Source organism: Gossypium hirsutum, chromosome A01 (assembly GCF_007990345.1).
Source record: "Gossypium hirsutum isolate 1008001.06 chromosome A01, Gossypium_hirsutum_v2.1, whole genome shotgun sequence".
Lineage (NCBI taxonomy): Eukaryota > Viridiplantae > Streptophyta > Magnoliopsida > Malvales > Malvaceae > Gossypium > Gossypium hirsutum.
The window spans coordinates 2,925,893-3,034,309 of NC_053424.1; the positions used below are offsets into that span (position 1 = coordinate 2,925,893).

A 108,417-nucleotide genomic window follows, 5' to 3' on the forward strand; every position below is an offset into this window, starting at 1 on the left:
TTCTCCTTACATTCTGCTGATTTTCTTTTTACCCAACCGTCCAGCCCATATAATTTGGGCCTAATTGCCTTTTAAATCCCTCCACTTTAGTCACTTAAGCTATTTAATCACAATTTAACAAATTTTACACTATTCTCAATTTAGTCCTTTTTAGTTAATTAACTATCCAAACGTTAAAATTTTCTAACGAAACTTTAATACCAACTCAATGACACTCTATAAATATTTATAAAAATATTTATGGCTCGGTTGAAAATCTTCGAGGTCTCGATACCTCGTTTTTTTATTTTAATTATTTTAATATTTATTCCTAGTACACTATTCACTATTTCAAAAATTTTCCTAACTTCACATTTAACTTATACTTACTAAATTTATAATATTTTCTACTCGTTTGTCAGATTTAGTGATCTCGAATCACCATTCCGACACCACTAAAAATTCAGGCTATTACAAATATGAGTACAAATTAACAAGCAAATGTCTCTAAAGTAGTAGAAAAATTAACAATAAAACAACGGTTATATAATATCCAAACAATAACAACATAATAGTGAAATGATAGCAAAACAATGAGAAAACAACAGCTAAACAGTGAGAAAATAATAATTTCCTTTTACAAATTCGAGCCAAGCCCAGGCCAAAAAATAATAATTTCTTTTTACAAATTCGAGCGAAGCCCAGGCCAAAAAAACTTACCTGAGACCCGACCCATTTTCTAAACAGACTTTATTTTTTATCCAAGTCTATTTTTTAAACTTATATTTTCATTCAAACTCTCTCACCTTTCGGAAGATTCCGGTCCAACCAGAGATTTAATAACTCCTCATCTCTTGTATTTCTTTTTAATGCTTTCAAACCTCAATCATAGGCACCCTAAAAACAAACTTCATCATTGGCTTTCGTCATAGAATTAAAAGAAAAATCATTATATAATTTTATATATTATGGTATAGCAATATATATATATTTTCCAGCATTAAGAAAAGGAGTTGAATATTAGATGAATCTATCGTTGAAATTTATACATAATTTCACTTTTAATCCTTTTCAAATACAAACAGTTCAATTTATTTATTTATTTTTAATTTAAGTCAAATGGAAAAATTACATTTTACTCCTTAAAAACTTTAATTATTCAATTTAAATCCTTTTAACTTCAAATCTTTTAGCTTTCGCCCTCTATTATCTCCGCCCAAACAAAATTTTGGTCTAATTGAATTAATTTTAAATTTACTTTGAAAGTGTAAGACATGCATGTTGGGATACTGTGATGCTAAAGTGAAAGAGAGAAATAACATAGTGATTAAGGCATGTGAGCCAATTGAAGAATAATAAGTGTGCCCATCACCATCCCCAACATGTAAGAAATCACGATCTTTTAGTACAGATCGTACATGGACGATAATTAGAGTCGGTGATTCTCTTAAGTTTTCCCATTTGAGATCCTTGGAGAACAGGATCAAGTTGACCATTGCTAACAACTTGATACACTATCTTCATTCAACTCTTTGAGCGGAATGTGACAAAAAAAAAAGAAAATTCATAGACCAATCCCATCGTCTCCACCCCGTAGGAGCTATGAGATCACCCTAAAGACGCGTTCGATATCCAAGAGTCGTGGACCGACCATAGATTTTGTAGCTATTTTATAGCTAGAAAATACTTTTCTAGGGTCACACTCTAGTTTTAAAAATTTTTAGAGCATAGTCTCGTCAAAATCCATCTAAATAGTTTATTTTCATATTAGAAATTACTTTTATTTAAATTTTATTATAAAATATATAAATATTTATATTTTAATTTTATTCGAATTCTGTAAGCTCATTAAAAGGTAGATATTGAAATTTTTTATTATTTTTAAATAGTAAAATAAGTCGAGTTCAGAATTTTAAAAAGTTTAAACTCAAATTACTCCAAATTGAATCGAGCTTGCCGGACCAAATTGACTACTTGGCCATGAAAGCCTCTCCAACATTAGAATACCAAAAATTACATTTAACTTAAACTCCAAATTAAAATACCAAAAATTACATGACATTTTTGTGATGTATTTTTCATTTTTTTCACGACATGTAAAAATATATATATTATTTTAAATATCTTTTCGTGATGATAAAATACGTCCACTATGTAATTATTTTCCATTCCTTTTGTATTAACATAATTAAAACTCCAAAAAGCTCAAATTTATAATATTAATATAATTATGTGAAATTACGAAAATATTCATAAATAATAAATGTTTATATTAAAAATTATTAATAGAAAAATAAATAATATAATAATTAGTTTTATAATTATCACAAATGATTAAACATGATTTATTATATAATACTAATAAAACTAAAATTAAATCATATTTTAATAAAATTAATATTCAATCTATATAAATTAGAATTTTAATATCTATATAATATCTTCTTGAATTAAAACCGTATTATTTCCTCTATAGTTATACAATTATTATGAATAAAATTGTACTCTATCAGTATTACTATGCTTTAATTTCAATTTCTCATCATCATACAATTAAGTCCTTTCCGAAACCAACGCCGCCGATTCACACGGCCAACGTGCCCCCTTTCCCTCGCCGCCCCACCCACTACCTCTGGCGGCTTGTACTGTCTAATCAAGGGCCAATTTATCCCATCAAAAAATGGGTGCCGTTTAATGTCCTGCGCACCATTGGTGCACCCTAGCCTCCTCCTTGGATCTTTTACCAATAATTTCTCAATCATATCCTTTGCCTCCGAAATTCCCGCTTCTTCCACGCCCGCCGCGTGGGCGAATCTCATTTGCCTGCTACTCGAAGCTATGTTCCGAAGCGTAATTTCGTTACTAGCCCCTTTAAACGGCGTCGTTCCGTATAACAACTCGTAAACAAACACCCCAAATGCCCACCAGTCAACGCCGTTACCATGCCCGTCACCGGAGACGACCTCTGGCGCTAAATACTCGTGAGTCCCCACGCATGACCGTGAAAAAGCCGTTACCGGCTCAGCCACGGGAACAACTTCTCCTTTCTCGTTCAAACCGGCGGCGGGACCAAAACAACCACCGGAGAAACGATTCCGATTCGACTTACTACTTTTCCGGCGAACGAATTTAAAAGCGGGAACCACGTCAGCCACGAAGCACAAATCGAAATCCGTCAACATGATATGCCCATCTTCACGTAACAATACGTTTTCAGGTTTAAGATCCCTGTAAACGATCCCCAAAGCATGCAAATACTCAAAAGCAACCAACACCTCTGCGGCGAAAAACCGGACTGCTGGCAAAGAAAACCGGTTTCCGGGCTGTTTACGTAGAAGGGAAAAGAGGTCACCGTTGGGACAAAAATCAATGAGGAAGCAAGTATAGTGAGAAGCTTGAATATGGGCATAAAGCGTCGGAAGAAACGGGTGGTTCACCATGGATAAGATTTGACCCTCCGTTTGAACGTGAGAGAGTTTCTCGGCGGTTAATGCGTCTGTGTCGATCACCTTTAAAGCGAAGACGGCGCCATCGTGGTCTTTGAGTTGACAGAGGAAGACTCTGGCGAGGTTTCCGGTACCCAAATGACGGATAAGCTTGAGGTGATGAAGTTGGAGGTTGCCGTCGTCGGTTGTGACTAGTTTAATGGGTGAAAAACGGGGATCCCATTTGCGGTGGTGAAGGGTGGGAGGAGAAAGGTGGGGATCGTTGAAGGATAGGGAAAGGGTAGAAGAGGCTGAACTGGAACGAGAGCTGGAGCTTAAGGTAGAGTCAGTAATGGCGGAAGTGAAGCTTAAGTCTGTATCAGTGTCAGGGAAATAAGGTTCTTCGTCCACCATGGCTTTGTAGTTTAAAGCTTCTTAAGACTAAGGATTTAGCAGCAAATTTCTATATATATAGACAAGAGAGAGGAAGGGTGTTCGGTTGACCCATTAGTGGTTTTTCCATGGAATAAAAAAGGAAAAAAAATATATGCATGGAAGATAGAAAAGTTGTTAGCCAATCTCGAATTTCGAGAATAATTAAAGATTTAGGAAGAACATTACACATGGTAATTATATATTAATAGTTAAAAAAAATAAAAATAAAAAAAATTGGAGGAAAAATCTTATTTTTAATTTTTCATTTTTTTATTAGAAAGAATTAGAGATATGTGGAATTATAGTTTCATATAATCTTTTTTCTCATTTTAAAAAGTTATCATTTATCTCATTTTTAATACACTTAATTTTTTTACTACATCCCACAACTACGTAGCAGCTCTTATAACTATGATTGTGGAGTCCTAGTAGTAATGGATCAAATAATTTAATAGGTGGCACATAGTCATTTATGATGCAGTTTAAAAAAAATAAAATTTATATTAAAAAATTTAAACATTATTATACTTAACCATATCACGAAAGGATTTTATCATCGTCAAAGTCAACCACTACAACTTTTATTAAAAATGGTTCGTCATGCTTCTCATGTGAGTAACCACTACATCACATCAAGATTTATTGAAGATTTTCTTCAATCACATCCCATAAAGTCTCTCAAGACTCTACCGCTAACTTTATAGAAATAGGGCCAAGTCTTATTATATTTTAATAATGCGTTCCATAACTCCACTGCTACACTTATTTAAAAAGGGTTCACACCAATCTTCTTTACATAAACCCCTATAATCTCTAAGAAGACTTCAAGCACTACCTAATCATATTGTTAAAGGATCTCACCATTGTTAAGGTAAATCACTACAACTTTTATTAGGAAGGGTTTGTCAAATTTAACCACTAAATCACATGATGATTCACTTAAAAAATTCTCCAATCACATTCCATAAAATCTTTTAAGACTCTACCACTGACTATACAAGAGTAGAACCAAGTCTCATCTAATCACATCTTAGTAAAACATTCAAAACTTTATTAGTAGCATTCCATGTTCTACACAATAGGATACTTATCTAAAAAGAGTTCATGTCAAGCTCCTCTAAGTAAACCCCTTTTATCTCTAAAAAAAAAAACTTTAAGCATTCCCTAATTATTAAAGCCCTATCGAATCTTTTTCATCCTTTTTCAACACTCTCAAACTTCCACTAATGACTTTCGGCATCACGATACTTGTAAAATTCAAAAAATTATTGATAATATACAAAATATTAAATTTTATATATATATATATATTGGAGCAATAATGAAGCAAGGTGATGTTCAGCAACATTATGCTAAATGCCCCTTCTATGACCAACATGTTCTATCAACCTATTCTATCTCGTTTTTATACCCACTAAACCACAAATACAAATTATTTGTTTTCCCAGCATTAAGAATAAATGATTAAGCAAAAAGAGTCTGAACAATACATGTCTCGAATCGAATCTATCATTGAAATTAAAATAATTATAATTTCTGGCTAAGTAAGGTGCACGTAAGAGTTTTGGTCTTTATCGTTCTAAAAGTATGGTATAATTTCACTTTCAATCCTTTTGAAATAGAAATAATTCAATTTTACTTTTTTTGGCTTAAATCAAATAGAAAAAATTACATTTTCGCCTCCTTCAAAAAATTCAAATAATCAATTTAAATCTTAAATACAAAATTTTGGGATATTCTGGATGGTAAAGTGAAAGAGAGAGAAATACTAATAATGTGATGTATGGTGGTGATTAAATTTAAGGCATGTGAGGCAATTGGAGAATAATTATTGTCTCGATCACCATCACCAACATGTAAGAAATCACAACCTTCTACGGAATTACGAATAATGTATATATATCTTTGCTAAATAGACATTTACACCTGAAGATTTTGCACCGTAGTTTCTAGAAAACACTTTTTTAGGCAAAATGTTGACAATTTGATTTTTTTTAATTTATGTAATTATGTTTTCTTTTATACTTATACAACTACCTTAAATTTATTATAATTTTTTTTTCCTAACCCGTTTGCTTCTTTTTTTTTTTTTGTTTTGTTCAACGGCGGTATCAGCCTTCAGGCTGGCTATTACTCGCTTTTTCTTCTCCCATCAATCTTTTCATTCACTACACATGTTTTCTCTCTTTTCAATTTGCATATCTATTTTGTGGGTACCTTTATTGCCTTTACAAGTTGTGATAGACAGATGATGATGCCTGTCATTCGCTAAAACTCCACTGGCCACTAGTAATTTCTTTTGGAAAGTGAGTGGCTCTTCGTCAACTTTTTAATCTGTTTCTATTTGAAAGTATTTTAGAATAATAAATGATTTCAAGTGTCGATTTGGACCTGTGTTGTCTCAATTTTTTTCCCATTGTTTAATATAACTCTTCAGTTTTAGAAGTTTTTGTCTGCTCTTGTAGCACGTTTTTTAGTTTTGCTTATGCATGTAATCTTAGTTTTACAAGTGATTTTAGAGATGATTTTATTGTCGTCCTCCCTGGTTTGGTGAATGCTCGATTCTTTTGTCGATTTTTGCTCGTTGCTTTGGACCATCCAGGACTGATTTTCTTATTGTATTAAGTGCTTGTAATCACTTCAAATATGTCATGCTTGAGTTGCGACAAACCTAATTTGTCAACGTTTAATAATGTTCTATTGATGTTGAGGCTAAAGCCTTTGTTGTGTTGACGGAGCTTGTCTTTCACCATCTGCGGCAAGTATTTACTATTTTTTCTCTGAATTGTATAAATTAATTAATTTACCTTTTAAAAAAAATTATTATAATTTTTACCATATTTTATTATATAATTAAAAAAAACTAACTTAATTGTTTTCATTATTTTTAACAAGTTAATCGTCGAACATATATTTAATTTTCGAATCAAGAAAATATGTAAAAATTAATAAAATAAAAATTCATACTTATAATATCAACAACGATTTAAAAAAAACATTTTTAAATTATATTAAACCATTTTTAAATATCTCTACTCAGAATATTTGTTCAATTCATATTAAATCATATTTAAACAAAAACTTTTAATTGCACATATTTATTTCTTTTTTTAATATTTTTTATTCCACAAACATTCTTAAAGTATTGATACGTGGTTTTTTATAAATAATTTTTAATATTATTATACCATACTTGTCAACTTCTACTTGTAAAGTCTAAAAACTCTAAATTTAAAAGCAAAATATATCAAATATTAGTGTAAAATAATTTTCTAATGATAGAAACTCTAAATCGATTCATATTAAATTTAAATATATTATGTAATTTTTTTCCTTCAAAATACACTATATAAAAATTTCTATCACTTAATTTAATACATTTTATATTCTGCCAAAATGGGTCCATTTTCATATAAATTTCTTTTAACATAGTGTTTTTTGAATAAATATATATTAAATCTAAACCAAATTAGAGTTTGTGTCATTAATTAAAAATTATTTTATACTGATATTTATATACTTATAATTAAGCTTACATAAAAATATTTTTAATATACAATTAATATGATTTAAAATTAAAAGAAAAAACATGTTCAAATTTGATTTATTATGGACCGACGAATAGCTTAAAGTTTTAAGAGTATTTATTTTCATTCATTGAGTAAATATCACATTTTTTTAAATATTTGAAAATTTATATATTTTTCATATCTTTTAAAATTTTAAGGAGTTTTAAAATTTTCTTTTACAAATTTTATAATTTTATTAAAAATATAAAAACTTTTAATTTTTAAAATGTTTTTTAATTGCTTATCTACTTTTAAAAAGTAAAGACCAATTTGACATAAAAAAAATGTTTAGGGTCATAAAAGTTATTTTGCACATGCAAAATTGACGGAGAGAGCAAGATTTTTGTTTTGAACATTAATCCCATTATAAGTTCCTATCGTATCTACTCTTTTTTGATACGATACTTACAACTACCCATAATCCCCTCCCCAACCCTTAAATAGGAGCATAATGTGTTTCAATGCACTTGAATTCACATTCTCCAGCTCTAACAACAACGCCAATATATATTAAACTAAGACTCAATCAATTTTTAAATTAAAAAAAAAAGAGTATAAAAATCGAATATCTCAAAATTACAGAGACTAAATTTTAAATTTAAAAAGAATACTACAGCATATTTAAGTGTAATTTTAAAGTTATAAAAATAATATATGCAATAATAAAATATTTTATTATCAATTACTCATATTTTATATATATATATATATTATTATAACTAATTGTTTGTTAAAAGCGAAGGACAAAAATAAGAATAAAGCACAGATAACTATATACCAACCTTAATGTATAGCTTGCTATACAATGTATCTATCCATCACTAATCCTAACATTATATTATGGTGTCACATGCAATTTATTCAACTTCCAAACTTCTTATTATTAACACACTTTTTTTTTTATAAAATATTTTATGGGAAGTAGTATTGTGCAAATACATAGCATCACCGACATTTTTCTATATAATATTTAATATTTTTAAAATTCAATTAAAAAAAATTTATTATTGAATTGATTACGTTGGGTTAAAATTGAAGTTTTGAAAATTTTGAGATTATAAATTTCAATTAATTAATTATTGATTCGAGTTTGTATAAATGTGTGGATTCTTTTTGATTGATTTTTTGGTTAGTTATTTATTTTGATTGATTGAAATTATTTTATAAGAATTATTAGGTTAGCTATTAAGTCTAATAAATTGAAATTATTCTCTAATCAGCTGTGGGTATGTGGTATTGGTTGTTACAAGCTACTTGAGTTCGACTTGAAAAAAATTAAAATTTGATTTGATAATTATCGAGCCGGACTCGAACAATAGGTCGAGCTAAATTCAAGCTTAGTATTATTACTCAAATGTCTCATGAGCTTTATCAAGCTTTTCATTTTAATATATGTTTTAAATAGTTTAAATTATTAAATTATATTATTAACCCTAAGCTTAATTATCAAGTTAAGTATGAGCTTTAATACGTACAAGCTTAATCGAGTTCGAGCTCAAGTATGAAAATTAGTAAACAAACTTAATCGAGCTCGAGTTTGAGCTTAAAAATAAATAAATAAAATTGTTTGGTTGAGATGGAATTGAGTATCAAGCTCTAAATATATGTAATATTTTTAGTTCGTGAGAACTTTTAAAAAGAAGTCATAATAAGATAAGAAGAAATTTTGTTACATGGTATATTTATTTATTTATTAAATTTAAATACAATTTAAGAACACATAGTAAAATTTCAATTTCGTTTGTGGAGTTGAAATTTTTTACCGTTAGTGAACCAAATAATTATCAAAGGTAAAAATTGATTGAATTGATAAAATATTATATATATATATAAGTCAAATATTTTTAAAGTATATAAAAAAATTATGATTTTTTATGTGAAAAAAATTAAATAATAAAATTTTAGATGTACCAAAATCATTGAAAGAAAAACTTTGTTAAAATAGTCCCAAAATAATTAAAATCTAAATTTAACGAAAAAAAACCTATTATTAGAATTGGATGAAAAGTCAAAAAGAAAAAAGCAAAGATTTTATATACAGAAGTGGATGCCTCAACTTGATTAATTATGGTTATTTTCAGTAGAGGCAGAAAGCATTTTCAGAATATAGGGAAAAAAAATGCTCAAATTAAGATAATGAAAATGAAGGGAAAATAAATGCAAAACCCCCTGAAATTGGAATAAAATTAAAGTTAAAGTACATGTAATATTCTTTTCTTTTTTTTTCTTTTTTTTTTGGTGATAGATTGAATCAATTGAATTAAGGACACCAATTACATGTGGGAAGCAGAGGTTGGATTCGTTTTGGAAGAAATTTTTTTGTAGTGTTGACTGTCAAAATCGATGGACCCCTCAATGGTGATTGATATTGTGCATGGGGTATTTATGCTCGATTTTATCTCATGACTCCACGAAGAGTCTCGAAAGGTTCATAAAGTGGAATGCTTAACCCACTAAGGTAACGTGAAAATTTACTTTTGGTGGGGTTTAAACTCATGTCCTTATATGGCATTAGTGGTAAGACGGATATCACTTGAGCTAGTTACAAACTACATTTCAAAAACTTCTTCTATAATGAGTCAAACCTCCCTCAATGATACCTGTATTAAAATCAATTTAATCAATTAAAAATCAATAATAAAAAAGATAGATTAAAGGGTAAATTACACCACTGGTCGCTAAATTATAATAAGTTTTCGTTTTAGTCATTTAACTAAAATAAGTTACAATTTGGTCATTAAATTATTTAAAAGTTTTCATTTAAGTCACTGAACTATTTAAAAAATTTTATTTAAGTCATTGAGTTGTTAAGTTTTTTTTTTAAATTCCACCAACAAGCTTCAAGTGACACTTTGATGACCGATACAATGGATCAATACTCATTTACAAGTAGAAGAACATACTTTAGATTCAAGTTGATCTAACAATCCGTGTCGGAGATAGGAGAAAAAAACTATTTGAGTTTTGGTTCGCAAATTCATAATGTACAAAGTCATTTCATGAAAAAAAATTGAACTATAGAAGAGCAGTGAAAAGAGAGCTTTCGATTGGTGCAAGTAGTGAGTGGAAACAGAGAAAGTCATATAGCATCAATTTAACCAACCTGATGACTTAAATGAAAACTTTTGAATAGTTCAATGACCAAAACAAAAACTTACCTATAGTTTAATGACTAATGGTACAATTTACCCAAAATAAAAAACAAATTATTTTCAACTTTCCAATTATATTCTTTTCATTTTGAGCTTTGGCTGCTCTGGGAATATCCCAGAAAAAAAGAACGCAATTTTTTTCTAATATGCTGATGGAATATAATAACAAGACATCATCTTTCGTCATTTAATTCCAATCAATTTCAATCCATTAAAACATACATTTTTTTATTTCTTAATAATTAAATTAAGTATTCTTCGTCTTTCTAACTTCCGACACAAGAAAAAAAATTTTACACTCTTTTCTTGTGTCGAAATAATGACAATTCTTTGCCTTCTGTAAGTCTATTGAAAGAGTAAATACTTATCACAACTTTTAAAGCTACTTCATACCCAAAAAAATAATCAAACCTTCAACCACAAGTTATTCAAGTTAGAATAAGAAAGACCTTACCATCTCACTTTATTCCAGTAAATCGTACGACTTTTGAATCAGCCATGTTAGCATGAATACAAATATTGGATATGGATATATAATTATACATATTCGACAAACATGTATGAATTTTTAAACGATCATACCACCATAACTGCATATAAATATATATGTTGAACATAAATATCGAATACGAATAATTAAGTAGAAGAATGTTTCATAAATTGGGATGAATATACAAGCAGATCAATTTTGATCTTGGTTTTAGCAAGAAAAAGCTTGGATCTATGGCTAGAAAAGACCAACCCCAGTTTTTCTCCTTTGATTTCATCTCCAAATTTGATGAAAACTTAGGCATTTTGCTGAGCAGCCCCCATGTTTTTTCTTTTGCTTTCCACCTTCAAAACACCATTATCCTTCATTGTTGGAGGCATGGTATACTGTTTTTTTTTTACTCTTTTGGTAGGAAAAGCAGAGAAAATTTCTTCATTAAAAATGCCCTTTTTCAGATTTTCAGGTTGAAGATCTTCTCCATTGCTTTTTACTTTTCTTCTGAGGCAATTTAAACGGACTCCAGCTCTTTCTACGTTTAGAGGTTTCACAAAAGAGACCGGATGCCAAGGCTTGTTGTAGCCATAACTCGAATTCTTCTTCATCTTCGTCGATCATTTCAGCATCCAAATCCCAAGGATATCGGCTCGACTTTGATCTTTGGGTCTTTTCTAAACCAACCATGTTTACATGGAAGCTAGGTCGATGCGTGTTTGGTCTACAAGCCATTCCCTGCAACAAACCATCGGTGATAAGTTATACGTCATGAAAACAAAGGTCAACTTAGATGCATGTTCGGTTTACATAAAATCTTAAAGAGGAAGATTCTTAGGGGATAAAGACCAGACCCTTTGTTTTTCGGTTGTAAGTTATACGTCAAAACCGTATCTGATTTTCGGAATTATCTTTAAAATTGGATTTCAATCATTTAACTAACGAGAAATGGACCTGAACATTCTCTTTTAAAATGATTGGATTTGAATCATTTAACTAACAAGCCAGCTCACACTTACACATTATGACACATACATGCACATGCATGCTGGAACATAACATGAATCACTGACCTGACAGATAGCCCATTCTGAAACATCAAAGATCTTGCTTTCAGCGCAAACAAAAGCCCGTGGTATTTCCACCTAAAAGACAGCAAACATATCAAACTGCTAAGTAGCCAATTCGAGACGTTTTAGTATAGGATAAGCTCATTATCTACTTACTTTTTGAGGCCTATCAAACACCAAGGAACCTTTGTACTCAACCCATCCATCTCCGTCTTTGGCTTGATGATATTGACAGCAATCCTGAAGCCAAAACTAATCTCAGAAATTTACTAAACGCATTTAGGGATAATGAAATGAGTTTATAGACGTGTTTGTTAATGTGCTCGTCTTTTTGCGCTTCCATGCAAGCCTATTTTAGTGCGCAAGAGAACAAAGTTTGACTGTTGCCTTAAACAGCATTATGGAACCATGCCTTGAGAGAGGCTCTAGGACAAGGTGTCGTAACATTTAAAATTTTCTTAAATTATTTGCAGCCATTATTCCAATCTCAAAAGGCTTATGCCTTAAAGGTTTAATGGTTAAGACTTATTCCGTTCCAAGAATCAAAAAGTTACGCTTTTAAAAAGATAGGCTTTGACAAACAGATAGTAGAGAAAGTCTGACCTGACACCATCTAGCCTTGGCCTTGTTCCTATTTGTGCAAACCCATATATGTGAATTACCACACTTGGTGCACTGTATACGCCTCGATTCTTCAGAGCGGTGATCTGAAGTAGCCTGCTGAAAGGAGAAAACGTTGAAAGATAGTTAGTTTTACACAACAACTCAGTATCATTAAACTGATTAGGAATGACATCAATATGGATAAAATAAATACATTTTTTCCAGTTTGCTTAAAAATCCATATCTTTCTACAAATATAATATAACAAACAGCAAGAGAGCAAAACTGAGTCATAAGAACACTGAAGCTAGATTCAAAATATATCATCCAGTCGTTGCTTTTTAGTATAAACTCCAATGTAAAAAATTGAAATGCAAGAAAATATATAATAATGCAATAAAAACAAAATGGAGTAACTTCAATTCAAACTACCTGGCGTGTAGAGCTATGGGACTTTTGACAGACACTCCTAGTTTTGGATTCTTCCTTTCTCAATTGCTCATCGTAGTCCTTCTTTTTCGTGGAATCTGAAAGGACCTACAAATCCACACCAACGTAAGCTGTGAAAGGAAGTCCTGATTGCCCGAACCGTTAACATTGTTCAACTTTAGTTTGAGATAATAGGAACTCAAAATGAAAAAAAGATGCAAATATAGTAACAATAATGGTATGAGCGTGGCTGCTCACCTCATAAGCACATTGAAGTTTCTTAAATGATTCACTTGCTAAAGGACTTCCCATGTTTTTGTCAGGATGTACAAGCATGGCCTATCAAAATAGAATTCCAAGATAATAAATAGAGAAAATTAGGGTATACTCAAAAAATGGGATGTACAAATACGTTAAGGTTTCTTTCGGGATAGTATCTACCTTTTTCCGGTATTCCTTTTTCAGGATTCCGGAGTCAATTTTTATATGCCGAGGGAACCCCAATGCTTCATAATGGTCCGTGCTAGTCAATATTCTTTTCATTTCATCAGTCGAACTCGTATCTTCCTTGACCACCCTTTTCGCGGAAAACTCCTTTTGGTTTATAACTGATGTAGTAGCAGATGTGCTCGATGACTTGCATGAATGCACCTTCTGCGGTTCATCAGAGGGAATAGAGTATTCACATTGTCCGGGCAAATCATCTTCCATAACTGGTTTGGGTTCCTTTTGCTCTTCAAAGTGCATGTTTTCATTCACGTTATCAAAACATTTCAGCAAATAATCTGCTACATCGTTCGATAGAAATGCAAGGTTTATTGATAGAAAAACACCAATCCACCCAACTCGAACTTTGACATAATACACAGAGTATGCAGTCGCTATTAAGACTATCAATCTCGCATGGCTTAAGGAGAACAAATAACCTGTGCAGATACATATAACTCCATCAAAACAAGTGTAAGCATAAAGAATCTTCCAAAATGAGATACAATTCATACCCTATTTAGCATTGAGAACATAAAATAAATATGTATATATCTAAAGTAAATTCACATGCTAGCCAGACCTTAGATGACAGTATATGGATTACATAAAGTAGTACTCTTTTGCATACATTAAAGGCCAGCTACGAGCTTTGGTTGGTCACTGAGAATTATCAAATGGGCAATAGATAATGGTTAGTCACAGACAATCCTCAGAATCATCATTCATGAACAAACTATTTCTCAAACAGAAAACATATGATTAGCTATAGTTGCAGATGTCACCGAAACCATAGATAGAGCTATCCATGTGTCATGTGGATATGAAAATAAAAAAAGAAAAAAGTACAAACGCCATATTACCAACAGGAAAATTTCACTCAATAGAGCAAAAAACAAGCCATACCTCCAACTACAAATAGTGTTCCTGTTATCCAAAAGTTAGCATACATCCATAATACCAAAATGCCGAACAGTCCTACAATAAAGAGGCCAGGTGTGTAACCCAAGTACTGAACAGCAGCTCCAGCAGCTCCCTGAAACAAACGAGACCGGACTGTCAGCATCATTCTAAAATTTCTCATTGTGCACTGACAGGATCGATGCCATAAAGTAGAATAAAGTTGGAACGGGATAGCGTAAATCCACCTAAGTCTTAGAAAAACCTAAACATTACATGTTTACCCGAACATATGGAAAAAAATCCACAATTAACAACCTCTTGGTAACTTTTTGCTCCTTGAATTTCATGTCCGGTCATCAAAGAAAATGCTATCAAACAGAATAACATAACTTGTAGGGTCGAAAAGAAGATTTTTAACTTCCCTGAGGTCATTTTGTAGTGCAAGCAATGGCTCATTCAAGACTAAGTATTTAAGCATAAATAGTTTATGACAAAAGAAACAAGGCTGGATTTTCAAGAAAAACAGCCTGAGGATAATATTCAAGGATCTCTAATAAATATATATACATACATACATGTATATATCATACATTTTGATATATCTTACTTCAGGATATGATTTCTAATCAACACAACCATAAGATTCTAGAAATGAAACTTTTAAGCTAAAATTCAAGCATCTTAGCTAAGAATCTAACCTAATAAACACACCAAATCAACATCGAAAAATCAAGCTTAATTCTACGACCTTATCAAACAAATTTAAAAGATAGATCAAGGTTGACAAGCATAAAATCCAAATAAATCAATCATCTCAACTTCATTTTGAGTAAATTGCAATCATTTTCAACCCCCCCTCCCCCCAAACATATAAAATCAACAAGCAACTATCCCAAAATAAAAGCAAAACACAAGATTTTAAGGAAACAATACATTACCATGCTTAAAAGCACATAAAGCAAGCAGGACATGGAAGTCAAGCTAAGGAAACAACTCCACATCATTAGAAGCAAAGAAGCCGAACCCAATCTGCTACATGATTGAAACCCTCTCACTAAACAATCTATCCAATAAACCAAAACCAGCTTCAAAAACTTGCAGAAACCAACACATCCACTACAAACCATTGGCCAATGCCTCTCCATTAACAACCCCATTTTATCTCTACAATAAGTAACCGCCGTTTTGGCCTTGGAATAAACATGTTTCTGAGATTCTAACCATTTAAGACCTTGCTTAAAAAGCCCTATATCCTCCATTCTCCCCCACTTTTAAAAAAACTCTTTGGATCCACCTCAAAAAAAGATTAAATTTTTAACAAGAAAATGGAGAGAGGAAAAAAAACCCATTTGTTTCATTTCCTTCTTACTAATTTAAGGAAAAAACAAGAAATACCCATCAAAGGAATTGCAGTTGAGAGAGTAAATTCGATCACGATGGGTTCATTCATTCAACCCCAAAATTTTTTTTTTTTGCTTCACATGTAAGCTTCGGAAAAAAAAGGGATTTAGAAAAAGAAAAAGGACAAAAGATTGAAGCAAATTATGCCCCTTTTTTTTAACTCTGAAAAAACTGGAACTAAATACTAAGACTAAAAAAGCATTAGTAAAGCAAAAAAAAAATGACAAGGTCAGTTGAGTTGGGTGGGAGTGAGTAAAAGCTAAAAATTAAATTAAAGAAAAAAGGATAAAATTTTGGGGGGTTTTTAATGGGAAAACAAACAAAACCTATAGATTTATAACATAAACATTAAACAGGTTTTATTTATTTATTTTCTTTTTTGGTGATTATTAGTTTGGGAGGTTTTTTATGTGAGTGCTCGTGAAAAAGGGGGTCTGCTCTGTTTTCTGAGTTGAAAAAAAGGTGGAAAAAAGGTAGTTGAAAAAAGACGGAGGGATGAATGAGTGAGTGAGGTAAAACTTTTTCTCACACAGCTAAACTTCAACTCGGAAACTCACTCATTAGAGATTAGTCATTAGAAAACATATTAGACAAAGACAAAGAAGGGTTGAGGACCCACTTGTTTTTAACATGATGAAACTATGAACATGATATATGAAATGAGATGCTGCTGCTGACATGTTGTGTTGTGTTTTTTTTTCATAATTATTTGTTTTCTTATTTTTTCTAATTAATGAAATTGAGATGTGTTGATTCGGAATTAGAGTTTAGGGTTTTTTTATTTTGATTTAATTTATTTTACACATGATTGTTTAAATTAAATCAGAACGATCAGTTCTTAAATTAAATCAGAACGATCAGTTCAAGAATCGACTGGTTTAAAGAAAGGCATCGAATCAGTTAAAAAATCGAGAACAAAATCAATTGAACTAGAATTTTTTTAAGAATCTTATTTTTTATAAAATTTTAACAATTTTTTTATTAATAGCCTAATCAGTTCAACTATAAGTCTAATTTTAAAAATCTTGATTTTAACTATTTTATAATTAAATTTAAATAATTTTTTTAAAATGAAACAGATTATTTGTAAATTCAGTTTAAACCAGGAATTTTTTTTATTTAATCTCGTCTCAACCCATAAACACTTTTTATAATGAAATTAAATTGTTATTTTATTATTTTAATAACTTATAATTTTATATCTGCTTTTTTTGTACCATGCTTAGAATTAACTATAGCACATAAGATAATATGCTTTAGCATACTCGAACCTACATTCTCCTGCACTGGTAACAATATCAATACCAATCGAATTAAGACTCGTCATAATTTTTGAAATTGAAACCAGCTATATGCAATTTTACTATTTTAGTGGTTAAAAGCCATGGTAGTTGGTTGAATTATTTTATTTGTGTATATATATATTTTTTAAAATATTCATTGTTTTATTTAAATCAATTTTATTCATGTATATAATGAACTTAATATTCTTTTTGTTTTCTTTGATCAGCAGGTTTACCTTTGTCATTATTATTTAATTTTATATTTCATCTTTAAAGTAAGGTTTCATTCACGTTTTAGTCCCCCAAACTTTTCCCATTTTCCCAAATAGGTACCTAAACTCTCTTTCTTTTCTTTTTTTTGCCTAAACAGATAACTGAACTTTGACTCACCGATACCAAAGCACCAAATTCTGAAACATGGAAATCGTTTTTTGAAACCTAAACCCTAATTCTATGGAGAAGATGAAGCTCGGTTCAAGGATAAGGGCTGCAAACCCTATATTTTGGGGGAGAGAATATGATCTTTTCACCCTATGTTACTTTATAAAAAGTAAAATATGTATGTATTTTAAATATTTTATTTTTCATTTGTATTTTTGTAAATAATTTATTTATTTCTTTTAAATATCATGGGAAAAAAAACAAAACACGTGTCGAAGCCGAATTGGTCAGGTAATTTTTTCCAAACTGACGGAGTTAAAATTCAGGTACCTATTTGGGATAAAAGAATTTAGGGTACCTAGCTGGGAAAATGAGAAAAAGTTTGAGGATTAAAATGTGATTAAACCTTTAGAATAATTAATTCAATATGCAACAAATAATTGCTATTTAAATGGGTCAAAATTCCAATGACAATATCCAGATAATGAACGATAATTAAACAAATTAAAATATCAAATAAATCAAACCATTTGAGCATTTTTTAAAAAAAATTAAAAAAATTCTAAGTGATATTTAACAAAAAAATCACTTTAAAATGTCATTTTCATACTAAACTCAACTAATGAAGAAAATGTTTTTTAAATTATGAGATTTTGGAAGTCAAAACTAGACCCCAGAAAAATCTTTTCCCTCAAATTCACTAAATTATTAATAAATTTTTATTTTAATTATTTAATTTTAAAAAATTATGAAATGATCAATGGATTACTTGAAGTTTTAATTTAAGTTGTTAGTCTGTTAAAATCGTTTCCATATCATATATGACCTCTGTTCGCACCATTTACACCAATTAAAAGTTCTCATTCCCCTTCTCTTTTATAGTTCATTTTTCTCGTAAAACAGCATTGGACATCATGAATTTGCGAGCCAAAATCCTAACAACTTTTTCCTCTAATCTTCGAAACTAATTGTCAAATCAACTTAGATCTAATGTATATTTTTCTAGCAATTGATGGGTATTTATCTATTATACCAATCGTCGAATCGGTGCTTAGATCTCGTAAACCAGACTTTAAAAAACAAAAACTCGACAGCCTAGTTAACTTTTTGAAGTCAATGATTAAAATGTAAAGTTAGTAATAGATTAGTGACATTATGTGTCGTTTACCCAAAACTCTTTTCTATAACTTTTTTTTTCTTTTGTTTATAAACGGTTTTAAATTATTTGATTTTGTTAATTATCTTTTAATTTGTTTAAATTTATTTTAAATTATTAATACATTTAATATATTAAATAAATTAATATAATTATTTATTTATTTACTTTTTAAAAAAATTAAAAGTATTTATTTTATCAAGATACTCTTATACTAATATTTGGGTAACAATTTACTAATCAAACACAATATTAAATGAAAAATTCAGAAATTTTTTTGGGATCAAAATTAAATAATAAAATTTTAAAACATCGAAAACATAATTTTTTTTTAAGGTTAAAGTAATTTTTTAATTTAAGTCATTTTAGCATATAACTTTCAGCTTTGACTTTTTTTAATCTCTACCACCACATGCTTTAACTTTTTTTTTTCTATTTAAGTAATTTATAATTTATAAACTTTAAATTTAATAATGGTAAAATTATATTTTGGTCTCCTTAAAATGATAAAATTTTGATTTAATATTTTAAAATTTATAAAGATATAAACTATTAAAATAATAAAAATATACAATTTAATTCCGACCTCTCAAAATATATTCCATTGCAATTTATTGTTGAAGGATATCCCTTCATTAATTTTTTTTTCCTTTTCCTTTATGTACTTTGCTAGCTTTAAGAATCAATGTTTAATCTATTTAGGAGATCCTACATATTAAATAAATAATTATATATAGACTACAGTTTTTGTGCTTTCTATTTTTGTCGGTGAAAAAGAAAATAAAAAATATTAATTAAAATACCACAATGCAGCATGTATTATGTATCCAACCAAAAGCATCCTGTGGTGGAATATGACATTAAAATTTCAGGGGTTTAATTAAAAAAAAACTTAAAAGTTGAGGGTTTATTGAATTTTTTATATTTTTTGAGGATTTAATTAAAATTTTCAAAACTTTTGAAGGGCTTAAAGAGAATTCCAAAAATTTTAAAAGGACCTAATTAAAATCTTCAAAATTTTTAAAAATTTGATGGGAATTTTTCAAATTTTAGGGGACAAGATATGACTCACACTACGTTACGCTTCAAGCATTTTTAAACTATAGTTTAAATTTAAAATTAATCGCTAAATTTCATATTGCTCTAGTTGACTTTTCAAAAGATTGGTATCATATTTTTATAAAAAAAAATTGTACTATATCAGTTAGGTCTATTTATCTGTGAAAATTAAATATCAACTCAAATTTAATATGAAATATATTTAAAATATGTTGATCAAATTTTAATCACGTGTATAGTTGTTACATGAACTAGGGACGAAGGTAAAAGAAATTAGGAGACGTAAAATTGAATTATAAATTTTTGAGGATAAAAGTAATTTTATCATTATACTAATTTATATATATTTAAAATTTTTCAAGGGACTAAAAAGAAATTTTACTATTTATGGGCCAAAGCCATTACCAGCCCCCTTGCATGGACATATTAGGTTTGTCGTATTAAAAAACATAGTGTCATTAAAATTTAATATAACTATTTTTTAATAAGTTCTATACTATATCCAAACTAACACGTAAAATATAAGTTGACAATTGGATTAAGAAAAAGAATATTTTGAACTTTGAGAGTAAATTGAAATTTGAATCATAATTTGAAGATATTCGATGCAATTAATTTATCATTATTGGTGAAAAATATAAAAGGAAAAATCTCTAAATATCACAATGCATAGATCTCCACCCCTTAGAACGAGAAAAGTCGATGCCTTGACTTCATCAATGCATAGGTTAAAATATGTTGAAGTCCCTGTATTTTTTGTACATTTATAAATTAGTTCATTTCTTTTTATTTCTAGAAATTTTGATTTTTCTATTTTTCGAATTTCATAGCTCAAATTATTGTTAGTATTATCAAAAAGTGGTATTGTAATGAACCTAAATTTAACAGAAGAATTTTCACGGTATTAACTATTAGACTTGTATTTTTTTAATTAAAAAAATAGAAGAGCTAAATTCTTTAAAAATAAAAATAAGAGAACTAAATTTTAAATGTATAAAGATTATAAGTACTTTCTTAAACTTTATTATCATTTCATGTGCTTAGCCATGAGACATAACCTACTGAAGGGTTATTTCATTGGATTCCAATATTAAAGTTCGAGTTTGATTTAGCTTGAACCTATTTTTTTAATTTTATAATACGTAATTTTTATTTTATTTTATGCATAAAATTTTAATAAAAATATTTACACAATTAATAAATATTAAATTAAAAATAAGTTTTAATAAAAAATTTAAAAATAATACGGTGGAATCTAAAGAAGCTTGAGTTACCAATTATGTTACATATAATGTTAATGTATATATAGACCTAACTCGAACTTAGCCCGATACAAAAATTATATATTATGCTACGATCATAAGTCCAACCCGAACTCGACACGAATTGGGCCAAAAATACCATTAATTAACTCTGCAAAAATTTCTTTTCATTCACCAAACGGGGAACATTTACAAGACCTTAGTTTCAGCTAATTCCACCAAGTAAAAGAAATGACAAACACTGTTGAAAATGTACAAACTGGAAAGCTTCAAAAAAGAAAAAAGAAAAAAAAACAAAATAGAATAAAAATGAATAAATTTCGACGTTCGTTATTGTCGATGTTTAAACGCTCTGGTCGTTATTCATAGTATTGAAGGTCGTATTTGCGGAAGTCGAGGTTCCTGACGACATGGTTGAATTGTCTTTGTCTGAGCCAGAGAAAGCATTGTAAGATGTGTTCTTTCGTTCCGGCTTGGTTTTATCGGAACTTCTAACTTTAAGGTCCATAAAATCGGAAATTAATCCCGGTTTTGTTATCTTCCTCTCGTCGACGTCTTTTTGGCCGGTTAGCATCTTGACCACCGATGACATAGAGGGTCGTAGTTTAGGAGCATCTTGGGTACAAAGAAGACCAATCTTGAGGTACCTACAAGCCTCCTCCGCATCGAAATCAACGTTCAGCAATTCGTCTACCAACCCGACCAGCTCCCTTTTCTCGTAAAGGTCCCATGTCTGCAAGAAGAGATCAGTGTTTCATTAACCCCAAACCCTTTCAAATAATAATATTTTAAGGAGTTGCAACATGTTTCTAGCTTTGCAAATTTCATAAGTGCTTGATTATTTATCTCTGAGCAAAACCGAAAGGGAAGTCTCGTAACTCACAGGTCAAGCTCCGTCATTGATATAATTGCAATAAACTGAACTTTTAACGATAACGGAAAGGACTCGAACCCATACCCGCTCTAGGAGATATTGTTCTCCTACAGGTAACCGCGTATTTGTGTTACATCTGCCAGTGACTATTTCTATGAGGAGAACGCCAAAACCGTAGATATCTGCTTTCCGAGTCAACTGCCCCCTTATTGCATACTCCGGTGCAAGATAACCTCTGAAATGATGAATGTATACGTAAGTGGCAGTTAATACTTATCAAAAGCATAAAATACTGAGAAAGAAGTAAAAGAGAGGCAAAACTTAAAACTCGGTAGAGAAAAGGAGTTAAATTTCACTTTGTTGCTCCGATTCTTCATTTATATTCGAATATGGATGTCAGTATATGACCCTAAGAGGACCCTCCAAATACATAAAAAAAACTTGGAAACAATTGAATATAACCACGTGAGACATATACCTATACTTGACACTCATATTTGAGTCCGAATAACACAGAAATTTTGTATTACTATTGCTTTTAACACCAAGTCACTTTGAAACTAAAAATACATTTTAAGTATATTTAAACTTGAAGGAGTAACGAGAAGATAGAAGCCTTACATTGTTCCAGCTACACGAGTGCTGACATGAGTCAAGTTTGCCGGGATAAGTTTTGCCAAGCCAAAATCTGATATTTTGGGTGTTAGGTCTTTATCGAGAAGAATATTGCTTGCTTTGATATCTCTATGAACAATGTAAGGCCGTACTTCCTCGTGAAGGAAAGCAAGCCCACGTGCGATCCCGATACATATTTTGGACCGTGTTCTCCAATTAAACTGGATATTACTGTGACCACTACCTGTAAAAGAAAAAGGGTTCGTTTGCTCTTAGTTCCTATTTGAAGGCAGTGTAATATATATACACATGTATACATATATATATACACGCATGTATAGTTTTACTACTATGCATTATGATATGAAGAATAGCCTCAATAATCTAAACTTAAAATTGTAGAACAAAATTGAAAAAATTACCAAGAAGAGTCTGGGAAAGGCTATTATTCTCGAGGTAGTTATAGACCAAGATTCTATGATTATCTTCCACACAACAGCCATAAAGCTTGACCAAATTTTCATGCTCTATCTCGGAGATCACTTTAATCTCTGTCACGAATTCTTTCACTCCCTGTCGTGATTCAGCTGAAAGTACTTTTATTGCGGCAATATTTCCATTTTTAAGCCGCCCCTGAAAATCAATAACGATAATTAAGGTGGTTTGTTTCGCAGAACAATGAAGGGTCGAGCAGTCAATGCTCCATATATTGAAAGATCATATATATATGTATATACCTTATAGACAGAACCAAAGCCTCCTTCACCAATCTTATTGACAGGGCTGAAAACTTCAGTAGCTGTTCTTAATTCTTTGTATGTATAAAATTTTACGTTGTGAACATCAAACTCTGTTCGGAAGAAGGAACAAAGAAAGCAGATTAGGAGTTTTCCTTCATTAAATTGCACAAGACAAAATGAAAAGATGTCCTAATTATCACAAGGCTTCTGACTTACCTTCATCAACCTCGAAAGTCTGGTTGTTCACTGAATCGTTGCGTCTACGAAATAAGAAAGAAAAACAAGTCATAACTTTATGATGCGCCAGTGCCAAGTTTTCCTATATATTTGATCAATGCTTTGAATCAGAGCAGTTTTGAACCTGCCGAAAGGAAACCAATGAGGAAAAAAAAAAAAACTTAGTTTCATACTAATAATTCAGTGGACTTGAATAACAAAATCATGGAGGCAGACATGTAGCAGTCATCCATTGATGGCCTGCACTCATTGTAATACACCAAATTTCACGGTGCATCAAGCAAAATCCAGCAGCTAACAATTTCAGGAATATCTTCCAAACCCGGAATAGGATCCAGATTTGTTAATGTCTCTAGTAATGTGTTCATTATAGAGATCCATAACCGACAATGACGGTCTCTAAAGTAATGAAGTTGTCTATATATACACACATAATATCAATATCAATTGAATAAATCTAGTAAATTCACAAAATGCTTAAGAAACTATAGAAGTTTTGAGCAAGTAGCAAACAAAGGTCACTTTGCTGCACTTAACAAGCCATTGGTATCAATTATAGGTTTCAAAACATCCATTAAATAAAGTTCCTAGTTGAAGAAATTCATATATTAGACACCATATCATCAAGTTCATTAACAAGAACTTGTTGAATTCTGAAAATTCAGTTAATAATATTATGAAGTAATCAGCTCATAGAATCAAATGCCTAACAAATTAGACACCAAATACAGGCTTACTCTTGAAACTAGATATCCGAACCGGATTAGATTATTCGATCTCATTAATTGAAACTCAAGTGTATATTTCTAGCAATTGAGAAGTGAAGAAGAGAGCATAGAAGTAAACAAAGGGGCAATTCGACTAAATTGCAAAAACTAAAAAGCTTAATACATAATTCAACAACAACAATAATACCACTTATCAATTCCTAGTTCATTTCACTTCAATTTGATGAAATAAATAAATAAATAAATAGATGCTACCTGAAGTCAACCCCAATTTGACTATGTTCATTTCACCATTAAACATCAAAGAGAAGGAATTATAAAAAAAAATTAAAAAATTAAAAAAGAACCATCAAAACCCATTAAAACTATGAACTAACTAAATCAAATTCAAGTAAAATAACAACATGCTTCAACAAGAAAAAGGAAACCCAGATCAGCAAATTAGCTAAACATGAAGAAAAGCAAGATTAAAGAAAAACTGATCCCAAAAAAAAACCCCAGAAAGATAACTGATAGGTAATCAGAAAATTAACCTGAAAAAACAAGAAGCTGAGAGTAGCAAAAGGAATTAGTTAAAGGGAAATGGTTTTAAGAGAATAATGAAGATAGAGAGAAACCAGAGTCCATGAGAGACGGTTAAGTAAAGGGGTTTTTTAATTTATGTTAGGTGTCAGTAGTTGCCCAAACTGACTCGTCAAAATTTATTTTATTTTTTAAAAAAAAAACCTATTTCCTTAAATTACATGTTCAAAGATAAACAATTCTTAAACTTTTCAAACATGAAACAAGAAAGAAATTAGGGTTTTCTGCGCCTTCCTTCCTGGCGCGTACGTAAATGAATCTACTCGGCTAAATTTTCCAAACTCATTTGGTTTGGTCAATTATTTGCTGCGTCTTCTTGTGTTCTTTTAAATTCTAAATTTGCAAATTTTGGCTTGTTTTTCATATCATTTGCATGGTCAATTATTTTTCATGGAAATGATAATTATTGTTGACCAAAACCAAAATCTACTTCATCATGTATATTTTTTTATAATCTCAGCTTCAGCATATTCAAATTTACATTTTCTTATATTGATCAGAAAATTTATATCAATCCAACCAACATCGAATCAACTTTTCTATTAAAGTAAGTATGTAAAAAAAATAAAGGGAAAGATTAAAGCATCTTTGCTTTTATTTTATGTATAAACTCTACTTAGGGTGTTTGATTATTTAATTTTTTGTGGTTGGTAATGATTTTTATACTATTTTTAGGTTATTGGACTTTATTTTTATTTTTATTAAATATGTTTTTGAATTTTTAAATAAAAAGCAATCAATAACTCCTCTTTTGAGAAAAAAAAAGAATATTTAGAATATAAAATAACTTTTTTAATATAAAAATTAAAAAATAATTTTAAATTAAATAAATAAATTTATTCAATTCAAATAATCGCGATTATATTGTTATTGTTGTTTTTATCGATAATTAAAAGGATAGTGGAATAAAAATTTTCGTAAATGAATTTAGAATATTATCATATTGAAATATTTATTGTCTGGGTTTAAATTTTTAAAAATTAATATTGAAATATATATATTTTTTATCACATGATATATTTATGACCACAAAATCAAATTTTGACTGATAAAAGGTTTGTTTTTACTAAATAAAGTAAATTGTATTAAGTGAAATAATATAAATATATATATAATTAAAGCAATTGGTCGTACCGTTGACAATTGACATTAAAAATTGAATTTCATTCACATTTGTATTCTATTCACGAGCATCATGACATGGAACATGGAAATTTAATGAGTAATTTACTTGGAAAATAATTTCAAAAAAATTAAAAATCAATTCAAATTTTAGGATTTGATCTTGGATTGATTTTATTAAATTCAAATTGGTTATTATTTAAATGTATTTAGTTCAGTTTTCATTTTACAGAATATTAAGAATAATATTTAATAGATCGTCAGTCGAATTTTTTAAAAAAATATTTAAAAAAGAGATAAACATGACAATATTTTAAGATTTTTTGTGGGATAAAATTAGTAAGCGGCTAGTGTATCAAGTATTAACCCAAACAACCATTCTATTTTTCTTATGCTGAAATTCTATGAATGTTATACACAATCTAAAGAACTGACTCAAAGTGTAAGTTGTGAACTCAAACTTTGAGAGAAGTTGCAATTGACTGCTATTTTAGCCTAGATGATCCTTGAACGCACAAGGCGCTTCAAATTGTATAAGTCAATCATTCTTGAAGCTTTCCCTCTATCCCAATACTCGGTGGTTGAACTAAGCAAGAGAGAGACACATTTTCAATATTGCGATGAATAAAAATACAATTAGAAAGCGCTTTTCTCTTAGGAAATGAGTGCTACTCATATACTTCAGTGATATAATATTCATTTGCATCAAATTGTCAAACCACTACTCAAATCCTAAACGACGAGAAAAAATTAAAAAAGGGGATAGTATTTAGTACATTAATAGAGTATTATTTTTATTCTAATTTATAAAAAAATTGACATGTATTTTTTTTAATATATTATTATTTATCGGATTTTTGCTTGGTTAGATTATTTCTAAATAATTTTAAAAACTTATTTCATTTTATCTTGATGATGTATCTAAATATGAACACAAAATCAACTTTTGATTCAAAATTCCAAATAAAGTCAAATAATTTTTTATTAGTATTAATTAAATTAAATTTTCTCTATTTTTTAATATTTTTATTTTTAATGAAGCTAAACTAAATCAACTGAACTGAAAATTAATAGTCTGCTCAAATTGATTACTGATCTGATTTTAGAAAGAAGAAAAATAAAAAAAATCTAAAATTAATTTGAATTGTATTTTTTTTTTGTTTTTATTTTGATGTATTTGGATAGTTTAGTTTTTAGTTTATAAGTTAAAACAATTGTATTTATTTGACTAGGAGATTTTCATTTATATATAAAAATAAATATTTTATATTTAGATTGGTGAAAATAACTTAATAATGGTAAAAAGTTATATTGGGGTAATTTGGATTAATTTGGTCATGTTTGTGGCTCCATTTGACTTCGGTTCATTTTGTTTTAAAAAAATCATAATATTACATAGTAATATAAATATTTTCAAATCTTTCTGAATTGAATTGTTATCACCCTTAATGAGTAAACTTGTTCGAGGGTCAAATTATTTGTCCAAACAATAAACTAGTTAGAAAATATTTGAGGTAAAGTGAAAAATTGAAAAATAAGGTAAGAGAACGTGTTGAGGCATTTTTCCACCGGTGCCTGGGTTTTTCATGTGTTTGGTTGATGAGAAATGAGCATGATTGATGAGAAGTAAATATAAATTTAAAAACTTTAAAAAAATAAATATAGAGATTTGAAAGATTTTTAAATTCTATTATATAATTTTTAGAATTAAAAGTAAAATGACAACTTCTGTAAACAATGAAGGGGTAAAATTATTGAATTTTTTATATTTAAGATTAAATTAATAGAATGTGTAAATATTGGAGGGCTAAATTTGTTATTATGCCGATAAAAAAAGCCCACGTTAGACTATCTGTCACTAAATTTACAACAAAAGTGACTAAAATATTTAATTTCAAAAAGTTGAGTGACTAAATCAAAAAATTAATAGTTAGGCGACCAAAATAGAACGAACTAAATAATTGGGTGACTACAAATTTCATCAATTGACATTCTCTTACATACACGGATCTGATTAGTATTAATCTTATCAAGAAAGACAAGCCAAATAAAGAGGCGTAACTTTATCCTAACTAACTAAATGCTTATGAGAGCGCTCTGCAGTGTCATCCAAAGAAAATTCCTATTTATTCGGTCTAATTGATTATTAACCAAAACAAGTAATAGAATTGTCTTTGTCGTGTCAAATGAAATTATAGATGTTATTAATTTAATCAGAGTACATCTCCCAGCTGGTGAAAGTAATTTACCTTTCCAATAGCTCAGTTTCTTAATAATTTTACCAACACTACGTGCATAAGTCTCTTTCGTTATCCAACTATGAATAATTGATACGCTATGATACATTCCTAAATCATTAGAAAGAGGGATACCACAAACAGCACTTAAGGTGACTTGGCATGTACCTATGCCTAGGTGACTAGGAAAGTTTCATATGATGTGTGTTGAGTACTCAAATGGCATGTACTAAAAGTATAAGCATTGGTAATTATTTGTACATATATATGCTTACATAATGAGCATATTAGGAGTTGAATGTATTAAATATTGGTAAGTGCTTGAAATTGGTTATTCTTGTACTAAGTGTATGTTCATTAAGTTTGGAGGTGATTGGTATGCGTTTTTAGTGTTTCTAATTTGGTTTTTGGGTCGAGTTTAATATGAGGTGATGATCAATTAGGTACCAACACAGGGTAGTTAGAGGGAAAATTTTAACTTGAAGAATCCATGTTCGATATCCTTATTTTAGGTATCAGTACCCAGTTGAGCAAAATACCAAATTATATAGTACATGGACTTATACATAGGCCCTTGAACAGGACTATTGCCCTGTTTCGAGCCTGTTTGACCTTATGAGTAGACTTAATTATGAGTCGGGTCATTCGTCCAAATTTGAAGGCCTGCTCAAAAATGGGAGGGTTTGAGCAAAAATATAAGCATGAAAAATGGGTTTGGACAAAAAAAAGGTCCATTTAGAAAATGAGCCGAGCCTCGGGGAAAACCTTTTTTGCCCGGCCTGGCTCAAATTTGACAAAAAAATTTATGTTGTTGTTTGTTGTTGTTTACTGCTGTTATGTTGCTTTTTTGTTACTGTTATGTTATTGTTTTGCTACCATTTCGTTTTTATATTGCTTCTATTTTGTTGTTATTATTTGAATATTGTATAATTTTTATTTTATTGTTAATTTTACCACTATTTTAGAGGTATTTGCTTGTTAAGTTACAATTATGTTAGTGTTATTTGAGTATAAATATATATTTTTATATTTTTCTAATTTGTTGGGAAATATTTATTTTAATGTTTTTAGTCTATCTGATGTATTATATTTTTTAAAATTTATTTTTATAGAAAAATAATCTAAAAAAATTAATGTGGGTAGGCCGGTCCAGGCTCTAGTTTAGTATTTTTATTCGGGTCAGACTTGAGCAAAAGTTTAGGCTCATTTTTTTAGCCAGACCTGGACTTAATTTTTTGCATTGACCCAGTCCAAATCCGACCCAACTCATGATCAACTCTACTTACGAGATCTATAATTGGTCTTAACACCTCCAAACACCTAAAAATTAATTTTAAAATATTTCAAAATAATTTTAAAATCCTATAATTGATTTTTATTTATTTTTCATAATTTTATAGAAATGTTATAAATCTTAATTCCTTAATTCAAATATTATATGAACAATATTCAAATAATTCGACAATATAAGGCGACATCTCACATTCAAATCTATTATCTAAATTTAGCTATCACACTATTGAGTTAATTAAGAATAATAAAAAATGAAAAGTTGAATAAGATTGATTATAACTAAAGCTGCATAAATTGATTGGTGGGGTATTAGGATAAACCTTCAGGATTCTTCCGTTGTTTTGGAGAACAATAGAAGATTCAAAAGTGATCATTAGTCTGACCAAAGGATGCATTATTACATAAATTAATGCCAAAAAGTATTTCCACGTGTCAGCATGACAATCACTTTCTAGTATCTTCATATTATAAATATAATAATAATTATCAAATAGTATAAAATAATAATCCCATTTAGGCCAAAGCATTTCCAGCTACTAAAATAAGTAAGAAAAAAAAATGGCTGCCTCAGTTATGGCTTCGTCTTCTTCAATAAGGCTTAAACCTAATGTCAATGTCGATAAATCAGGTGGTAGCAGAGGCGTCCCTTCCCTTGCTAGGGTTCCGTCTTCTTTCAAGGTTGAATCTGGTAGTGGCAAGAAGAAGATCAAGACCGATAGCCCTTACGGTAATTGCTTACATTTTGTTTTTTGAAAGTAGGTTTTCGATTGGTAAATTTTGATTATAGAATTTGAATTTTTTTATGAACAAATTTGCACTGTTATTGATGATTCGTTAGCATTGTGAAATCGCATGATCCGATTTTTGTTTTGTTCTTTTGTATATTTGAAAAAGTATTTGTCATCATTCCTTAAATTTTGTTTGTTTTGAAAACTCTACTGATAGTTCGAGTGCGATTCCAAATTCGAAGATTGGCATATTATTCGGCTCAATCAAAATTAATTTTTAAGCTCCGGCTCTACTAACGAGTTAATCAAGCTTGTTTATCATTGTACTCAAAGATCGAATTTGAACTCCATTAGCTTGGTTTGAAGATAAAAATTTTGAATAAGTTCACAAGATATCATGCTTGAATTCATGCTTGAATTCGGTTTGATCAATAATTTAAACTATTTAAATTTCAGCTTCATTATTACTGAATTAAATTCAAATTACTTTTTATGTTAAATATGAATCACTTTGTGAATATTAGTGTCGTATTTACTCTTTTATTTTATAGAAAAATTATATATTTTGGTATAAAAGAATTGTCGATAATTTTAAAAAAAAGTGTAAAAATATTATATTCTTATTTTTTTAAATGATTTAATTATAAATTTTAATAATGAATTTTGCAGGAATTAATGGTGGCTTGAACTTAAAGGATGGTGTTGATGCTTCTGGAAGAAGGGCTAAGGTTGGTACTGTCATGAGGAATTAATTCGATATCAATTTAATTAGAGAATTTTTTAAAAATTAATTTTAAAAATAAATATCATTGTGGTATTTATCTTTTATTTTTATATAAAATATTTAAATAAAACAAATATATATGATTAATAAAATATTAATAATTGAATTTAAAATTAATAAAAATTTATTAATAAATTCTTTATTAGTTATTAAATAAATAAATTATATAAATGTACTTTTAATATAAATTTTTGTGATATAATTTATTTTATTTTATTTATTGTTTTAAAATTTATCTATCCACATGCTCAAGGTGAAATCAAAAATTTCTTTTAAGAAGTTGAAATTAAATTTTAATTTTTATAGAAATAAAAATATAATTTTATTATTTTAATAACTCATATTTATATTATATGTAAAGAGTTGAATTTAATTTTTATATTTTTAAAGAGTCAGAGTATAATTTTATTTTTATTAATTTAAAATTTTAAAAAATTTAAATAAAAAATTTTTATTTGAGGGGGTCGGGCAAGTGTCAAACTCCTAGTTTTGCTCTTTTTGCCCAATTCATATAGGTTAAACGTTGGACAGAAACTTGAATTCAGCTTGATTTTATTATCTACAAATTCAAATTAAATAATAAAAATATTTTATTATTTATATTAAATAGATCGATATTTAAAATAAAAAATTTCTATTCACGATTTCATCTAACAAACTAATTTCTCATGCACAAAACATTATTCGTAATATTTTATTTATTCCTTTTAATATAATTTATTGAATATCAATTAAAGACGTGTGAATTATAATTACTATTTTTATCATTCTTTTGGGTTTAAAAAACAACATTATTAAATAGTTTCATGAATAAAGTGTAATTAGTAGATTAATCATTTTGTACAGATAATGAATTTCAGTGTAATTTATTTAATACTTAGAGCTAGTTTGGCAATACTTTTGAAAAGTGCTTTTAAAAAGTGTTGTGAAAAAGTACTTTTGAAAAGTGCTTTTGAAAAATTTAATTTAAAATTTAAGTGTTTAGCATTATTATTAAAAAGTGTTGTTGAGAAATAAAATGTCAATTTTAAATATATTATTATCAAGTAATAAATATATATTTAAATAATATTTAAATTAGTTAATATTATTATATTTTAGTAAGAATATAAAAAAATATTATAATTTTTTGTTAATATTTTAATATATAAAATATAAATTTTAAATATTTTTAAGTAATAAATATTAATTATTTATAAAATTTAATTAGAATATGTAATCTATATTTTAAATATTTAAATATAATTATTAAATATTTGTAATTATTATTTTAAAAATATATATATTTTTATTTTTAATTAATGATTTTAACACATTTGTAATTAAGTATCAATAAAAAAAGGAGAAGGACTCTGTTATTGGAGGGGTGAAAAAGTATTGCTTTTGGGAAAGAAAAAGTTAAAAATTTAAGTCAAAAGCAGCTTGTTCTGCACAGCTTTTCTTCCAGAAATGCTTTTAGAGCCAGAAGTACTTTTGAAAAACAATACAGAGCTGACCTTTAACCTATTTATAAAAATCATAAAAGTGATTCCTTGCATTACACTTAATTCAATGATTATGAATTACATATAAAATTCAATAATTTGTTGACTTTTCTATAATTAATTTGCATTTATGTATAGCTATATATTTGTAAAAGAGATTGGCAAATTTAAACTTTGAGAATTTATGTAGGGAAAGGGTGTCTATCAATTTGTCGACAAATATGGTGCTAATGTCGATGGGTACAGGTATGACAGCTATATTTCCCTTTTATTTCAATCATTATATAATTCTGTATTACATATATTATTCTTTTCACCTCACATCCCTCTTAAATTTCAATTGAATAATAAAATTGTTTTAATATTTCTCTATTATTTAATATATGAAAGATAAAAATTGAGATGCTAATTTAAATATAGATCAAATTCAAGTTTGACTATGATTTGTTTAAATATATAAATCAAATTGAGACTCAATTTTAACTTATAAGAATTTGGCTCGATTTTATTTAATTGTAATTTATTTATTTTTAAATAATTTTATTATAAATTTTAATTATATTTATTTTATTTGACACAATGTTTAGAATTATTTTTTTCAACTTATAAATAGGAGGATAATTTACTTCAATACATTTAAATTTATGTCTTCTTGTATAGACAATAATACTCATATCAATCGAGTTGAGACTCTATCGACATTTAATTATAATTTATAAATAGCAATCACACATCACAAACTCAATTTTTATTGTGTAAATTATACACGCACATACATGCATACGTGTATATAGATAATACATTAGATAGGATGTATATGTGCTTGCAAAGTCTTCGATCATGACTCATAAGTGTTAGGTAGAGGGTTGGCCCCCAAAATGATAAATTTTGAGTTTAGTCCTTGTAATGATGATATTTCATTTTTAACCCTTAAAAGATTCTCTTGGTTTTGCCCTTGTGAGTTGGTGGCACAAGTTATACCAACCAGGGGTATGGCCTGCTCCTTGATCCCTCCTAAAAATAAAAATTTGTTGGTTTAGTCCTTTTCAAATTACACAATTTTAAGTTAATTCAATGATAAAATTAAAGTTTGAGCCCTCTAATATGGAAAGTTATAGTTTAATCCCTCAAAATTTGTGAAGTTTCATGTAAAAAATGATAAAATTACATTTTAGCTCTCCAAAAAATTTATAATTCAAATTCACCCCTCCAAAACATTATGGTTTTGCCCCTGATACCAACTCGAGGAAAAAAAGATTGTTATAAAATAAAATTTTAAATTAAATAAATAATATGCATATGCATGATTATCGTTTTTCCCTGATGATTGAAGTGCAGCCCCATATACGACCCCAACGACTGGTCTCCCAGCGGTGATGTTTATACCGGTGGTACGATTCTTATTAAACTTTGACCTAATCTGACAATGAACTTCAACAATCAGGACTGAAGTTATATAAACGATGTTGCAGGGACTACAGGATTGGCAATATGGGCAGTTACCCTAGCCGGAATTCTCGCCGCAGGAGCTCTTTTGGTTTACAACACAAGTGCTTTGGCACAGTAGATAAATATATTTCTATTAGTGATACTTGTATTATAGTCTCCAAGATGTAATTATGTTCTAATCAAAATAACTTAAGCAACAAGTTAGTTTTGCGTGTCTATATGTTGAATGTTTTGGCTTTGCAAAAATTAATTTGGTAATGTTAATAAGATTAAACAACAAATTAAAACCAAATCAAAAAGTTACTGTCTCGCCAATTCATAATCAGAACACACATACCTTCCTTCTGAAAGGCATGAAAACTCTCTGTTTTGGGCCTAATGCACGATGGCGAAACTAAATTCCGAGTACCTTTGCAGTTGATTGCCAAGGCCTTGTGGTAAAGACCAGTTAGTTCAATCCCATCATACCTCCTCATAAATATCTTCATCTTGGGAAGGAAATGACAAGCTCTTCACATGAGTTGAGCTCAAATGTTCGGTTCCATCCGCGATCATAGACCGAGCTATCTGCATTATACCAATAAAATATATGGTTACTTTGTTAAGAACAGATAAAAGAACTGTTCTTAGCATTCAATCATAAATGCTGATAAAATATATGGTTACTTTGTTAAGAACAGATAAAAGAACTGTTCTTAGCATTCAATCATAAATGCTGATCAAAAGAGAAACACTACAAGATCAATTGGGTCTCGAATCAGAGTACACGTGTTGAACTTGAAAACCAACCTGATTAACTTGAACCCAAATGCAACCCAATTGGATTTGACCATTAAAACCCAAAGTGAACATGAAATGATCCAAACCTGAAGGGACTAGAATACAAAATGATCCGAACCTGTATTGGCCCGACATGAAAATCGAGCTTCAAAACCAAATAACCCTAACTCAAAATTAACCCAAACCTAAAATGACAAACTGAAAAATTGACCCAAATATTTTAAAACCCAAATTAGTCCGATCTAGACCAACACAATCCACCCATTTGACAGGTCTAATCATACATAATGTATTGACATGCATATGGCATTTGGAGGGTCACATTCTCAAACCTAAATCTAGGTGTGGGTCAGACTCAGACACAGATACTTCAGACAAATAGAAAAACGGTGGCGTAGAAAAAGAAACCAGAACAGAAAATTAAGATAAGGGGTTATTATATACTATACTATCTTCTAAATTTTTGGGGGCTAGCTTAGCATGTTCCTCCTCAACTGATCATACAACAAAAGCAAGAACAGTTTGGAGCTTCATGCATCATCAGTTGATTAAAGTGGACTAGGTTTCAATTTAATAGCACAATATGAAATATATATGTAGGGTTGAAGTACTGAACCTTCTCGATTTCGTCACGTAGAACAGGGTTGTCTCTCAAGTATTGTAATGCTCTATCTCTGCCTTGCCCCAGCCTTTACAAAAATATAGAAAAACAAAACCATAGTAAGTCTAACTTCTATATCTCCTGACACATCGAATAACATTTACGCTGCTAGTTCAAGCAAAACGAGTCTATGCAAAACTGTGAAATAAATGAACAGAAGCCATCATCAAGAGATTATTACTGTACAGAACACAACGGTTAGTAATCTATGAGCAAAAATGTAGTAATTAGTAACTACACTACTGCCTAAATTAAAAAAGTTAATATCTGTATAAGTTACCAAGTCTAATTCTTAATAATCAGTTTTTGAAATTATAAACAAGAAAACAAATAAAAAGATCTAAATTTGTCTTAGAAGTTTAGGTAGTAAAGACAAGCTTGAAAGCAAACCTATGGTCACCATAGCTGTACCAAGAGCCCTTCTTTGTGACAACATCCATCATTTCAGCACAATCTAAAATGCATCCCTGTAGGCTTTTTCAATGTCAAAATGAAGAGAAAAAGTCTGCAAACTTGGATGAATGTAAATATTTGATTGCATTACTTACCAATTTGCTTACTCCCTCTCCGAATATGATTTCAAATTCTGCTTGCTTGTATGGCCTTGAGACCTGCAACAACAACCAATTTGGTGACACATTTTCACCAGATATATTCGGTGCTATCACGTCACCCTGGATGAGTTGACCTCTATTCTAACGGTACATTTATGTCAAATCTATAAGATTGAAAAGCATCAGATTTTATTGTTTAAGTTCCTTTCTTTTTCCTTTTTTTTGGGGGACATTTCCATCATATCTTCCCATTTATTTGGGATGAAAGAACTTCAGAATCTCACTCGAATATTGCAATGAGAGTTGGTACCATGAGGCAACATGGGTCAAGCCTAAGATGCCTGAAAGCATTTCTAATGGTCTTTTGGCATGCATTATCGTTTTTAGCTTTAAGACTAACAAGAAGAATGAAGTGAAAGTCATGTCTCCCATTGTCATCAAATTTGCTGATATAATTCTTATTTACCTTACTCTTCTGCACTCTTACACGAACACGAAGCCCAATGTCCTCATCACCTTTAACCTACAATAATATGAATTATGTACTAGTAATGATAATATATTAAGTGAAAAAATGGAAAAAAATGTAGTGGAAAATCAAGTAGCTACTGTGCTAATGTGCTTACAGACTTTATCTTCCCAGTAGGACGTATTTCAAGACGAACTGAGGCAAAGAACTTTAATGCAATTCCTCCACTAGTCACTTCTGGGTTCCCGTAATATACTCCAATCTTTCAAAATCAGAAGCAATACTGTCAATTGGTAGAAGGGAAGGGAAAAAAAGGAAACAGAAAAAGAACATTGAAATCATGTTGATCTAATAGAGAAACATAGAGATATGTAAAGGATGTGCCTAAAATAGTTTGAATTGGACACATTGATGCCCTGTATATTACAACTGCAATTGCTTTTACTTCATCTATAAACAAGAAGACAACTTCAAAGTACCTTATATCTTATTTGATTAAGAAAAATTAGAGTACAACCAGCTTTAGAAGCATTTCCTGACATCTTACGTAAAGCCTGACTCATCAGACGTGCTTGCAATCCCATTTGCTGCATCCCGATTTCACCCTATGTCATAAAATGCAACAAGAAAGAGCTTAGACATGGCAAAAGCATACAACAAGAAAAAGAAAAGAAAAAGAGGTATACAAAAGGGGAAGAGAAGAAAAGAACAGATACGTCAAATACTAATTCTTAAAGTTTATAACAAAAATCACAGTTTAGGATAAAACACCAAAGTGACAATTGTTCTTGAGTTCTTTTTAAGATGCTCCATTGTTAGCTAGGCGTTAGCCTCACATTCGAGTCTGTATTTTCCATTTGTTACATTACTTAATTGGTACATATCCTTATGTTCAATCAAGTCATGGATTCATAGAAGAGGCAAAAAATTTTAAAATAAAGAAAGACATGTCCTGGTTTAGATACCCTTTCAATTGAAACTGATGGACTAAAAGGATTTTGTGGGGACAACTATTGTAGCTTTCTGACTAGAAAGACTCAATAAACCATAGGAATGAAATGTAATTTACTTTCAAGAGTAAAGAAGCATACTTCGATCTCTGCCCGTGGAGTGAGAGCTGATACTGAATCAACACAAATTAAATCTACGGCACCAGATCTGCACATACGATCCGCAACTGAAACATAACAACTTTATCAGTCTTATTTGTTGAGCTTACAGAAACAGCAAAATTTTCAAAAGCATCACATGTGCTGCATCAGTTACGGCCTTCCTCAACCGTGACCACTTTCACAACTGCATAAAAAGGGACTTGATGAATTACTTTCTAATGCCATTTCCCCATTATCCGGCTGGCACACAATCAAATTCTCGACATCTACTCCCAATGCTTTTGAATATGCTGGATCAAAAGCATGCTCTGCATCAACAAGCATTGCGTTGCCACCAAGCTTCTGCATAATTAACATAAAAACAATGCATATAGTATTTCACTTCATTGACCTTTTCGTAGCATAATAAATCAGAAACCAAACCGCCTAAGAAAAGGGAAGGAAGCTATCAACCTGCACTTCAGCAATGGCATGGAGTGCTAGGGTAGTTTTTCCACTACTTTCTGGTCCATATACCTGCCAAGTGAAACAGCAGATATTATGATGCCACTCAAAGCAGGTTTGGGTATAATATTGAAATTAAAACATGGAGTCTAATGTCATTAAATACCAAACCTGGAAAAATTGAGAAGCATAGTGGTATTAAAGGAAACAAATTTAGAACCATGATTTACTAAAGCATATGTTCATTGGTTTCCTATGAGAATAGAATGATGTTTATGTCGTAGAAATTTTGTTTCCAAAATGTTTTATCATCACGATAATATGATTTAATTTTTCAGACATCATAGTCACAACTGAGTCACCAGTTTCTTCCATATCCTATATTAAAGTCCAATCACCAATTGTACCAGGCAGATGAGTCCAAAACTCTCAAATCTACCACATGATCCATTGTTAATTAAGTTGTAGGTCTGTGATGTGAGTAGAAACACAAAGAAATCTAATCATACAAGCTTTGAAAGAAAATACGACCAACTTTAAGGCTACCAATGTGTGAGGCATACCCATGAAATCATGTGGAATCAAGGGTTACTTGTCAACAAGGGTTGCATCACAGTGGTTCTCGGCTAGATAGTTAAACTTTTGGTTTCAATGTAATACACTAGCAGAAAACAACTCCTAAAATATTGCAAAAATTTCCTTAGAAATATATTCTTTATTTTTCAAGTCTCAACTCTTAAAAGTTTTCCACTTATTCTTTTTAAGCTTTTACTCTCTGAACTAATTCCCTAATTTGCACCAGAATTGGCCGTTTTGTTGCTTCGACCACAATCCTTAATTTCGGTTGTCCTAAGCACTGGGCCTTTATGAGAGTAATTAGCAAATCACCAAACAAAATTCATAAGGCGAGTGAATATGAAGGACATGTTTGAATATCAATTTCCACTTCAATACACGTGCAATATGGATTCACTAGGAAAAATGAAAAGTTGCAGCAACATGCTTACGGCTTAAGGGCCATTGCTTCCATGAAATAAGGTGAAGATAAGAAACTTGCAGGAGTAATGTCTAAACATAGTTTGCCAGTTATCATTCTATCTATTACTTTCTTAATGAGGATGTGTTAACAATTCTTTCACTGCATCTTGTTTATTAATTTTTTTCAAATCAAGTAATAACACCGTGAATGACACTTTAGGATCAGTTTTTTGGATACAGGAAGTAGGAGCAGCAAACATTCAAAGTATGAGGACAGATTGCTTCCTTTTTCAGTTACACTGTTTCCAAGCCCTAATTCATAATCTCTACATATAGACCAATTACAAAGTTACCATTTTTCCTCTCCACCATCATCAAAAGGAAACTAGCATATCCAAATAGCATAGCCAGATAATGTTCATTCAAATAATTATTTTGATTCAAATTCATGGAGAAAAGGAATGATGTAGAAAGAGAAAATCAATACCTCCACAATTCTTCCTTTGGGAAGGCCACCACCTAAGGCTAAATCTAGCGTCAAACAACCACTCGGAAAAGTTTCACTGAAATGGATTAAGTTTTACCAAATGAAGTCAGGCTAAACACAATTCCAGTTAAAATTCTATAACTAAATGCCTCTTAGAATCTCAACATAATACTTACACCCATAGCAGGGACAACTTTTTTCCGTCTAAACAAGAAAGGAACAAAATCCAAATTCCACATATCAAAGTAAATCAATAAGAATATCCTTAAATAAAACAACAATGTTATGGTAAGTTTGAAAACATACACCAATGCTCCACCAGCACTCCCCAATCTTGTAACACTTCCTTTTCCAAATGAACTATTTATATCATTCATTGCAGCCTCCAATGCTTTTTGCTGGAATGAAAAGGAAAGAAAAGGAATCAAGCATATAAAATTATGCATTCAAATAAAACCAATCTCGATTAACATATTCTGACAAAACTAAACAAACGGGAAGGCAGTATACCCAAAACCAAATTCATCAAGAACAGGGTAGGCGATTACTTTTATTCTTGCATTTTGCATTGTAAAATTCATTATAAAGCCAAAGCAGATGGTAGAGAACCAAAATCATAATCGACATAGCAATGAACAAATGACTAAAACAAAAATACAAGTGGTAGTAAGTGTCGAATGCAGCTATGTTCCAACAAAGATATCCTCTCTTTTTTATTCCTAATTTTCATATATTCAGAGGATCATATCTCAGAAATGGCTAGTATAGGAAAAATGAAAATCCATTAACATAGTACAAAGTGCTCTATATGAAAGTAAACTATAGCTTACCATCCAAAGTTTTTACTGAAGTTTCAATTTTTAAAAGCAGAAAACAAACCAAGTTAGCAAATGAAACAAACCCAAACCGCAGAATTGCAAGTAAGTTTCAAATGGGGCATTTTTTTTCTTGCTAAGCCAAGCAAAAAGAAAAAAAAGAAAAACCCACAAAAATGAATAGCTCTAAATTACCAAACTCTTCGAAGTGAGCTTTCAAAGCAATCCCAGAACCATAGCAATGAAAAAATGGAGGAAAACGAGTTACCCGGTCGAGGAAACGGGAATCAGGGTCCGGTGAGAGAGCACCATTAACTTTAGGTTCGAATTCACAGAGAACTTTCCTGGGTGGTTTCTTGGCCGCCGCTAAGCGGAAGTGGGATGAAGTGAGAAGCGGGCGTCTTTGGAAATGGGTTTGGAGAGGCAAAGAGTGATGGTGGAGTTTCAGTTTCGAGGAGAAAACTAAAGAAGAATCCATGCAATTAAAATTTGCTCACAAAGTACAGTTCGAAAGCTTGAAGAATCAGCAGCTACGGCTTCTTCTGCTGCTGCTGCTGCTCTTGCTTTCAAGAACTATTAACTATTTACAGTAAAAAAAAATTAGTTTTATTTTTCTGCCTCTTCCACAGTCGAGATTTTCAATTTTTTTCGACGTTTAAGCTAAGGTTTTTGATATGCAACGGCACCAACAGAGCTAGACTGTCTATTAGGTCTCGGTTTCGAGACGAGCGCTGGGGAAAAAACATTTTGGATAAATTCTTCTAGTAGTCCCTATACTTTGCAAAAGTTAGGGATTTAGTTCATGCACTTTTAGTTCCTGTCTTTTTGGATTTTGAAATTTTAATCCTTACGTAAACAGTAGAAATTTCAATTACTAGCCTTGTAATATGTGTACAATTGTAGATTTAGTTCATCCATATTCTCTAATTGGATCATCCCAAGTCCTTGCACTTTTCGAATTTTAAAATTTTAATCTTAACTCAAATGACATTCGTTAATCCATTAACTGGACTTTTAGTAAGCAAAATGTGAAAGCTGACATGGCATTACACATATAAATAATATGTTTACTGCATCAGATTTTGAAAACAGTATAACCTAATGAATTTAACAATTATCATTTAGTGATGACTAAAATTTTAAAATTCGAAAAGTAAAAGGATTAAAAAGACCAAATAAAAGTAAAATTATTAAATCCACAACTTTTATAAAGCGCAAGGACTAGTAACAGAATTTAACCAAAATTTTTCCAAAATCTAACCCGATGTTGATTTTAAAAGGTTTAATTTTAGTTTTTAGTCCCTCTACTATGCTGAAATTTGAATTTATATTTCACACTTTTATAATATTATTAGAAGATTTTATTAACAACTCTGTTAGTTGCTACGGTTAAAGTGGTGGCCTTAGATTTTAAAAATAGTCTCAACCATCCCTAAGATATTTAAATTTGTAGCTAATTGCATCTACGCATAGTTATCGTGTGACTAAATATAAGTATGATAATAAATCGAAGATCTGGAATTTCTATAAAATTCGAATATGAATATGCAAAACTTGAATTAACTAAATTATTCAGCCGATATTTGAATATGCTAAATGTTTTTATAAAAAGATTTTTAAAATAAAAAAAAAAAATTAAAGAAGTGGGTAATGAATTTCGATATTCAAATCTAAATTATTCAAAAAAAGGAAAATGATGTCAGATAATAGATATTTGTAGATTTATATTTGTATCTGCCCCGAATCATCTACGCATAATAATAGATATTCTTATATTAAAATTTATCACACTCACTTTCATATTTTCTTTTTATGATCTTTCATGTCAGACCCCCTTAAAAATGACGAGTTGTTGTTTTAGCCCCTTGAAAATTTTAAAATTATTTAATGACAAAAATACACTCTGATCCCCTAAAGATGGATTTTTTTTAGTATAAAATAACAAGCATATAAAAGATAAAATTGTATTTTGACCCCTTCAAAATTTTATAATTTAATTTTGACCTCTCCTAAAGTAAACTCTTGGCTTCATCATTATGTGACTATCTCTCCCAATAATCTTATCTTCGAGATTAGAACTCATATTTTCTTATTAGGAGTGCAAAACAATTATACCCGACATTTATCGACAAAATATAAAAATATTTATAAAACTAATCCAATTTTGCACTAATTTAAATTCACCCCTCTTCCACAACCCTATATTTGATTCAAATAAACTTTGATTGTTACAATTTTCCACTTTAGGATCATCACATATCTTAACTAAAAGGTTGAAAGGAAGTGGGGCAAATAATTTATGATACCCCAAATTAGTATAATGTGTTTTTTTTTTACAAACAATTTTTTTTTTGTTCTAAAACCCTAATGACAATATAATTAATAATTAATTCCAAATGTAGGACAATCCCAAATTCCAGACAAGTAGCTTTGGTCTGAACTAATTCCTTCATCAAAGCTTGTCGATTCCTTGACATTAAGATAAGTATCCAGCTGTGTCAGATTGTTCAATACAGCTTTGATCACCATTTTGTCTCGTGGGAATGAATCTAAACATGAAGTTATGTCGTTAGTGGCTGGCTTCATTTGTTGTTGTTGTTGATGATCGACCGATGATGATGATGTTAGGGTTTCAGTTGGCATGTTCGGTTGCATGTCGACTTTGAAACTGTTCGGATCGGTTTGAGATAGAACGGAGAAGCAGGGCACTTGCTCGTCGGAGTTCAGTCCGGTTTGATCGGAGATTAGGTAAGGATCCGTCAACGGTGGGAGAGACGAAGAGCTTGTGTCGTCCAAACAGGTTTTTCCCATGCTAGAAGGTTTGGTAATGGTGTCTCTTGTTTTATGAAAAACTCGACATAAGACCCAATCTTCCTACATATGTTTTGAAATATAAGAGAATGTGAGTTTAATAAGTTAAAGGGTGTTGGAAATTTTAAAACTATATATATATATAAATAAAGGAAAGACAAAATCAAATTAAAAAAAATTAGACTGGCATATTAAAATTAAAAAAATAATAATAATCGGCTATGGATAAAAGAAAATCACATAGAGATCTGACTTTTGTCATCAGTCATATTATTATTATTATTATTATTATTATTATTATTATTATTATTATTATTATAGTGCAACATGTCCAAAGATTCATGCAAAAATCCAAGGGATTTTTTAAAATTGTAAAATAAAATAAAAAACTCGAAAGCAACCCTAATTAGTATATTTGATATGATCTGATAGTAAATTATTTTTTAATATTTAATATTTCATTTTAATTTTTTATTACGGGATATATATCACCTTTCAAACTTGCTTGTAGTGTTTAAAATATTGGCAAATAATTTTATATTTTTCAGGTAAAATATGTTATTAAGTTTTTTTTTAAAATTTAGAAATTAGTCCATATATTTTTATTTTCAAGATTTTAGTCTTTTTATTTTTTAGATTTCAAAAATCAAGTCTAATTGTTAACCCCTTTAAGTTTTTTTTTTGTTAAATTTGTTGCTATGGTATTTTGAAATTTAAAAAAAATTATTCACTCGGTAGCAATTTAACTAAAAAAATGGTATTATAATAAATCTGAATTTAACAAAAGAATTTACTTTTTCTTAAATCTAAAAAGTAGAAGGACTAAATTTTAAATTTACAAAAAAGTATAAATACTTATAGCATATTTTAACTAATTTTTAATAAGGAAAGAGGTAGAGATGTTTAGAGATCAAACCCAAAATTTAATACCAATCAAGATTATTTTAAGAAAAATGCTTTATCATTACACCACAAACTCGATTAACTTTTTTCAAGAAATCATCAATTCAATTTAATAAAATTTTAAAACTTATCAAACCCGAAACCCTAAACCGAAAATGTGTAAGTAAAGAATGTACCTTGAGAGTGGAAAGGTTTGGAGGAGAAAGGGTGCCATCAAGCCTGAATTCATGCATGACCCAATCGGACTTTGTACCTTTAGGTGCCCTGCCATTGTAGAACACCAAGGTTTTCCTCATTCCTACCACCATGCCTTTGCTATGGATTGCCCTATCTTTCCCCGTTGCCTTCCAATACCCACTGCATGTTGCCCTATTTGTCCTCAGCCCCGTTGCATATTTCCTGTCTCTTTTGCTGTAAAAATACCATTCTTTGCCTCCCACTCCAGCCGTTTCTGCCATACATTTCCCAATTCTCATAAATATATTCATTTATTTTAATTAAAAAAAACCCTCGTACACTTTTTGTACATTGAATTGATGTCACGGGTCAACAGTATACTAAATTTAATTTCGAAAAATAATTAAAAACTCATATTCCTTTTATAAATTAAGAAATATTACTGTAAGGATTATTTTTATTTTTTATATATTTTTAAGTAAAATTTATAAAAATCAATTTAAACCCCAAATAAATATAAAATGATACTCTTATATGATAGGACCACATACAATAATCTTCAAAACCTAATCAACTTTACAATTTTAAACACATCATCATTTGATTTTGTACATATATTTTTTATATAAAAAGGAAATGAGTTGTCAAACCCTAATGTAAAGATATATATATTGTATGAATCAACTATGGTAAACCCTAATATAAATATATAGTTAGGTTGATCCAAATAGCTATTAACAAATACTTGTAAAACAAGGCCAATATTACATTTTTATTTGTATATAATTTTGATGGTCAGCTTTATATTTTCTAATGTGTATAAAAAAATATTTGTAGCTAGACTTGCATGCATCACATGGATATATATATATATACATATGCCTTATATAAACTAATATATTTGACTTTCTATTTTGATCTTTGTAATTATATGCAATAATGCTTGGTCATATATCTTTGAAGTCACTTATGGGTTTTGATTAATAATAATTTTGAAAGTTGAATAAATCATATATATATTTCATAAACTAATTTTATTTTTTTATTTGTTGAACTTAAAAATTTTATTTAGTTATATAGAGAAATTATTTTATGAACTTTTCCCACCATATCATTTATGGTCATTTTTTAATTATTTAACGATATTTTAATAATTTATTCCATGTCATCAATACATAATTGTGATAATTTTTTTACTCTTGAATCCTCAAAGTTTGAAATCTAATTTTGAACTCTAAATCCTGAACTTTAAACCTCGTAACTTGAATCATAAACCACAAACTCAAACCCTGAATCTTAAACGTAATACTCCAAACCCAAATAAAAATTAAGTTTAAGGTTTCAAGTTTTGAATCAAGTTTGGGGTTTAGAGTATTGGGTTTAGATTTCAAGTTTCAGGGTAAAGAAAAACAAAAATTATGTATCAATAACATGAAAAATTTTGTTGAAATGTCTAAATAATTAAAAAGGAACTATGAATGATATGGTGGTAAGGATTCATAAAATAATTTATCGGTCATAATCCCATTGGTCAAGTTGAAAAAATAATATTTTTGGGGGGTTAGTTGAAAAATAAATATGTTTTTAGGATAAGTATGATGATCATATAAAATCTCAAAAAAAAAATTATAATGATGTTGAAATTAGGGTTGATAACCACGTGGCAGTCCAAATTTAGAAGCATCAAAAAGTTTGTTCACTAACCAGCTAGCTGTGACCTAAAATAGGTGACCCAATCAAATAATTTTGCAGTTGAAAGGTCAATTTCTGTCTCTTAATATAGAATTATTGAAGATAACAATTGTAATTTTCCAAAAAGACAAAAGGATAAGTTGCTTTGCTTACACGTGTGGTATGTGCGAAATGTGAAAGTTTGAATATTTAGAATTAAAAAAGAAAAATAATAATAATTTCCACCATATTTATATTTATAAAATAAAATAATTATTAATATTTAATTCTATATATGCACATCATAAAAAATAATTTAAATAAATTAAATAAAAATTACAATTATTTTGATAGTTTATTGGATTTGGTGTGTGAATATAAGAAGTGATCCAATTCCTTGAAAAACCTTTAGATGACTTTTTTTTTATTTTTTTTCAAAATTTTAATTAATTAATTATCTCAATCACTTTCACAGCTTTTAGTTGGGACAATGCCAAGACTGTCAATTTCATTAAAAAGAAGTAGAATATGAAATTGTTGGATTATATTATTAAAATTAAAATAAAATTAATGACTTGAATTATTATAATTTATATATAATAAATTTTTTATTTAATATATAAAAATTAATTATTGAAGTTATAAAATACTAAAAGAATTTCATTAACAAAACACTTTGAAATAACAATCTAATATTTCAGTACCTATCAATATGGATTTATAGATAATATTCAATTTTCAGGTCACATACATACCAACCACACCACTTTTCAAATTCAATTATATATATATTTCAATGTATTTATTAGAACGAGTTTAGTAACTAATTATTTGTATTTTGTAGATCTATTAAAGGAGTAGATGTTGGTTATGAGTTTTAAAATTGTTCTATACCTAAGGTAAGGGTTGATCCTCAATCACTGATTAAGGTAGGAGAGACCATTATAATCTCGCCTAATACTCGTGGATTTTTCTTTAAATCATATTCTAAAATGAAAAACTAATATTTTAAAATTAAAATATGAAAATTAGAGTTGAGAGAAGAGTTTAATTATCATAGAATATCAAATTATTACTCAAAATTCGTACTTAAATTCACATTTTTTTTATTGTTATAATAATGATATGAGCAGAGCTAAACTTCAATCCGAATTAGAAAAAAAATTCATGAATTAAATGTGGAAAATGCTGAAAAAGGACATTATTAATAGGAAATATCTTTCAATATTATCCAAAATATTTATTTATTTATTTTCTCTAGAGAATATTAAACACTTCCCCACCACAAAAGCAGAAAAGATTCACATAAAATGTATCTTTATATGTGTGTGTATATATATATATATCCATTTATAGCCGATCCAGTTGCTATCATCTTTCCATATATCAAATTATGCAAACAAAAACACAATTCCTCAAGAACAAAAAGCAAAGATCAGAAACCCAGAAAAACATACGAATTGGTTCATCGTTTCATGCAGTTACGTGTTATCTCGGATATAGTTTTTTTTTTTTTATCGAATTTAAAACCCAGAATTTGTAGGTTAAATAAAAAGAAGAAGAAGCTTACCAGGAATATCCCATGGCTCACACTTGTTGAGGTCAACTTCGATCATGAGTTGCAAAGTATCAGCAGAAGCCACCTTCTTCATCAAATAATCACAAACCAGTTCTTCATCTTTAGGGTGGAACCTGAAACCAGGTGGTAACTTGGCTTCCACCAAGCTTATGTTACTCATTTTTTTTATGAAAAAAAAAGGATTTTTGATTTAATTTAAGACAAGAAAGTGATGAGAAACAAGTGTTTGCATCCCAAAATTGGAACACTGTGTTTTTTTTTTTGGAGATGAAAATATATCTCTTATAGTTATGGAGAAGGCAAAGAAGAAAAGAAGAGGGGGAATAAATAAAGAGGGCAGGGGGACGGGGGGTTGTTTTATTGAAGTCAACTTGGTAAAAATAAAATGGACCCTAATGCGTATAGCACATATATAGGTTTTATTTATTTTTAAATATTTATATATTTTAAAGAAGGTTAAAATATGTCATAAGTTTTTATATTCTTTGTAAATTTAAAATTTAGTCCTTATATTTTTATTTCTAGGAATTTATCCTTTTACTTTTTCATATTTCAAAATTCAAGTTCAACTGTAACACTGTTAAAATTATTTTGTAAATTCAAGTTCATTACAACGTTATTTTTCTAGTTATATACCTACCTAGTGAGTTTTTTTTTTCAAAGTGTCACACCAAAAAAATTAACAAAAAATCAATAATGTCAACAGTTGGACTTGAAATTTAAAATCTAATAAATAAAGAGACTAAATTCTTGAAAATAAAAATAAGGGACTATATTCCAAATTACACGTATAGTCATTTTTGTTTACATTAGGTTACATTTTGATCACTTATATTTGAAATATTACGTTTTAGTCACTTAAATTATCGTGTTATAACATTTTAGTTACTGAGCTGTTAATTTCTGTTAATGGTGAAACAATAAGCTAATGTGACACGTTAAAACATCATTTCAAACAAAAAATTTAGGTTAAATTATATAATCGATCCCCATATTTTTTCGTTTTGACCAATTTTTTTTCTTTTATGTTCTTTAAACTTTTTTTTTTCATTCTCTTTTGTTTTCTCCTCTGTTTTCTTACCTTCTCCATTTCTTTTAACATATTAGGAAATCAAATTGGCAGTGAAGAAAGAAGTAGGAAGTCCAGAGCCATCATTGCCTATAACCAAAACTCATAAATTCATACTATGCTTCTTTCTTCATTGCCAATTCGACTTCTTGATATGTTAAAAGAAATGGAGAATGTAAGAAAATAGAGGGAGAAACAAAAGAGAATGGAAAACAATGAAAAAAAAAAGTTAAAAGAACATAAAAGAAAAAAATTAAATTGCTCAATTTGAAAAAATATAGGGATCAATTATATAATTTAACCTAAATTTTTTGTTTGAAATGATTATTTAATGTGCCACGTCAGCTTACTGTTATACCATTAATGACAATTAACGGCTCAGTGACTAAAATGTTACAACACGATAACGTAAGAAACTAAAATGTAACCTAAGGTAAACAAAAGTGACCATAGATGTAGTTTACCGTATAATAAATAGGCTAAAATTTGATTGAATATTATTGACATTTTCCTTAATCAATAAGTTAATTCGGCTTAAGCTTTGCTACAAGTACAGCCGAGCCAAGCCTTGATAAAGATTTTTATATTACTAATTAATATTTTAAAAGTGATAATGAAATATATTTAAGTATTTAAAAATGAAAACAAAATAAATTTTTAATATTTTAATAATGAAAAAGGGTGGATTGAGCTTAGGGTGGGTGCATACGCTTTTCTAAAGAAGTAAACGATTAGTCATAAAATGTGATTCATTCTCATGGATGAGAATTGAACATCCAAATTATAATTAAAGAATGAGGCAAGTAAATAGAGGTGTTCGTGGGCCGGGTCCAACCAAAATATTAGACCCGTTTGCTAGGCCCGGGCTCGACCCAACTTGCCCATATTAAAATTTTTATATAATTGTTAAATATATATAATACATCAAAAATACTAAAAATATTAAAATAAATATTTCCCCACAAATTTAAAAAAAATGTATACTTAAATAACACTAAAATAAATGCAACTTAACATGCAAATGCCTCTAAAATAATAACAAAATTAATAATAAAATAAGTATTCTATAATATCTAAATAACAACAACAAAATAGTGAAATAGTAGTAAAATAGGGAGAAAATAACAAAAAAATAGCATTTTTTTCATTAATTTTGTGAATTCGAGCTGGGCTCGAGCTAAAATACTTTACCCGAGACTTGACCCGTTTTTTAAATGGATTTTTTTTATCCAAGCCTACTTTTCAAGCTTATATTTTTACTCAAATTCTTTTACTTTCTAAGTAGACCTTCAAGCGAGGCCATATCCCATGAATAGTTCTATAAGTAATCATCATATCATATTTCATGATTATTTTTATTGCGTTAACTTTTTAATTTGAATGTATTTTTGGGTTATGAACTTGAAAATCATTCATAGTGTTGATAGACTTACTTGAATTTATGGACTTTCCCATTTTAGGGTGGACCCAAAGCTTAATTGGATGCTAAGATTTTGTTTTTATAGGCTCTAAAAGATATTTTTTTCCTTAACTGTGATATTAATAATGAAACAAGTAAATGTTTGCTTGACTATTTTAAAATTATTAATTATGCTTTAATGTTTTTTTAATATAAATGTCTCAAGGAATCCCATGTGATAGCTTGACGGTCAAGAGAGTTCATTGTCTTAGATATGACTTAGGTTCAAGTTATGCTAATTGTGTTTGTTGTTTAGAGTTTATCTTATTATTGTATTTCGCCAAATATATATTTATAGTATCTGTTTTTTTATACAATGTTTAAAACTATCTATAAGTTCCCTTTCTAATATTTAAATAGGAGAATAATACGTTTTAACATATACGACCCCACATCTTCCTGTACTTATAACACTACCAAATGATTAATATGATGTAAAGTAAATTGGTGACGTGGTGATACATAATCCAAGCAACCATATGATTAATATGATAAGAATGATGTACCTAATAGTTTCTCCACAGTTTTGGTACACTTACAATTTTTTCGGGGAAGGGGATGAGTTACGAATCCAAATTATAGGTGTCGAAATAGAGCATCTTTACCATTCATTCAATTGGGTTGTTGGCATATTCTCCACGGTTGTTGCAATATTTACAGAATTTGATAGGTATGAATATTGTTGTCAATGCAGAAGTACGTAAGTTTGAATATGCTAAAACACATTATCCTCTTATTTATGAATTAGGGAGAGATTATAAGTAATTTTACACATCATATCAAAAAAACAAATATAATCATAATCTATAATAATATTACAAAATACCTCACCCTTAAAATTCAACCTTAAAACCCATCCATCCATATTGTTTTAATGTATTTTAGCATATCATAATTAATTTCCTCCACATGAAATAACTGACCCAAACCTATACACCCTAAACCCAAAATTTGGCCCCTAAGTGGACGTACATGAATGGTCGACACAAGTAAATGACGTTTTAAAATGAACCACATTCAAATCCAAAGCATGGTACTTACAAAGACTGAAAGCAACAGTCATTCATTGATCCATGGATAAGTTAAAAGCAAATGCAAGACTTATCAACAATCTCAGTCAAAATTCAAGTCCTTAACGAACTCTTCCACCAATAATTTTATGATTTGTGACTATCATTTCACTTTTAAAGCCAAAAACCCCCAATCAAATTGGGTATCAAAAAACTTGAAAGTGAATGCATGCTTTGTACTTTCCTGAACAAATTAAGTAAATTTCATAATAGGTAGTTTTAGATGTTAATGGCCATATTCCAAGTTTGACTCAACTTCTTTTAGTTTACTTTCATTACATTGTACTTTGCATCTGGATAAAGATGTTTTGTCTGCGGAAGTTGTGGATTTAATCTCTATATTTTAATTTAATCTTCATGTTATAACTATTAAGTTCTGTTATTTCCAATTATGATGCCGTAAATATATTATCATATGTATACTATTATGCTAACTTGTTATTTTCACATATTATTCACTAAAAATCTAGTTTAATTAAGATGGTCATTTATATCATTATTGAAATTGCAAAAATTGAAAAATATATATGAACTAAAAATTTTAAAATTCAAAAAGTATAAAGACTAAATCCATAAATTTTGCAAAGTAAAAGGACTAATAGCATAACTTAACCTAATACTTTTAGAGACTGCCTATTGAGTCAGTGATAAGAAATTTAATGTTTTTTAAACAAAGTTTTAAGTTCGAATCATATTAATAAATAAAACGATACTAAAAAAGCTCCACCTTATAATTTAAAGGTCTGATTGACTTAAATTCAAATTTTATCGAGATCGTATATCGAAAAAAATATTTGTCTGAAAATGGAAACAATTGGAATATTGTGGAAAATTCTAATGGCGGAAGGAACAAGACAGCAACTCAAATAAGACAGGTGTTTAAAAGGACAAAAGATTGGGCAAACTATAGCAGGTGTCGTGAGGCCAAAGGGGTCACTTATTTATAAAGCAAAATGCAAATGACTGTTTATGCCTACTTGCTTATTTCATAACCCCCCCCCCCAAAAAAAAAATTGTAAATTTGTCAACTACTCCACCAATCAAATTAGGCAAAGTTTCTTAAATTATATTATGTCAACATTAGCCATGATAGATACAATTATAGGAGAAAAAAATAACTAAAATATAATTAAAATGTTTTTCAAATAAATTATATAGTATTATGTACTACATGATGTAAATATATAAATATATCAAATTTTATATATAAAGGGATAAACTAACATTTAGTCTGTAAATTTAGAAAAAAAAATTAATTTGGTTCATGAACTTTTTTTTTGTTCACTTTAGTTTAAAATTTTGGTTTTTATTTTCAATTTGATCCTTAAATTCATATAGTGTGTTGTGTCATCACTTAAACTTCTTTTATATATATATATATATATATATATAATTTTAGATTTTTTTTTTATTTTATATAAAAATTTTAGGTGGTGATGTTGGGTTGAGATTGGATTATGTAACAAATACAAACGAAAAATCGAGAAAATTAGAAACAAATATTTATGTGAAAAATTCATCCGAAAAGGATAAAAAATCACGAGTAAAAAAAATTCACTAAAATAAAAAAAAACCGAGAAAATGGGAGTACAAGATAAAAGAAACAAATAAATTCTAAACCCAAAATACAAAGATTCCTGGAAATTTTCACAAACTCTCTCTTAATTTTTTTATTGTTATTCTCAACTATCTAGGGTTGCTAAGAGGTCTACTTATAGGTTAAATTTCGTGTACAAGTATGACTAAAACATCTTTAAAATAATCAAATTTTAATTGGGAAAAGATTATAGAGTTTAACTAAGAGAAAAAACTCAGTTAAGTGGGAAACATGTCGCCACGTTGGGACGACAGTTCTTCCCCGTCACAACATCAACTTTATTTCGTCTGAAATTCAAGGTAAACTCCACAAATGATGTGGTACAATTTCAAAGTGCTACATCACCTCAACTTAATGGAACCCAAGGTAAGAAACCAAATTGAAAATATTTATCAAATCCATAGACTAAATGTTGATTTATGCCAATTATATAACGTTTTATGATATGTTTTTGAGTTATATAAATATAGCATGATTTATAATTAAAAAGAAAGAAATTGTAGACACAAATGTGTCAGCATGATTGATTGAGATTAACATTAACTTGTTAAATAAAGATTTTATCTAAATTTTTTTCCTCCAATATTGAATAAAAACTACCCAAAAGTCCAAATTTTCTTTTTGTTGAAGTCAAAATGTTGACATTCAAAAAAAAAGTATTATCTATATAACCATCATATTTTGATTGGGACATTCTAACATAAACTTATCCACAAGCTTTCATACTTATTAAGAGTTGGTTTGGATAGACAGTGCGTTTAATGATGGTTAGTGTAAAAATAATAATTATGATGAGATTAACTATTGTAATGTGAGACAAAAAAAAAAGTTAAACGCACCCAATCGTCCATCCAAACCCACTCTAATATTAATTCTTTTATTTTTTTTAAATAAAAAATATTTTTTCCCTTTTTTTTTTCTACCGTTCCTAAAATTGTGTTGTATATAGAGTTAGAATAAATTTTGAATATTTTAAATTTATATAGTCTCGAGTTATTTTAAATTGTTTCAAATTCACGTCTTATTGTAAGTTAAAGCAAAAGCAAATGTTGATAATCGTTTTAACGCTTTAATTTTTCCATATTATTAGATAAAGAGAAAAAAAAATTCACGAACTTTAAAATTATTAATTTTTATGAATGGTAAAACGAACATAAAATATATTTTAATCATATAAAAAATTAACATACTCATGTAATATTAAAAGGCAATAATCTAACAATGAATTTACATGAAACAGACATCAAAGTGTAAGATGTAGGTATAACAACCAATACAACTATTTACTACATTTTACAAATATAAAGTCAAAATTAACCAATATAGATAGAGGTATAGCAACCCCACCCTCTTTGACCACACACTTCATCTTCTTAAATTTATTAATTATAAAACTTTGACGTTATGTATGAGTAAATAATTATAAAAAGAAAAAAAGTTAATTAAAATAAAGAAAAGAGGTCGATAGAGTTTTAGCTTGATTAACATCAGTATTGTTGTTAGCGTAGGAGGACATGAGTTCAAATGTGCCGAAGTGCATTATCCTCCTATTTAATGGTTGGGAGGGGCTATGTGTAATTTATACACGTTATATCAAAAAGAGCAGATATGATAAGAACATTAGGAGTATCAATTTGAAATAAGGGGTTAGATTGATTGACCATCACATCGATTGAACCAAGCAAAATATCAGTTGAATTGAATGGATCGATCAAACTAAAAATTGATTCTCTACCAACAACTTCGCTTAGACTATCATGTAATAAATACAAAATGATAGGTTTTTAATAAAATTCAAGTTGGAGCTCGAATTTGTATAAATAATTTTTATTATTTTAAACGATAAAATAAGCCGATGTGGGTTACCTCATAGTTCTAATATTTATATCAAAACCCAGTCCCAAACGAAGCGGGCTGATCACCCATAAAACCCACCTCTAAAACTGACCTTGAATAAATTGAAAACGTGAGCATTGATTAAGAAAGACCAAGGTTTAACCAAACCTTGGGTGAAGGCCCATTTCACCCCATAATGGCAACGTTTGGGCTAAACCCCATTTCTAGTCCTTTTGCTTTTTCTTTTTGGTGAATTAAAGAGACCGACAAAACTTAATAACAACGCGACTTGAACTCATACCATATCTAGAGCGATAAACATCTTAACTATTAAATCAATACACGAAGTTTTTTGCCTTTTATCCCTTAACTATATGTACATATAGATATAATATAAAAGAATATACGAGAGCATATAAGAAAATTTTGAGTTCTGAGTTAGTTCTTCTATTCCAAAATACTTTCATTTTAATTATATTTAAAGCGGGTCTCGTTTATTAAATTAAGTTTTAAATATAATTTTCTTTCCATTAACAATAATGTTTTAAATAATAAATAGCTTTAAACATGATGCATTAAATCATGATTAAATTTTCAAACTAAAATCTCTAACATAAATAAAAATAAAAACATATTTCCAAGCAACAATAATATATAATAACATTTTTTAAGAAAAATTAATGTTATTTAAAATTTAATATTTTCTCACAAAATTTATTCATGTAATATATTTTAAATATATTATATTCAAAATAACTTATATAAATAGTAAGTGTGCGCTTTGCAGTAAAATGAGTATTATATAAAAAAATGTATCAGAGCTTATATGGAAACATTGAGTTCTGAAATAATTTTTGAAATTTCAAAATATTTTTTTAATTATGATACTCATTATTAACTTAATTTAATTACATTTTATAATAATTAATATAATATAATTATCATATTATATACCTCACTATTAATTAAATCATATAATAATTTAATCTAAATAAATTTAGAAATCAAATATAAATATAACATTTATTTTTTATTGAAATCATTAGGTAAGAAATAGGAAAAAAAATAAGTATTTTTATTTTAATTTTCTATTTATTATATATATGATAGCATACATACACATGTTATATCACACACACATGTATATGTAATAAAATAGAATTTTGGAATAGTTTTAGTAACAACTAAATTTAAACCAGATTTAAAACATTTGTTGTCTATTACATGTTGACACATTAACATGATTTAATTTTATAATCAAATTATTAATGAAATAATATAATAAAAAATCAAATCAGAAAATTGATTGTGATTGTAATTCTACAAATATACCGATTGTAATTTTATTTATGTATTGGAATGATTATTTTTTATTGTAGCTTTAAAAAATTAATTTTAAATATAAAGAGCATTAAAAAACTTAAGTCTTAAAAAGCATTTTATAAAATTATATAGTTTGGTATTTGAATATTCCATCTCAAGGTCGAGACCTATCTCGACCTTGAGATGAAGCTTTGAGATGAAGTTAGGAATTTGGTAGTGGTGGTCGAAATAAAATTATAAAACTTACACATCCAAAGTTAAAATTTATTTTAAAAGGATAAAATTAAATTATTGCTAAATGTGAAACACCAAAATTGATATTGTCTAATATACGAAAATATTTTTTTTAATAATTTCATTATAGGTTCAAATTATATGTGTTTTTTTTTATATAATGCTTAAAACTACTCATGGCTCTTCTTCAACTCATAGATAGAAGAACAATGCGTTTCAGCGCACTCGAACCCACATCTTCCTGCATTGACAATAATACTCATGCGAATCGAGTTAAGACTCAATCCGTAGGTATGAACACATCTTTACACACGAATATATATTAAATTTTTTGGTTTTGGAGCATGTATCAAAAAAGTTAAATTACAAATCTCTAAGATTAAGCATTGAATCATAAAACTAACATTTTTCTAAGTGGTTATTTGGACTATAGTGTAAAAATTATTCATTCATGAGCTACCTTTCACAGACAAAGGAACTTTTGAAAGCTAGCTTTGAGAATAATTTAGTTTTTTGAAAATTCCTTGTTTGATAATATGATAATATTGTAATTTATCTTGTAAAACTAAAAGAATATATATATATATATATATATATAAAATTCCCATCAGACAATAATATCAGTCTTTGTTTATTGTTTGGGAAACAACAAATTAGTTAAAAAAAGGCTCATTCTTTACATTGTGAATGATAATATTTTTAAATGATATTATAATTTTATATTTATAAAAAAAAATCCAACTTAAAGCAATCAATTATCTATATGTTGTTGGTATGTATATTTTGTGGAAATTTTTATTTTAATCCTTTACTTAAAAATAAATAAATTCTCTTATTTTATCGATTAAAAATTATAGTATAATCATTAAACTTATTAATAGTATCATCAAAATTAGCTTGCTATAGGGTATGTTTAATGAGTTCATGATGATTTGCTTTTAAAGTTAATATGCTTGCATGAATATCCCATGGATAGACTTGATCACGGAATAGGTCAGGTTAGTGTAGAATTTTAGGCCCAAGCCCAACCTGAAAAATGTGTTTAAAATCTTGTCCAAGCCTGACTTATATTAAAAATGTTAAACATGAGTTTGATCCGGTCCAATTGTAATAATTTTTCTAGATTATCATTTTTATGTAAAAATAAATTTTAAAAAATATAATACACCAAATATACTAAGAATATTAAAATAAATGTTTCTCAATAAATTGAAAATACAAAAAAAAAAAAGCATAGGCATGTGATTCAATGCAGGACACAAGCCAAAAAGATTTTGCCCGGGGCTCGATCCATTCAGAAAACAGGTCTTATTTTTTATTCAAGTCCATTTCTTAGACCTATATTTTTGCCCAAACTCTCCCAAATTTCTGGCGAGCTTTCGGGCCTAGATAGGTGTCCCGACCCATTATCAGAGCCAAAATCAACAATTTTGTGTGAGGATTTATATTGAATTATTAATTTACATAGGGAACCAAAATATAATTTCGCCATATCAACCATAAGGGGACAAGGCCTCTTTTTGTCTTGTTGGATCAGCCTTAGACGTATTGATGTCAAATTTTTACGAAAAATATTATTTATGTCAATGATCAAACTGAGATTTTAAAATTAAAAAAAACACGAGATTTTATAGGATTAAATCTCAAACAGTTTTAAGTACATGAACTAAATCTCAAACTTCATTTTAAATATAAGACTAATGGTCTATTTTAACCCAAATCGACACCTATTTTTCTCACACGTCTTCTTATTTCCACTATGAAAAACCTTAAATCCCGTTAAAAAATGTAACAAATCTTCTTCTTCTTTTTGTCTTAAACTCTTGTATCCAGTAATCAAATTGGATCCCATTTAAATTTGGAATTGAATTCGACCAAACTCTTAAATAATAATAAATTCAATCGATAATATCCGTTTTAAATCCACAAGAGTCTGATCTAAAAATTTTATTTAAAGAATATCGAACTTCTTACTACTCGATTAAAGAAACTTCTACTCTGATATATATATACAAATAAGCAATGAAGAATATTAAAACAAATGAAAAGATGAATGAAACATAACGTCACGAGAAAAAGAAAGTATAGAAATAGCAATATATTTAGCAAAAAAGAAACTTTGTTTAAGATAACAAGAAAACGTTCAAAAGGGCAAATTTTAAGAGTAGATAACAACTTTCACGTGGAAACAAACTTTTTCGTATTTTGTGTTATTTTTATATATTTTATAGTTTTATTTAAGATATTAATAATTTATATTATATAATTTTTAATATCTTTGTATATTATTTTATTATGTTATATGTTAAAATTCTTTAATTGTTGATTTTTTTTTCAATTTAATTGTTTACATTCAAGATTATGAATCGCTATGAATTCGGAAATTTATAGATATTTAAATTGTTGCCGACTGAGTATTAACTCGATTAGTATGAGTATTGTTGTTAATGTAGGAGGATGTAGGTTCAAATCCGCTAAAACGCATTATCCTCTTATTTACGAGTTAGGGTGAGGCTATGGATAGTTCTAAGTATTGTGTAAAAAAGAACATATACGATCAATAAACAATAAGTAATTTAAAATTTCAAGCAGATTTACATATCTATATTTAAAATTTACATCACATGTCTTATTTGATGCTACTCAAATCAAGATTATATTGTAATTTTAGACATTTTATGTATACTAGATCTAATTTTTATAGATTTGGGTATTAACCCTTGAATATTCGTCACTCAAATTTACATTACTTTTTCTCAGAGCTTAAACTTTAACTTTTGATGCCAATGTTGAGGGAAAACCGACTTCTTTCGAAGAAATTTTCAAAGTGACGTCCATTGGAAGTTAACGGAACCCTCAATAGGTCAATATTGTCCCTGGTCAAAGTTTTATCTCTCTACTTTACGGAGAGCTCAAGTGTGGTAAGTTAGAACAAGTGGTCAAGCGCGAATAATCATGATCCTTTGGCAGGTGATCGTGCAACATGTATGATTCGATCTAACAAGGTGCTCTCATTCTATTGAATTTGTTGCCTCTTCAGGCGACCTTATGTAAAGTAGAGAGATAGAACCCTGTTTAAGGACAATACCTACCCGTTAAGAAATTTATTAACACCCAATGATTGATACTTTAAAAATTTCTCTGAAAATAGTAATTCAACTATAACCAAGTTAATCGAATTTTCATTATTATGTATCCGAGTCTATTTTAATTTGGTAAAATATAACAAATTAGCATATTCAACCACTAAATTTTAGAAAAATGGTAATATACATACTTGAAAAAACATGAGCCACGTGCCCTACCCCTCAAAAAACCATAAAAATTTACCCTATTTCCTCCGTAGTTTATATGCATACTATAAATAAATGTCCCCTCCCCTCCACAGTATTTCACAGTTTTCATTTCAGTCACATCACATGTCTCATCCCCAAACCCTAAACAAAAGCCAAAATACCCGAAAAGCAATGCTAAGCCCACTTCCCCTTTTAGATCCCTTTTGTAAATGTAAATTCCCTTATTAACAATCCATAATCATAACCCAGGTTTTTTTTTTCTTTTTTGTTCTTTGGGATTTTCATGGCTTCAGCTTGTGTTAACAATATCGGCGTTTCGCCGGAGAGTTTCCAGCCCAAGACGAGTTACCCATCGTTCGGCTGGTTGAGTCCACGGATTTCGTTCAGTCGAGAGGAAGAATCGTCGTCGAAGTCGAAGTCTAAAACGGATCCTGACACGACGGAGATCCAGGATGTTCCCCCGGGTGAGTTTGAGTTCAGGCTTGAAGATCCCGTCGCCATGTTACCGGCAGATGAGCTTTTCTCCGATGGTAAACTAGTGCCTCTACATTTATCGACTGTTAAACAACTGCAGCAGCAACAACAACAACGACAAGAACAAGAACAACATCGTGCTTTGAATGGTTTAGCTGCGATCAGGTCAAGGGAAACAGGTTCATCAATGGAGGTTTCCGGGTCGGATCATTACTTGTTTTCACCTAAAGCTCCGAGGTGTTCAAGCAGGTGGAGGGAACTACTGGGTCTCAAAAAATGTTCACTAAGCACCAATAATCAACCATCAAAACCCGAATCTCAAAGCAGCAAAGTCTCGTTATTATCCAATAATAACCCAAAATCTCTCAAGCATTTCCTTCATAGAAGCTCCAAATCTTCCTCAGATTCTTCATTGAATCTCCCATTGTTGAAAAGCTCAGATTCCGAATCAGTTTCCATATCTTCATCACGTTTATCCCTTTCTTCATCATCTTCAGGCCATGACCACGACGATCTCCCACGGCTATCACTAGATTCCGATAAGCCAAGCCCCAACCCTTTTGCACCATGTAGAAACATAAACCCTAACCCAAACCCACCAAGAATGAGGATGGTTAAGCCAAGACCAGGGTCTGGGTCCGATCAAACATCCACCGGTGGAGCTAGAATGGGTCGGAGTCCGATCCGGAGAGAACCAACGACAAGCCGGGGAGTTTCAGTGGATAGTCCAAGAATGAACTCTTCAGGGAAAATCGTATTTCAAAGCTTGGAAAGAAGTTCAAGCAGTCCAAGCAGCTTCAATGGCGGTCCAAGGTTTAAACAAAGGGGAATGGAAAGATCATATTCAGCAAACGTTAGGATCACTCCGGTCCTTAACGTACCCGTTTGTTCATTGAGAGGATCTTCGAAATCGGGTTCGGTTTTCGGGTTCGGGCAGTTGTTTTCATCTTCCCCACAAAAGAATCCAAATGGATCATTATCATCATCATCATCATCGGCAAGCATTAAAGGCCATCAGATTAGCTGCAACAGAAACAGAACAACCGATCGAAATCATTGAAGAAAAAGAAAGAAAGAAGAAGAGATTTGGTAACAAAATTTAAGTACTAAGTTATTAATCAGCAGTAGTTGTAGTATTTAATTCATGTGGCATTTTCTGAGATTCTTATGTAATGGGTTCTTCCAATTTTCATCATTGAAAAAAAAAAACTTTCACAATTCCTCCCCCACCTACATTTTCTTTGTAACTTTCCCTATCTGTCTTAGTTTTTAGTAAACCAAAAAAAAAAAAAAAAGTAGTATTGAGATGTAAATATCCCTTTTCTTTTTCTCCTTGTTTATGATTTGGTCTTTAGTTCTTCACTATTTTCTGACTTCTGAGTGTGAAAAGGGAAGAAAAAACTGAGTACTTGTAAAGGTCAAAGTATGATATTGGTCCCTCTATTATGCTTAAATTAAAATTTAATCCTTTACATTGTTGGCAAAGGTTGTGGAGGACATGGGTCTTTTAAGTAATCAAGTCTCGAAATGTGCATTTGTTATATGTGAATTTTGTTCTCTCATATGCTTTGTATTGAATTACATGTATATATAATCTAATAACTGGGACTAAAACTGGATTTGACCATTTGGAAGAAGTTGATTTTATGGTTTTTTTTTTTAGGTTGAATTTGATCTGAAAGATATGGAATCTCTGTATTTAGCTGTTGTTTTAGTATTTTTGGGAATCCACGCGCTGTAAAAGGCGCGTATGTCAGGTTTTCAATTCAGTCCCTTGGTAATAGTCATGTTGAGCTTATCTAATATGTCTCTTTCAATAAATATTTTAATAATTTCGAAAAAAAATAATATTTTTTGAGATTTGTTGTTTAATGTTTTTATTTATGGAGTTTGGGAAATGATGCCACATTTTGCTGGACTGTATCAGACTCCCCACTGCCTATTCTGCTACAAAAATTTTAGCCTTTTTACCGCTAATCTATTATTTTATATATTATTTTTCCTTCCATGTTTTGCACTTTTAGGACCTCCATGCCCTAAGTTGTATAAATTTAGGGTGACAATTGGGACACACTAATCAACTACAAAAAGTTACTTCTAAAATATATTAAGTTAATTACATCAAATTTTTTTGATTAAATTTTAGCTCAATATAAAATGATGTAAGTTTGAGTGTATTGATATGACATTATTTTTTTATTTATAAATTGAAAAGGGCTTAAAGATGATTTTAAGTATTGTATAAAAAGAACAAATATAATCACTAAATTTTAGTGGTTGTAATTTTAGTCCATTCTTATTTAATTAAAAATTGTGGTGGTTTTTGTTATTTTAGTCTTCTAGAAATTGATATTAGTTTTAATTTTTAATTTCTTAGTTGTGTTATGACATATACATCGAATTTGTTGAGGTAAAGGCGTGTCATCAGATGGTCCAAATCTATTGAGAATTGTTATGGGAGGATTTTTTTCATGCCGGAGCATTGTGGTGATGTTCACGACACTGGGCTCTAGGATGAAAAGGAGTGGTTATTTGAGAATTTACATTTTATGCATCATTGATGTGATAAGTCTTTTAGGTTTTTGGTAGTTATTTATTGGTTGATCAGAGTTTATCATTAAGTTGATCTGATGATGAAGAAATTAGGATGCAATTGTTGGCGGTTGATCAAGGTGATTCACTCTTTGATTTGTTTCTGAACATTCTAGTGATGCGGTTGCTGTCAGTTTGTCTCTCCTCTATTTAGAGGCGTCGAGAGAGGGCAGGTAGGGCCCTTACCCCCTAAAATTGAAAAATTGTATTTTTATTCTTTAAAATATATAAAAATAAAAATTAATAATAGTAAAATTGCACTTTAACCCCTCAAATGATAAGATTTTAATGTAATCTTTTAAAAAATTATAAAGATATTAACTAATACAATGGTGAAATTGCATTGTTATCTTTAACTTTTATTAAAATTTGTAACTTATTTCCGCCCCCAAAATATATTTTTCCTAGTTTCGCCCTTGCCTCTATTAACTTTTTTTTTTAATAAAAGTATTTGTGCAACAGTTTGTAGTGTTTTATTCGTCTTTTGCACTATGTATCATGTTTATGGGTTACTATTATTGATGGTTCCTATTAATTACAATATTTTTTCTTCAAAAAATAAATTTGATCTAATTAAATCTTCAAAATAATATTATCTTATCAATCAGGTTCTTTCATTTATTAATATCAATTTATATATTAAATGTCAATTTGAATATGATGTAGAACATATTTAAAATACGCAAATGAAATTTTAAATATGTTTATACTTCCTATATAAACAACTTTGGATCTTGACGTGCTAAAAAAGAAAAAAAAAGATGTGTCATTACAAATTAATAGATTATTTATATTTTTTTCATAGGTTAGATCCACATTACCCACGCAAGAGATGGAGACACGTTTAAAATTTGATCAACATGTTTAAATATGCTAAACTTCATATCCGAACTGACATTTAATGTCTAGAAAAATCATTAAAATAATTAGTATATAAATAATTTGAAGACTTAATTAAAATATTTTAAAATTTAATACCGATTTAAAGTTTTAACCACAACAAATTAACCAAGAATAAAAGGTGACATCTTTTATCATTGGAATTCTTTTTACTATTACTTATATATATAAAAATCTATTTATATGATATATGCATGGGGTCAAATATATATATTTGGGGGGGGGGGTGGGGGAGGTGGGGTTATTTCAAATTCTATAGAAGAAGAAATATCTGAATAAGATCTTGATATATTTTACTTTCATAGTTTGAAAAATATCAAACCTTTTTTTAGGGAAATATTTTGATAAAAATATAAAGGGCACACTAGATGAATACGTGCAAGTCTTACAGTATGAAGTTAACAGGTGGTGCTCGCGGACTCAACTCGCAGGCAACCTAGAACAGTATACGTGTTCAGGATTGAGAATCCATATTTTATACGACACAACATGATTTGTTCTTTTTGAGATAATGCCTAGAACTATCTATAACCCCTTTCAACCAATAAATAAGACGATAATGCGCTTCAGCGTACTCGAACCCACGTTCTCCTACATTGATAATAATATACATACCAATTAAGCTAAGATTAAATCCATGATATATAAATTTGTTTATTATTCTAAAAACTTGTGATTGGAATATAAGAAATCATACATATACAAAACTTCTCCGATTAACCTAAATTATCTTTTTTTTAATAAACTAACATATAATAAATGAGAAAAATTGGCCATTGGATTTGAGAAATAGGCAGGTTTATATAGGGCATATAGCATGGAATCATTTTCTTTAGGAGGGTTGTGGCATCCATGGCTATTTTCTATTTAATCCACCCTACTTGCTTGAGCCCTTTGGAGCCATTGCTATATTTTATGTTTTTATATAAAGCAAATGGTGTTTGTTTGGGTTGTAAATTATATTAAATTGATATTATTAAAGTTAATTATTTTATTAAAATATTCGATTATATACAATACATTTTTTTAAAAAGAAACTACTATAGATTAGTCTTTGAATAAATTAGGAACTACCACGTAATACTATCTAATTGGTGAAATATCATGTTTTAATTTATATTTAAGGGTATTAATAATTTAATTCTAGTCTTAAATGAAACATTTTTATTTTAACCCCTAAAATTTTATAATTTTATCTCGATTCTTTGTACAAAGATCTTGACTTCATCCCCAAAGGTACCATATTGATAAATTTAATAAACCATTATCTCAAAATTTTAGTTCTACTCTAAATTAAATGCATAGGTACTTAGAACTTGAAAATCATCTCATCATCTAAGATATTTTTAGGATTCCAAAGCAAAAAGTAGGAAATTAGGGCTTAGATTTCTTAGGCTTTTCAATTTGCAAATAGATATAGAAAAAAAAGCAAAAGTTGGGGTAAAAAAAGAAGTATGATTAAAATATGAAAACAAATTATGGGGAGAAAAAAAATGATTAAAAGATAAAAATAATTTATTGATAAGTATCGAGTGTGGTGATAAAGTATGTAGCAGTTTAAGGGATAAAATTTAAGTTTAACTTCTAAAAATAATATTATTGAGAGGGACAACTATAAACATCGAAACGAAACATCGAAACGATTAACTTTTACGAACTATAAAATGAATATAGAATATATTTTGATAGTAAAAAAGAAAAAGAAAAAACTAAAAAGATGAGTGTTTTAATGGCCTTTAATATTGTTTGGCCTAAACCACAAAAGAGAACTCATCACAAAGGCATAGCAATGGTGTGCATTGTCAAATGTTGGCAAAGGTGTGGAGGTAGTAGTGGTGGGCAAAGCTATAGTTTTAGGTCTAATTTGGTGGGCTATATTCAACTTGAGAATTAATATGTATTTATTTCATATTTATATATATATTTATTATAATCCTTTAAATTTTTTATTATTATAATCCTATTTTCTTAATCCTACCTTGATTAGTAAATTAATAATATTATGAATTTGAGTGTACGTAAACGCGTTATATCTTCTACTTTAAAATACTTCTTAACAGAAATATTTGTAATTGAATCATATTTAAAATGCCAATTTTACATATATGAGTTAATTGAAATATTTTTTTATTATATTTAGTGCACTCTATACATTTGGGTTGGACTTGGATAATAATTTTTATATCTTGGGTTGGCCAGACCTGAATTTAAATTAAATAATAAAAAACATTCTTTAAATATAAATATAAAATATCAATTCAAAATATATTTTTAATATTTTATTAATTATTAAACAGTAAGATGAGTTTTTTGGGTAAGTTAGGCCGGCCTTAAAATGGGCTTGGACATGAATTTTTTTTTGAAATCGTGTCTTGGCTCTACCTGACCTACTCATGGATAGCTCTATCTGAAAGTCCAAAACCTCACATGCCAAAGACCTCGCAACCTCATACCATCAAAATCACACACTTGACTACATGGATAAGGTATTTATCACTCGTATGCCATGTATATCCATTCCTTTGATATGATAGCACATATCTACATCAACAGTGTATCAACAGATAAGCTAAATACCAGAGTTCAAAATCAATACCATATGGATGATACGTGACGTGTCGAGAAATGATTAGAGACAAGTCCTTAATTGCCTATCGACATTAGGATAGAAGGCCAAACATAGTCTCTCCTCTCTTCCATACTCTTTTTCTGTAAGTACCCATATTCCGATCATTCTAATTTTCCTACGACTCTCCACTCTTTCAATGAACCGTCACAAAACACCGCAACCTCATCTTCACATCAACAATAACAAATATAAATACGTTAGACCGTAGCAAAGTGTAAATATAAAAATAAAAAAGAGGAGCAGTGGGTGGCCTGGCCTGCATGCGAAGGCTGGAAGAGGGGCATCAATGAATGAAACAACGTGCTTTTTTGTGTCTGTAGATTCCATAATCCTCCAATCTCTCTCTCTCTACCTGCAACATTTGTCTCTCTCTCTCTTAACATTTTATTTATTTATTTATTTATTTGTTTGTTTGTTTTTCAATTCTACTTTTTAACAGCTTCAAGATGCCTTTTGCTTAAAGTTAATCATATTTTTTTATTCAGTTTCATCCCTGAGTGCCGACTTTCTTTTTTCACTTTATTACAAGATTGGGTTAAATGGTGGTTTTGGTCCTTGTATTATGCTCACACTTGAAATGTGGTCTTTGTACTTCAACTGATTAATCCACATAGTTAACTATTTTGGGTTAAATTATTAATATAAAATTTTTAAAATAAAAAACACTTATTCTAACTCGCCATGTTGATCTAAATTTTTTCTTTAAATTTATATTAATATTTTAACTTGAAAAGTTAATAATATTAATTATATATAATTCATATTATAAGAATAGAGGGACTAAATTTTGCCAAGTAGGGTCTGCAGCAAGCCCCCCTAATAATAAAAAATTTTACTTTACTCTCCAAAACAATAAAATTTTAATTTAGTATTTTAAAAATTATAAATATATAAGCTATTAAAATTTTGAAATTACATTTTAGCTCTCATAAAAATATTCAACTGAATTCTACCTATAAATTTTTTTTGGCTTCACCTCGATGCCAAGTACATGAGTTAAATTTCAAATAAATTTGAGTTAAATTATTTTAAAAAAAATATAACATAACGAAATTAATTATTGTAATAATGAGTTTAAAAATTAAATTAATTTTATTACTTTTAAATTAAAATAAATCTTATTTGAGATAAAAATATTGAAAGTAATAACTATTTTCATATGTTAATCTCTAAATTCAAATCCATCCTTTTACGTATATGCTAGAAGGGAGTAATTTTGAAAACAATTATTTTTAATTTTAAAACAGTAAAATAAATGAATAAATACTAAAATTATACATGAACTTTGATCCGATGTCCGAAGTTATATATAAACTTTGATTCATGTAACTTTTGATTTGATTTAATTTTCATAAACCACTAAGAACATTATTGAATTAACACAAGTAAAAAAAATTATTGAATTAATATTAATGATATATTGCATACACAAATAATTATATTAATCCAATATGAAAATAAATGTATGTATTTATTTATTTGAATATGTATAATTAAATCAAAATCAAAGTTTCATGTATACATATCAATCGCAATTCAAGTTTCACATGTATAATTGTATAAAATTCATGTAAAAATTTGATATTTATCCGTAAAATACAATAATATACTTTTTATTTTATAATTTTTTTTAAAATTTCGTTGATTAAATTGAAATTCAATATTTTTTTTGAATTGTTGTATATATAAATGAATATACTATTTCTTTCCACATGGAAAGTGACAAAGAGGATATTTAGTCATTTCAAACTTGTGTGCAAATCATATATGTACGGAAAAATTTTTGATAGAAAAAATTGTCTGGGGATATATTATTGTTATTTTTCCCACACATATAAAACCGTGTATGAGTAGCTAATTGAGTTTTAACTCGATTGTTATTAATATTGTTGTCAATGCAAAAAGAAGTGAGTTCAAGTATGTTAAAACGTGTTATTCTCTTATTTATGGATTTAATAGGAGTTAGGAGTAGTTCTAAGCATTATGTCAAAAATAACAAATATGACTAAAACTTATAACGAAATTGTTCAAAAAAATAACAAGCTATATAATAAAATTTGACAGTTATTAATTTTAGTTAAAATTTAAAGTTGACCAAAAGAGTGATAAAAATTTTTAATTAACATTAATCTCGAGTTTCATAAAATAATATGTACCTTAATATTCAATAAAAGAAAAAAAATGTGGTCCTTGAACATTTATTTATTTTAAATATATAGTTGAATAAATAACTATATCTTTAATAAAGTTTATATAAAAATCAGATGAAATTCAATTGAAATGGTATAAAGATTTAAAATTTATTTTATTTTAAGTTCAAATTTTATCATATGCGACTTTTACTGATTTTATATAAAAATATAAAAAGATAAAATATTCTCATAATAATATAATTTACTTTGCATACAGAAGCGTAATTTACCGGTTTCCTAACTAAGTTGATGTATAATTAACTCGTGACACGAGTTCAATCGAGAATTTAAATATATTTATAGTTATAAATATTATACATTAAATTTTGTTATGTTAGTAATATTTTTCTATATATTACACTTTTTTTTTCATGCTTATTAAACATACCATATTCATTCATATTTTGATATATAATATGTAAAAATTATTAGGTCCACAACATGAAATCACATTGAAAGTAATCTTCTATCTCTAAACAAAGTAATATTATCCAAGAGAGCTACTGTCCCTTGCGAATTATTGTTATACAGTCGCCGAGGAGTCCGCCCACTAGATACACCTTGTCAAGCATCGACACCTCGTCGATCGACAAAACTTTTATTCTGCATGTTTAGAATTATTTCTCTTATTTTGACAATTATAATTATTCATCTCTTGAATATCATGCACATGACTTCTCATATGATCATGTCGTTGACCTAACCAGAAGATTATATGAAGATAACCGGAGGCATTGGGATTCACTTGAAGATTTTATATAAACCTCCACCATTCCTGAATGTAAAAGGAAGGACCTTATTGTTACTTTCTCAATTCGCCTCTCAACTCTTCTTTTTTACCATTATTTATGGCTCTCCACACGGACATTGTATAAATTGTCACTAACCACCGCTCCGATATCTCTGTATCAACAATCACAAGCTTAGAAAGATGTTTACATGAGGGGGGGATGACATTTTAGGTAGCCATGGCCATGGAGAATTTACTTACTTTTAAGGCTGGCCAAACCCTAGTGAGTAGCCTATTAATGAAATGAAAATAAGGTTTGGTAATTTAGAGGGATAGTATCATTACTAATCTAAAAATATAGATTTGACAATTTGAATGGTTGTATTATTTTCGACTATTTTTAGTATTATCGTTTAAGTTATTATATGTATAAATAATTTCTAAGTATAAACTCACACATTTATGAATGTATTTTCATAATTGTATTATCTTTTATATCATATTTTAATTATTTTATCGTATAATAATATTGTATTTAGGGTTGAACTAAAAATTTAGTGATGAGATTGAAATAAAATTTAAGACCAAAATTAAAAACATTGTATTAAAATAATTTAAATTGAATTTTTAGATAAAATTTTCCTTTTAACAAAGAAGCTAAAAAGGACTAAAGTTATAATATTACCAGAGGCCCCTATTGAAATTATCAAAACAACTAGAGACATTTATGGACCAAGTTTAAACTTGATTCCAAAAACTTTCCCAATCTCGAGTTTGACTTGTTTTACTGTTTAAAAATTAATAAAAATAATTTTATTTAAATTTAATTATAGAAATTATAAATCTAAATATTTAAAAAATAATTTTATTTATTTTTTAAACAATAATTTAGGTTAAGCTGGCTCACCTTTAAGTTGAAAATACTAAATCCAAACCTAACTCAAAATAGAATGAGCTGACTGGACCCAGCAGAGTGCTTGGCCCATGAACCTTTTTAAACCATCGAAAAAAATTATAAACTACAACCTATTAATAAAAAAATAATGCTTCATAACGCATTCAAATTTAAATTCTCTTACATTGACAACAATATTCATGCCAATTGAACTAATACCTAATCAATTTTTTTTGAAAAGTAAAAAGTGCAGAGGAAATACAATTACACGACACATACAAATATACGTAAAACCAACTACAGCATGCCCAGCGGCAAAAAAAGAAGAAGCATACTTTTCAGCAAAAACAAAGGTAAGTCAGTTCAACTCTGTTATTCAAGAATGGCAAAACCTTACACAAACCTACCTTTGATTGCCAAAATCATGTTTAAGGCTTAGAAGAATCAACTTATATTTGCACCATATTTGAGCTATATAACCAAGAATGGGAACATATGGAAATTAGCTTAAAATTGTTCCATTATGCTACTAATTAACCAAGTTTGAAGGACCAACTTTAATGTCTAACTCTATCCATCATGAAATCTCCTATAGGAAAAAAAATGTTTCACTTCGGGACCCTATCAAAACACTATCGGTGAACCAAAACGGATTTTCGTACTCTGGGTTTCATCCGGTTCCTTCGAGAAGTACTTCACCATCTGAAACATAACTGGCATCCTTCATCAGTTCAGTCAGTCCATCCAATGCCTTGTAAATCTCCGGTGCGTAAGGATTCGATGTGTCCCCCACAACAAATGGAGAAAAAACAGATCCCACATCCACCCATGCACAACCGGGAGACTTGGTTACACCCGAATCCCTCATCAGAGTCCTGACTTTTGCTAGTTTGTTCCAACAACCAGCGGCAGCGTACATGTTAGCAATCAACACATAGTAACCTGAATGTTCGGGTCTAAGTTCCAAAAGTTTCTCAGCTGCCCATTCTCCTATATCCGTATTTCCATGGATCCTGCAAGCACCCAAGAGAGTGCCCCACATGGCAGCGGTTGGTTTATAAGGCATCCTTGTGATGATTTCCTTTGCTTTATTCAACAATCCTGCCCTCCCGTAAAGGTCGACCATGCAAGAGAAGTGCTCCAAACGGGGAACTAAACCATAGAAACTTTGCATCTTTTCAAACCAAAATTGGCCTTCAATTACTAGCCCGCTATGGCTGCAAGCCGATAGAACAGCCACCATCGTTAAATGATCCGGCTTGATCTGGAGGCTAATCATCTCTTCAAATAGCTTTATAGCAATATGGCCCTCTCCCTGCATCCCATATCCAGCAATCAAAGAAGTATACGTAACTTCATCCCTCTTTTGCATTAAATCAAATACACGCTTAGCGGCAACAAGTTTTCCTGACCTTGCATACATAGAGACAAGAGCATTCCACAGTAACAAACAATCCTCAAAAACTTTGCGCCGTGTAATGTAGCAGTGGAATTCTTTGCCATGTTGCAGATTTGCCACTCTAGCACAAAGAGGCAGGATGCTGGCAATTGTAACATAATTAGGTTCAACCCCAGAAAGCAACATCTCCTGAAATAGGAAAGATGCTTCTTCGGACTTATCCATGTAGGTGTAACCAGAAAGCATCGAGTTCCAAGTAATTATGCTCCTTTCTTTGATTGACTGAAACAAAATATAGGCATGCTCTAGATCTTTGCACCTAGAATACATAGTAATCATTGCGTTTCTGACATTCTCAAACTCACCACAACAGCTCCGAATTGCAGAACCATGAATCTCTTTCCCCAATTTCAAGGCTCCAATATGAGAACATGCCCCCAACCCAATGATCATTGACACTGGATCCAAGTGGAACCCATTACTTTTCATCTGAGAAAGCAACTCCAGTGAACGCTTGAAATTCCGTGTTCGCAAGCACCCTCCAGCTATAGTGTTCCAAGTTATAAAATTTGGCTCGATGCCTTCAGCATGCATGCAATCAAAGAGTTCAAACGCTTCTTGCCACATGCCCTTGGAGGCATAACAACCGATCATTGTATTCCAAGAGACATCATCCCTCTCCAGCATCTTGTTAAATAAATCACGAGCAACATCCACTTTACCAAATTTCCCATACATGGAAATCAAAGCATTATGCACGTACAGGTTCCAGTCATGACAACTAGCAGTAATTGAGCTATGAACCATCCTCCCAAAATTGACATCCAATTCCTCACCACAAGCCTTCAAAACAGATGGATAGGTGAAATTATCCGGTATAATCCCCCTATTCAACATTTTTGTATAGGCAGAGAGTGCCTCCTTAAAATGCTCATTCTTAACAAAGGAAGATATAAGCAAAGTCCAGGGTAATGGGTGCAAAATTTTACAATTCTCTGTAACAACTCGAGCATCATCCAAAAGATTAAATTTAGTGTAGAACGTGACGACCTTAGGAACCAGAAGAGGGTGTTGTTCCAAACCCAGTGAGATGATTTGGGCATGAAGCTGTTTACCCGGCAGAAGCAATTTAAGGTTTGTGCAGGATACGAGAAGAGAAGAGACGGGGTGTAAGATAACATCATAAGCAGTGGAAGAGACATGGAGCTGAATTAAAGAATATGATTTAAATGCTTTCAGTATATGTCCTCGGGTTACAAATTCCTTGAGAGATATAACAAGGTTTTCTAACATAGATGCATCATCAGTAATGATTGTTTTCAACTCATTCCCTCGGTAATCAGATGATTCCGACAGTGGATTGGATTGGATATCTACAGGTTTGACACTTTGTTTCCACTTTTTAGGAATGAACTTCTGGATTCGGGATATAGACAGGCCATGTAACACTACACGAGATGATGCAGATGGCATACACTACATAAGTATGTACTATGCGTCTTACAAGGAAAAACGAGAACTGGCTGCATGACTTTACCAACATCCGCCAAACGTAGCTCGGAAAGACTAGTCAAGAAAGGACAACCTTGGGGACCGAAGAATTTAAATCGAGAGCATGTGCAATCTAATAAAGTCGCTTCATTTCACCTGAAAATGAGAGAAAAATGAATGTAGATGATAAAAGGCCTTATATAGCAAACTCATGTTCCATGACCATATTAGACTATTTCTATAAAAACAGGTAATTGGTAGAACAAGTTCGATTTCTAAAACTTAAAATCCATAGCATGATTCCATAAACACTGTAGCAATCCATAATGATTATCCACTGCTAACATTAATCAAAACCCATAAATTCATTACGTAATAAAATGTGTGAAAGATATTAAAAGGATAACTTTCATAAAAAAAAAAAGCACCATCAATACGACTACAAACTAACAGTAAGATCAAAGGTAACCCATTTTGCTCAAGTACACTTTTTCACAATATAAACCACGTTCAACAAAAAAGAAAAAGAGAAAAAAAAAACAAATTTCAGCATTTCAAGAATTCATCCTTTCGAAAGAAAAAAAAGGGGGAAAAAACATTAAGAACTCCCAAGAAGTATACAAACCCAAAGTTTGAAAACTCATTTCCGAAACATGTATACGTTTTATTCAACTCCTAAACCTACGCCGGCGAAGAATAAAAGAAAGAAAAAGGTGGACTAACCTGAAGCGGCGGACGCCGGTTAAGACACAGCGTGAGAGGGAAAGAAGATACTAGTAGGGAAATGGATGCCTGAAAATGTTCAAACGTGGTGGCTTTGCTGAAAGAAATGAAGATACTAGTAGGGACGTGCAGGGAGAAATGGACTGAACTATGGGCTTCAGCCCCAAAAATTTGCGTAAGCCCATCTTAAAGACATGGTATTTAAGCAAAAAGAAATGGAGATGATTGATTTACAATGAGATTTAGCCACGACGCGCAGCATACCGGTGGTTTACTTTGGTTTTTTAATAAAAAATTTACAATGAGATTTAATCCCTAACTGGAACTATAGTAGTTAAATTCATTAACTAATATAACATTATTTTTGTGAATATTATGTGCAAACAACAAGCTAATATGTCATTATAAATTTGATAATATATTTTTCGTATAAGATTTTGTTAATACATAATCTACATAATCTAACGGCCATCATTCGAGTTAATATTGTAATTTCAATAATTATCAAATTAAAATACATAAATTAAATCTACAACTTACAAAACTTTACCTATAAGAAAATAGCATAATTAATAATTTACTAGTTTATAAACAAAAATATGATGTCAATATTGTTAAATTTTTTATTAAAATATTACGTGGTTCTATATAATTTGAATATATTAAAAGTCTTAGAGACAGACAAGTGACTTCCCGTTTCTTTTCAGTTTGTTTTTATTTTATTTTATTTACATTATAAAATAATGGGCCAAATTTCAATTTTGGCTTTCATACTATGCTGAAACTTGAGATGTAATATATATACTTTAATTTCTTTTTTATAAATTGGTTCCTTTACTTTATAGTGTTTTTAGTTTGTTTAAATAGTTAATATTGCTAATTATTTCAATCAAATACTGACGCCAATTTTTCTTAAGAACACAACAACAAAAAAATATATTTTATTATGACAAGTTCGAATGAGTATTTTTAAGAAAAAAATCCTAACTAGTATTTTCAATATTATTTTTATTGCTACATGACTACCAAGTGAATATATATTTTATTTGCAACAGCCTGTTTTCAGTAAAATAGGAATAGTGGTTTCAGGACCACAAATTCGAGATTGAAATATTTATTTTTTTATTATTTTCATGTCTACAGCATGTTAGTAGTGTCGTATAAAAATTTTGTTAAGAAATTTTATCAATTTCTTACTTAATTTGATAAAAAGGACTAAATCGCAAAAAGTATAAAACTTGAGTTCTATAAGATAAAGGGATCTAATAGCTATGGAATTAAATAGTTAAGGGATTTATGTGATAAATAGACCATTGTTTATTTGAGTGGACAAATATGGACATTAAATAGGTGAATGTTAAGTTAATGAATAAGGTTAATTTGGTAAATGAATAAACATCATAAAATAAAATAAGTAAAAGAAAGATATCATCTTTCTTTCTTTCCTCTTCAACCAAATTTAGCACCTAAGGAAGCCATTAAAGACCTTCCAAGGTTCGGCCATAGTCCTTCTAAGCATATAAGTGTATTTTTGATTTGTTTTTTTTTAGAGTCGTTGTAGCTTAATCTAGCTAGCCCAAGGACTAATTTGTGAAACTGTTAAAAGTTTAGGGTTTTACCATTGATGAATGTGTATGTGTTTTGAAGTTTAATGGTAGAAAATGGATGGTTGTTGTTAAATAAACAACAATTGTTAAGTGATTTTTGATAAAATCATCAATTATGGATTAAATTGAGAAATGTAAAAATTATGTGGTAAATGTGTGGGCTGCTATGAGCATAGATGAAATTCGGCTAGCATGAGTGTGGACTCAATTGCATGAATTTGCATTTTTTTGAGCTAGGGACTAAATTGTAAATATGTTAAAATATTAGGGGTAAAAGTGTAAAATTGAAATATATGTATTTTGGGCTGAATTGAATAGAATGAATACAAAGTGGATTGAATTTGATTATTTAGATCAAGTTGAGCCTCGTATGGATTTAGATCGAGGGAGAGATAAAGTATTGGACTAGTCAATCTTATTCCGTCATTTTTGTGATCGAGGTAAGTTCGTATGTTAATAAGCATTAATGTAATTGTGTTTTAAGTGCTTTATTATTACATTATTGATGAATATGACTTCACGAAAACATTCGACTAAGATTGGTGACGTATGAAATCCCAGTTGAACCTTAGGAATAGATAGGATACAAATGACATGTTATTAGAGGTTACCATGTTTGGGTACTGGTCTGTACGTTCTACCGGTGGTTGAGTTTTTCGGCATGCGTTGCGGGTTCTCGTCAGCTTGTGTGAGCAGCACCGTGTAGTTACGTCTTGACTGTCAGCTTGTGTGAGCAGACCCAGTGATAGCTCGATAGTGAGCATTTATATGAGATATGAGATTGAGATGGTTTCGACCATTTATTGGCACTTAGTGTGCGAGATTCCCAAGTATCCGATATTATTCCGAATGGTTCAATGGGTATATTGATGATATGAAAAGGTAAGAGATTGATACGTATTAGTGTAGGTATGTACGTAAATCATATAAGTATTGAATTCATGAAATTTGTAAGTTTCATGATTTACTATGTGGATGAATATGTGTTAGCCTTGTGATTAAGTTGAGTTGTAGTACATTATGTTTAGATTACTTAAATTGTGAACGGATGGTAAATTATACTTATTAGCCATACGAGCTTACTAAGCTTAATAGCTTATTTTGTTTACTTTTTTGTGTTTTATAGTGATTTCAAAGCTTGGCTTGTAAATGAAGTATGTTTTGGTTATGTGTATAGCCATGTGATTTGGCTTATTTTGGTATACTTGGTTATGTATATATGTGTAAGTGGCCTTTGATATTTGGTTTATAATTGCTATGTGAATGCCTTGTTGTGAATTGGTATTTTGAGTACAAAATGATGGAATTTGAGAATGTGGTATGCTTGTTGATTTAGGCACAAAGTCTAATTGGTGAGTTTGATCATTTAGGTGATTTTGGATATGAAATTGGTTTGAATTTGAATGGCTATTTGGGATGTTTATGAGTATTTGATTATAAGTGCCTATTTATGCATTGGTTGTTTGTGCATTGTTGAGCTTAGGTTGACAACATTTTGGGTGAGAAATGTGGTGAAATGTAGCTTATTTTTGTCCACATGGGTAGAGACACGGGCGTGTGTCCCCTGGTACTTATTTAGAAACCAAGTTAGTAGCTTCATACGGCCTAGTACACGGGCGTGTGACTTGGCCGTGTGACATAAGTCAGTATACCCTCTAGTTTTCACACGGCATAGCACATGGGCGTGTGAGGCCATTTCGAAGGGTACACGGGCTAGTCACACGGGCGTGTGGTTGGCCGTATGACCCAAGTCAGTGAGTTACAGGGGTAAGACACGGGCTTCCCATTTTGAATGTCCACACGGTCGGGCCACATGGGCGTGTGTCCCCTGTATTTTGAAAATTTTCTATGTTTTCCAAAATTTCCTTGAGTTCCCGGTTTAGTCCCGAACCGCTTCTAATGCTTGTTTTAGCCTCGAGGGCTCGTATTAGGGACTATATGATTGTATTTGAATGATATTTGTTTGGATATGAAAATTGTGTGATTGTTTAATTGATAAGTCTGGTAATGTTCTGAAGCCCTATTCTGGTGACAAATACAGGTTAGAGGTGTTACATTATCAGTGAAAGTCTTTTTTTTAAAAAAAAGTCAAATTCTATAGAAGGTCATTACACTATATATATTTTGTGAATTTTGTCTTTCTATATAATTTGATATTTCTAATCTCTCCACTTTTCGGAATATGCAAAGAAATATTGAAATTACATGGCAATTGCAAATTAAGTTGATAGAGACAATCATAGAAAATGGTTATACAATTGGAAAAACTTTACTATATCTATGAGATATTACTTAGAGACTAATTCATTATCAATATGCAGTGCAGAATGTGATTTGAGTTCAACTTTTTCACTAAGTTCTAACCTCACTTCCGTACATCAATATATGATGAGTGCAGAATGTGAATTTGTATTAAGAATAGGTTCGTAATGAACAGACAAGTGCTATCTCATAATTGTCTATAATGAAACAAACAAGTCTTCTTTAAATAAGTATTAACAGCTTGCAATTCTTCAATCCATGTGAACGTGTATTCCCTTGAATTGTGCTTGATAAATTTTTAATAAGGAAACAAAATGTTCAAACATCTTTGAGAAATAGACTTCTATAAAAATCAGATCTCTTTATTTAAGATAGTACAATAGCAGAAAATCTTTAAATAGAGTGATTATTTGACTGACATTCAACATGTTGTTGCTTAAAATCCTCAAAGTGATGTAAGAATTAAACCTATATTCAGGGGCGGAGGCAGGGGGCTGGCATGGGCCCCGACCCCCCTAAAATGTAAAATTATTATTTTGACCCTTAAACTTTTTTAAAAATTTCAAATTAGTAAAGATAAAATTACACTTTGACTCCCCATAAAATTATAAAAATTCAATTTAATCCTCTACAAATTATAAAAAATATAAACTATAAAAAATTAAAATTTCATTCGACCCCCTAAAAAATTTTTCTAACTTCGCCCGTGCCTATATTTTTCAATAACAAATATGCCAACATATATATATATATATATGACAGGTTGCACAATCTTCCAATTGCAATTGTAGCCGGAGTTTCATCTAGGCAACTAACAATATGTATTTTCAATATTGACAATCAATTTTTTCCCACTTGTACTTAATTGTACGACGTACGTAACGCATACATATTAATATATTTTGTGTAGTTAATATAAATTTTTTATGTATGTGAAAAAGACAAAAAAAAATATAATAATTATTTAATTATACAAAAAATCAACATTTATATTTCACGTCATCACATTTAAAGAAGACAAATTAAAGGCAAAGATACACCACTAATTTGTGAACTCAATCCTTTGATATTTTTAGTCTTGGCAATCATCTTTCTTTACTAATTCTCAAGTAATCTGATTAGACTATGTGTTGACCTGATAGATATACATATTGACATATTTTGTATAATTAAATGATTTTTTTAAACATTTAAAAAGGAAAAAAGACATAATGTTTATCTAACTATAACAAAAAGTCAAAGTTTACATGACACATCATCACATGTTCAAAGCTAATGAACTTTGATTTAAAAATACGTATTTAGAAAAGCAAAGAAACTATGAAAGGGACCATAACACCATAGGATCATTTGACAAGTGGCCTTATCTGTTATTTGACTTTTATTAATATCATTCATACAATCGTAGGATCAGTTCCATGTTCTGCACTTTAACGGTCATGGGGAAAACTATTAGCTGCTCTGTTTTACTAACTTTAATATCTTGCTTTTCCTTGCAGTTTTGTACTGCTTTAGACACCATAACACCATCAAAACCCATCAAAGACCCTGAATCTATAATCTCCCATAGTGGAGTTTTCCGATTGGGATTCTTCAGCTTTGCTAATTCCAGCAATCGTTATGTAGGGATATTGTACCATCAAATCCCCCTACAAACAGTCGTATGGGTAGCGAACAGAAACAAGCCTCTCAAGGACTCTTCTGGGATTCTCAACATATCAGATGATGGCAAACTTGTTGTTTTGAATGGAAAAGCTGAGATTCTTTGGTCATCAAATGTTACGAATTTGGTTCCTAATGCAACAACTGCCAAGCTTTTAGACTCTGGAAACCTTGTCCTCAATAATGGTGAGGATGGAGGAAGCAGCTTATGGGAGAGTTTTCAAGATCCTTCTAATGCCTTCATTGAAACTATGGAGATCGGCACTTATGTTGAAAAGGGTCGTAAAGTGGAGCTGAAATCATGGAAAAGCATTGATGATCCATCTGATGGTAACTTTTCTTTTGCCATTGAGCCTTTCAACATCCCAGAGGGCATCATTCGGAAGAATAACCAGCTCTATTTTCGTACCGGTCCATGGAATGGGAATATCTTTATTGGCGTAATACTCACCGGTTATCTTGATGGGTTTTATATGGCTGTAGATAATCAACAACAAACGTACTATCTCACTTATAAATTTTCTAATAACTCTATGTTGATGTACTATGAACTGAATTCTCAGGGGAAATTCGTCGAACGACGCTGGGATGCGGGGAAAGGGGACTGGGTAAACAGCTACCCTATTCTTCAAACCGATTGTAATGATTATGGGAAGTGTGGGCCATTTGGGATATGCGATTCAACGAAACGACCCATTTGCAGTTGCTTGAAGGGGTTTAAGCCTAGGAATATAGAGGGATGGAGTAAAGGTAATTGGAGTAGTGGGTGTTTGAGGACTACCCCTTTGCAGTGCCAAAGAGATAGCAACAATGGCAGTGAAACAGGCCAAGGAGATGATGGGTTTTTAAGGCTAAAGATGATGAAAGTGCCGGCATTTCCGGACCGGTCATCATTAATTAACAGGGACTGCAAAGATCAATGCTTGAAGAATTGTTCCTGCGTGGCTTATGCGTATGATGATGGCATTGGTTGCATGTTTTGGGGTGGAGATTTGATTGACGTGCAGAAATTCTCCAGTCACGGAGTCGATCTTTACATTCGTCTGCCATCTTCGGAACTTGGTAAACTTGTCTTCCATGTCGACCATGTGTTTTATGAATTGTGTCAATTAATCTGCTTTTTTAGTGTTGAAGTTTTATAAACCAAGTTTCTGGATTTGCAGATAAAGGGAAAAGCAATAAGGTCATTGTCGTTACTACAGCCATTGCGGGCATAGTCATAATAACAATTTCTGCACTCTTCTTATGGTGTAGGATGGCTAAACAAAGAGGTAATAAATTTTGTAGACACCTTTAGATGAGATTCAAATTATAGATAGAATAAAACTGGAATTGGACTGATTTGAAATTGCTGCTTGGAATTCAAGTGAAATTGAATTATAGAAAAATTCAACTCTGTGCTTCTCTGATTTCTATCTCAGGAAGGAATAAAATATGGAAACAGATCAAACTCCAAATTTATAGTGAAAATGTAGAAGAAAAATTAGTTGGAGTTGAACTCCAGCAACTACCACTATTCAATTTCGAAGTACTCGCCACCGCGACGGACAACTTCCATGACACAAAAAAGCTAGGGCAGGGTGGTTTCGGTCCAGTTTACAGGGTAATAATAGATGGTGATTTCCAACAAAGCTAGAGTCACTGAAATGACTTTTTTTTTTTCCATAAATTCTTATGAGCTGAATTTTGTGCGTAGGGAACATTAGACGATGGAAAGGAAATAGCAGTGAAGAGACTGTCGAAAGCTTCGGGGCAAGGATTGGAAGAATTTATGAATGAAGTGGTGGTGATTTCTAAGCTCCAACATCGAAATCTGGTTAGATTATTTGGGTGTTGTGTCGAAGGAGAAGAGAAGATGCTGGTGTATGAGTATATGCCCAACAAAAGTTTGGACGCTTTTCTCTTTGGTTAGTAACTTATACCAATCCTTTTTTACCATTTTCTTTTATCATTCTTCTAATAGTTATATTGGATCTTGATTAAATTTAGAATCTAACTAAATTAGGCAAAACAAAGGGCAAAGCTTTTTCGAATTTGTTTTTTTTATTCACAAAATTCAAACTTAAAATGTCACTTAAGATGTATCGAATTTCTTATCGAATTTCTTATCACTCGATCTAATAAAGATTAGTACAAATTTTTTTTTGGTTGAACTTAAACTTGTCCATGACTTACCCTCTACCTAATCTGATAAGTCTAACTTGCTTGACTTGGTAGGTCCAATCCATACTAGTTAGATCTTGGATATAGTTTGGACTTCTATATAGCCAAATCCAACTTAACTTTAATTATATAAATGTTAGTATATTTTTTTAGGGTTAAATATGTCAAAGTCTTTGTATTTTTTCATAAATTTAAAATTTAGTTTCTACGCTTTTATTTTTAGTAATTTTAGTTATTTCTGTTTTTTAGATTTCAAAATTACAGTTTAACTATTAATACTATTCTAATCATTATGTTAAATTTCTGTTCCTAACAATTTTATTTTTTAGTCACATGATTATCAAGTGATTTTTTTTTAAATTTCAAAATGTCACCTCAACAAATTTAACAAAAAAAAAACACTGTTAACAATTGAACTTGAATGTTGAAATTTAAAAAATAGAGAGACTAAATCTTTAAAAATAAAAATATAGAAACTTACAACATATTTTAACCTAATCATGAATTTTTTGAGAACCAAGCTGAGATCCAACCTAATCAATGAATATGCCTAAACAATCAAATAGCTAGACTTGTAAAATGATCGGATTATTCATCTAGTTCGTACAAATTGGGCGGAGAACTAGAGTTTTATAAGTTCATACTGAAATTATGGTACTTTAAATTTAATTATAAAATATAAAAATATTATTTAAAGTTTTTATTGCTAATAAAGTTGGTCCCCGATTTTATCTGGTGCAAGCCTATGTAAGAAGATATGAAAAATAAGTTATGGCTTGGTCCAAGAACATTCCTAATGTAGTTATATTCCGACATTTAAATAGGAACCTTTATTCATTGTTGAATATTTATTTCAATTGATTGACATAACATCAATTTCGTTCATAATCACAATGAATACAATATGGTAGAAAATACAACGATGATTGTAGTTTAGATCCACTATTATAGGAATTAGCAATTAATCTTGTAGTTCTTATTGTTTAATTTTTGTTATAGATCTATCTATACAAAATGTATTGGATTGGAGAAAACACTTCAATATTATTGAAGGGATTAGTCGAGGATTGCTTTATCTTCATAGAGATTCAAGATTGAAGATTATACATAGAGATCTAAAAGCAAGTAACATTTTACTTGACGAAGAGTTAAATCCAAAAATTTCAGATTTTGGGATGGCCAGGATTTTCGGAGCCAATGAAAATCAAGGCAACACTAAAAGGATTGTTGGAACTTAGTAAGTTCAAACTTTCTCCTTATCATTTAATTTTATTCATTTTTTGGACAAAATATGATATAAATATGTCTATGGTCGGGTAGACCTCAATCGAGTGTGGCCTATTTGGGTTTTGGACTCATTTTACTAATTTAAAAAATAAAATATTAAAAAATATTATTTTAATAATTTTATTATTTAATTTAATTCAAATCCGCTCATGAATAAGTTTAAGTTAAGGTTGTAATTAATGTTGTTTTTAATGTTAAATTCAGTGGTTATATGTCTCCTGAGTATGCAATGCAAGGGCAATTTTCAGAGAAATCAGATGTATTCAGCTTTGGAGTTCTATTGCTAGAGATTGTTAGCGGAAAAAAACACACAAGCTTTTACAACAATGAGTATGATCAGCCTCTTGGGATATGTAAGTATATAGGATAATTTTTTATACCATTCCTATCGCTATTTATATCTCCCCCAAACCCATAATTTAGAGGAAAATACATGCTTAAGTGCACTTAAACCTATGTTGTCTTGTACTATACCAACTAAGAGAACTAAAATGGGGGGGGGGGGGAGGGGTTAAGAAGCCATATTTGGAAGATATTAAGGTTTGGTTCAAGAAAACTTGAATTCAACTCAGTAATTGTTGAATTGAGCTATCATGCAAGCTGAGTTTGAAAATCTTAATACTTATAAAGTAGCTTGCAAACTTAATTGAGCTTTTTTCCTTTAAATTAATATTGAAAAATTTTCAATTCAAACTCGAGCTCGAGTACAAATAATCAAGTTTGAAGTTGAACATGAAAATGAAACTTATTTTAAGCTTAGGTAAAACAAACCTAATCAAGAGAGTTCATGTAGTTCATTCTTTACATCAAATTGATCCAATTGAGCTCTTTTGAAGCTTTGAGTTCAGAGTTTTGGGTTTAGTTGGGCTGGATAATTTAGACACAGTTGTTTTTTGTTTTCAGGCATGGAAACTATGGAACGAAGGCAGTATTTGGGATTTAGTAGACAAGGTTATCTCAGAGTTTGAATCAGATTCAAAGAATGAGAAAGAAATAAGGAGATGCATACATGTTGGATTGCTATGCGTTCAAGAAAATGCTAAAGATAGGCCCACAATGTCTACAGTTGTTTCAATACTTAATAGTGAGATTTCAAATCTTGACATTCCAAAACAACCTGCTTTCACTCAAACACCACTAATCACCCATGATGTTCAAAATAAGGTTTCACTTAATGATGTAACTCTTACAAACTTTGATGGTAGATAAAGATACAAATGACTTATTTTTAACTTTTAGAAATGAAATCTAAGTATTGAAGTTTATCTTTATCTATATTATTATAATATGTTTGACTAAGTTGATGTAATTCAATAATCAAGTCTCAACTCAATTGTAAAATTACCAAAAGCTCAATATTATTTTTGAAGTTATTTACATCTTTTTATACTCTTGATAAATATCGAAAATACATACATCTAAAGAGAATCATTGAGATTTGAATTCAAAACATTATAGTCTTTACTATTTTAACTTTTATATCAAATTTTCATAAACTTGTTATATAATTATTTTTTTTTCAAGTGAGTGTGCCATAATTTAGTATATTTTATTTTTATTGTAATTATCAATTTATTTGTTCGAATCTAGATTAAACTTATTATTGTACTTTAAAGTTGTTACTTTTGTCTCAAATTCTAAAATTTGACTCAACTTAATTTGAACACAAAAAATCAACTCAAATGAATCCAACCGAAACCCAGAAATGAACTAAACCTAAAATAACTGAAAATTAAATTCATTAACTCCCAATGTATATGTCAAAATTGAAGACTTAGTAGACAAGGTGATTTTAGAGTCAAAATTAGATTCAAAATATGAGGAAAAAAAATATAGATATGCATGTGTAACGAGGCCATACCGTCATGTCTTTTGGGAAGAGGTTAATGGTCTCGTAACAGATAGTATCAAAGCAACACTTAATTGCTTGATTTCATGTTAAACATATCAATTAGTGAGGTAAGCAGAGTGGACCAATTGTGATGGAAAATGTAATACTCTGTTTTTTAGTTGTGTCGGAAACAGTGGTTTTCGGACCACAATTCTAATGAGTAAGTCAGTAAATATTATTTATTTAATAGTTACGAGGTCATTAGTGTCATATTAAAATTTGGTTCAGTAATTTTATTGTTTGCATGGTTAATTAAAGAAAAAGGACTAAATTGTAAAAGTTGCAAAAATAATTGCAATTAAGTTATATGTGTTAAATGGATGTAAAGACATGAATTGAGGATGTTAAGTAGTAATTAGACCATAAGTTTTATAGTGGACGGCCATGTTGGGTTATTAAGGAAATTTTAAATAAAATAAAAGGGTAAAATGGTAATTAACAATTTAAAACATAAACTAAAACAAAACTAAAGCTACCATCTTCCTTATTTCTTTTGTGTTCAACCAAAGTCACCATGTTTGGAGACAAAAGAATCGGCCGACCAAACTGGGTTACCTTGCATGTGAGTGATTTATTTGCTTGTTTTTAGTGATTTTTATGTTTTTAGAATTGTTATAACTTAATCTAGTTAACTCGAGGACTAGTCTGTAAAAGTGTTAAATGTTTAGAATGTTACCATGGATAAATTTGAGATGTTCTTGAATTTTATGATAAATTATTAAGTTTGATAATTATATAGTACCATTTTGTAAAGTGGATTTTGTTGATTTTTAAGTTTATGGATTTAATTGAAAATAATAAAAATATGACATGTTTTTCTTGTGAAATTTTAGCATGTGAGGATTGATTTGGGATGGTTATGAATTAGGTTCAATGGGTATAGGGTTTAATTGTGAAAATAATTATATTTTGGTCTTAAGGATCAAATTGAATAAAATGTAAAAGTTTGGGACAAATGTGAAAAACTATAAATAGGAAGCCATGTGCTTTAAATTGAATATTACATGAAATTGATGCTACTAAATTGAAATAAACTATTTTATATATCAAGAACAAGTAGATAATCATGGAAAAGGAAAAGTTGATGACTAGTCCCTAAAACTTTTGCTATCGCTGCAGTTTAGCTCTGGTAAGTTCGTTCAGTTTAGTTTAGTATAATTTGAAATGTTATATTGATTGTGAATTGTGGTTATTGAATATTTTTGGTATAGTTGAATTGGTATAAACTGTTGTGAGTTGAGAAAGTAACTGTCTTGAACATGGTTAACCTAATGATATGTTTTGAGCCCGGATGAATGTAGGATAGGGTATAATTGGCATGCCAATAGGTTATATTGCACGTTGTAGGGGATTGACTTGTGATGAGATGATGATTCCTGATTTATTGTTATCCATTGAATATATCAGAGTTTAGTATTTGTTGCGGGTTATCGTGTTATATTTATAGTAATTCTGACGTGTTACTAGGGGCAGATGTAAAGTCTTCGGGCTTGACACTTGGTGCCCAGGTGTGTTTTTGGAGGGATGTTAGCCTACGAGCTAGGCACTTAGTGCCAAGGCGTGTTCTCGGTTGGCTTGGCTTGTATGAGCTTTTTGATGTGTTTCGGGTGGATAGTTGTGCATCCATATCTGTTATATCGTTCATCGGGCAAATTTCTAGGTGGTAGATGACTTGTTATTGAATTATATAAATGTTTTCATGATTTTTTGATATTATCGTGACTTGATATCGAATGGTCTCGTGTGATTGAATAGATTATACAACTTGTACATATATATTAACTCACTTGTTGAATGATTGTGGATGACATGATTATTGTTTATTAATCTTGTTAAAGTATAATTGCTATGCTTATAAAGTAAGTTTTATTGTTTCATCCGTTGAACTTATTAAGTTTTATTGAAGCTTACTCGTGTCATTTTTCTTATTTTTTCCATAGATAATGTTTTGTGAAATCTGCCGGTCGGATCAACCTGAAGATCACACTATCTAGATATCTATCGGTAGATTTTGACATGTTTACCTTTGGGTTATATGGCATGTAATAGGTGTCTTGTATATGTTTTGGATACTTATTACTTGTGATGTATCTTATACTTGGATGATGTTGTGTAAACTTGATTTTGGCTCACTTGTATATATGTCTTTGGCTTTTGGCTTGTAAATGTCCATATGTATTTGTTTGTCATTTTGGTTTAAGCTACTTGTGAATGAATAAGTTATGGTATGAGTAGATATGAATGGTATGGATGAATTGTAAATTTGGTAAGTGTTTAAAGCATGCAATTGTGAACTTTGAATGTGAATTGGTTAGAGTATGAAATGTGGTGCCATTAAGGACATATTAATTTAGGCACTTAGGTTGAATATTTTGACTTGTTTTAAGCTGGTTTGAAAATGTTTTGAAGGCATGTAAATGTTTGATTTTGATTTGGCTTAGCACCTAGTGTTTTGGCTTGTTTTAGAAGTTATTTTAAGTGCATACAGCCTGGGACACGGGCTATCACACGGTCGTGTTCCATACACGGTCTGCTCATACGACCGTTTGTTATTTTGATTTTAAGTGCAGATTTTTCCACACGACACCAGACTGTTACACGGCTTCGTGTAACCTTATTTTGAATCTCACACAGCCTGTGACACAACTGTGTGACCTTATTTCAATTTGCACACGGGTGGGCACACGGTCTGCAACACGACTGTGTGACCAAAATTTGAAATTGTACAAGATTTGACCGCACGACCATGTTCCTGGACCATATGGCCGTGTGACCCATGTTTCCAAAATTTTTCATATTTTTCTATTTGTATCATTAGTCCCTGATTGTTTCTAAACTACTTTTAAAATATGGTAAACTCGATATAATGCCTGTAATTGTATATATTCTATGTTTAATGTATAGATTGAATATTGATGTTTAAATTAATAATTGAAAGGTTTTATAGTATCATTTGTTTCAATGTGTGCCGTAATACTTCGTATCCTTAACCTGACTGAGGTAAACGAATTATAGATGTTACAAAAAAAAAAAAACTTGTAATAAAAGAGCCAAGAGACTAAATGAGAAACAATATTACGAAAATCACACTAAAAAAAAGTCGGTAGGGTGCATTCATCCACGAAAAGGAAAGGAAAAGAAATCCTTGAATATATACGAGCAAGGTAATGGTCTCAAGACTAATTCATGTTGAATTGGTGTGCGTTTTTAACACTCCAAAACAACCTCTTTCACACCAACACCAATAATTATGTTTAGTGTTGAAAATTAAACTGGTGACTATATATGATATTTATAATTAGAAAATTGTTTAATTAGATGTCGAAATTTAATAATTTACAGGCCACCAAAGTCTATAAGATAGTGTTATATTAGTTTTAGAAATTATGTTTAATAATGATTCAACTAAATTAGCAAGTATTTTATAATTAATGCTATCTGATATCATATTTAATTTGATTATATGGACACCTGTATATGGGTTGGATTATTAGTTCAATTTGACAATATCAGTCCGACTTTGAAAATAAGTTATAAAAAAATAAATTTAATAAAAAAAATGCTAATATTGAATTATTTACTATTTCATTATTATTAATTAATAAATCGGGTTATGGGAATTTACTAACAAATTAATTTTTTTATAATTAAATAACATTAAAATATATCTTTTAAAATAGTAAAAAAATTAATAATAAAATAAGAGTTATATAATATCCAAGCAATAATAATAAAATAGTAACAATATAATAGCGAAAATGCAGCAAAATAATGATAAAACAACAACAAATTTTTTTTCCAAATTCAGGTTAAGTCAAAAAAACTTATTCGAGACCCGACCCGTCTAGAAAACAAGCTTAATTTTTTTTGTCTAAACCTATTTTCGAACTTATAATTTTATTTAAATCTTTTTATTTTTGAGACAAATTTTTAAACTGGATGGAGTGATTCGGTCATGACGAAATCTAACGATGATAGATAGAAATAAAGTGGTAATTGCAGGTAATAATAAAAAATCCCAAAAGTCAAAAGGAGATTTCGTATCAAACCATACAATGGATATTGAAATTTTGATGTAAACATTTGCACCTGCGAGGTATATGATCTCCTATTAGACAACAACTAAAATATAATCAAATAACCTGATTTGTCACAGTGATAGTGATTGTGATCACTTTCATTTACATTTCGATAGTTACTTCAAAATATTTATCTTAATAATCTCTCTAAATTAATTTTTTGAACAAAACTAAACAAAGAAACTTATCAAGAGAATGACACTTGTTCCCCTCGACACAATTCCCTTAACCTATCAAACTTATCTTCAAACATAATTAAGTTAGTTAACCATTAATACCTTTGAGCATTTGCATGAATAATCAATATATTAAAATTATATCTCAGTAAGACAAAGACAAGAGTGTGTACACCCAAGATAAACATTTCAAACACCAATAACATTCATATGGTTGATCATTACAAAAACTCCTATCATTAGGAGTACCTCCTACTCTTTAGCTTCCAACCTACTCTCCCTTTTTGTTCAAATGAAATTTCAATATCTATTTGAGGTGAGTGACCAAATCATTGCATAGAACTATCTATCGATCTCGAATCTACTGGATTACCCTTATCCCTGCTCGACCTTTTGCCATGACTTGATTATGAGATTCAATCGAAGTATAGAGATGAGAACCTTACTGAATTATTTGAAGGCCTGCTGTAGTGGGCACTTTAGAAGCCACTTGGGTAGTCTCAACAATGGGTTCTTCTTCCTTATCAGCATCGGGATGATTTGTAGGGTCATTGATGTGTATCACGTTACTAACTAAATATACGACTAAGGCAAGTGCACCTGCCCATAATAATATAGCTACGGTGAGTCGAGATTTCGTATCCGCAAGGATTAAAAGTATTAGTAATTATTGTTTTCCTTTTATCTAGCTGGCAAATTAAAGTGATTGTTCTTAATCTAAAATTTCTAAATTAATTTAACTAAAGAACGCAACAGAAAATAAATCAAGAAAGCAACCAAATAATAACTAACAAGAGAGACAATACCCAGTAAAGAATCCACCTAGACTTCATCTATTAAGCGATTTATTCACTTGATAATTTGATCCATAGAAATTCCTAAACTATGCTAATATCTCTTTCGAGAGTAAGGGCAACCGACTCTAGGTTGATTAATTGAAATTTTCTTCTAATTAAAACCCTTATTGTCGCATTAACTCGATTTATGGATTCCCCTATTAGATTTGACTCTAATTTGGTAGATTATGTCATCTTGTTTCTAAGATTGCATGCAACTCCACTCAGTTATGCTAGATCTACTCTTAAAAAGGGACCTTTGCTCCACTGATTAAGCATATTAAACATAAATTAATATCCCAAAAATATTAAAATGAGAGATAAGTACACATAATTGAGAACAAGAATCAAGTATTTATCACGTAATAACAGAAATTAAATAATAGAATTCATCATAAGTTTCATCCTCCCTAGGTATCTAGGGAATTAGTTCATAATCGTCAATAGAAAAATCTCAAAGTCAGAATAACCACAAGACATATAGAAACTCATAAAAACTTCGAAATAAATTAAAAGAAGATCTTCAATCTTAATGGAGATTCGTTTCTGAGTTGGCTCATAAGGGTGTTCTTCGAGTGTTTTCTTCAATCTTCTTTGATGACCCTATTATCTCTTCTTCTATTTGGTATTTATAGACTTTAGAATGCTCAGAAAGCCTAAAAATTACATTTTTCCGTGTGTTTGGGAAACATGTTGCAAAATTGACACAGGCTGGCACATGGGCGTGTGTCAAGCACGTGTGGTTTCTAAAATATGCTCTTTTTCTCTAATTTTTTCTCCTTTTACTCTCAAATGCTCACCTAAGTATAAGAATATGAATTAAAAGGATCAGGAGATCAAATTCACCAATTTGCATAAATAATCATCCAAAACGCATTAAGAATGAGATTAAAATATGTTAGTTTTATCATTTATCAGTCATTGAATGTGTGCTTTCCCTTAAGCCATTTTGGTAAAAATTTGAGCTCAACAATAGATCTATTAGGATGTTCAGTGGCTAAAAAAAGTCTTTGATTTTGCTTCAGAAGCACTTGAAAAATCAAAGTACCATAGTAGAGTGGTTCATCCAATGACCTTCTCAAATGTGTTACCTTTTTGGGAGAATTCATTCTCCTAATATAATCTTATTTTAATTTATGGTAATCCTTACGTCTTCTTTCATAAAAAAATCAATTACTAACACAATAATCAAATCATTCATCTTTGAACAAATGACCCGTGGATACGATACTTTTCCATCTATCATGTCATGTCGATGAGAAGATAGTATTTACCATTTCGGGCTATTAATTATACTATTGTAAGTGAAACTTTGTCATGCAAAAATAATATACTCAATATAAAAATTGAGGTAAGTCATATAATGAATTTCACAACTGAATAAATTTATTGTTGAGATAACAATTTTTTTCTTAGTAGACAGTGATATGACCAATTAAGACTAGTTCACGCACTACTCAAAAACTACCTCACTCAATCCTTAAAATCTCAAGTATCATTTCATAAATCATAGCGTCACTTCAAGTTCTGCTCTTAAAAGAAATTCAGAAAACAAAGTCATGGGGAAAACTATTAGCTGCTCTGTTTTACTAGCTTTAATATCTTGTTTTTACTTACCGTTTGGCACTGCTTAGACACTATAACAGCATCAAAATCCATCAAAGACCCTGATGTTATAATCTCCCAGAGTGGAGTTTTCAGATTGGGATTCTTCAGCTTTGCTAACTCTAGCAATCGTTATGTAGGGATACTCTACAATCAAATTCCCATACAAACTGTGGTATGGGTAGCAAATAGAAACAAGCCTGTCAAAGACTTTTCAGGGATTCTCAAGATATCAGACGATGGAAATCTTGTTGTTTTGAATGGAAAGGCTGAGATTCTTTGGTCATCAAATGCGAAGAATTTAGTTCCTAATGCAACAACTGCCCAGCTTTTAGACTCCGGAAACCTTGTCCTCAACAATGGAGTAAACAGTTTATGGGAGAGTTTTGAAGATCCTTCAAATGCCTTCCTTGAAACTATGAAGATCAGCACTGATGTAAAAAAGGGTCGTAAAGTGGAGATAAAATCATGGAAAAGCCCTGATGATCCCTCTGATGGTAACTTTTCTCTTAGCCTTGAACCCTTTAACATCCCAGAGGGTGCTATTTGGAACAATAACCAGCTCTATTATCGGTCCGGCCCATGGAATGGTCAAATCTTCATTGGTGTAATGAATATGAATACCGTTTATCTTGATGGCTTTTACCTTGTTTCTGATGATAAACAACAAACGTACTATTTCACTTACCCATATTCTAATAACTCTTGTTTGTTGTACTATGAACTGGATTCTCAAGGAAAATTGATTGAACGGCAATGGGATGCGGGGAAAGGGGACTGGATAAATTGGTACCCTGTTCTTCAAACAGATTGTGAGGTTTATGGGAAGTGTGGGCCATTTGGCATGTGCGATCCAACGAAACGACCCATTTGCAGTTGCTTGAAGGGGTTTAAGCCTAGGAATAGAGAGGAATGGAGTAGAGGTAATTGGAGTAGTGGGTGTTTTAGGACTACCCTTTTGCAGTGCCAAAGAGATAACAACAACGGCAGTGGGGCAGGCCAAGGAGATGACGGGTTTTTGAAGCTGAAGATGATGAAAGTGCCGGTATTTCCGGACTGGTCATCGGTTATTTATAGCGAGTGCAAAGATCAATGCTTGAAGAATTGTTCGTGCGTGGCTTATGCGTATGATGATGGCATTGGTTGCATGTCTTGGGGTGGAGATTTGATTGACGTGCAGAAATTCTCCACTCGCGGAGTCGATCTTTACATTCGTCTGCCATCTTCGGAACTTGGTAAACTTGTCTTCCATGTCGACCATGTGTTTTATGAGTTGCGTCAATTAATCTGCTTTTTTAGTGTTGAAGTTTTATAAACCAAGTTTCTGGATTTGCAGATAAAGGGAAAGGCAATAAGGTCATTGTCATTACTACAGTCATTGCGGGCATAGTCGTAATAACAATTTCTGCACTCTTCTCATGGTGTAGGATGGCTAAACAAAGAGGTAATAAAATGTCCTTTATTTATTTATTTAATTTGTGTAGTCACCTTTAGAAGAGATTTATTTAATTCTAGATAGAATAAAACTGGAATTGGACTGATCTGAAATTGCTGCCAGGAATTCAAGTGAAATTGACTTATAGAAAAATTCAACTCAGTGCTTCTCTGATTTCTATCTCAGGAAGGAATAAAATATGGATACAGAGTGAAAATTTAGAAGAAAAATTAATTGGAGCTAAACTCCAGCAACTACCACTATTCAATTTCGAAGAACTCGCCACCGCGACGGACAACTTCCATCACACAAAAAAGCTAGGGCAGGGTGGTTTCGGTCCAGTTTACAGGGTAATAAAACGATGGTGATTTCCAACGAACCTAGAGTCAGTGAAATAACTTTTTTTTCCCACCAAGTCTTATGAACTGAATTTTGTGCATAGGGAACATTAGACGATGGAAAGGAAATAGCAGTGAAGAGACTGTCGAAAGCTTCGGGGCAAGGATTGGAAGAATTTATGAACGAAGTGGTGGTGATTTCTAAGCTCCAACATTGAAATCTAGTTAAGTTATTTGGGTGTTGTGTTGAAGGAGAAGAGAAGATGCTGGTGTACGAGTATATGCCCAACAAAAGTTTGGACGCTTTTCTCTTTGGTTAGTAACTTGTACCAATCTTTTTTTACCATTTTCTTTGAGATTCTTTGATATTGGATCTTGATTAAATTTAGAATCTAGCTGAATTAGACCTGAAATAAGGGACAAAGCTTCTCTGAAATTGTTTTCTTCATCCACAGGATTTGAACCTAAAAGGCCATTTAAGGTGTATTGAGCTTTTTACCACTCAGTCGTAAAAATTACAACGATGATTGTAGTTTAGATCCATTATTATAGGAATTAGCTATTAATCTTGTAGTTCTTATTGTTTAATTTTTGTTATAGATCCATCTAAACAAGATGTATTGAATTGGAGAAAACGCTTCAATATTATTGAAGGGATTAGTCGAGGATTACTTTATCTTCATAGAGATTCAAGATTGAAAATTATACACAGAGATCTAAAAGCAAGTAACATTTTACTCATCGAAGAGTTAAATCCAAAAATTTCAGATTTTGGAATGGCCAGGATTTTCAAAGCCAATGAAAATCAAGCCAACACTAAAAGAGTTGTTGGAACTTAGTAAGTTCAAACCTTCTCCCTATCATATATAGATATGTCTATGGTCGGGTAGATCTTAAACGAGTTTGGCCTAGTTGGTTTGTGGACTCATTTTACTGTTTTAAAAAACAAAATATTAAAAAATATTATTTTTTATAATTTTATTATTTAATTTAATCGAAACAACTAATGGATAAGTTTAAGTTAGGGTTGTAATTCATGTTGTTTTTAATGTTAAAATTCAGTGGTTATATGTCTCCTGAGTATGCAATGCAAGGACAATTTTCAGAGAAATCCGATGTATTCAGCTTTGGAGTTCTATTGCTAGAGATTGTTAGTGGAAGAAGAAACACAAGCTTTTACAACAATCAATATGCTCTTAGCCTCTTGGGATATGTAAGTACATAGGATACTTTTTTATACAATTCCTACCACTATTTATAATTCCCGCAAACTCTTAATTTGGAGGAAAATACACACTTAAGCACGATTAAACCCACGTTGTCTAGTATGCTGCAACATCAACTATGCTAATTAAGAGAACTAAAATTTGGGGGGGGTTAAGAAGTCATATTAGGAAGATATTTGGGTTTGGTTCAAGAAAACTTGAATTCAACTCAGTAATAGTTGAGTTGAGCTATCATGTAAGTTGAATTTGAGAATCTTAATATTTAAATAGAGTAGCTTGCAAACTTAATTTAGCTTTTCTCTTCTAAATTAATATTGAAAATTTTCAGTTCAAACTCGAGCTCAAGTACAAATAATCAAGTTTGAAGTTGAGCATGAAAATGAAACTCATTTTAGGCTTAGGTAAAACAAACCTAATCAAGAGAGTTCATGTAGTTTGTTATTTATATCAAATTGATCCAATCGAATTCTTTTGAAGCTTCGAGTTCAAAATTTTGAGTTGAGTTAGGCGAGATAATTTAGGCAAAGTTGTTTTGTGTTTTCAGGCATGGAAACTATGGAACGAAGGCAATATTTGGAGCTTAGTAGACAATGTTATTTTAGAGTTTGAATCAGATTCAAAGAATGAGAAAGAAATAAGGAGATGCATACATGTTGGGTTGCTATGTGTTCAAGAAAATGCTAAAGATAGGCCCACTATGTCTACAGTTGTTTCAATACTTAATAGTGAGATTTCAAATCTTGACACTTCAAAACAACCTGCTTTCACTCAAACACCACAAATCACCCATGATGTTGAAAATAAGGTTTCATTTAATGATGTAACTCTTACAAGCTTTGATGGTAGATAAAGATACAAATGACTTATTTTTAGTTTTTAGAAATAAAATTTAGGTATTGAAATTTATCTTTATCTATATTATTATAATATATTAGACTGAGTTAATATTATTCAATAATGAAGTCTTGACTCAATGGCAAAATTACCAAAAGCTCAATATAATTTTGATGTTATTTATGCCTTTTTATATTTTGATAAATTTTGAAATATACACACATATAAGGAGAATCATTGAGTTTGGACTCAAGACATCATAGTCTTTACTATATCAATTTTTCATTAACTTGTTATATAATTATTTTTTTCAATTGAGTGTGCCACAATGTAGTATATTTTATTTTGATTGTAATTATCAATTTATTTGTTCGAATCAAGAGTAAACTTATTATTGTACTTTAAATTTGCTACCTTTGTCTCAAATTCTAAAATTTAACTAAACTTGATTTGAACACAAAAAATAAACTCAAATAAATTTAATCCGAATTTAGAAATCACCTAAACCTAATTTTAGAGTCAAAATTAGATTCAAAGTATGAGATATGCATGTGCATCGAGGTCATTACCATCGTATCTTTGTTAGACTTATACAAAAATATTCAGAAAAGAAGACTTTCTTACTTTTTATTATTGCTTATTTAATGCATGTAGAAGTCTCATGCATTTATAGGCATACGTACAATAAAGAAACTGCTAGAACAGACTAACTGCAACTGATAACCACACTAACAGTCTTAACTACTTTGATAACTACTCTAACATTCCCCTTGCTTATTTGTTTTTATATTACAAAGATCTTTCGATGGCAGCACTCGAAGAGCACGTCTGAAGGAAGAAAATTGCTTAGGCGTGATTGGTTTTGTAAGGACGTCTGCAATTTGTTGAGCAGAGGGAACAAAATTGACTTGTAAACAACCAGCAAGTATTTTTTCACGAACAAAATGATGGTCTATTTCAACGTGTTTCATTTTAGTATGATGAGTAGGATTTTCAGCAACAGATACTGTAGAAGAGTTGTCGCACCAGATGGTTGGTATCTTAGACATTGACATTCCAACTTCATTTAGCAACTGTTGAATAGATAGGAGTTCAGACACGCAGTTAGCCAAGCTGCGATATTCTGCTTCAGCAGAGGATCGAGAGACTACAGACTGTTTCTTTGAACACCAAGCCACCAGATTTGATCCAAGATATACCACATATCCAGAAGTGGAACGCCGATCTTCAATGGAAGAAGCCCAGTCAGCATCCGAATATCCTACCAGTTCTAGTTGTCCTGCTGTAAGACACAAACCATGGTCCATGGTGCCAGCTAAATATCTTAATACCCGTTTGACTGCTCTCTAGTGAGTGTCACTTGGTGCACTCATGTATTGGCTAACTTTATTGGTGCAGAACGACAAGTCAGGCCGTGTAATACAAACATATTGAAGCATGCCCACAACACTTCTATATAAGTGCACATCAGAAAATGGAGGACTGCCATCAGAAGCTACTAGCTTAGGCGTGCTTACCATCGGAGTTGGTGTGGATGCTGCTCCAAGCATTCCAGTCTTCTCAAGTAGTTCAGTAACATATTTCTTTTGACTGAGCATCAGCCCCTGTGAAGTGCGTCGAACATCAATGCCCAAAAAAAACTGAGTGCTCCCATGTCCTTGAGAGCAAATTTGCTGTGAAGACGCTGCACAACATCTTCAATGTCTTGATCATGACTTCCAGTAAGAACAATATCATCAACATATACCATGAGTAGAAGACACTTCCCATCAAACACACGAATGAACAAGGATGAATCAGCTTTAGATGCTTGAAAATCGAGTTGAGTCACGAGATACTCCTTAAGAGTCTGAAACCAGGCACGAGGAGCTTGTCTCAAACCATACAGTGCTTTATTTAGTTTGCACACCAGTTTCTGACCAGAGACACTTGGGACTTCAAAGCCAGGAGGTTGGTCCATGTATATTTCTTCAGTAAGCTTACCATTGAGGAAAGCATTGTTGATGTCGACTTGGCGAAGAGACCACCCTGCATAATTGCAAGTGAAAGAACAGTGGGGATGGTGGAAGCTCGAACGACTGGACTATACGTATTATGAAAATCAAACCCAGCATGTTGAGAAAAACCTTTTGCAACTAACCGAGCCTTGTATCTGTCAATGGAGCCATCAGACTTTCTTTTTACCTTAAACAACCATTTGCACCCTACTGCCCTCCGATTCTCTTGAAGGGAGCACAAAGTCCAGGTATTATTTCGTGCCAAGGCTTGGAGCTCACTATAAACTGCTTCCTGCCAACACTCAAACCTCATTGCTTCATGAATATTGGAAGGATCATCTTTTGGGGAAGAAGCTGCTGTACTAAGATACACATTTGGCTTAAAAACTCCAGCCTTGCTTCTGGTAATCATGTGATGATTGTTGAGTGTCAAGGGTTGGAGGGTTTGATCCTGTTGTTGAAGAGAAGTCGACACAGGTGCGGATTGTGGGGATGGTATTGTTTGTTGAGAAAAAGGTGGTAAAGGTGATAAAGTAGGTGTATTATGTATTACATTATGGGAAGCAGATTGTGAGTGAGACATTGAATGTGATGGAAAAGGTGTAGTGGAGGTAGGTGGCGTATTTGGTGGAGGTGTAAGCAAAGTGCTAGAACACGACACATGAGGTGAAGGAACAACTAAAGTTTAGCACTAACTTGTGGACTAGAAATAGGTGATGTGACTGGTGAATAATGACTTTTGTATGGAAAAGTAGTTTCATTAAAGGTGACATGACAGGTGACATAGACTTTGCCATTGGGGTCTTTACATTTATAACCTTTATGTACTGAAGAGTAACCTAGAAAAACACAGGGTATTGAACGAAATTGCAGCTTTGTTTTTGTGAACGGCCTAAGATTTGGAAAACACAAGCAGCCAAAAGTTCGAAGAAAAGAATAATCAGGTTTCGTTTTAAACAATTGCTCATATGGGGATATATTACCTAGAGGTTGAGATGGTAATCGGTTAACCAGAAACACAGCACTACAGAAGGCTTCATTCCAAAAACTTAATGGCATGGTGGCATGAGCTAACATAGACAAGCCTGTTTCAACCACCTGACGATGCTTGCGTTCAACAAGTCCATTTTGAGCAGACGTGTATGGACAGGTGAAGCGATGCAGTATTCCTTGCTGAGCTAAATAATTTTTTACCACTTGAAACTCCCCTCCTCTATCTGTTTGCAGAACTTTAAGTTTTGCACCCAACACTCTCTCAGCTTGGCGATGGAACTGTGGAAAAATACCAGCAACATCAGATTTGTTCTTCAAAAAATAGAGCCATGTATAGCGCGAGTAAGCGTCAGTAAATGCAACATAATAGCGAAACCCATTAGACACAACCGGAGCGGGCCCCCAAACATCGGCAACAACCAGTTGTAGAGGAGCAGTATAAACCGTGCTGGACTTGACAAACGGAAGTTTACGCTCCTTACCCAGATGACAAGCAATACAATTGACCATTTTATTAATATCAGTAGCCTGTATATTACAACTTGCAAGTGCCTTAGAAAGAACAACATGACATGGATGTCCTAGTCTAGAGTGCCAAATACTAAGAGGAAGCTTCATAGTAGTTGTAAAACATTGAGCAGATGTGGAGGATACAGGAGTTGCTGTAGACTTGTTAAGATGAAGTCGATATAACCCCTGATGCTCTGAGCCTCGAAGAAGAACTTCTCTAGTCTGTAAATCACGCACCTGACACTGAGTAGGGAAAAACTCAAACATTACTTGATTATCTTTGGCAAACTTGGATACTGACAAAAGATTCTTAGTAATTCCAGGAACTAGCAACAAAGACCTCATGAACAGTGGTCTAGATCGAGTAAGTAAGGATGATTGTCCAGTAGACATAACAGGGAGAGCTGCACCATTGCCTACAAATACCTTACCTGGCCCTTTATATGCACCACCGTCTCCAATAGAAGTAACCGAATTTGTGAGATGATGGGTTGCACCAGAATCTGGATACCAAGAGTTATCAGCAACTATTTCTGGAGTTGCCAAATATGCTTGAGACTGTGTTGCACCAGGGACTGGCGTGAAACCTTGTGTACTCCATTGTGCACTTGGCGAGAAGGGAGGCCATGTTGTCACAGAAGGACCGGCCATGCACATATTGACTTGTGGGGGAGGCCTGTAATTATTGCTCTTGTAAGTGGAATCAAATCAATGATAACACCGATCAACAAGATGACTAGGTTTTCCACATAATTGACACTGAATTTTTGAGTTGGAATAACATCCTCGACCACGCCCCCGAGTTGCATTTGTTGGTCGATAAGCAGGCATAGAACCATTAGAACCAACAGTTTCAGAAGGTTGGTGAGACACAAGATTCGCAGAGCCAGAGATATCACTACTAACCACCTGTTGTCGAGTCTCAGCATCAAGAAGCATTGACACCACTCCTTGTACTGTGTAGGGCACTTGATTGGCTGTAACAATAGAGATAACAGATTCGTATTCGGGAGGAAGACCATTAAGAATTGCTGTCACATGCTCACGCTCACTAATGACTTCACCACAACTAGCAAGATTATCACAACAACTTTTAATTTTCATCAAAAATTCTTTCATGTTCAAATCTCCTTTTCGTTGAGAATGCAAGTTTCGACGATAAAACATCAGTTTAGAGGTGGTTTTACTGCCAAACAAAGTAACTACAGCATTCCAGATTTTGGCACTGGTGTCCATACCTATCAAATGCGGAAGAACTGCCTGACTAATGGAAGACAATAACCACGACGCAAGGGCACTGTCCTGTTGCTCAAAACGTTCAAATTCTGGATTTTCATGTTGACCGCCACTTTCATCAGAAATAAACTGTGGAGGAAGAGTTTGTTGAATATCCAGAAAACGCTGAAGCTTGTGCGCTTTTATCGCCAAGAGGACCTGCTGTTTCCATAACAAAAACGTATCATCATCAAGAAGAACGCTAATCTTCTTTGTAGAGAAGAACCTGCTGTCAAGCAATCCATCAGAAGAGCTAGCAGCCATATCAACCAAGAAAATCTGCACAGCGGTTAACAAGAAAGAAACGCCAGGAAAGAACTTACAACTGATACCATGTTAGACTTATACAAAAATATTCAGAAAAGAAGACTTTCTTACTTTTTATTATTGCTTATTTAATGCATGTAGAAGTCTCATGCATTTATAGGCATACGTACAATAAAGAAACTGCTAGAACAGACTAACTGCAACTGATAACCACACTAACAGTCTTAACTACTTTGATAACTACTCTAACAATCTTTTGGGCAGAGGTTAATAGTCCTTTAACTGATAGTATCAAAGCAAAACTTGATTGCTTGATTTCATGTTGAACATCCCAATGGGTGAGGTAAGCAGAGTGGGCCAATGGCGATGGAAAAAATTGTAATAAAAGAGCCATCAAATTGTACGAAACAAAGATATTATCCATTTTTAATAATTTAATGTCTATCAATAATTTCATCTTGAATTTTAAGGTTATTGATCTCCTGGCGTCACTATTTTATATAATCATTTTCCTATTATGGTAAGCGCAATAAAAGAATAGGTAGGATGCATTGGGTAATGGTCTCTGAGACTCATGCATGTTGAATTGGTATGAGTTGTTAACACTCCAAAACAACCTCTTTCACATAAACACCAATAATTATGTTTAGTGTTGAAAATTAAACTGCATAATTAGCAAATTGTTTAATTAGATGTTGAAATTTAATAATTTACCGGCCATCAAAGTCTATCAGATAGAGTTATATTAGTGTTGAAATTATGTTTAGAAATGATTCAACTAAATTAACAAGTATTTTATAATTAATGCTATCTGATATCATATTTAATTTGATTCTATGGGTTGGACTATTAATTTAATTTAACAATATCGATATGGTTTTGGAAATAAATTATATATTTTTAAATTTAATAAAAAATAAAATACTAATATTGATTTTTTTAATATTTTATTATTATTAATTAATAAATCAGGTTATGAAAATAGTAAGAAAATTAATAATAAAATAAAAGTTATACAAAATTCAAAACAATAATAACAAAATAGTAGCAATATAATAGCGAAAAAGCAGCAAAGCAGTGACAAAACAACAATTTTTTTTTTGCAAATTCGGGTTAGGTAAAATAATCTTACTTGAGACCCAACCCGTCTAGAAAATGAGTCTAATTTTTTTGTCAAAACCTATTTTTTAAATCTATAATTTTACTCAAACCCTCTTACTTCTTGGATGGACCTCCAAAATGAATCAAATAACTTGGCCATCATCACGTGATACGTGAGAGTTGATTTTGTTGGTACACCAATGGAAATAAAATGGCAATTACGCTTCTAATTATGTATGAAAGCATTGGAAATAAAAAAAATTCTCGAAAATCAAAAGGCGATTTCGTATCAAACCATACAATGAATATTGAAATTTTGATGTGAGCATTTGCAGCTGCCATGGGACTTCATTACAAATTGATGTCCAATCAAACAAAAAAAAATATAAAAATAGAGTCTAAAGTCTGAAATAACCAAGAAAAACTCTATCATTAGGAGTAACAAAAACAACCACCATCACCATTGCATCACCATTACCTTCATCAATACCTCCTTCTCTTTAGCTTCTAGCCTCCTCCCCTTTTTGTTCAAATGATATGTCAATGTATCACTATTTAAGGTGAGTTAGCAAATAATTGCACAAGGCCATTTCTCGATCTCAAATCTACTGGATGACTCTTATCCTTGCTCGATGCTTAGCCATGACTTGATTGCGAGAGTCAATCGAAGTATTGAGATGACGAATCATCCTTTTGTTGAACCCTACTGAATTATTTGAAAGGCCTAATGGGCACTTTAGGAGCCACTTGGGTAGTCTTCAGCATTCGGATGATTTGTAGGGTTATTGAATGTGTGCTTTCCATTGAGTCATTTTGGTGAAAATTTGAGCTCAACAATAGCTCTCTTAATATGTTCAGTGGCTCAAACAAGTCTTTGATTTTGCTTCGCAAGTAACTGAAAAATCAAAGTTCCATACTTTGAAGTCTTCCTATTATATACTATTATAAAAGTTATTTATAAAGTGCTAATTCAATGATCATATTATGTTGTAACCTTTATAGAACATCCTTAATTTCTTAAGGATTTTCAATATTATCCTATTTTATCTCATGTAATCATTATATCTTTTTTCTTGAAAAAGTTAATTATTAACAATAGTAATTAAATCATTCGTATATTTAATAAATGACTCTTGAATACGTTACTTTTTTTATCTATCATGTCATGTCAATTAGAGGATATTCTTTACCCTTTTAGGCTATTAATTTTGCTATTACACGTGAAATTGTCATGCAAAAGTTGTATACTTAACATACCGGTTTTTAATTTTATTACCAATTGAAATCAAATTTTTTATATATCAAAATATAGAGTCACGCACACATAATTCGTCACTCACTTAAATTTGAGATAAGTCACATTATAAAAATTACAAATGAATAAATTTATAAACGTATGTAAAAAAGTTTTATTATGACCGGTTAGCACTAATTCAGACAATACTCAAAAACTGCTTCACACAATCCTTAAAATCTCAAATATCATTCATAAATCATAGCGTCACTTCAAGTTCTGCTCTTAAAAGAAATTCAGAAAACAAAGTCATGGGAAAAACTATTAGCTGCTCGGTTTTACTAGCTTTAATATCTTGCTTTTACTTTCTATTTGCCACTGCTTTAGACACCATAACACCATCAAAATCCATCAAAGATCCTGAATTTATAATCTCCCAGAATGTTGTTTTCCAATTGGGATTCTTCAGCTTGGCTAACTCCAGCAGTCGTTATGTAGGGATACTCTACAATCAAATCCTCGTACAAACTATTGTATGTGTAGCAAATAGAAACAGACCTCTCAAAGACTCTTTTGGGATTCTCAACATATCAGATGATGGAAACCTTGTTGTTTCCAATGGAAAAGCTCAGGTTCTTTGGTCATCACATGTTAACAATACAGCTCTTAATCCAACAACTGCCCAGCTTTTAGACTCTGGAAACCTTGTCCTTAGTAATGGTGATGATGGAGCAAGCAGCTTATGGGAGAGTTTTGAAGATCCTTCTAATGCCTTCCTTCAAACTATGAAGATCAGCACTGATGTCAAAAAGGGTCAAAAAGTGGAGATCAAATCATGGAAAGCCCTGATGATCCATCTGATGGTAACTTTTCTCTTGGTATTGAACCTTTCAATATCCTAGGGGTTGTCATTTGGAACAATAACCAGCTCTATTTTCGGAGTGGACCATGGAATGGGAATATGTTTCTTGGCTTAATGCTTCCGACCACCGTTGATATTGATGGGTTTTCTATTGTTGCAGATAATCAATGAAAGAATACTGAAGAATCAAGGTATTTGTAAGACCCAAATTTTGCCCAGAGCCCAATAAAATCATGGCCCAAATACTAAAACTCAAAATACCCAAGCCCAAATACAATCCAAAATAAAAAATAAAAAAATGAAGAAAAAGGAAAAAAACCTAACCTCTTCACCCTATGTGCCTCCCTAAGCGCCGCCCTAGTCCTCTTTTGTCTACCACTTGTAAAAAGAAAAGATAGTAAATAAAAAAAAATGTTGTAACAAGGCTATAAAAGCCATTATAAAACCAAATGTAAAAGAGGAGGGATAAAAAAAAACATTGTATTTTCACATAGAGATCAAAAATCCAAAGCAAAAAAAAGGTTGATTTTAATTTCTTGTATTCCCTTTGTTCATTTTTCATTTTTGTTATTTTATTTTATTTTCTTTATTTTATATATATATACATATAATTTAATTGAATTACTTATTTGAATTCCCTTGCAAACATGTTTATATTTTTCCCTTTAAATCTATTTATGTATACCATTTATTCCCCAATTTTAAATTATACTTTGTTTATTTCAAACACTTGCCTATATTACTATTTTTTATATACAATGTTTATATTAAGTTTTATGCTTTATGTATCTTGTTAATTGTTGGTAAGTAAATCTTGTTTCAAATTATTTTGTATAATTATTGATTTATATTATATAGTATGTCATTCTTATATTCTTTTGTATATTCTTACATGGTTGCATTTATATAATTCATCTATGTTACAACTTGTTAATATGTACATTATTCGTTTTAAAATTTTATATAGGTACACATTACTATTGCTATGCACATAATATATATTATATACATATATACATTTTTTGAATCTTGGTTTTTAAATTATTTTGCATAACACTAACTTTAAATTTCCTCTTATAACACTTATTTTGAAGCTCATTTATATGTTAAACTTTATATACTTTATGTATTATTTATTTTTATTTTTTATTTATTTTACGATCTATTGTAAATTTTTTGCATGTATTATCTGTTTATGTATATATATATAATTAGCTACTTTTAAATTGTTCATTCTAAGTTTATTTGTTTTAACATTTTTTATTACCTTTTAAAATATTTTTCTTAAAATAGATTTTTATTTAACCATTAGTTAGAAACGTTAAATAGGGTATGTGGTAAGATTATTATCATTGGGCATGTTTCAATTTTCGTGTTTGTACTTTTCAAAAAATTGTATAATATATTATTGATATATGTTTTCCATATTTGTTACTTTGTTTTGCATCCCCATGTATTATATTATGATTGAGATTGCCAACCTATTTGCTTGAAATCAACCTATTTGCCTGAAATTATTCATTTCATTTTCTTTGCTTCAAATGAATCGAATAAATACGTTGCAAGTTTGTTTCCATAATCACTCCCTTTTAAAAAAAAATAAAAAAATAAAATTTCAAAGCGAGGTAATATTTCGTGTTTGGTAATTCGAGAAATTGTGCCCTAACGTGTTGGGTTTCGATTTTCTATTTGACCAAATAAATATTATCTTGAAATTTCGTCCATGTTCTTTTTCAAATTAAAAATAAGGCAATATTTCGAATTTAGGAAATTCAAGAAAATAGTACCCTAACTTACTAGGTTTCAATTTTTCTTGTTTAACCTAAATAACTAAATATCCTTTTGAAATTTCAAAAGCATGAGTTTTGGAAATTATAAAATGATCTTGTACCGAGGATTTGAAATGTTGTATCCTATCGTGCTGGGTTGCGCTTTTTCATTTGTTCAAAACAATCGAAGATCCCTTTGGAATTTCACTCACGTTTTCTAAAAACTCTTTAAAATGAAAGAAATGTTCGATGTTTGGCAATTCGAGGAATAGTTCCCTATCGTGTTGGGTTGGAATCTCCCGTTTGTTTAAAATAATTGAATGTCTCTTCGAAATTTCACTCATATCTTCCAAGGTGAGGCAATGGTCAATATTTGAAAATTCGAGGAATCGTGCCCTACTGAGCTGGGTATCGATTTTTCGTTGGACCAAATAGTTGGGCATCCTTTTGTTATTTTTGAATTATAAATTTTCGAACGTCGAAACAAGAAGATTTTTGGCAAAGGACTCGGGTTATTCAAATGTTATTAACAAGAACCACATTTTAAAAACATTTTTAATTTTAGACAAAAGGACAGTATTTAATCGATTTGGTACCAATTTTGGGCGTAATGAGGGTGCTAATCATTTCTCATACGTAACCGACTCCCGAGCCTATTTTCTCATATTTTCGTAGACCAAAATCATTGTTTTAGTAAACCAAAATGTTTTATTAAAACAACCCAAATTTCTAGGTGATCCGATCACACCTAAACAAGAAAAGATTGGTGGCGACTCCATTTTCGATTTCCAAAAAGTCGATCCATCATTTTTAAATCGAAAAAAAAATCGAAAAAAATGGTTTCGACAGTATTCTTTAGAAACAAAACTGTAGAAGGAAGAAAAATAATATTCTCAAAGTAATGAACTTAACTCAGCCCTTTCACTGGCTAGAATACATGTTTATATAGGAAATAGAAGCCTAAACTGCTGTTAACAGAATAGCCTAACAAATTCTAACTGAGTAACCATTTATCTAATTACACATTAAACATATGTGTATTGTGAATACTATAACAATCAATAACAAATGTTTTACATGGCTTATGAATTTTTGTTGGAACTAAGAATGAGAGATGAATGAAGTTAGCAGTTTCTTGAGCTAGAAGACTCGATACTTGCTAAGCAAACAAAATAGAATTGGGCTTGAAGGACAAAAGAAAGCAAAGAAAAAGCGAACTGAATGAAGAATTCTGATAATTTTTCATTAACAATGAAAGAAAGTTTGATGCCAATACATGTACATAACTTGTACATTTTGCAAAGCTGATTTAACAGCTCAAGCTTAACCTAATTACATCAAATATGTCACCTACTTAGTTCAAATCTAACTAAGTTACAAAACAACAATTAAAGTAACAAAACAAAATGAAATACAATAGCAGCAATGTGCTTTAGTTGCTGCATGCATGGCCCAGGTGGCTTGTTCTGCTTCATGTGCTGCATGCAGGCCAACTTCAACACTTCTTGGCTTGCATGCTGTATACTTCCATTTTGACTCTCAAATGCACGAACCTTGACACACTAAGGGGCTTTGTCAAGATATCAGCAAGCTGATCCTCAGAACTGCAATGAATCAGTTTCACCTCTTGAGTTTGTTCCATCTCCCTAACAAAATGAAACTTAATCTTGAAGTGCTTTGTTCTTCCATAGAACACTGGATTCTTTGAAATTGCAACAGCAGACTGGTTGTCACATTTGATATCTGTTGTTTCCCTTTGGTGAAGATTCAAGTTTGTCATGATCTTTCTTAACCAAATGGCTTGGTTAATAGCACTAGCAGCTGCTACATACTCAGCTTTAGCAGTTGATTGAGCAACAACATTTTGCTTCTTCGAACTCCAACAAAAATGGGCTGATCCAAGGGTAAACAGATACCCTGAGGTGCTTTTCATATCATCTATCGATCCAGCCCAATCACTATCAGCATAACCAAGTAGATGCTTCAAATTGCTGCAATGCATGAATCTAGATAGCAGATTTACAGCAAACATGATGTCTGGTCTTGTAGCTGTCAAATAGAGCAAACATCCAACCAAACTCCTATAGGTTGTTTCAAAAACTTTCTCGAAATCACCTTGGCTTGACAGCTTCTCTCCAACAGCAACTGGTGTACTTGTTTCCTTACAGTTCAACAAGGAAAATTTGTTCAGAATCTTCAAGGCAAATGCCTTCTGACTTAGGAAGATCCCTTACTGAGTTTGAGACACTTCCATGCCAAAGAAGTAGGACATTTGTCCCAAGTCTGGCATCTCGAACATCTTCTCCGTTTTTCCTTTGAAATCAACCAACATGGTATTATTGCTTCCTGTCACTAGTAGATCATCCACATACAAGGAGACTATGAGTTGTGTTTCATCATATTCCTTCTTCATATACAAGATAGGCTCAGTGATGCTTCTTTCAAATCCCAAACTAGGTAGGTAGCTGTCAATTCTATCATACTAGGCTCTTGGTGCTTGTTTCAAGCCATACAAGGCCTTCTTCAACTTGTACATTTTATCTTCTTTACCAACAACTTTGAATCCTTTAGGCTGCTCAACATATATCTCCTCATCAAGAAAACCATTGATGAATGTTGATTTTACATCTAGTTGATGTATTTGCCATTGCTTTTGTACAGCCAAAGCAACTAGTAGCCTAATTATGTCAAGCCTGGCCACTGGTGCAAATGTTTCAAGGTAGTCAATGCCATACCTCTGACTGAATCCTTTTACTACTAGCCTTGCTTTTAGCTTGTTCAAAGTTTCATCAGCATTATGCTTGGCTCGAAACACCTATTTCACTCCTATGACCTTCTTGTTGGCTGGCCTTGCAACTAGCTCCCAAGTCTGATTCTTTTCAGTCATGCTAACTTCATCGAGCATGGCCTGTTTCCATCCTTATTGAGCTTCAGCTTCTTCAAAGCAGCTTGGTTCAACAACATCCACTTTAGCTCTCTCATATATTTCAACCAATGGTCTGATTCCTCTAGCTGACACATCATCAATGTCCATTTTAGGTTCATCTTGATCACCTTCAATCTGATCTGTCACCAAGTCTTTAGTAACACATTCTGGCTCATTTTTATCCTAGTTCCAGCTAGACTTCTCATTTAATACTACGTCTCTGCTCACAAAGACCCTATTAAATGAAGGATCCAAGATCCTGTAGCCTTTCTTCACACTGCTATAACGCACCAGGATACTAGGTTGAGCTTTCTTGGCTAACTTGTCCCTCTTGACAGTAGGAACATGTGCATATCAGATGCAACCAAAGACCTTCAGGTGAGCAAGTGATGGTTTGAACCCAAACCATGCCTCAAATAGAGTTTTCTGAACCAATGCATTGGTTGGTAGCCTATTTTGAAGGTAAACTGTAGTGTTAACTGCCTTTGCCAAAAATGTCTTAGGCAAATTCCTTTCAAACATTAAGCACCTGGCCATATCCATCAAAGTTCGATTCTTCCTCTCACTAACACCATTTTGCTGAGGTGTGTAGGTGTTCCAAAATATTAAAATAATTTATTAAAATTTAAAATATTTCAAACATAAAATAAAATATTAAAATTTAGAAGGAGATTAAATTAATTAAATTAATTAATTTCAACATTATAATAATAAATGAGTTGACCATTTCAAAATTTTTTATAATTTATTTAATTGATTTTGATGTTTTGATGTTTTGAAATTTA

At 30.7% G+C, this 108,417-nt stretch overlaps 8 protein-coding genes and 2 pseudogenes across 10 annotated transcripts; 4 read left to right on the top strand and 6 right to left on the bottom strand.

The window, feature by feature from the left end:
• Nucleotides 1–2,402: 2,402 nt before the first annotated feature.
• LOC121203729 (serine/threonine-protein kinase WAG1) lies at nt 2,403–3,860 on the bottom strand. The gene has a single exon (XM_041074178.1). The coding sequence runs from the start codon at nt 3,816–3,818 to the stop codon at nt 2,511–2,513; it is 1,308 nt and encodes a 435-aa protein (XP_040930112.1). The 5' UTR covers nt 3,819–3,860; the 3' UTR covers nt 2,403–2,510.
• A 7,261-nt stretch (nt 3,861–11,121) lies between these two features.
• On the bottom strand, nt 11,122–16,526 carry LOC107944610 (uncharacterized). Of its 2 annotated transcripts, none has more exons than XM_016878418.2 (9): nt 15,471–16,526; nt 14,536–14,665; nt 13,585–14,069; nt 13,402–13,482; nt 13,147–13,251; nt 12,715–12,828; nt 12,268–12,351; nt 12,115–12,186; nt 11,122–11,779 (listed from the first exon to the last, which is right to left on the bottom strand). In XM_016878418.2, the coding sequence occupies exons 1-9, from the start codon at nt 15,789–15,791 to the stop codon at nt 11,510–11,512; spliced, it is 1,662 nt and encodes a 553-aa protein (XP_016733907.1). In that variant the 5' UTR covers nt 15,792–16,526; the 3' UTR covers nt 11,122–11,509. The 2 variants fall into 2 exon arrangements, with proteins under 2 accessions (XP_016733907.1, XP_016733906.1); XM_016878417.2 differs by having other exon boundaries at nt 12,715–12,831; nt 15,471–16,468.
• Nucleotides 16,527–21,219: 4,693 nt separating this feature from the next.
• On the bottom strand, nt 21,220–25,146 carry LOC121203734 (cold-responsive protein kinase 1). The gene is made up of 7 exons (XM_041074183.1): nt 24,802–25,146; nt 23,520–23,664; nt 23,301–23,413; nt 22,986–23,196; nt 22,570–22,807; nt 22,033–22,183; nt 21,220–21,807 (listed from the first exon to the last, which is right to left on the bottom strand). Exons 2-7 carry the CDS (start codon nt 23,590–23,592, stop codon nt 21,418–21,420), a joined length of 1,176 nt encoding a protein of 391 aa, XP_040930117.1. The 5' UTR covers nt 23,593–23,664; nt 24,802–25,146; the 3' UTR covers nt 21,220–21,417.
• A 4,873-nt stretch (nt 25,147–30,019) lies between these two features.
• LOC121203742 (photosystem II 10 kDa polypeptide, chloroplastic) lies at nt 30,020–34,144 on the top strand. 2 transcript variants are annotated; one of them, XM_041074194.1, is made up of 5 exons: nt 30,020–30,229; nt 30,900–30,958; nt 32,689–32,744; nt 33,832–33,889; nt 33,971–34,144. In XM_041074194.1, exons 1-5 carry the CDS (start codon nt 30,061–30,063, stop codon nt 34,004–34,006), a joined length of 378 nt encoding a protein of 125 aa, XP_040930128.1. In that variant the 5' UTR covers nt 30,020–30,060; the 3' UTR covers nt 34,007–34,144. The 2 variants fall into 2 exon arrangements, with proteins under 2 accessions (XP_040930128.1, XP_040930125.1); XM_041074191.1 differs by having other exon boundaries at nt 33,837–33,889.
• Nucleotides 34,099–40,964, bottom strand: LOC121203737 (DNA repair protein recA homolog 1, chloroplastic). The gene is made up of 13 exons (XM_041074186.1): nt 40,516–40,964; nt 39,739–39,830; nt 39,433–39,508; nt 37,977–38,039; nt 37,736–37,865; nt 37,503–37,588; nt 36,891–37,016; nt 36,569–36,673; nt 36,409–36,465; nt 35,937–35,999; nt 35,779–35,855; nt 35,344–35,416; nt 34,099–34,514 (listed from the first exon to the last, which is right to left on the bottom strand). Exons 1-13 carry the CDS (start codon nt 40,723–40,725, stop codon nt 34,410–34,412), a joined length of 1,263 nt encoding a protein of 420 aa, XP_040930120.1. The 5' UTR covers nt 40,726–40,964; the 3' UTR covers nt 34,099–34,409.
• A 1,472-nt stretch (nt 40,965–42,436) lies between these two features.
• On the bottom strand, nt 42,437–47,761 carry LOC121203746 (NAC domain-containing protein 21/22). Its single transcript, XM_041074200.1, has 3 exons — nt 47,380–47,761; nt 44,138–44,412; nt 42,437–43,121 (listed from the first exon to the last, which is right to left on the bottom strand). The coding sequence occupies exons 1-3, from the start codon at nt 47,546–47,548 to the stop codon at nt 42,627–42,629; spliced, it is 939 nt and encodes a 312-aa protein (XP_040930134.1). The 5' UTR covers nt 47,549–47,761; the 3' UTR covers nt 42,437–42,626.
• An 11,439-nt stretch (nt 47,762–59,200) lies between these two features.
• On the top strand, nt 59,201–61,218 carry LOC121203751 (transcription activator MSS11). The gene has a single exon (XM_041074204.1). The coding sequence runs from the start codon at nt 59,556–59,558 to the stop codon at nt 60,804–60,806; it is 1,251 nt and encodes a 416-aa protein (XP_040930138.1). The 5' UTR covers nt 59,201–59,555; the 3' UTR covers nt 60,807–61,218.
• An 8,750-nt stretch (nt 61,219–69,968) lies between these two features.
• LOC121203757 (pentatricopeptide repeat-containing protein At1g71490) lies at nt 69,969–72,556 on the bottom strand. The gene has a single exon (XM_041074211.1). It carries the CDS (start codon nt 72,554–72,556, stop codon nt 70,355–70,357), a length of 2,202 nt encoding a protein of 733 aa, XP_040930145.1. The 3' UTR covers nt 69,969–70,354.
• A 6,016-nt stretch (nt 72,557–78,572) lies between these two features.
• On the top strand, nt 78,573–83,543 carry LOC107944336 (G-type lectin S-receptor-like serine/threonine-protein kinase At1g11330; annotated as a pseudogene).
• Nucleotides 83,544–88,140: 4,597 nt separating this feature from the next.
• Nucleotides 88,141–94,714, top strand: LOC107944338 (G-type lectin S-receptor-like serine/threonine-protein kinase At1g11330; annotated as a pseudogene).
• Nucleotides 94,715–108,417: the final 13,703 nt, after the last annotated feature.

Excerpts from the sequence above, each read along its gene's own strand:
- LOC121203729 (XM_041074178.1), bottom strand. The coding sequence starts at position 3,818 with ATGGTGGACGAAGAACCTTATTTCCCTGACACTGATACAGACTTAAGC.
- LOC107944610 (XM_016878417.2), bottom strand. The coding sequence starts at position 15,791 with ATGGAGGATATAGGGCTTTTTAAGCAAGGTCTTAAATGGTTAGAATCT. Across the intron at positions 14,070-14,535 it reads AACACTATTTGTAGTTGGAG|GTTATTTGTTCTCCTTAAGC; the intron begins GTATGGCTTGTT and ends GTATCTGCACAG. Across the intron at positions 11,780-12,114 it reads CAGAATGGGCTATCTGTCAG|GGAATGGCTTGTAGACCAAA; the intron begins GTCAGTGATTCA and ends GGTTTGTTGCAG.
- LOC121203734 (XM_041074183.1), bottom strand. The coding sequence starts at position 23,592 with ATGACTTGTTTTTCTTTCTTATTTCGTAGACGCAACGATTCAGTGAAC. Across the intron at positions 23,414-23,519 it reads GACTTTCGAGGTTGATGAAG|AGTTTGATGTTCACAACGTA; the intron begins GTAAGTCAGAAG and ends TCTTCCGAACAG. Across the intron at positions 22,808-22,985 it reads CCTTTCCCAGACTCTTCTTG|GTAGTGGTCACAGTAATATC; the intron begins GTAATTTTTTCA and ends TTTCTTTTACAG.
- LOC121203742 (XM_041074191.1), top strand. The coding sequence starts at position 30,061 with ATGGCTGCCTCAGTTATGGCTTCGTCTTCTTCAATAAGGCTTAAACCT. Across the intron at positions 30,959-32,688 it reads CTTCTGGAAGAAGGGCTAAG|GGAAAGGGTGTCTATCAATT; the intron begins GTTGGTACTGTC and ends GAATTTATGTAG. Across the intron at positions 33,890-33,970 it reads CGGTGATGTTTATACCGGTG|GGACTACAGGATTGGCAATA; the intron begins GTACGATTCTTA and ends ACGATGTTGCAG.
- LOC121203737 (XM_041074186.1), bottom strand. The coding sequence starts at position 40,725 with ATGGATTCTTCTTTAGTTTTCTCCTCGAAACTGAAACTCCACCATCAC. Across the intron at positions 39,831-40,515 it reads ATTCCCGTTTCCTCGACCGG|CAAAAAGCATTGGAGGCTGC; the intron begins GTAACTCGTTTT and ends TTTTCATTCCAG. Across the intron at positions 35,417-35,778 it reads TACAGCTATGGTGACCATAG|GCTGGGGCAAGGCAGAGATA; the intron begins GTTTGCTTTCAA and ends ATTTTTGTAAAG.
- LOC121203746 (XM_041074200.1), bottom strand. The coding sequence starts at position 47,548 with ATGAGTAACATAAGCTTGGTGGAAGCCAAGTTACCACCTGGTTTCAGG. Across the intron at positions 44,413-47,379 it reads TGAGCCATGGGATATTCCTG|AAACGGCTGGAGTGGGAGGC; the intron begins GTAAGCTTCTTC and ends AATGTATGGCAG. Across the intron at positions 43,122-44,137 it reads CAAACCTTTCCACTCTCAAG|GAAGATTGGGTCTTATGTCG; the intron begins GTACATTCTTTA and ends AAACATATGTAG.
- LOC121203751 (XM_041074204.1), top strand. The coding sequence starts at position 59,556 with ATGGCTTCAGCTTGTGTTAACAATATCGGCGTTTCGCCGGAGAGTTTC.
- LOC121203757 (XM_041074211.1), bottom strand. The coding sequence starts at position 72,556 with ATGCCATCTGCATCATCTCGTGTAGTGTTACATGGCCTGTCTATATCC.